General features: G+C 38.8%; 2 protein-coding genes across 4 annotated transcripts; both read left to right on the forward strand.

Moving 5' to 3' along the window:
• Positions 1 to 20552: 20552 nt before the first annotated feature.
• On the forward strand, positions 20553 to 69810 carry HIF1A (hypoxia inducible factor 1 subunit alpha; the record flags this gene model as incomplete). Of its 3 annotated transcripts, none has more annotated exons than XM_080707302.1 (15): positions 20553 to 20587; positions 44233 to 44426; positions 45713 to 45858; positions 45944 to 46028; positions 48765 to 48877; positions 49760 to 49962; positions 56483 to 56589; positions 57621 to 57768; positions 61070 to 61290; positions 62458 to 62744; positions 64032 to 64154; positions 64280 to 64689; positions 68050 to 68158; positions 68714 to 68840; positions 69519 to 69810. In XM_080707302.1, the coding sequence occupies 15 exons, from the start codon at positions 20553 to 20555 to the stop codon at positions 69668 to 69670; spliced, it is 2460 nt and encodes an 819-aa protein (XP_080563428.1). In that variant the 3' UTR covers positions 69671 to 69810. The 3 variants fall into 3 exon arrangements, with proteins under 3 accessions (XP_080563428.1, XP_080563427.1, XP_080563429.1); XM_080707301.1 differs by having other exon boundaries at positions 44236 to 44426; positions 68050 to 68170; XM_080707303.1 differs by having other exon boundaries at positions 44236 to 44426.
• A 17780-nt stretch (positions 69811 to 87590) lies between these two features.
• Positions 87591 to 114761, forward strand: SNAPC1 (small nuclear RNA activating complex polypeptide 1; the record flags this gene model as incomplete). The annotated part of the gene is made up of 10 exons (XM_080708301.1): positions 87591 to 87718; positions 93146 to 93305; positions 93466 to 93606; positions 95136 to 95240; positions 97941 to 98099; positions 100100 to 100168; positions 101521 to 101583; positions 105136 to 105286; positions 113378 to 113476; positions 114727 to 114761. The coding sequence occupies 10 exons, from the start codon at positions 87591 to 87593 to the stop codon at positions 114759 to 114761; spliced, it is 1110 nt and encodes a 369-aa protein (XP_080564427.1).
• Positions 114762 to 144179: the final 29418 nt, after the last annotated feature.

Here is a 144179-nt window from a genome sequence, read left to right on the forward strand (position 1 = left end):
TAGGAGAAACCTCAGTGCAGCCAGGGAAGTGGGCTAGGGGAAAGACAGGAGGAAGATTTAGGTTTATTAATGGAAATACTACCATCAACTCTGTGTACATATATGAATATACTGTCAATCTCAGTACTCTATATTGGGAAAATGGAAATGGGAAGACAAGGAGAGGCCACCAAGTGCTGTGTGCATGTATTTCATTGTCAACATGATTTTCATTATGATGTGAGACCATAATACACAAATAAAACTGGGCGTGGTGGCTCACGCTTGTAGTCCCAGCATTTGGGAGGCTGAGACAGGAGGATCGTAGTTCACAGACAGCCTCAGCTACTTAGTGAGGCCCTCCACAACTTAGTGAGACTCTGTTTAAAAATAAAGAATAAAAAATAGGGTAGGGGGTGTAGTTCGGAGGTCGAACGCCCCTGGGTTCCATCCCCACACCCGCAAAAAAAAAAAAAAAAAAAAAAAATATACACATGCCGGGCGTGGTGGCGCACGCTTGTAATCCCCGCTCTTGGGAGGTGAAGACAGGAGGATCGTGCAGGTTCGAAGCCAGTCATACTGGCTTAAGAGACCCTATTTTCAAATAAAGTATAAAAATAGGTCTGGGAGTGTAGCCCGGAGGTAGAAGGGTTTCCAGGAACCCCAGTACCACCACCAAAATAAATAAATAAATAAATAAATAAATAAATAAATAAATAAAACAAAACAGAAATAAAAGCACATTATAAAAAGTAAAAATAAATAATTTTTTTTAAAAAGAAGAGTGGGATGAAGCCCAGCACTGCTGCCACAATTGGTTTTAGGGTCATGGTTTGTTATTCATTATTTTTTCATTGCCCACCCTCATTTAGCACCTCTATTGGTCAGGGCAACTGGCCAGACCTTCATATCTGAGGGATCTGAGCCTCTATTTACCATCGCCCCCATCACTGAAGGAGAGGTGGCAATTATTGGTGTAAATTTACCTGAAACAAGAGGGCTTAGGGAAACCAAGAGCAGCTCCATTTAATCAGGTGAGTGCCAGATGCATTCTTCTGTGCCCCCACTATGAATCAGGAGTCCTACTTCCTCCTGATGATGATGGGCAATTGCTTTTGCAGGATAGCCATTCTTTTTCTTCCTTACTTAGCAAATGGCGCCCAAAGTGACTAGGTGGTAGCTGAAGCTTACAATTCAGTGGGATGTTTTTTGTGCTCTTAAGTGATAGGGCTGGCCTCCAGACTCACAAAATTCAAAACAGGAATGGAAAAAATAGAGTTCTCAAGTGGGTTACTGGGGAGTGGTGTTATAAAGGGACATTTCCATGCCTTGGTTCCCAAACCCTTATATTCTCTTAAGAGAACATACTATTTTTCTAAGAGAGGACATCCACCTCACAGGGTTTCATCTCCAAGACTGAGTCTCAGTTGCATCTCTAAGAGGCTATTTCACCACCCTATCAGGCCCATGGATAAGGTGGTATGTGTTAGAACTAGCGGATCCCATGGCTGGGTACCATGGCTGCACACCTTCACTGCAAAGTCGGTCCCCAAGTGAGTGTAACAGAACCCTCTCATGATGGGCAGTCCTAGCTATGAGATTACTGATGTCTCAGGGTCAGATGCTCTCTCTCTACTATGGCCCAAATCTGGCAGAGCTGCTTTTTGGGTGGCTTATATGTCTTTGCAGCAGAAGGCATGGTCTCGTGCCAGAACCCCCAGAAGTCCATGTTGTCGTTTTCCTTTTGGGACTTAACATGAATGTGGAACAATATTTTTCCTCCACTACAAACCTCTAGTACATGTTTTTTGATTGATGGTCATGTTGCCCACAAAAGAACAAAAATAGATTATTGTGTGGGGGAAAAAACCCTCTGAAATATTGTAGTGGTTTTTGGTTTTCTGAACTGCCATTGGCTACCTTGTGAGTGTTTGTGTGTAACTTGGGCTGTGAGAATTAGGTAAAAATAGTTTTATATTATTTTTTCAGGAGAAGGAACTGGAAATGGAATCTAGGGGTGCTCTGCCACTGAGCTACATCCCTGGCCATTTAAAATTTTGAGACAGAGTCGTACCAAGTTGCCTAGACTAGACTTGAACTTTTGATCCTCCTGCCTCAGCCTCCTTGATAGTGTATTATTCTTAATTCTAAAAAAGTCAATTATGAGCTGGGCATGGTGGCGCACACTTGTAATCCCAGCATCCGGGAGGCTGAGACGAGAGGATCGTGGTTCACAGACAGCCTCAGCTACTTAGTGAGGCCCTCTGCAACTCAGTGAGACCTGGTTTTAAAATAAAGAATAAAAAATAGGGCAGGGGGTGTAGCTCAGAGGTTGAATGCCCCTGGGTTCCACCCCCAGACCTGCAAAAAAAAAAAAAAAAGTCAATTATGATAAGTGTTAAAAAGAACTACTGAAATATCCTAGTAAATATCAGCTTATGGTTGTATTAAAAGCCTATTCAACTCAAGGAAATCTATACGTTTTATATGGTAAAAGTGCATTTTCAACTGAGGCCATTATAGCAGTAAGACTTTTAAATTTAAAACATATTTCAGAAATTTCAAACTGAATTTTAAGCAATGTAACACTGCTACTTACTTAGTTGTGAAGAAGACACAAATAATGTTGAAATAACTAGGTTTTTTTTAAATTTCTGAAATCATAGCAAAACATGGTCGTGCTCCTGTAATTGCTGAGTCTGTAATATCAGTGGAGAGCCTGTAATTTCAATAATGATGAAACAAAATCCAGCATTTTAAAAGAACTGCTATTGAGCAATGATTGGACTCAAATATATGTCTATGAGTTTTGTCAGATAACATTGAAAAGCAGTTAATTGGCTCATTAAAAAAATGAAAAAAGTCTATTCAGATTGCTTAAACAGTAACCAACAACAGAACTCTTCTAGCGGCAACTGTTTATTATCTCAGTTATAATTTTAAATGTCAAGAAAAGACATTTTAAAGTTTTTAAAAATTATACTCTAGCATCTATTGTTGCTGCTATAAAGCTTTGGTTAGATGAAGCAAAAATACTACTAGACAATTAGATGTCTTGTGCTTCTAATGGAGCAAATTCCATGGTTAGAACATATAAAAGTTTGTAGTTCACCTTAAGAAACTGTCCTAAAGTTTTTTTGCAATAAATTGCATTGTGCATCAACACTGATGAGTTGCAAAATAAATGTAAGCCCGCTTCTTTCCCAGTTTTGTACTATGCTAATTAACTCTGTAAACAAAGTTGCATAGCAAATATGACTGCCTTTTCAGAAAATTTAATGTTGATAAGAAACACTATATGATGCTTCTCCATACTAATGGAGAATTTACTTTCTAAAGAAAATTGTTATCAAGTTTTGTAATCTTTTTTGAGGTGATACTTTATTTTTTCAGAAAGTAGAGACATAGATTTAACAAAGAAGATTAACAAACATAGAACACAGCCAGGTGTTGTGGTGCACACTTGTAATCCCAGTACTTGAGAGGCTGAGACAGGATGATTGCAGGTTTGAGGACAGCCTCAGCAAGTAATAAAACTCTCAGCAACCTAGTGGGACCCTATTTCTAAATAAAAATAAAATGGGGCTGGGTTGTAGCTTGGAGGTAGAATGATCCTGAGTTCAATCCCCAGTGCAACACACACACACACACACACACACACACACACCATAGAACACAGTTTATGCTTATGATTTTTCATTTTTTCCTAAACTTAATGAAGTGCCATTTCAACTTGAAGCAAAATTAATTTTTATTAAAATGCATATTGAGTTGGGTGCGGTGGCTCATGTAATTCTAGTACTTGGGAGGCTTAGACAGGAGGATTTTAGATTCATAGCCAGCCTTAGCAACTTAGCAAGGCTCTTTATAACTTAGTGATAACCTATCTCAAATGCCCCTGGGTTCATTCTCTAGGAAGAGAGAGAGAGAGAGAGAGAGAGAGAGAGAGAGAGAGAAGAGAAGAGAAGAGAAGAGAAGAGAAGAGAAGAGAAGAGAAGGGAAGAGAAGAGAAAGGAAGAGGGGAGAGGGGGAGAGGGGAGAGGGGAGAGAGGACTTACCTAACACACATGAATTTCCCCTCATCCCAGGTTTTGAGACAGTAGGATTGCAAATTTGAGACCAGTCTCAGCAACTTATCAAGAATCTCAACAACCTAACAGGAGCCTGTTTCAAATTAAAAAATAAAATAGGGCTGAAGGCGTATCTCAGAGGTAGAACACCCCTGGGTGAAATCTCCAGTACACACACACACACACACACACACACACACACACACACACACACCACATTAGCAGCCTTCCCTGGAAACTGGAAATACTTTCAAACAGTTTGATGAAAAATTATTTTATAGTATATAGGAGTAAGCTGATATCAAGGGATTGCTCGCTGAGAGTGAGCTTAAGAATTATTCAGATAGTTTAAAAAGTCAAACTTCTCAGAAAACATGCTAAAGGAGCATAGCTGATGAGCCCAAATCCAGAAAACAGTACTTATTCATGGTATTAGAACCCTAACAGCATGACACTTTGCTATTAAAAATCCCCACCTGTTTAAGCAGAAACTCCAACTCCCCAAAGTATTTCTGTGAATCCCAGAGGAATGTCTCACATGCATGAATTAATTAGCCTAGGTCATTCATTTTCCTGTGTCTGGCCTCTGCTCTGCTGAAGCTCTGCTGCTATTAAATGCCAGCTGGGACCTATTTATTTTATTTACATTTTATTTATTTATTTATTTATTTATTTATTTATTTATTTATTTATTTATTTGCGGCACTGGGGATGGAACCGAGCTACACCTCCAGCCCTATATTTTAATTGTGTACTTTGAAACAAGGTCTCACTGAGTTGCAAAGGGCCTCACTAAGTAGCTGATGCTGCCTGTGAACCATGATCCTCCTGTCATCCTCCCAAATGCTGGGATTACAAGTATGTGTCACCACACTTGACTTGCCCTCCACATTTTGAGGAGTGAGAATTCCTTCCACTATTTTATCCCACCACATTCTCTTCTTCTTTGCTGGCTGACAACCAGCTATCGCTGTATACTTCTGGTTGGAATAGTGGGACGGTATGTAAAGCTAAGAGGGGAGCTGAGATCCTGGAGTCAGTGGGCTATAGACAGAACCAATATGAATAACTAAAGGCTATGATATGGGAAAATCTGGGTGGCCAACCAACTGATAGATGAAATGGAGCCCAGTGGAGATCCTAAAAGTGAAAGGAACAGAAATGAGGAAAGTGATACTGGAAATGAGTGGTGAGGCTCTTCTGGTGTCATTTCTAAATCAACCTAATGGAGGTACCATTTAGACACAATAAAGCGATCGTTGCTTTGTGTGATGTGTTTTGAGTTATGCGTGTATGATTATACCACTATAATAGTGTTTTAGTATGTTCTATTTTCCCACTACTTCCTCTTCTCATCTATTTCTTCCTAAAGGTCCTAGAACAGCCGGCTTCTGGGATTTGTCTTTGCTCCAATAGAAAGTATCATCGAAGCACCAGTATCAATAAGACCTTGAGACAAACTCTTGTCTCTGAACCTAGTCCCCACAGATCTTGCAAATAGGATCTGAAATGGGGCTTGGAGAAGCCAGGATCAGAGATGTTCTGCTTCCTGTCCACATGAGGGATGTGGGCAGAATAGTTAATTCAAGAGTCCAGACATTTATATCTCAAATACAAGAACTGTAAGCAGCTCACCGGACGGTCTTCTTTTTGTCCCTTATAATCCTAGGAGAGTGGGCAAAAGGTGAGAGGTGGAGGTATCATCAGAACTTAGAAGGCATTGGTTAAGGTAACGATAGAGAATGTTTATAATTCCCAAGATCCACCCAAAAGCTTGGCGCATAGTACATGTTTAATGTTATGATCCCCGATAATAAGATACTCCTGTGAAGCTCTGACTTACTTGGTATTGTCATGTAATTTACACTTGCACAGGAGAGGAGCTAACCTGTCTTTGCAAGTCCAGGTATAAAATTAATCAACTTCTTGTGACTGACTCTGGTTCTTCACAGGCAAGTTCTGACACACTTAACCAAAGGAGACTTCGTAAGTTTTCCAGTGTAAGAGCCAAACAGCTAATGTTTCTGCATTACCCACAAGTAACGTAAAATCAAAGGGAATACATTATCCACCCCAAATTTGGAAAATATGAATCGCCAGTAGCTTAAGGCACATGGAAAGAAAACCAAGCTAAGATAAATATTAAGCAATGTATGGCCCTCCCTTTGTGTCTTCTTTAATTGTTATTTGACAGTGTTTCATTTAAAATGGTTATTTTTTAAATCACCATGCAAAAAAAGTGGTTTTTTTTTTTACTTGTAAAAGGTAGGTTTCCTCTACCTTTTATATGTTGTGTTCCCTGGTGTTTTTAATGTTTTGGTACTGTTTTTCTTCCTGATAGAAATCATAGTTGGGTTGAAAAGAATGAATGGTTGTGCCACACAATTAGCTTAGGAAAGTAAGCTAATGGATCCTAAGATCCATTTTTAGGTTCTTTCATCTACCCTCCCTCATCCAACTGCTTATATTATCATATGGAAAAAAGAAAAGAAAACTTTTTCCCTGGTAGCATCGAAACAAAAATGGATGAAGATGCACAGAAATTCTCAAAGATTCACCACCTAATAAGAGTTTCTTGATTAGCAATCGTTGGGCAGAAGAAGTTCAGCAGACTGTATTTAGAACTTGAAGACATTTCTCTGCTAGAGACGTGAAAAAATTTGATTTTGGCACCAAGTAAAGAAGAATTATATAGTATTAATTCAACCACAACCAAAGCATGTTCAGATTGTAGCAGACACATTTTTAAAACTCATACTACATTATATAGAATCCTTTGATTGATAGTGAACTTTTCACCTTTCATAAAAATCAAATGAATCTAAGTTGATTTGAACTTGATTTTGAAATTGTTAGTTGTTTACAGTGAAAAGATTTAGTGTGCTTGAAGCTTAAAAACAATTTTTGAGCCGGGCATGGTGGCACATGCTTGTAATCCCCGCACTTGGGAGGTGAAGTCAGGATCTCGCAGGTTCGAAGCCAGCCGCGCTGGCTTAAGAGACCCTGTTTCCAAATAAAAATATAAAAAATAGGTCTAGGAGTGTAGCCCGGAGGTAGAAGGGCTTCCAGAAACCCCAAGTACCACAAAAAAAATTAAATTAAAAAAAATAAATACTGTGTAAAAAACAATTTTTGATAAGTAAAACCAGAGTTGTTACTTTATAGATAGAACAGATTAAAGGAAATAACCCTAATTTTTAAACTGGTAGAGAACACTTTTCTCTACTTCTAATTCATTTAATGTTAACATCTTTCACAAACATATAAGGAAATTGGTATGTGGTTTGCCCAAAGCAAACTATAATATCAAAATTTGCCTTTTTGTAAAAGTTTGCCTTTTCTTTTCTTTTTTCCTTTTTCTTTTTGTGGTGCTGGGGATTGAACCCAGAGCCACTCTATTTTATTTTATTTTATTTTTTGTTTGGAAACAGGGTCTTGCTAAGTTGCTGAAGCTGGCTTTGAACCTGCATTCCTTCTGTCTTAGTCTTCCAAGTACTAGGATTACAGGCATGCACCACCACACCCAACTAAAGTTTATCTTTTTTGTCTGTTAAATGTCTCTTATCTAATCAGTACAGAGAATCTTAATTTTATTTACAATTAAATTTAAACAATTCTTATAAATATTAAAGTAATAAATTAATTTAAAAATTCTTGTGAGTCTACATTCTACATCATATGTGTTTATTTTATCATATGATATTTAATATATTAGACATAGATTAACTAAAATAGATAATCTCCAACAATACTGTTACACATAATCTCAGCAGGTAGACAAAGTGTTCTATCATTCCTACATAAAAATAAGGAGAGGAAACACAGATCTTTGGGTATATTAAGTTGAATGCTTCTAGACTGATGCAGAAACACAGCTGACACTTGAACAACATCAGTTTGAACTGTGTAGGTCCACTTATAAGCAGATTTTAGTTTTTTGAGATTTGTGACAATTTTAAAAAGACTCAACCTATGAAGCCTAGAAATATAAAAATAAATAATATAGGTAATGAATACACAAAATATATTTATCTTAGTATAAAGTATAAAATAAAGATCTATTGCTGGGCGTGGTGGCGCACGCTTGTAATCCCCGCGCTTGGGAGGCAGAGACAGGAGGATCGCGCAGGTTCGAAGCCAGCCGCGCGCGCTGGCTTAGGAGACCCTGTTTCCAAATAAAAATGTAAAAATAGGTCTGGGAGTGTAGCCCGGAGGTAGAAGGGCTTCCAGGAACCCCAGTACCACCAAAAAATAAATAAATAAATAAATAAAGATCTATTTTATCATTTACACAAACCTATTATAAAAGTACACATTTATGTGCATAATTGCAGAACATGCATGCTCAGTTCACCATGAAGAGAAATATAATGGCATATAAAGACTTAGTAAGTATTACATTATAACTGCCTAAAATGAACTATTGCAATACTCTACTACTGTAATAATTTTGTACCACTTCCCATTGCTCTTCCTGCGAGCTCAGGTGTTGAGGGTACCACTTAAAGCGTGGAGTGATGCTAATCATTTGAGTTTGAGCTCTTCATTTCTCCAGTAAATCACATGCTGCAGTAAAAAGTGCTCTCCCATAATTTTTGAAGCACTTTTACCATATATAATATATGTAACATACATACTATATGATAGTCAATTGTTTATATTATCAGTAAGGCTTTCAGTCAACGGGATATTCATAGCTAATTGGGGAGGGAGTAAAATTTTATATGTGAATTTTCAGGTTGAGGGTGTGCATGAGTATAGATATCCCTAACTTCTGCATTGCAGAGTCAACTGAAATTGGTAGTAACGTACTCTAAAGAGAGGGAAGAGGCAAAGGAGGTCAGGAGAACTTTTCTGCACTTGCTAGTTTGCTGTATTTGAAATCTTTTAAACCAAACGCAGAACATCCCAACAAATACACACACACATAGTCACGTTACTCAATTTTCTTTTGTTCTAAAATTGACACTCCAAGAAGATGGACTGTTTTTTCTCTCTCCCTCTGCCCCCACATTCTAGAGCTATGAGCATTCCCTACAGACAGTAATCACAGTTTGAGAAGCAAAAGGAGTAACCTGGTCTATAGTGCAGTTTTTACTGCTTACTAGCTTTCTAATTGGTACTTTAACTCCTTTAACTATTAACTTGCTGGTGTATAATATGATTGCCACAGTTCCTACCCCATAGGGCTGTCATCCTAATTAAATGAACAAATATATCTAAAATGCATGCATAGCACAGTGCTCAGAATACAGCAGGTGCCCAATAAATTATTGCTTTTGTGTGCTGGGCACCGATCCTAGATTATGGACCTGCCAAGATGAAAGTGTTTCTGCCCATAAGGAGCTCACACTGTGTACAATAGCACACAGATATGCAGAAAGAATAAATAAAAATTGTACGTCAGACCAATAAGTAAATGAGTATTCAATTTATGTTGAATTAGTGAATGATACATTCTGAATAAACTAACATATGGATGTGGTCTTAGATAGGGGGTAGAAAGTGGGTAAGGCAGATTTTTATACATCTTCTTTTTCTTAATGTAGTAACTTATAAGGGAGCTAAGCTATTTACTTTTTAGCTACTGGAATTGTTGTAGTTAACAATTTAAAATTAATTCTATGGGAGAAGAAAAATGTTGAAATCTTTTAACTGTCTGGGTCACGAGAGAGTATTACCAGTAATTTTAAAAGATGAGACGCAGCCGGGCGTGGTGGCGCACGCTTGTAATCCCAGCATTCGGGAGGCTGAGACTGGAGGATCGCAGTTCACGGACAGCCTCAGCTACTTAGTGAGGCCCTCTGCAACTCAGTGAGACCCGGTTTCAAAATAAAGAATAAAAAATAGGGCAGGGGGGTGTAGCTCGGAGGTCGAATGCCTCTGGGTTCCATCTCCAGACTCGCAAAAAAAAAAAAAAAAAAAAAAAAAAAAGATGAGACGCTATTCCCTTTTCTCTTATATCTTTCCTTTCTTGAAATGGGAAATCTGTGGCTTTTAGGATTCTTCCAAATGACTTTTTTGTTTGTTTGTTTTTGGGGGTTTTGTTTTGTTTTTGTTTTGGGGGTGGAACCCAGAGGCTTTCTACCTCCAGGCTATTCTCCCAGACTTATTTTTATATTATTATTTGGAAACAGGGTCTCACTAGATTGCTGAAAGCCTCACTAAGTAGCTGAGGCTGGCGTCGAACCTGTGTGATCCTCCTGTCTCAGCCTCCCAAGCGCAGAGATTACAAACGTGTGCCACCACACCCAGCTTCCAAATAACTTTGATGATGGAAAAATATACAAATATCACTTTCCTTTCCAAAAATATGTATCTTTAGGGTTAATTCCTTTAAATATAAGCCTATTTTGTTATTTAGAAAGATTTGAAAACTTTCCTTTGGCAGGGCATTCCTTTTTTCTCCCCTCTTTTAATTAATAGACTACTTCTTAGAGCAGTTTTAGTTTTGTTAAAAAAAATTGAACAGAAAGTTTCTATATGTTCTATCTTTCCTCCCCCAAACCTAAAACTCACTATTATTGACATTTTGCAATGGTTTGGTACATTTATTATAATTGATAAACTAATATTGGTAGATCACTATTATTAACTAAAGTTCAGCATTTACCTCGTGTTTCACTCCTTGTGTTGAATATTCTGTGGGTTCTGCCTAATGCATAGTCATTCATTAACCATTAGAGTACTGAAAGGACCAGTTTCACTGCCCTGTATATCCTTTGATCCATTTATGTATCCCTCTCTTTCATCCTCAGTTCCTGGCAACCACTGATCTTTTTAAGAAGATTTATATTTTTGCCTTTCCCAAATGTAATGGTTTAGATTTGGAATGTCTCTTTAACCCTCATGGAAACAAGGTAGCAGTGTTGAAAAGCAAAGTTTGGTTACTAAACAGGGGTCTCTGGGGATGTGGCCTTTGGGATAATATAAGGTATCTCTTCTCCCTGCTCTCTCTCTGTCTCTCTCTCTCTGCTCCTGGCCTCCACGTGCACTTTTCCTCTCTTTGCTTCCTGCTGCTATGCCCTGAGCTCTGCAAGCTCAGCCTGAAATGGACTGAACCGTCTAAATTTCCCCAAACTGCAAACATAAATAGTCCCTCCTCTACATTGTGTGACCATTTGTTTTGGATTGCAGCGGTGAGGAAGGTAACTGAAACAGTAATTGGTACCAAGAGTTGGGTCACGACTGTATCTAATAGATGTGGATTTTTTGAGTCTTTGGAACTGGTTTTTGAGAGGAAGTTGGAAAGGCCACAATGTGGCTAGAAAGGAAGATGATAGAGACTGTGCTCAGGGGATTTCAGAGGAAAAAGAGTGTTTCATAGGAAAATGGAGTAGAAGCCAGACATGTTAAATTCTGGCCAAGAATTTTGTCTGTGTCCTGAAATTTTGTGGGAGGCCAAATTTAAAGATGAAGGGCATACTAAGCTGGTAGAAGAAATATCAAAACAGCAAAGTATTTAAACTGCATTTTGGATATTGATGTCTGCATTCGGTGAATTGTTCCCCTCATTTTGGGAGCGGAAAGTTAAGCAGAGAGGCTTTCTAGATTTGCAGTTTGGCCAGAAAGGCATGTGTAAAATTTGGGCCCAGAGAGATGATGTTATGGAAGAAAGTAAGATAGATGAAAGGAAGAGGGAAGTGGCAGCCATAATGCAGGCAGGCCCAGCAGCTATGATTGAAAAGGGCCCAGCAGCAGTGGTTAAAGAGGGCGTGACTACCTTTACTGCTGGTGGCTGATTTCAGCACTCATGTAATGATGGTCTTGCTGTTAAAAAAAAAAAAAAAAGATTCATAGAGTCTTGGATTTATTTATTTTATTTATTTATTTATTTATTTATTTATTTATTTATTTAGTGGTACTGGGGTTCCTGGAAGCCCTTCTACCTCTGGGCTACACTCCCAGACCTATTTTTATTTTTGGAAACAGGGTCTCTTACGCCAGCACGGCTGGCTTCGAACCTGCGCGGTCCTCATGTCTCTGCCTCCCAAGCGCGGGGATTACAAGCGTGCGCCACCACGCCCGGCTTAGAGTCTTGGATTTAAAGGAGGGCTTGGAAAGCCAGGCAATATGTGGCTGGGTTGGAATCCCTACAAGCAGGCCAAAATGGGGCAATTTGTGAATCTGAGAGGATGAAGCCAAGGTTACAAGGAAAAAAAACCACTGAGATTTTTAGAAATGTCAGAAAGGTGAAACAACCACCAGGAAAGGCTGCAAGCTGTAAGCCATGGGGCTAGAATAGAAGAGTGAGTATGTTACCAATTGTAATCACCCAGGCCACAGGGCAGGGCTGCCAAGGCCCCTTGGAGATCAGACATCATCACCATGTGACCCAAGGCCAGAAGTGGAGCAACAGGATCAAATGCTCCTGCTGCTGGATTTTGATTCTGTTTTGGTCCTATTCATTCGTTCTGTGGCCCTGTTTCTCCACTTTGCAATGCAGCTGTTTACCTTGTGCCTTTGTACATTGAATGCATGTAACTTAATTTTTATTTTCTTTTATAGCAGCTGACAGCCAAGAGTCTACCTTGTGTCTTAGAAGAGACTTTGGACTTTTGAATGATGATAAATTGTTGAGATTAAGAAACTCTTGGACAGAGACTAAATGCCTTTTACATTGTGAGGTGGCCATGGAGTCTAGGGGACCAGGGAAGGAGTGTAATGGTTTGGATATAGAATGTTTCTTTAACCTTCATGGAAAAGAGATAGCAATGTTGAAAGTGGGGATGGGTTGCTAAGGAGAAGTCCCTAGAGGTGTGGCCTTGAGATTATATATATAAGTCTCTCCTTTCCCTTGCACTTTCTGCTTCCAGCCTCCCTGATGTGAGAGTAGAAGCTTGTGCTCTTCCTCTCTCTGCTTCCTGCTGCCACTCTGAGCTCTACAGACCTGGCCTAAAGTGGACTGAATCTCCACTTTGAACAAATAAACCTTCCTTCCTCTAAGTGGTGTGGTTAGTCATTTTGGATGATGTCAGTAAGAATGGTAGCTGAAATACCAGAATGTCATATAGTTGGAATCATACCACACGTGGTATTTCCTGATTGGCTTCTTTCACTTAGGAACATGCATTTAAAATTTCTTCATGTCTTCTGATGGCTCCATAGCTTAATTATTTTCATTGCTGAATAATATTCATTTGTACAAATGGATTCTGTTTGTTCATCCATTCACCTTCTTGGTTGCTTTCAATTTTTGGCAATTATGAAGAAAGCTGCTTATAACCATTTGTGTGGAGGTTTTGTGTGGATATCAATTTTCAACACATTCAGCTAAATAACCAGAAGTACAATTGCTGGAAAGTATGGTAAAACTATGTTTAGCATTGTAATAAACTGGCAAAGGGCCTTTCATTTTTCATTTCTACCAGCAATAAATGAGAGTTCTTGTTGTTCCACATCTTCACCAACATATGGTATTACCTGTGTTTCAGACTTTAGTCATTTCTAAGAGTTAAGTGGTATTTCATTTTTGTTTAAATTTGCAGTTCGCCGGGCGTGGTGGCGCACTCTTTTAATTCCTGCGCTTGGGAGGTGAAGACAGGAGGATTGCGCGGGTTAAGAGACCCTGTTTCCAAATTTAAAAAATATATAAAAATAGGTCTGGGAGAGTAGCACGGAGGTAAAAAGGCTTCCCAGAACCCCACCTAAATAAATAAATAAATAAATAAATAAATAAATAAACAAATAAACATATAAATAAATCTGCAGTTCCCTAGTGACATATCTTTTATGTTTGTTTGCATCTACACATCTTCTTTAATAAAGTTTTTTAAATCTTACGCATACTTTTTAATTAGGTTATTTCCTTATTGTTGAGTTTTAAGAATTCTTTGGCCTGGTATGGCAGTGCATGTCTGTAATCTCAGTACATGGGAGACTGAGATGAAAGTATCACAGGTCCTAACCCAGCCTCAGCAATTTAGTGAGACTCTTAACAACCTGGTGAGACAGACCCTGTTTCAAACTAAAAAATAAAAAACAAAAAACAAAAAAAAAGTCTGGGGGTGTAGCTTAGAAGTAGAATACTCCTGGGTTCAGTCCCCAGTACAACACACACACACACACACACACACACACACACACACACACACACAGTTCTTTGTAATATCATGGATATTGACCAGAATTTTCTCCTAGGATTTGACTGTGTTTTGTGTGTGTGTGTGTGTGTGTGTGTGTGTGTGTGTGTGTGTAGTATCAGAGATTGAGTCCAGAAGTATTCTACCACTGGGTTATATCACCAATCCTTTTTAAAATTAGGTTCTCAATAAGTTACTATATGATGACCTCAAACCTGCAATCCTCCTATCTCAGCTTCTTAAGTATTGGGATTACAGGTTTGTACTACCACATGTCAGTGATAAAAACCTTATAAATGTGATGAAGTCCAACTTAGTAACTCTACTGTTTCTGCCCCCTACTCCCTTGTGTCGAGCTTCTTACAGGATTTTTTCTTTGATTTTCCTCAGTTTGAATACACTATGCCTAGATGTAGGTGTTTTGTATTTATCCTGTTTGGTTTCTCTGAGATTCCTGGATTTGTGTTTTGGAATTCCAGAATTAATTAATTCTGAAAATTTCTCAGACATTGTTACTTCAAATATTTCTTCTTTATCTTATCTGATATTCCCATTATAATTAGGTTATATCTTTCGTCATTGTGCAGCACTCAGCTTTTGGGTATTCTATTTCATCTTTTCAATATATATATATATATATTTATTTTAGTATTTCAATTTTAGAAGTTTGTGTTGACAAATCTTCAAGCTCATCCATTCTTTCCTGGGCTGTGTCTTGTCTACTGATGAGTCCGTTAAAGGCATTTTTATTTTACTTTAGTTGTATTGGTTTTTATTTCTAGCATTTTCTTTTCATTCTTTCTTAGAAGCATCTATATCTGTATTAGCATTACCCATATGATCTCATATACTGCCTACTTTTTCTATGAGAGTCCCTGGAATACTATTGTTTTAAATTCCTACTCCTACAATACCCAAATCTCTGCCCTATCTGAGTCTGGTTCTATTTTTCAGTTTGTATCTTAAGACTGTGCTTTATGCCTTATACCTTTTAGCATAGCATGTCTTGTTGAAAGCAAGGCATGTCATATCAGGTCAGAGGAATGTAGTAGATGGGGCTTTATTGTGAAGTTTCATTTTTATCTCACTAGGAGTTAGGTGATTACCATTTGCTATAGCAAACAGGGGGTACTATTTCCTCCAGTGTCAGTTTTTGTTTCCCATGTTGTCTTTGGGTGCCCTTAAAAAGGGTCTGAGGCTTGGGTTCTTTTAACTGTAATGCCCTTCTGGAGTGGTGGTAAGGTGTGTAGGGTGGGCAGGGCAGCAGTCTCTAGTCTTATGATTAGTTCTCGGTCTTCTAGGGAGCTTGAGTTGAGTATTTCCTTTCTTCCACTTGGAAAGCTAGAGCTGACCAGAGTTGGAGAATTCCCTTTCCTTAGATTGGTTAGAATTTGGTAGACTCCAAGTGGTTAGGCTGATAAAATAGTTGCCCTTGAAGGCAGGCTTTGTTGAAAAGAAGGATGTTCTGAAATACTTATAAAGGGCTATTTTTCCCTTCTCCTTATCAAGAGTAAGAGGAAATTGTTCTCATATCTCTCTCTCTCTCTGTCTCTCTCTCTCTGTCTCTCTCTCTCTGTCTCTCTCTGTCTCTCTCTCTCTCTCTCTCTCTCTCTCTCTCTCTCTCTCTCTGGAGCATTCTACCTTTATTTATTTTTCTTGCAGTGCTGGGGTGGAACCAGGGGCATTTGACCTCCAATCCATACTTCCAGCTATATTTTTTATTCTTTAATTTGAAACAGAGTCTCACTGAGTCTGAGATGGACCTCAAACCTGCAATTCTATTGTCTCAGCCTCCCAAATACTGGGATTATAGGTGTGCATCACTACACCTGGCTATTTTCAAATCTTCATAGTGAGAATCTGGTATGATTCCTAGAGGTAAACTCAGGGGAAAAAAAAAAAATATATATATATATATATATATATATATATATATATATATATTATACAGAGAGAGACAGGAAGGGAGGGAGAGAGAGAGAAGAGGGAGAGAGGGAGAGGGAGAGAGGGAGAGAGGGAGAGGGAGAGGGAGAGGGAGAGGGAGAAGAAGGGGGGGGAGTGTTGAGGGCTTTCAGGCTGGCTGTATTTGGGGTTTTTAATTCTCTAGTTTGTCTATAGGGAGTCTCCAGCAGTTCTTCAGTTACAGTTTAAAGTGTTTCTTTACATCACTATTGGCTCCAGCTGTGATGAAGACATCTGTTCCTGATGAACCATGACCCTCTGGTGAGCTGTGTTTCTCTATAGCTACATGTCTGTCTCTTCAATGTCAGGGCAACGGTTTCCCCATGACTTCAGTTCTCTGATGGGCCTAAGAAGAGTTGTAGATTTTCAGTTTGTTTACTTCTTTTCTTTCTTGTTGTGAGGATGGGAATGACAATTTCCAAGCTTTATACACGTGGAACAGGAAACTGAAAATCTCTTGGCATTCTTTTGCAAATCATGCTAAAAATGTTTTTCATAACTGAAAAGTGCTAGTGACCAGTTTTCAGTCTATTCATCTTCTCAATGTACTCAGACAAATATACATGTTTATTTTCTTTTGATTCTTGGAAAAAAAAGATTTGAATACCTACTTTTTTGGTAAGCACTTTACTGTCAAATGGTATACTTTTTAGTTGTTGTTCATGTTAGGAAAGGTAAAAGAAAAGAAAAAATAATTAAAGGTAAAAACAAGGCAAGAATCACTGAGTAAACACTAGGTCTTCTCATGTAGTTTGATATAATTTAAATTGTGTGCATCTGATGTGGTTTGCTAATATAAGACTCAATGCTTCATACTTTTCAGTAGTACTTCAAAGCTGAAGTTTTACCTTACCTCCTTCTGAATCATTGTCCATCTTCTTACCAAACATGGGTTTGGAGTCAGTGGAGTCATTTGCAAAAAAATCTTTTATGTAGAAAGTTCTACAAAGTGAGTTGGAATGAACCTTGGACGCTAACAAAGATTAAAGTTGATCGACTCAGACTGTTCAAGATATCTAGTAGTAACCTACATGCTCTGTTAATTGGTAGTTGTGAAGCGAGTGATTTAAAATTTCATCCAATAGGAGATTTTGCTTGGTAGGATTCTGTTATTTAAAAGATGGCTTGAATTAGGGACTACAATTGGCTCCTTTGTAATTATGTAAAAATGAGTTGCTGAATATCACTGCTTTCCAGGTCAATGTCTGTGTGTATATCAGGCATACATAAACATAAAACAACACATTTATACACATTTAAATACTTTGGAAAGGAAATTGAATGTTGAAAACATTCAATGAATATTTTATTGTTTTTGTTTTTGTTTTTGCAGTACTGGGATGAAACCCAGGGGCATTCTACCTCCGAGCTATACTCCCAGCCCTATTTTTTATTCTTTTATTTTGAAACAGGGTCTCATTAAGTTGTCGAGGGCTTCACTAAGTAGCTGAGGCTGTCTGAGAACTGCAATCCTCCTGTCTCAGCCTCCCAAATGCTGGGATTACAAGCATGCACCACTAAACCTGGCTCAATTAATATTTAAAAATTATCCTTTTGTGAGCCAGCTGTGGTGGTGCATGCTTGTAATCCCAGCATTTGGGATACTGAGACAGAAGGATTGCTATTCACGACAGCCTCAGCTACTTAGTGAGGTCCTTTGCAACTCAGTAAGACCCTGTTTAAAAAAAAAGAATAAAAAAATAGGGCTGGGGGTACAGCTCCGAGGTAGAATGCCCCTGGATTCCATTCCCAGTACTGCAAAAAAAAAAAAAAAAAAGTAAATATATTTTCTTTATTGAAGCATTCTATATCAACTCTTTGAAATAACCAAAACATTTTCAAATGATTTTTTACTATTATAATACACTCATCTTTTGATGTCAAACATTATATGTCATAACTATAATCACTGGCCAGAGAGAATTGCTTGTAAGTATTATGAGAAGGGAAATGATTGAAGATCTCTGCAAATATCCTCATATATAAGGGTGGGAGCACTCTGGTCAGTTCCAGTGTGAAAAATATCAAGAATATATGTGCATTTAAATAGAAAATATCAAGGCTATATGTACATTTATACTAACAGAATTGACATTCTTGAGTAGTTAAAACACTAAATTAGCCAGACGGGGTGGCCCATGTCTGTAATCCCAGTACTTGGGATACGGAAACAGGGGTATCCCAGGGTGAAGACCAGCTCAGCAACTTAGAGAGGCTTTGAGCAACCTAGCAAGATCCTGTTTCAAAAACAAAATAAATGGCTGACTAAACTGTAGTAAAAGCCCAAGTAATTATTGCTAGCAGAGGCACAAATTTAGAGATAATGATAAGAATAACAGAAAAAAGACCACCCACCAACATCTACTGATTGCTTCCTATGTGCTGCCACACATGGTTCCTAGTGCTTTGCATGTATCATCACATTTAATCATTCCAAATTCTGTGGCATAAGTGCTATTTCCCATCTTACAAATGAGTAAACGGAGGCACAGTAAGATTAAATGATGTGCTAGCATCACAGCTTGTATTCAAGCTTGCTCTTAAATCTGGAGGCCACTGTTCTGAACACTGAATTTTCAGAATTGTACACTAAGTGGTTCACAATTCATGAACTGTTTCCACGGTTAAGAAAATATAAGCAATTGCTTTTGGTCCTTTCCTCTTTTCAGATACTTCCCATGGTTCTTTTGGAGAACACCTAAAATCTAGTGTCATCGTTCTGAAACACAAAAATACCATTAAAGTTAATCTGCAATTGTATCTTTACCAGTATAGTAACCAGTTATTTTAACCGCAATATGTACACCAATAGTGGTGGTATCAGAGTTTAATGCTATGCTATATAGATTATTGTTTTTACATGCAAATGTAATTTAAACCTATCACAGGTGGCCCTTTTCATTAATATACAACTCAAGGTTAGATTGTAACAATTTACTAGCAAACTAAAAATGCAAAATAAAATAATCTAGGGTCATGTGGAGTTATATACGGAGTGCTCCTTTGTTGAACTCAAAATATTTTAACAGGCCTAAAATTTATGCTGCTAAAGATAAAAGGTGATTAAGTGTTATTCAGCTTGTGAAGTCATGTTAGCAAACAACAAGACTTCCCACCGCCCTATCAAAGTTAACTCTGGTTGGGCAGTCTCCCCACTGGGTCCTTCCTCTTCCAATCTATATAGTGAATTTAGAGCAGCGAATCTCAAACTAACTGATAGTCTTTCTTCTTTCTGAATCCATTTAAGATTACCTTTGGTTCTTTTAAAAGCGGCAAGAAAGCAAATATTTCCCTACTCTTTCATGTTAAAAAAATATTTTCCCTACTCTTTCATGTAAAATCAGATTTATGCTCTCAGTTCTTAAAACCATGCATTCCTATTTGTAAGTGCTTAAGATAGTTTCAGGTTTTAAGATTTCTCTGCAACTTTACTTCCCTTAAGAGGTTTACAGCAAGAGGAATTTGTTTCATTTTTTTTATTTGCATTTGCTCAGGAATCGAACTTCGGCACAGTAAAACTGGATGGTTATGGAAAGTCCCCGGTGTTACATGGCGGTGACCCTGGGTCGCGTTTGGGTAAGCTTAGAAAGGAACGACTCCGCTGTAACACCAAGGGGCTTGCTGCCACCGCGCAAAGTCTGCTGCCCCCACCCCCACAATGGGGAACTCAGAGCTGTGCAGCCAATCCCCTCCAGCACCGCCGCCGAAGAGAAAGAGAGCGGAAGGCTAATATTACAGACTCGAAAGCAGGAAAATGTGATGCAGACTTGGGACTTGGCAACTGAATCCCTTCTCAGTAGCGCCTCCCCAAGCCAGGCAGCGCTTTCCTTGGGAGAAAGCGCAGAGTCCCCAAACCCGCGCTCAGCCGCACCCCTAACCCTTTTTCTCTCCTCCCCAGCCGCACACAGACCAGCACGTGAGCGCGGCAGCGCGTCCCAGCTGTGCCTCAGCTGACCGCCTCCTGATTGGCTGAGGGCAACGTGGGCTGGGGTGGGGCCTGGCCGCCCGCGACGCTCGCCATTGGGCCTCGGAAAACCCGCCTCCGCCTCAGGTGAGGCGGGCCGGCGGGCGGGCGGGCGCGCGCGCGGGGCGGAGCGGCGGGCGCGCGCCCCGCGCCCTCCTCCCTCCGCGCGCGCCCGAGCGCGCCTCCGCCCTCGCCCGCCCCCTGCCGCTGCCCGGGCTCCTCAGAGCGCAGAGCCGCCGCGTCGGAGGGGACGCGAGCACCGTCCTCGCCGCGGTCCCGGGCAGAGCGGCCGCAGGGCCTGAGCAGCCGAGCGGCGGCGGAGCGGCCGAGCAGCGGACCCGACCCGACCCGACCCGCGGCTCTCGCGAGGGGCTCCGCCGCGCACCCGCCTCCGGACCCGCTCCGCTTTCTCTCGGCGTCGGAGGGAGGGAGCCGGCGCTTAGGCCGCGCGAGCCCGGGGCGCCGGCCGGGAGGCTTCGCGGGGACCGAGCCGCCATGGAGGGCGCGGGAGGCGCGAACGACAAGAAAAAGTAAGCCCCTCGGCGGCGGCGCCCTGCCCGCCCGCCCGCGCGGCCCGAGGGCCTTTTTGTCTCCGCCGCGGCTCCCCTCCCCTCCCCAGCCTGGCGGGCCGGCTCCCCCGCTGTCCACGTCGCCATCTTGTCGTGGGGGGCGGGAGATGCCTGCGAAGTGCTCCCGGGCCGGGGGCTGCGCCGCTCGGCCTTCCCGGCCCGCCTCCCCCCGGCCTCGCCCGGCCCGCTCCGGGGCCCTGCCCAGCCCCGGGCCCGGAGGGGGCGAGGCGCGCTCGGCCGGCGCCGCCGCTGCACCGGAGCCTCCGCCCCTTCCCGCGCGTCCTCGGGGCCCGAGCCCGCGGACCCGCCGCTCCTCGCCTTTGTGCCCCGGGGACCCGCCGCCCGGGCCCGGGATGCTCAACTTTTTAGTTTGCACGTGCAGGTTTTGTTTCGTTTTGGTTTTGATCGCCTCGAAGAACTTGGCCAGGCTCGGAGTCACGGGCAGGGGTTTTGGGGGAAAATGGCAACATTTTAAACCACTTCACCATTGGATACTTGTATCACCTGTCAGGAGAGCCCCGACGTAATACCTGAATGCGTGTGCCTCATTCATTCGTGAAAATGTCTGAGCGAAAATGTAACGGCTGGTTAAACTTAGGCGAACAGTTTTAATGAGATGAGGAGGGAAGGATGTGATTACTGCAAATGAAGTACAGTAGTTCCTGAAATTGAAGTGTATACCTTCAAGATAATATGCCCGGAGTAAAGAATCGTTTTGTTAGAACTGCATTAAGTTTGAGTCTAAAGAGCAATTTATAGAAGGATTAAGAATTGTGAATCAGCTTAGTAGTATTAGTAGCGACCCCCCATTTCTCACTCACAATTTTGTCTATTTCGGTATTTTAACCTTGAGGAAATCATCTTAAGGAATTGAAGATTTATAGTGAGAGTTGTGGTTAGCAGACTGGCTTTACTGTTAAGTCCTTCCACTCTTCTGGGAGAGATTAATTTCCCTTATCAGTCAGCAGAAGATAAACATGTTTATATTCTTGCTGTTTTGTAGGTCCTTATTCAGTAGAAGGTTGTGCAGTTTGTTAGAAATTTAAAAAGTGAACAAACAGGTCTAGACTTACTTAATTCCAGGAATTACCAGAATTGCAATTAATTTTGCAGAAGTGATTACAATGCTTTTTGATGAAATTGTGAGGCTGCTATTGTAAACCCAAAGCAGATTACCTCTGTGTAGTGCCAGTTTTCTGTCTTTATATCCTGAATTATACTTAATACAACACATTAGTTTATACATTTCCTTATTACATGCAGTATTATATTCATTTTTTCTTTGTCATCAGTTAAGAATATTAAAAGCAGATTTAAAACGAATGAATTAGCTAATGTGATTTAGCCCTAATTATGAATAAGTTTTTCAGATTTTCCTCAGTTCCATCTGTTATTTAAAAATTTCTCACTTGAAAACTTAGCAATGTTGGATGAGATTACATTTTGTAAAGGTTTTTAATGTAACTTCAAAAAAGTGTTGGTTACTCAGCAACCTTTGGGTGCTATTTATCAAAGATGTGTTTGTTTTTTGTTTTTTAAGATAATTGAGATTAAGGGGAGGGGACTTTCTTCTTAGAATTTTTTTTTTTTTTTATCATTTTAAACAAGCTCCCAAAGTTGGTATGGGGGAAACAAGTTTGTCTTAAAAAAAAAAAAAAAAGCCTATGAGAAACTCCTCAAACTTGAAGTATTGGAATAAATCAGAATGGAAAATACATAATAGACTTAACATAGGGCATTTCATGTTGGTTCCTTAGTCGTTGGGACTGCACATATTTAATAGCATGTGCTTATAGATTTTTTTTATTTCAAAGGAATGTCAAGAGGTTCATTGTTCCGTTTCAGGCTTCAAGCCAACTCCCTCAGAGTTTTCCAAAGCAAATAGTTATTGGATCATTAAAGTAAAATCTCCAGTAATAGACATTTCTTAATTTCCTTCTTTAACTTTGTCCATTAAAAGTCAAGACGCATTTTCATTTCTTAATGAACTTTTCTCATGTCAGAGTTTTGCTTTGATTTTTCCACTTGTTTGAACAGTAGTGTCTCTTGTGTCTTAAAGGATAGGATATGGAGACAGACACCTTCAAATTGAGCATCCCAGCCTGTTCACTTCTAAGCTTGGACATGTTACTTTTTTCTTCCGGAACATATTCTCTCCTTTTGAAATGATGATTATAGTAACCATCTTTGCAGTTAAACGAGATAATTCCTTTAAGGCACTTAATAAGTCAATGTCTAGATTAGAGATCTTGATAGCACTTTGTGCACTTGAAATAGATGCTATCAAAGTTCTGTTTCAGATTTTGTGACACTCCTCTTTGCAAATCCTTTTAAATATCTTAGTTTCTCTTCTCTCTGTCTTCATCAGCCTTTCCTGTGGCTCTTACAAATGAAAGACTATCTTTGGGTCAGAGCTTGAAAAGGGGACACTTTTCTGATAAAGCAGTATATCTCTGGACCATGTTGGCATCTAGCATCACTTATTTTCCTTGAGCATCGGATCTACTCTAGGCCCCCTTTTCACAATTTCTCACCTCAGTGTTTCTTCCTCAGGTGAGTTGCTTTGAATTTACTCTGGACTCTAGGGTCAAACACACATACTAGTCATGTTGTTCATTTCAGTAAGGTATGTGTGAGGCATTGCAGTGTTAGAACTGGCAGTGAACTTAAAACATTTTATTGTCCTGATGCCAAAGTTTAGACAATTTTTACAAGTATTAACAATGACATGGTGATAAAATATTGTCAGTGAAGCACTTGTGTGGTAGAAAAACTTTGCTTATAAATTTTTCCAGAGTTAAGGCCAATGACTTCCATCTCAAAAACAAGACCTCAAGCTTGTGTATTTGGTTTGATTTTTGTGGCTCAATTTGTATGCTATCTGTATTGGTATTTCAGGCTATTTTAAAGTGTAATTAACTTCTGAGGTCTACTTCAAAACTTTATGAAGTTTAGAGAAGGTCAGATCTTTTCTACCTGTTAATTTCCATTTTCTTTTTAGCTTTAATGGCGTCTGGACTCAAGTTTAGATTTTGTGATTATATTGCATTGTTTTTTTTTTTTTTATTGGTGCACTGTATTCATACATCATAGTAGGATACATACTTTTGTAGACACACATGCACACATTGCCCAGTCAGCCCCCACCCAATCCCCACCCCATTCTCTCCCTATCCCTCCCTCCCATGCTTGGCTTAGTAGTTGACATCTAGTATTATGGCAATTTATCTAAAATTAAAAATGATAATCTCACATAACAGTTTCATTTGTCTGATACCAAGCTTTTGATGACTTAAAGATAACATTTCAATATTTCTTTTTGCTTTCTTTCTTACCAGAGAATATTTTTTTTCTATTTTTAGGTGAAACTATCATATATTTATATATTTATTTTTCAGAAAAAAATCTATCCTAATATGGAATATGGACTCTAGGTACCCAAAACGATCTTGAAAAAGAACAAAGCTAGAAGATATATATTTTCTGATTTCAAACCATATAAAGCTACAATAATTGAAACAGTGTAGTACTATTCTAAAGGCAGATATATAAACCATTGGAGTTAAATAAAAGCCTAGAGCTAAATTCTTCCCTATATTGTCAAGTTATTTTTGACAAGGTTTCCACGAACATTTGGTGGTGGAAATATTAATCTTTTAACTAAATATTGTTAAAAAATAATAATTACATGGAAAAGAATAAAATTGGACCCTTACCTAATCCCATATACAGATATTAACTCAAAATAGATAATAGACCTAAATATAAATCTTAAGACTATAAACTTTTAGGAGAAAATCTGGGTCATAAAACCTCACAACATTGAAATTGGCAGTGATAAGAATGGTGTGTAGGAGGCTAAAGATGTAGTCTCTTCTTTTTTTTACTCATAAATCTTTATATGCACAAAGTAAGAAACTATTTCCATGTGTGGATGTTAAAGATTAAAGTACTTTGCTTGTTCATGGATGCCTGTGTGTGTGTGTGTGTGTGTGTGTGTGTGTGTATTTTGTGTGTAATAATGGGGATTGAATGGTTGAACCCAGGAGTCCAATTGTTTTTGTTTGTTAGTTTTGTTTTGAAAAAGGGTCTTGCTAAGTTGCTGAGGCTGGCCTGGAATCTGTGACCCTCCTGTCTCTGCTTCCCAAGTACTGGAGTTAACAAGGCATGCACCACCATGTCTGGCATAATTTTTAATATACTGTGTTTGTTTATAAATATTAATAAATTGGATACTTGAAATACTTTTTCTTAAATAAGATTGTTAACATATCTTTTTCTCAACCAGGAGAAGATAGATGATGAAATGATAGATTAGTTGAATTAGATTCCTTTTTTGCGGGGGGTGTTACTGGGAATTGGAAACTAAGGCCATTCTACCTCTGTGCTTGCCCCACCCTCCAGCCTTATTTTATTCTTTATTTTGAAACAGGATCTCAGTAAGTTGCAGAGGGCCTCAAAGTTGCTGAGGCTGTGTGGGAACCTGCAATTCTCCTGTCTCAGACGCCCAACTACTGGGATTACAAACCTGTGCCATCATGTCTGGTTTTGGATTAGATTCTTATCAAAAAATTGATTGTGATTTATGAGTCCAATGCTCTTTTTTTTTCACTTTGGGACTAGGTATTCATTTGCAGTGGGTGGGTGGGTGGGCGTGCAGGTGTGCATGCGCGCATGTGTGCTTATCCCAGCCTTCTGCTGCTGGTTGTATTTTCTACTTGATTCTGGAGAGTTAGAAAAAGTATATGAAATTAAGACAGTCCCATTTTCTTGTTATTCAGTATTTTTGGTAAAAGTTTAGGGAGAATGTTTAACTAGGTTTTAGAATTTTAAAGAATTTCTCTTTTGAAGCCTCAATAAGTTTATATACATTTTTATATTAAGGTTTGTTTTTCAAGCCAGGCATAGTGGCACACGCTTGTAATCCCTGCACTTGGGAGGCTGAGACAGGAGGATCGCACAGGTTTGAAGTCAGCCTCAGCTATTTAGTGAGGCTTTCAGCAACTTAGTGAGGCCCTGTTTCCAAATAAAATATAAAAAAAAGGCCTGGGAGTATAGCCCGGAGGTAGAAAGCCTCTGGGTTCCACCCCCAGGACCACCAAAAAAAAAAAAAAGGTTTGTTTTTTGCAATAAAAATAAGCTAGGGTCTGTTTGCTAGACAATCCTTTTGGAAAAAAGCTGTGTATAAAATTCAAAATTTATAAAAGCAAAAATTAAATAATTACTCATTGACTTTCCCCTCACCTATAGCTTTTAAGCTAGTGTGTCTGTATTTAAATTGTGGTTAAAAAAAAAAACATCAGTGTAAAATTTTCCATCTTAACCAGTTTTAGGCATATAGTTGGTGCTAAATATATTTAGGTTGTGTGTCACCAGTTTCTAGCACTTTTTCATCTTGTAAAACTGAAACTTTACCCATTGAATAATTCCTATTTTTCTCTTTCTAGTTCCTGGCAGCCACCATTCTACTTTGTTTCTGCAAATTTGACTATTCTAGATACCTCATATTAGTAAGGTTATATATATATATATATATATATATATATATATAGAGAGAGAGAGAGAGAGAGAGAGAGAGAGAGAGAGTGTGTGTGTGTGTGTGTGTGTGAGTGTGTGACTGGCTTGCTTCACTAGGATGGTGTGTGTGTGTGTGTGTGTGTGTGTGTGTGTGTGTGTGAGTGTGTGACTGGCTTGCTTCACTAGGATGGTGTCCTCAAGGTTAATCTCTTGTTGTGGTATGGGTGAGAATTTTTTTCTCTTTTTAAGACTGAATTATACTCCATTGTATGCATAAAACTTTTTTTTTTTTTTTTTTTGCGGGTCTGGGGATGGAACCCATGGGCATTCGACCTCCGAGCTACAGCCCCTGCCTTATTTTTATTCTTTATTTTGAAACCGAGTCTCACTGAATTGCAAAGGGCCTCACTAAGTAGCTGAGGCTGTTCGTGAACCGTGATCCTCCTGTCTCAGCCTCCCAAATGCTGGGATTACATGCGTGTGCCACCACACCCGGCTTTGCATAAAACATTTTATCATCAGTGAATACTTGAGTTTCTTTTGCCTCTTGACTGTTGTGCTGCTGTGAGCATGGGTATAGAATACTTCAGGGTCCTGTTTTCAGGGTTTTTTTTTATATGTTGATGTTGTTGGAAGTGAGATTGCTTGATTATGCATCCACTCAATTTTTGATTTTGTGAAGTAGTTATACCATTCTACATTCCCACCAATAGGACACATGAGTCTCTATTCTTCATCTCCTCTCCAATATGAATTTTTTGGATATGTAGGGATTTTTTTTTGTATGTTTGTTTTATTTTGATTTATTTTTGGTAGAAGCCATCCTAATGGATGTGTTGAGGTGATCGTGTTTTTAAGGATTCATTTATGGATAATTAATCTTCTTAAGAATGACGTGATTTTGTTCTTTCTTTATTGCTGGGTAGAATTCCATTGTGTGTATTTCCCATAATTTTGTAATCCATTCATGTGGTGATGGATGCCTAGGTTGGTTCTATATTTTAGCTATTGTGAATTGTGTTGCTATGAACATGGGTATGCATATGTTACTGTAGCTCTCTGATTTCGACCACTTTGGAAAGATACCCAGTAGTGGTATAGCCTGATTGAATGGCGGATCCATTCCCAGTTTCCTTAGAAATTTCCACAGTGATCTCCATAGTGGCTGAACTAGTTTGCACTCCCACCAATAGTGTAGAAGAGTTCCTCTTTCCCTACATCCTCGCCAGCATTTGTTGTTATTTGACTTCTTTATGCTTGCCACTCTGGAATTAGATGAGATCTCAGTGTAGTTTTGATTTGCATCTCCCTGATTGCTAATGATGTTGAACATTTTTTTCATGTATCTATTGGTCATTTGTATCTCTTTTGTGAAGTGAGCTCTTAGTATTTGAACGAACAAATGAAACAAATGAATAATTGAATGAGCAAATAGAATGTAGATAAAAATTTTAAAGGTTTTAAACTTTTTGATTTAAAAAGGTCTTTTTTTGTCCTATGTCTTAGGTCTACCTTTCTTTGGAATTTTTCTACTATTTGGGAACCCTTCTGCTTTATGAGACCTGCCTTAAGTCATCAATTTTAATTATTTGTCACCTTTTGATATTTTCACTATTAGCACCAGGCTAGAGAATATATTTTATTAATAAATATAGTTGCGTAACATATACTCAGCCTTGAAAGTAACTTAGTACGTTCTCTATGGTATGTTAAAGAGACTTTTAATTCTATATATTCAAAACACTGAATTTAAAAAGTGTGTGACGCCGGGCGTGGTGGCGCACGCTTGTAATCCCCGCGCTTGGGAGGCAGAGACAGGAGGATCGCGCAGGTTCGAAGCCAGCTGCGTGCTGGCTTAGGAAACCCTGTTTCCAAATAAAAATGTAAAAATAGGTGTGGGAGTGTAGCACGGAGGTAGAAGGGCTTCCAGGAACCCCAGTACCACCAAAAAATAAAAAATAAAAAAGTGTGTGACAAGAGATAGCTGTGAATGACTGTGGAAAACCTGCTAGGTACATGTGTGGAAAGCATTACTTGGTTAATCTGTAGCAAACATTTAATATGTGTGATAGAAGTGTCTGTATCATAGTTGTTCAGAGCACTCCCTCTGGAGTCTGCCTCCCTGAGATTCCACTGTGTTCCACTGAGTAAAATACTTCCCTGTGCTGTCAGTTCCTATACCATGAGGACTGAATATATGTATGTCCTTAAAACAATTTGTGACACATAATAAATCCAATGTAAATGATAGTTATTTGCAAGTACTTGGTGCTGGTGATATAACAGTGGCTAAGATAGGAATATTCTTTGTGTGTGTGTTGGGGATTAAACCCAGGGACATTCTACCTCCAAGCTACACCCCTAGCCCTATTTTTTTTTTTTTTTTTAATTTTGAAACAGGGCTTCATTACATAGCTGAGGCCAGCTGTGAATCTGTGATCCTCCTGTCTCAGCCTCCCAAAAATACTAGTATTACAAGGGTGTGCTTAAATTCAAGCCAGGCAGGGTGGTGCACGCTTGTAATCCCAGCGCTCGGGAGGCTGAGACAGGAGGATCGCACAGGTTCGAAGCCAGTCTCAGCTACTTGGTGAGGCTCTCAGCAACTTAGTGAGACCTGTTTCCAAATAAAATATAAAATAGGTCTTGGAGTATACTCTGGAGGTAGAAAGCCTCTGGGTTTCACCCCAGTACCACCAACACCCCCCCCCCAAAATAAACTAATTCATAATTTCCTGGAAGTCAGCCATGGGACAGAAAGGTTTAAGTACAACATTAGTGTTAGAAGTTATGAGTTAACAAATCACCTGTCCTTTTACAGCCTCAAGGAAGGTATTTGGTCCACCACTATTGTTCCAAAATAAGATTTTAGAGTCTCTTAGATAATTTAGATATACTTCAGATCTAGCCTTTATGTTTTCTATGACCTAACTGCAGTCCATTCCTTCTCAGAAAATAGGATTTACACAAGTCTCTTTTTTTATTTATACCTGGTCCCTTATTTGTAGTGTTATAAAAATAGGTTTGAATTTAACATTGGCCTACTAATAGTTATTTTGTTTAAAAATGTTGTACAAATAATATATCTGTCTATTCTCATTGTGAATATTAAACTAAAAATAAATATAGAGTAAAAACTGAAAATCTCCTTTACTACTAATACCGTAATCACCACTACCAGCTTGATCAAGTAGTTATTTTTAATAGTTTATCATGCTTCTCATAGATTCTATTCATTTACATGATTTATTATACATAATTTAGAACATAGTTGTTCTGTGAGTGTTTTACATATATTACCTCATTTAATATTTTTCCTTTAGCATTATGTCTTGGCTATCTTCATTGCTAGTATTAAGTACTATTGCATTTTGTCTACTATATAGTATTATGTCTTGGCTATCTTCATTGCTAGTATTAAGTACTATTGCATTTTGTCTACTATATAGTATCTCTTGGCATGGGTATGCCATAATTTAGTAATTCCCAGTTAATGGACATTTAGAATGTTTTTAATATATTACTATTATTTGCAACATACAATTAATGTTTCTAAGTATATAAGATAAATGTTTGAATAAACATTCAAAATTATTAACATTAGGAAAATATAAAAAGACATATTGATATATATGTTTATAATTTTAACACTGAGAGATAACCATTGTTAAAATTTTCATGTATTTTTTTCCATTTTTTATGTTCACATACATGTGCTTTCATTAGAGAAAATTAAGTTTGGCATACTTTAGTTTTCATTTCTATAAGCACTTCCTGTATTCAAATGGTTTAAGGTGGCATTTTAACCACATGCATTTCTATTATGTAGTTTAGAGGTACTCTAGAAGCAGCATTTCCACACTATTTTAGGCACTGAATTTAGTTGAGTGCCTGATCTGTTACTAGCTGGTGTGACCCAATTTCTCTGTGTTACAAACTTTTCTGTGCCTTGGTTTTCTTGTCTATCACTGACTCATAGTTAGCTTGTAAAGTATTTAAAACAATGCCTAGCCAATGTTTGTATAGTAGTGTTTGCTATTGTTATCCTTAATATTATTAACAGTTAAGCTGCTTTGTGTTAAGACAACAATGTTTCTAAAATACAAACTATTATAAAGATCTTAGTTTATAATTAGGAATGTAAAGACTAAGGTTGTTAGTGAGCTTGATGGCACATACCTGTAATCCCCCAGTACTTGGAAGGCTGAAATAGGAGGGTAACAGGTTCAATGCCAGGCTTAGCAACTTAGTGAGACCCTCAACAACTTAGACCCTGTTTCAGAAATAATACAAATAAGCTCTTGGTGGTTTGTGCTTGTAATCCTAGTACTGAGACAGGAGGATCTGGGTTGGAGGACAGCCTCAGCCTCTCATTGAGACCCTGTGCAACTTAGTGAGACCTTGTCTCAAAATAAAGAATAATAATAATAAAAAAAAATCAGGCTGGGGGTGTAGCTCGGAGGTAGAATGCCCCTTGGTTCAATCCCCAGCACCACACATAATTAAAAAAAAAAAAAAAAAAAGGATTGGGGATGTAGATTGAAAGCAGAATTAAAAACGAATTTGATTTTAGATGTCTTTCTAATTATCTTTCATTTAATTGTCATAGGATACCAAAACTGGCTTAAGAATATGAGAAATTTGAAATTTAAATTCTCATAGGAACTATTTAATAGAGGCTAACATTACCAGCATTATTCTGTAGTTTATATAGTCTTTAAGAATTTTGGCGGGGAGGGCAGCTACTTAGGGATGTAGTTCAGTGGAAGAGTGCTTATCTAATGTGTATAAATAAGGCTCTGTGTTAAGCCTCCAGCAGTGGGGAAAAAAAAATAATTTCTTTTTGTGGTACTGGGGTTGGAATTCAGGGGCATTCTACCTCCAAGCTATACTCCCAGCCCTATTTTTTATTCTTTATTTTGAAACAGGCTCTCATTGAGTTGCAAAGGACCTTACTAATTAGCTGAAGCTGGCCATGAACCGTGATCTTCCTCTCTCAGCTTCCAAATGCTGGGGTTAAAAGTGTGCACCACCACGCCTGGCTGGAAAAATGATAATGTATTTAGGAACAGTTATTACTCTTCAATAGTTTGACCCACTGAATTTCCCCTCTTCTTCTTAAATAAATTCTGTGCAATTTTGAGAATATATTTTTGAAAAAACACATAAGTGCTTTTTAAGTAATATAAACAAAGGTCATTTGTTGTCTAATATGTAATATAGTTCCTAGTAATCTTGAGTTCCCAAGACCTACAGTTTACTTAATGTTTAAGTTATAATTTGAAATATGGTAATTTTTAGCTAGAGATCAAATTACTGACAGTGATTGTAAATTACAGTTGGCAAACATTATCTGAGATGGTGATCAGTTAAAAAAAATATCCCTGGAGTTTATTTAAAATCCATTGAGCCAGGTGTGATGATGCAGGCTTGTAATCCTAATACTTGGGAGGCTGAAACAGGAGGATTACAGGTTCTTGGCCAGCCTCAGCTACTTAGTGAGGCCCCCTGCAACTTAGTGAAACCCTGTTTCAAAGTAAAGAATTAAAAATAGGGCTGGGGGTTGAGCTTGAGGTACAGTGCCCCTGGGTTCCATCCCCAGTTCTGCAATAAATAATAAAATATATTTACTGTATACCATAACATAAATCTTGTTTTGAATGCCCTAAGGATGCTATATTACTGCTTGAAAACATGAGGTTTTTTTCAGACATACGATACAGATAGGTATCTAATAAGGTGCCCTCAACAACTATTGAAGTCATTTGTTTCTTCTGTTTTGATTGATCATTTTATCTCCATGCAAACTGTCTCCAGGGTTCTTGGAGCATGCTGTAGGTAGGACGTTTATATCAGACTCTGTGTTTCTCATAGCCTTTAAGATATCTCACCCAGCCTGACTTACCTGTTGTTTCAACCATCTCACCCCTATAGCTGAGCTTCTTTTGTTGTTGTTGTTGTTCACCTTAGTTTTTTTGGTCTATGTTTCACTTAATCTATATCTTCCTTCTCCTGGTAGAAGAAAATTATTGAATAACTCTTCTTTGACTTTTCTTGATATAGATATTTAAATTCTGTTACTTTCTAATTTCTTTACAAAATTTAATTAAATCTTAACAGGGTGATAAATAAGAACAAACAAGTATGACACCACTGCCTTTTCCCACACTCATAGCAGATACTTTTTCCTATTATCATGGTTGGCTTTAGGATTTTGATCAGTAAACTATTGTAGGTAATTAAATCAGTCATGGAGTTTGCCATACTATGCCATCATAGCCATACTGTGATACTAACACTAGTAATTTTAAAAGAAAACTTTGACATTAGGTATAAGTGTGTTTCTGCTATTATAAAACTTACTATAAAGGCAGGGCTTGATTATTCCCATTGCTCTATAGTGGCATTTAAGTAAAAGTTTCCTGAGTATATTAAAAATCATTTGATTCAGCCAAACTGTTTTTTACTATTTAATGAAATTTAAGGGCATAGTGGATAGAAAAATTGTAAGAGCCACACAAATGCGCAAATGTAATCACCTACTATTTCACTACCTGGGAACATGATTCACATTTTGATGTGATGATTTCTGTCTTATTTCTATATATACGTATGTGCATGCTTTGATAAACAGGATTAAGCTGTGCATACTGTGTTTTAAACCTTCTTTTAAAAAAAATTGCATGTTTTTTTCCCCCAATCTAAAGTGGAGGAGATTCTTAGAATTCTGTAGAGTTGTGGTATTAAATTAGATAATAGTGTTGGGTGCTTAGTGTAGTATATGGCTCTTAACATACTATTAAAATAACTCAAATTTTTAGTTTTTCTAAATTTAGAAAGTCAAGGGTCATTTTATTTCTGTATCTGGAAGCTAGAGCAAAAATAGAAAACAAAAAGAGCCTCATGTCTGGCTTCTTTCTTAGTAAATTCTAAGTAGAATCTCTGGGTCCAAAAGTGTGTAAAGGCCAGGTGTGGTGGTGAATCCCAGTACTTGGAGCCTGAGAAGGGTAGATTGAGGGTTCAAGGCCAGTCTCAGCAACTTAATGAAGTCCCTTGGCAACTCAAGCAAGACCTAATTTCAAAATAAAAAATTGGGCTGTGGGGGTGTAGGTGGAGGTAGAATACCTCTGGGTTAAATCTCTAGTACCAAAATAAAATGAAATAAGATAAAAAGTGTGTAAAAATTTAAGCCCTTAGTACTATTATTTGCTTATCTTCCAGAAAGTTTAAACTAGTTTATACTTTCTAGCAGTATTTGAAAGTATCATGTCTTGAACTCTGTCATCAGTAATGTTTGTTTGGAATCTGAAAGACTGCCAATTTGGTAAGTATGTCAGAATTCTTTTTATTGTTAAGTGATGAAACATAGCTCAAAAGCTAGGTCAGGGGGGTAGGGAGGTTGGTAGTTACTGGCTTTGGTTTAAGGAATAGTTAAATCTAGAATTTTGAGTGTTGTCCTCAGAGTGAAATCTGTCTTTGGAATATTACTTGGCTCCATATACCTTTGTTCTCTTTGCATGCTAACATCATTGTACTGCTAACAGGCTATCTGTATGGTATGAAAGATGACATGTAGCTTTTTCACACCTGCATCCATATGGCATGTGATAAAAAAAAATGAAAAGAAACTCCCTTTCTCTTTTAATGTTTATATATCAGTTTTCTGGAAGAATGCCAGTTTTCCCTGCTTGACTGTTCATTATTAACTGTGTGAATGGGGTCTCCTGATTAAATGAGTCAATTTTTAAAATAGATCATTTGTTTTCTTGTTGTAGATTACTTATCACCTCTCACACAGGACTCTTGATCAATGCAAGTACTGTAATAAGTGTGGGTCAACAAACTAGAAATTAAACTAGAAATTTTGTAATTACTAGAAGAAAACATAGGACCAACTCTCCTATATATAAGCACTGGTAGAGACTAATTCAGTAAAACCTCTAAAGCTTAGGAAATAAAATAGAAAATGAATAAATAGTATGCCATTAAATTTAAAAGCTTCTGTGCATCAAAGGAAACAGTGTAGAATCTGAAAAGAGCCTTTAGAATGGGAAAAAAAAAATCTTTGCCAGCTACTTTTCTGATAGAGCGATAATGTCTAGAAAATATAAGGAACTAAAAAAATTTAACTCCAAAAATTAACAATCCTATTTAAAAATGGGCAGTTGAATAGACACTTCTCAAAAGAAATACAATGGCCAACAATATATGGAAAAATGTTCAATATCATTAACAATCAAGGAAATATATTTAAGTCCATTTAAATGGTAGTCATGAATACAAACAATAATGAGTGCTAGCAAGGATGTTGGGGAAATAGAAAACTTTATACACTGTTGGTGGGATATAAGTACGATCATTATGGAGATCAGTAGACAAGTTCTTCAACAGACTAGGAATGGAACCACTGTGTGACCCACCCAGCTCTACCACTCCTCTTCATCTTTCCAAAGGGAAGTCAAAATACTATGGTGATACCTGCATACCCATGTTTATAGCAGCTCAATCCACAATACCGAAATTATGAAAACAACCTAGGTGTCACAGATGAGTGGATAAAGAAAATGTGGCATATACACACAATGGAATTTTAGCCATTAAGAACAAAATTATGTTATTTGCAAGAAAATGGATAGAACTAGAGAATTTTATGCTAAGTGAAATCAGTCAGTCTCAGAAAGTCAAGCGTAGATCTTGTTTCAAAATAAAAGAATAAAAAATGGATCTGAGAGTGTAATTGAGAGGTAGAATGTCCCTGGGTTCAATCCCCAGTACCACAAAAAAAATAAATTGAGGGTCATATGTTTTCTTTCATATGTGGAAGCTAGAGCAAAAACAGGAAACAAAAAGAAGTCAGTGAAATGAGAGAAGTCAGTAGAAGAGTGGACAGGGTTTGGGGGAATGTTTAAGAGGGAGAAAGTTCAAGGAGAACAATTCAAATAACATTATGGCCATATTTGAAGGTGTCTTTGTCGATCTTACTAACATGAATGGGGAGCAGATGGGATATAGAGGGAAATGCACCAAGTGGTGTATATTCATTCACCTATTAATGAATTGCTTTGTTTCTTACTACAATGTTTGATTATAATGCATCACTAAAAGTATAACTTTTTGAGGTTCTTGTAAATTATTCTTGGATTTTAGTTTTGTTACTTAAGTATCAACTCTTAAAGGAGCATTATCTATAGTATGTTTACCAATTTGTTTTTGGCATTTTCCAAGGCACAAAGAAAGCATTCTCACAAGACAGTCTATTCATTTTGGGCAGCTATACATGTTAAGAAAATTTTTATTCTAGGATTTCTCAACCCTAACTAATGTGTAAATGTCTTTTGGAGCAAAATAATCCTTATAAACCTTTGGTACATGCCCAGTGACCTTAATCTAAGTATACTGCATTAAATAATGTAACCTTGAGCTAGGCGTGGTGGCGCACACTTGTAATCCCAGCATTTGGGAGTCTGAGACCAGAGGATTGTGGTTCGTGGACAGCCTCAGCTACTTAGTGAGGCCCTCTGCAACTTAGTGAGACCCTGTTTCAAAATAAAGAATAAAAAAAAATAAGGCAGGGGGTGTAGCTTGGTGGTTGAATGCCCCTGGGTTCCATCCCCAAACCTGCATCATCATCATCATCATCATAATATGATGATGATGATGATGATGATGTAGTAACCTTGTTCCTTTTGTGATCATTTGTTCTCAGTTTGGTAAGCAGCCTCAGACACCTAAGGCTTGTAGCTAGAAAAGAATATAGAGATCATTTAGATGATCCAGAAAATGCTTTTTATTTTACATTGCTACCAAAATGAAAACAGCTTTTAAATTTTTATGGGATACCTTCAACATTGTTTTCACATTATTGAACAAACCCTACCATGTTGTAATTCACACTTTTATTCCAGCCCATGGATTTTTTTCTATTATGTAGGTATTTAATAACTTATTCATCCTTTATAATTATTCAAGTAAATAATTATACACTGTTCAGTTATCACTGACCTTACTAAACTCCAGTACCAGCTCTACTACTATCTGAGAGAATATATTAATGGAAACAAAAAGATTTACAAGTTGAGGAAATTTGTTTGGCCCTCTCTATCCTTGGATTCCATATTCACAAAATCAACCTACCATGAATTGAAAATATGCAGGGAAATTTGTATTTGTACTGAATATTTAGGCTTTTTCTTGTCATTATTGTCATTATTCTCCAAACAATACAGTACTAATATCAGCTGTTAAACAGCATTTACATTGGATTAGGTATTATAAGTATCTAAAGATTATTTAAATTTACAGGAGAATATGCATAGGTTATATAGATATACTGTGACATTTTATGTAAGAGTCTTGAGCATCCATTGATTTTGGTATGGGAGTTGAGGTGTTCTAGAACAGTCACCTGAGAACACTGGGTGACTACTCTAATACAAAGGCAGGGTATTTATGTGCAGATTATATGGTTGAGGAAAGCCAATAACACAGCTGCTACCCAAGAACAGTGATTCCTAATTCTGATATATTAGTGTCATGAATTGAAAATATGTGGGGAAAATTGTGTTTGTACTGAATATTTAGGCTTTTTCTTGTCATTATTCTCCAAACAATACAGTACTAATATCAACTGTTAAACAGCATTTACATTGAATGTATTAAAGGGTGATTAAAAAATTGTTTCAGGGTATCACAATTCCAAAAGTTCCACAATTATCACAGTCTCCATTTGGTCATCTCTGAACTGTACTATTGATACACTAATAATTTTAAGGCCAAGTTATGTGTTATTAAGTACACACTCATTTTTACTGTTTTTGTCATTGAGTGAACTCTAGCTTTTAACCTCGGAAATTGCTCCTCATTCTACCTAGTATTGTCCAACTCACTGAATTTAGTGTTCTGTTTCACATAGTATGTTATAGTATGTATATAGTTAGAAATAAAATTATAGTTAAGAATAAATGTTAACAAAATTTTTCATAATTTTCTGCCTTTCCTTTGTTAAAATTCTGCTATGAGACCTGCTGGTAGTTCTCAAATTTCTGTGGTAGAAGAATTATCTGTTTAGTTTAATGGACATTAAAGATGTTAAAAAAAATGTTTTTGTTTCTGTATTACTAACTTTTGATATAAATAAAATATCCAAATAAAATCTCTCTTGATCCAAAATTGGTATTGAGCCTTTCAATAATTCTGATTCCTCCTCAACTAAATAATATTATGGTAGATAAATAAAATGTGTGCATGAAGTTTTTACTCTAAGATGGAGGATATCAAACTTTAGTTTGCACCTTTTTTGGGGGGGGCGGGTAATGGTACTGGAGATTGAACCCAGGGACTCTACCATTGAGTTATATCCCCATCCATCCCTTTTAGTTTTTTATTTTGAGATAAGATTCTTGCTAAATTGCCCAGACTGTCTTGAACTTGAAATCTTCCTACCTCAGCCTCCTTAGTAGCTGGGTTTACAAGCACGCTCAGCCCCTGAAGGAATTCTTAAAACACAGAATGCTGGATTATTCTTGTTGCTATTATAGGAAAAGACTAAAAAATAAGCAAAAAAATAGGGAAATGAAAGAATATAAGGTTTTTGTTGTTGTTGTTTTGTTTTTTTGGTGGTACTGGGGATGGAACCCCTCTACCTCCGGGCTACACTCCCAGACATATATATATATATATTTTTTTTTTTTTTTCCCCCCCGAAACAGGGTCTCTTAAGCCAGCAAGACTGGCTTCGAACCTGCGCGATCCTCCTGTCTCCGCCTCCCAAGCGCGGGGATTATAAGCGTGTGCCACCATGCCCAGCGAATATAAGGTTTTTACTCTAACTTGTAACAGATATGCTTTCTTAAATTATTTGAAAGTGCATTTCCAGATATAGTAGTAAGTCCAAATAGTATGCCTTATTTAGTACCAACATTGATATCCTGGTTATTTATGATTATGCTGTATAGGATCACAGGAGCACTGATAAAGCACAAATCAGTGATTTCCAAAAAGAATAAAGAGGAAGGGAAGTTTTCTTTGCATGAAATCAAACTCAGATAGCAGACTTGGGCCAAATACTAAAGTTAAAGTAAAACTTGCACACATCTCAGGTGAGAACACAAAGATGAATGAGGCAGTTTCCTGTCCCCAAGAAGCTTTAGGACTTAATGAGGAAGATAAATGTAGCTGTAAAACTAGAGTAATCAGTTCTATGGAAGAGAGGCAATTTTGGAATACAGAAGAAAATGCTTGAGTTGGATATTTGAAATTTCTTGCACTAATTTACCAAGACACATATTAGGAAGAGGATCCCAGGCGGAGCGGGTAGAGAGAGCCAGAAAGGAATGCGATATGGTGCTTTTGAATAACTGCAGTATGGATGACGAGATGGGCAAATAACTGGGTAAGGGAAGGCTTTCTTTAAAATGGGCTTGACACTGACCACACTGGTAAGATTTTAAAAAGGAAATAATACCAGGTTTTTTTGTTTGTTTTTTTTAACCATCTCTGTGATGGTAATTGGAGAGAGATAAGAAAGCAAAACAATGTTTAGTAACAAGGATCAGTCAGTTGTTCCCAAACCTTACTTTGTATTACATGCATCCAGGGTATTTTTAAAAACCCAAATTCAGAAACTCTGCCTCAGATAGGCTGGTTTTACAGAGGTGGGGCTCAGATATTTGAACTGTGTAATTTCCCCAGTAATTCCCATGTATCTAGACCAGTGTTTGGAAATACGGCATTTTAAAACTGTTTCAGTAGACTGTGTATATGATGGGGGGGGTACTTATTTACCTAAAGGTGATTATACAAAATATCCCTAGTACCTAGACATAGTACAGGGTTCTTGATATATGCTCCATAGTTGCTTCTTTTCCCTTTCTTTCTTTCTTTCTTTCTTTCTTTCTTTCTTTCTTTCTTTCTTTCTTTCTTTCTTTCTTTCTTTCTTTCTTTCTTTCTTTCGGTGGTACTGGGGTTCTTGGAAAGCCCTCTACCTCTGGGTTACACTCCCAGACCTATTTTATTTGGAAACGATCTCTTAAGCCAGCAAGGCTGGCTTTGAATCAGCACAATCCTCCTGTCTCCGCCTCCCAATCATGGGGATTACAAGGGTGCGTCACCAGGCCTGGCCTCATAGTTATTTCTTGACTGAAAGAGTGGTTCATGTTTTTCTGAGTTCCAAGGAGGCCATTCCTCTAGGTGTGTGGTTTTTTTTTTTTTTTTTTTTTGGTCTTCTAAATGAGTGAATATGTGGGAAACATTTAATAAATATTGTTCCATGATATTAAGTGCTTAAAGACATAGGCAAAATTCTAATTTTTTCATTTATGCTAATTTTTGCTTTAGTTATCTTGATAATTAGCTTATGCCTGGATAAATCTCCTGAAGTGTGTGGGTGTGCATATTGCTTTTACTTTTGGGATCCTTACCGTATGAAGAATACCAGTACAAGAGTAGAAATTAGTGATGAGTTGCAGCACTTATTTAATAACATTTCCAGTTCAAATTGTTACAAATATGTGAAAAATGAGTTGAACCAAATTATCTAGTAAATATCCAAAATAAGTGAGAATTTAACATAGTAAAGTCAGAAATAAAAGTGTAATGAGAAAAAGGATTTGATTTTAAAGGGTTTGAATAACCATATATTTAGAGAACAGATAAACTCCTGTAAGATAGGTAAATAACGGATTCTGGGAAAATACTAACTTCTAATATGACAAGTGGCTTATAGCTAAATAATAGACTTATAAAACAGAATAAAAGCTCATCAAAGTAAACTAACTGAACAGATAGTAAAATGTAAAGTTGAACTCTGTGTAAGAAAGATAATATCAAACTGGCACCAAATTAACTATTTACTGAAACATGCAAAACAATCTAGCTTCTCGAATATGTAAGAAGACTTGGGTTAGTAAGTAGTCCTGTGCAAATAGTAACACTGTACTCATGCAAGGGGAAAGAACAGTTAACTGGATTCTATGTGGAAATGTGAGATGTCCTTAGTAAGGAGTAGTGGTTGTATGGTTTTAGAGGTATTTTTGTTTTTTAAATTCCCTCAACTGTGCTGAGAAATGTAAACCAAACACTTGGTAAGTCTATCTTTTGTTTTCTTTTGAAAATGATGGAATTAAAAACCTTGGCATTAGACCTTGAGGTAACCTTTCAGTATTTATGCTACCATCATACCGAATTCAGGAGGACAAGCCCTATTTTACTTAAAAATCATTCTCAGGACTGGGAGCATAGTTGAGTGATAGAACACTGCCTAGCATGTACAAGGCCCTGCATTAAACTTCCAGTAGCACAAAACAAAAGTCTCAGAAAGTACCTTTCCTGAGGAGAATGCATATTATATGCACTGGCTTAAGGTATAGGACTAAATTGTTTTTAATATTAAAAAGAGAAAACTTCAGCCTTTATTCCTTAATATGGCCTAATATAAGTTAGAACTTTGTAAAAATGGGTGGAAACAAAATAAGGAAGTTGCTGTGACTGACAGACTGATGGACAACAAATAAAACACAAACAGTAGCCGGGCATGGTGGTGCACGCTTGTAATCCCCGCGCTTGGGAGGCAGAGACAGGAGGATCGCGCATGTTCGAAGCTAGCCACGCTGGCTTAAGAGACCCTGTTTCGAATATTAAAAATAGGTCTGGGAGTGTAGCCCGGAGGTAGAAGGGCTTCCAGGAACCCCAGTACCACAAAAATAAATAAATAAATAAATAAATAAATAAATAAATAAATAATAAACTAAAAAATAGGGCTGGGGGTGTGGCTTGGAGGTACAGTGCCCCTGGGTTTCATCCCCCCCACTACCGCAAAAAAAAAAAAATATATATATATATATATATATAGCTTATTTAGACTTGGCACACAAGCTTTTTGCAGTGGTACAAGTGATTTTTAAAGTATATTTTCTATACAAAATAATTTCAAGATATAATTGTTGATATGTAATAAAATGTTAAGTATAGTGATAAATAATAAACTAGAAAAACTAATACCACAAAGATGGAGCTATTTGGGTAATTATTCAAACCTTAGTTCTAGAACAGTCATGTAAATGGGTAAGCAAAGTATTCAAACTGTATTTTTATTTTGTTATTATGTTACTGTAATTATTTTGCAGTGCTAGGGATTGAACCCAGGGCTTCATGCATGCTAGGAAAGCATTCTATTGCTGAGTGACAGCCCAGCCCTATACTCCTAACTAAAGCAGCTACTGTGTCAGGCTTGTTAGTAGTAGAAATTCACTTGATCTGTACTTTAAAACAACGTAGATACAACTGATAATTCAGAGAAATACAGTGATTTTATGTACACACTTTTCATTGTGTGGTCTACGGAGACAGTACAGATCCTCTCTGTGAAACCTAGATCGTTTAGTCTGACGAACTATTCTTGATCAATTCTATAATTCTGTGACAGGTGACTGGTAAAGAACCTTTTTATGAGCAGATGTGGCAGTTCAGATGCTAAAACTCCTAAGAACTTTGAAACTTTCAGCTTTAAGTTTGAAAATGTTTTAAGAGCTCCCATAGTCACATAGGAAGAACATAACACATAATTGTCCTTTAAATATTATATTACAGCATTGAGGGTGTAACTCAGTGGTAGAGTGCATGCTTAGCACTTCCCTGGGTTCAATCCTTGCACCCCCATGGGAACCAAAACCTGTATTTGAAACATCTTCATTGTTTTCTGTCTAGATTGATTATATAATACCTATTATTTTCATTACCTTCTTCAACTCTCGTATTATATTCCTCATTTTCTTAAAGCTCGGTTTTCTTCCAAAATTGAGTCACATGCTCAAATTCTTCTCACAGTTTGCCCTAGCTTAAATATACAGTATTGTCCTTTATATGTTTTATCGAACCCCAAATTCATAAAGGATTTGCTTTGAAGCTTATTGCCACACCTTGGACAGCATAATATATATAGATATTATATCACCATGGTTAACTTGAGCATATACCTTCAAAACACACATAACAAGTTTAAGGATTAATATTTTTACTCAAGCGTTTCATTTGGGAAGTTATTTTAAAGTAACTTAATTGGTTCAGAAAAAGGAAGACAGTATGGCTGAGTCAGGGGCTTATTAAATGCTGAACACCTTGACTCATTGTGGCATTTGAACTAACATTTAGGTTTATCATGAGGTGGTCATCACTTTTTAATTTTACTTGAACCAAATAGTAATATTTCCCATAGCCATCAATGCCTCTCATCCTCCCATAGCTATCAATGCCTCTCATCCACCGATTTAAGAGGGGGAAAACTAAAGAAAACAGCATTTGTTAGGGCCCACAGGGGCCCTGCCTCTAGAGATTTTTAAAACGTTTTACTTCACATTTTATTTTTAATCAAATTGAAAGCATTTATCAATCAGAAAACACAATTGCAGACTGTTGACAGTGTTGCATTTTCATGTTGTTTCAATTCTTTTTTTTTAATTGTATAGAACTGAGAAAGCCCTGACTCATAACAAAAAAGGAGTTATAAGTCATAATAGTCATAATAGTTTTTTAATAGATCACCTTAAACCTCAAGATTCTCAAGTTCTAGATGCGTGATTCTCAAGTTCTAGATGCGTGAAGTGAAATTTTTATTATCAAAGGTCTGTTACTATATTATGTTACTATTATTATATATTATTATAAGAATGTTTACATTCTTATAATAGTCATAAGCACACAAACAAGTGCTAAAATGATTGTATTACTGTTGTCAAAATACAACTGTTAGATATTCTCACATTACACAACATAAGAGCATATGCTAAGAAAAACTGCCTTGTTATTTGAGAAGGTTGCTTCTATGATGCAGATTATTTAAACAGAGGAGAGACTTGATGTAGAGACAATTATGTACTTCATAAACTATACGAAGGATTAAGTAACACAGTCCCTGTTGTACTGCTGAATGCTCAATAAATTTTAAGGGCTGTTTTCAACATTTAGTGACTTTAATTGACATAGGATTGAGGTGAAGAGGTGAAGGAGATCAGTTGAGTATTTAAAGTAGAGACAGCAATCCCTATTAAGAGATAAACTGTGGAAGGGAAAAGACTTAAAACACCTGCTTTCCAATAGTGTTGGCTACATTATTGTTTTTTAGCCTGTGGAATCCCAGAGTACAAGCTTGTAAAATAGAGCTACTCTTTAATTTATTTGTAGAACTAGGAGAACTAGGCACCTAGTATTGGGTAGTGTTTGATACATAGTAGGCTTTAATAAATAAAAGCTCTTAAAGAAGCAGCTAAGGACAGAACCAGATTTAGCCTTACCTTGAATTGGGTCAAAGGAATAGATGTTGCTAGGCAGTTAAGCACAGGAGGACAGCTTTGCTTGATATGACTTGTGAAAATCTTATTGCCTTTATTCTTGGAAGGGTTCCTCAAAGATGTACCCTTAGGATACATCTTTATTATCTTTGCTAACTTGTCACTTTAAATTCTTGTACTGTATCTTTTTTCCCCTCTATGCCCTTGCATTTATTTAGTGCCCATTATACTAGTAATAGATAAGGGGCTGTTATAGAAGTAGGCAATTTAAAAACAATAGTTTATTATAGCTGCCAACATGAATTCCTACAGTTTATGGTCAATGTCCTCCGTGGTAGGATAGAGGGTGGAACACAAATCAAGAGAAACTTGCGTCAGAAATAGGTGTGTAGTTATTGTTTTACCTGCTTAATAACTCTTGTTTTCACATTATAATGTACAATTATAGGTAATTTCTCCAAATTTAATTGCAGTTTTTCTCTGTTGACATACTATCGAAAGATTATGAGACGTAGCTATCCATATACAGGCCACTTTAAATTTGCAAGTAAAAAATAACTTACAGTTTAACATACCAAGGAGGAGGAAACATCTACTCTGGACAGGCTGAAAGCTTGATCTTAACTCATTGTGAGAGTTCCTTATGTTTGCAGTAATCCAAAATTTATATGTTATATAAAAATATATTAATCCATTATACAAATGTCATAATTACATGGCATCTTCTTTAGCAAGCAGGAAAATGCAAATTTTATTCAAGCTAAGACAAACTAAGTTATACTTTCTTCTTCCTTTTTCTTTTTTTGTTAAGTAGGATAAGTTCTGAACGTCGAAAAGAAAAGTCTAGAGATGCAGCCAGATCTCGGCGAAGCAAGGAGTCTGAAGTCTTTTATGAGCTTGCTCATCAGCTGCCGCTTCCCCATAACGTGAGCTCACATCTTGATAAGGCTTCTGTTATGAGGCTTACCATCAGCTATTTGCGTGTGAGGAAACTTCTGGATGCTGGTGAGTTGTTTTACAAGGGCATAATAGGCCTGAAAATTAGAAGTGATAAGCAGTGTTTAGCAGGTGGTCATAATGCTTTCATTTTTAAATACCCCATTATGTTGTGCTATGTATAAAATTCTTCAATAGCCTTACTAATTTTACCAAGCTTTCTTTTTTCCCTAGATTACTCTTTGAAATAATCCTATTTTCAAGTTAATTTGCTTTATTCTCTCTAGTATAGTCTCAGTTCTTTAATGTGACATCAGTTTCATTCAGAAAATTTTAAGCTATTGGCCTTTCCCATTTTCTCTCTTTCTTCCTTCCTTCTTTCTTTCTTTCTTTCTTTCTTTCTTTCTTTCTTTCTTTCTTTCTTTCTTTCTACTAGGGTTTGAACCCAGGGGCATTTATTTTATTTCTGAGTCACACCCCTAGTTCTATTTTATATATTATTTTAAAGCAGGGTCTGACTAAGTTGCTGAAGTCTGTGATTCTCCTGTTTAGCCTCTCAAGTACTGAGATTACAGACATGTGCTACCATTCACAGTCCCTTTTCTCTTCCTCCACCTACCTGTATTTTTATATACAGGTATTTTTTTTTGGGGGGGGGTGGTACTGGGGATTTAACCCAGGGGCATTCTACCTCCTAGCTATACTCCAGCCCTAATTTTCATTATTTATTTATTTATTTATTTATTTATTTTGGTGGTACTGGGGGTGGAACCCAGGGCCTTCTACCTCCGGGCTACACTTCCAGACCTACTTTATACTTTTTATTTGGAAACAGGGTCTCTTAAGCCAGCTGAGGCTGGCTTCGAACCTGTGCGATCCTCCTGTCTCGGCTTCCCAAGCGTGGGGATTACAAGTGTGCGCCACCACGCCCGGCTCATTCTTTATTTTGAAACAGGGTCTAACGAAGTTGTGGAGGGCCTCAAAAGTTGCTGAGGCTGGCCACAGACTTTGAGATCCTTCTGTCTCAGCCTCCCAAGTACTGGGATTATAGTGTACACCACCACACCTGACCACCACACCCGGCTCCTACCTTTGTTTTAAAACGTGATCTTTGTTTTTTCAAAAGATTACCTGGATGCATTATTTCAAATAGTTATGATAGGTAGCTGGCAGTATCTAATTTTAGTCTTCTCAGCTATTAGCTTTGACTATTCAGTATGAGAGAGACCAGGGAAAAATAAAATATACAGAAAAAGATGTTAAAGTATCTGGGAGAAAACTTTATAAAAACATCTAAATGAATTACATCATTTAGGTATAAATTTTTACTTAGTTTCCTCTTGTGTCCTTTTTAGGTGATCTGGATATTGAAGATGACATGAAGGCACAGATGAACTGTTTTTACTTGAAAGCCCTGGATGGCTTTGTTATGGTGCTCACCGATGATGGTGACATGATTTATATTTCAGATAATGTGAACAAATACATGGGGTTAACTCAGGTAAAATGTCTTTACATTAAGAGCCCTTCTGGATGTTTTTAATGACTTTTTAATGTAGATCTAATTTTTAAAAATATGTTTACAGTTTGAACTAACTGGACACAGTGTGTTTGATTTTACTCATCCGTGTGACCATGAGGAAATGAGAGAAATGCTCACACACAGAAATGGTGAGAAGAAAAAGTCTATTGTTTGATTTAATGTGATAGGTGGTTTTATTTAATCAGATACTGTTACTAACTTTTTAATTTTGTTACTGTACTAATCTAAGGCAAAATCTTACTTCACATTTAATAAAATGTTAAAAACTATTATTTGTTAAAACCATTCTACTTTTTTAGGAATTTCATAAAAATACCTTAAAATTTAAAAGCCCACCAAATTTCCTAAATAATTACACACAGGCACATGCATGCACGCACACATAAAGTGAGATGGAAAAACTAAAACCTAGACCAAGCCAGTTATAAATTAAAATACAACATTATGGTAAGAAGAAGTGATAATAGGATTGTAGAGATCCTGTTTCCAAAAATAAAAAAGTATAAAATAGGTCTGGGAGTGTAGTCCGGAGGTAGAAGGGTTTCCAGGAACCCCAGTACCACCAAAGAAAAAAAAAAAAAAGAAAACATTGTCTTATTCTCTAAATGTCATAGAATATTCAATAGTATACTGAATAATTTCACACAATAATTTCAATAGAGATTAGCAATAATTATCAGATGAAAATGGAAACCTTAAAAATTATTCAAAAAGTTCTATAAACTTTATCATAGAAGTAAACAAACTTAAAACACTTAAATTTGAGAACATAAAATGAACCACAGAATATAATAAATTTTCACTGTGGTTAACTTTCAGTCAGGAAACAAAGGTTTGATTGTGATCACTATACTGTTTAAGAAGGTACAATGTGAAAAAACACTTTTTTAGTTATTAGATTTTTATAACTCGAGATTATTTTGAAAAATCTTAAATATTTTGTTATTTGTAACAAGTAATTCCCAAGAGTATTAGTCATCACTCTTACTATCTTGTTAGTGCATGAGCATCCATAATGTAATAGTTTGTAATCCAACTACATAGTTTGAAAATATTTAAAAAGTCTGAGAAATCAAAGCAGTTATACTCGTAAAATTCTAGTTAACTTTTTCTCTTTTATTTCCCCTTGGGCCTTGAGTAAGCCTGGATCCAAACTGATACCTCAGCTTTAGTAACTGTCTACAAATTTAGAATGAACTCTTCATTTGGGCAATCAAGGTCTTACATAGTAGTAACTCTTAATTGGTCTTCCTAATTTTGTCTTATTATTCTTTAACATCCACTTTATACTACAGATAAACTGCTTTTTTTCTGAGTATGTGCTATTTTTCCTACTTCTGTACTTTTACTCTCTTCCTTCTGTTGAAATACCCCTCTAACTCATCTCTCCTTACTGAAAGGTTTATTGTCTCTTTTTCTGAGAATGCTTTCTTGATTCTCCCTGACTGGAAGTTATCTTCTAATCTCTTGTTTTCTTTAAAGCATTCTTGTAAATCTTGAGTACTTGCTTTGTATTGTATTGTTATTGTACAATACAGTATTTACTATATTTACTACATGTTTAACTTCTTCAGGGAAGGCAGTGTGTCTCATTATTCATCTTTGTATCACTTGCAATTTAGAGTTTAGGTGCTGATAAAGTACTATTTTCTATTCATGTTGAATTAGACTAACCAATGGAGAAAGAAGCCAAGATGCTACTTGCTTAGTCACCTAAGTGTATTTTTTTTAAGTTATGAGGTCTGGATGGGAGTAAGCAGACTTGGATTAAGTATTTATTTATTTATTTATTTATTTACTTATTTATTTTATTGTTTAGTTGGTACTGGGGATGGAACCCTTCTACCTCCGGGCTACACTCCCAGACCTATTTTATTTGGAAACAGGGTCTCTTAAGCCAGCGAGGCTGGCTTCGAACCTGCGCGATCCTCCTGTCTCAGCCTCCCAAGTGCGGGGATTGCAAGGGTGCGCCACCATGCCTGGCTTGAATTTATTTTTATATGTATTCTTTCAGTGCTGGGGATTGAACCCAGGGTCTCATGCATGGTATGCAAGCACTCTACCACTGAGCTCTATCTTTAGCTCCTACTTCTATAACCTAACCATTTAATCTGCAGGTCTCCCTCCCCATGATAATAAAGTAAAATTTTCCAGCTTCCTTTATAAGATGATTAAAAGAAAATCTGATGTATAAAAATGATTTTTGCTATTAGAAAGGATCTTACTATTTTAAAAGTTCTTTAAGAATCGAGTGTGGTGGCACATTCGTATAATCCCACTACCTGGGAGGCTGAGACAGGTGGAATGTAGGTTTGAGACCAGAATAGCAAAGTAGCAAGATTGTCAGCAACAGGGAGACTATTTCGAAATAAAATAGGGCAGGAGTGTAGCTCAGAGATAGCATGTTCCTGGGTTGATCTTCCAGTAGCAAAAAAGGTTTTATAAATGCATTGCTACTTATGAGCTATCACATTTGATAAAGGACAAGAAGATTTTACTGAAGTTCTTTTTTTTTTTTTTTTTTTGAGCATGCTTATAAATTTGATAGCACAGTTATAAAGCAAACTCTTACCATTTTCATGTTTCCTTCTAGTATGGCCAAGTTTAATGGCTTGAAGATTAGTTATAATTCCAGTATTCATTCTCCTGCTAACTTGAGGGAAATCACTCTTACCTTGTGATTACAATTGCTGAGTGGAGCATCCTCTTAGATTGTTGGAGGGGGTAAAGGGAGTCTGAATCCCTGTGTCTGTGTTTAGACTTTTAATAGAATAACATGTAGGTGCTGGGCACTTTGCTACTCTTGTTGTAACAAATGAATATATTGAGTTGCATTTTAAAACTTTATTTCATGCTTTTATTAGGCCCGGTGAAAAAGGGAAAAGAGCAAAACACACAGAGAAGCTTTTTTCTCAGAATGAAGTGTACCCTAACCAGCCGGGGGAGAACTATGAACATTAAGTCTGCAACTTGGAAGGTAAGTAAAAAGGGCTTAAAAGTGGTAATATCCTTAATTTATAGATAAATTTGTACATCTAGGTATTGCTAGTATTAAGATAGTTTTAGAAATGAGAAGGAAATTTACAGCTGTTTTAACATTTTTACTTTGAACTGATATGTGTGTAATCTCCAAAATTCAAAAAATGGGTTTGCCAGTTTGAGGCACTGATCTAAATTATGTTAAGATTGGTATATTAAACTAACCTAATCAGCTGGCTTTGCCAGCCATCAAGTGTTGGAATCTTGATAGAGTGTAATTTTTCAGTTCATCATATCATTTTTTTTGCTCTGTGTTGAAACACAGCCATCAGAAAAAGGCAAATCATCAAACCGCAGTGATCAGATGCATGAGAAAACAGCCCAGACTTACACAAGGAGTCTTTTTTTATTTTTTAAGAATAATCTATGGTGCCTAGAGAGTAGGTCACGAAGAAAACAATGATTTAAAAAAAAAAAATACTTAAGATGGGTATGGTGGTACAAGCTTGTAATCCCAGTACTTGGGAGGTTGAGATGGGAGAATCACAGGTTCACAGCCAGCCTCAGCTACTTAGGCCCTTCATAATTTAGTGAGACCTTGTTTCAAAATAAAGAATAAGAAATAGGGCTGGGGGTTGTAGCTAGGAGGTAGAATGCCCTTAGGTTCAATCCCAGTACCATAAAAAAGTATATTTATGTATGTGGTGTGTGTGTGTGTGTGTGTGTGTGTGTGTGTGTGTGATACCCACACTTAATTCACTAATAACAATAAATTTTATCAAAGCCTATTTACCATGTCAGACTCAACTACTTTTCTCTGCATTTCCCCCCCTAGCATTGTAACTTTAAAAAAAGTAACTGTTATCTTCTTCATATACAGGTCCTTCACTGCACAGGCCATATTCATGTATATGATACCAACAGTAACCAATCTCAGTGTGGATATAAGAAACCACCCATGACATGCCTGGTGCTGATTTGTGAACCCATTCCTCATCCATCAAATATTGAGATTCCTTTAGATAGCAAGACTTTTCTCAGTCGACACAGCCTGGATATGAAGTTTTCTTATTGTGATGAAAGGTAATTAGTTATAAAATATTATTTGAAAGTTTTAATTACTCTATAGCCTTTTTTAAAAGTTGGTGGCAGATTAGTTTTTAAGCCAGTATGTGGCACACACCATAATCCCAGTACTTGAGAGGCTGAGTCAGGTAAATCACAAGTTTGAGGACAGCTCAGCAAGTAGTGAAACTCATCAACTTAGAGACTCTGTTTCAAAATAAAATAGGGCTGGGTGTGTAGCCTGAATATAAAATGCCTTTGGGCTCTATCTCCAATACAAAAACAAAAACAAAAAACTATCATTTTCACTTACTTTAATAGTGATATATTGGTATAATGATACATTAATATCATTTTGATGTGATACATAAGTTTATAAATTCAGCTGCATTTGTTGAACTCATGTATTGTGAACACTTAGGTGCAATACAAAAATAGTTCTATGAGGTTTTCCTTTAGGGACTCTTATATTTATCAAAGCATTGAGTTTTAAGGAAGGACAGATTACTTCTGTTTATACACCAGACAGCAGTTTTTGATCATCTTATCTTGCGTATTTTTTCTGAGCACCTTTAATTCTTCCCGTGGTTTCTACTGCATTCCCCAGATTTATATCTGTAACTACTTCTGTACATTTGCCAACTTGATATTTATGTCTCTATATTTTTCTGTATTGTAAAATAAGTATTTGTTACTTAACTGCACTACCACTGCTTTTAGACAACATAAAAACTGCTTTTTTTCATATAATGCTTGTCGCTGTTTATATACTACTGTACACACATAATTCTAGCAAAATTTTGGAAATAATCCTTTTCATTTTACCTTCATGTTTATTCAGTTGGTCTCTAAATCTTACAGATTTATTATCTGCACATCTCTTTCTTTTTTTCAGTACTTGGTATTGAACCCAGGGCCTCGCACATGCTAGGCAAGCACTCTACCACTAGATCCCGAGCCCTGTCGTTATCTTTTATAATCCATTTCTGTCCAGCTCATTACTACCTGTGGCCTGAACTGTTGCCATAGTGTGTGTGTGTGTGTGTGTGTGTGTGTGTGTGTGTGTGTGTGTCTGTCTGTCTGTCTGTCTGTCTGTCTGTCTCTTTCTGACACTGGGTACTTGAACCCAGGGGCATACTACCTCTGAGATACACACCCAGCCCTTTTATTTTTATTTTTTGAAAGAGTCTTGCTAGGTTGCTAAAGCCGGTCTTAAACCTGTGATCATCTTGTCTCAGCCTCCCAAGTACTGGTACTACAGGCATACACCACCACACCTGGATGCCATGGTCTCTTAAGCTATATTTCTGTGTATAGATTTGTATCTTTTTAATCTTTCATACAAGTGGACTTCCTAATCAAGATTATGCCATTTTCCTGTTGGAGATGCCTCAGTTTTTTTCCCTTCATTTACACACATGTACACCACAAACAACAAAAAATCCCAAACTTTGTTTATAAAAATATTAGAGGTGGAGCTGGGTATGGCGGCACATACTTGTATCCCAGTATTTGGGAGGCTGAGAAAAGGGGATTGTATGTTTGTGGCCAGTATCAGCAAATTAACAAGGCCCTCTACAACTTAGTGAGACTATGTTTTAAAATAAAACAATAGGGCTGGGGGTATAGTTCAAAGTTAAAATGCTGCTTCATTCAATCCCCAGTACACTACACATACATAGACAAAAATTAGATGTGAAAGGAAACTTTTATTTACCAAAAGAAGATATGTATTTCAAAGGGCTGAATGAAAAATAGATCTCCACAGGAAATCTAAATTTTTTAGCATGGCAAAGATAGTTATGATCTGGCCCCTGCCCAGTTTTCCAGATTAATGAGGAAGGGGACCACCCATTCTGATGTGCCCCAGCATTCTACACCAGAGAGTTCTACGTGCTGTTTACAGTTTAGTGAGTGCCTTTGCACATACTCACCTAATTGAACTGAAGCTATTTTTTTTTCTTTTTACCTCCTAACATGTACTCACCTTCTAAGAGCACTGATTCTTTTTTGCATCTAAGTCTGCTTCCTAAATCCAAATGATCTTGGACATGTTACTTCTCTTTTAATATCAGTTTCTTAATCTTTAATGACATCCATATGGACTTAACATAGATTTTATGATAAAATCAATTTTAAGCACTTAGCCATAATATAAAGTACACATGAATTTCCCATCCTTTGGACAAAGAAATATTTGACAGAGCATTGTCTGAACTCATATAATCTTATTTAGTCCTGTCTTACACCTTTCATACTTGGCTGTTGTAAAACTCATATTCCTTACCTATAAAATATACATCATACCTTAAAACACTGTTGTGACAATTAAAGGAGTTAGTGGAGTATCTAGTACTTATAGTGAATACTTCATTACTGGTGTCAGCTTTAAGAAAATGAAGATAAAAGAACTAAAATCTGTTTTATGGTGATAATTGTCATCAATCATGTGGACATATAATGGGGCACAGAACATCCTGCTTTGATGAATTGGTGGTGGTATTTTAACTTGAAGGAAGTATCAAAGTATAGGCACTGCCTGAGGGGAAGGAAAGTGCTGGAGCAAAAAGGAAAAAGGAAGTGGCATTCTCCTGGTTATATCAGAAAATACCACAATGATCATAACAGGGTTTAAGAGTAAAGACAGCAAATGTATTTATTTGTTTGTATGTATGTATGTATGTATGTATGTATGTATGTATTGGTGGTACTGGGGTAGAAACCCTTCTACCTCCAGGCTACACTCCCAGATACCCATTTTTTATATTTTTATTTGGAAACAGGGTCTCTTAAGCCAGCAAGGCTGGCTTTGAACCTGCGTGATCCTCCTGTCTCCACCTCACAAGCGTGGGGATTACAAGCCTGCACTACCGCTTGCAGCAAAGACAGTAAATTTATTTTATTTTATTTTATTTTATTTTATTTTATTTTATTTTATTTTATTTTATTTTATTTTATTTTATTTGGTGGTACTGGGGTTCCTGGAATGCCTTCTACCTCCGGGCTACACTCCCAGACCTATCTTTACATTTTTATTTGGAAACAGGGTCTCCTAAGCCAGCGCGCGGCTGGTTTCGAACCTGCGCGATCCTCCTGTGTCTGCCTCCCAAGCGCGGGGATTACAAGCGTGCGCCACCATGCCCAGCGTAAGACAGTAAATTTAAAGATCAACTAGTAGAGGGAGATTACTGGCTTCTGGTTTTATTTCCAGAAACAGTCACTCCTAAGAACCAAGGCATGGAGACAATTTTGTCCAATTTTAAGAAAGTCTTACATGTTAAATTTTTAACTTCTAAAACACGCCATATGCAGCTATTTATCATAATGAATAATATCTATTTATAATTATTCAACAATTTATTTGAGCATCTAGTATGTTTATGGTATGAGGGTAGAAATGAAGATCAACGGTTCTTCCCCTTTATGATGCTTACAGTGAATGAATGATATGCTGCATAGCTGCTTTGGGCCACAAGCTTCCTAACTAGTGCAATTAAAATACATTTGATCAGCTGGGCGTGGTGGCGCACGCTTGTAATCCAAGCATTGTGGGAGGCTGAGACCAGAGGATCACAGTTCATGGCCAGCCTCAGCTACTTAGTGAAGCCCACCGCAACTTAGACCCTGTTTAAAAATAAAAAATAGGGCAGGGGGTAAAGTTTAGCTCAGAGGACGAATGCCCTGAGTTCCATTCCCAGACCCGCAAAAAAAAAATAACAAAATAAAAATAAATACATTTTGATCAAATTTTATGGCTCCTTCGTTCCCTTTTTGCTACAGAATATAAACTATAATTCTTAAGTTAAATTGACTCTTTACTATGTTTCTCCACTATGAATAAAATTGACCTTCTAGGAAAACTTTTTACTTTGTAATTTTGATTTCTTGGCATTCCTCAGTGGTAGATATATACCAGATTGAGAAGCACTGACATCTGAATAAATCAAAGCTTCCTGAGACAATATACATGACCTTCATCTTATTTCCTACCTACTTTTCTACTATGATCTCAATTTGCTCCCACTAACCACACCAGAATGTTTGCTACCTACATCACAATAAGCCACTTTTTTCTCTCCTTGCTTGTGTTTTACCTTCTTCCTGAAATGGTTTACCTACTCTTTGATTCTTTAATACTGAACTTGTAGGTCTATAAGAAGCTGTCCCTCATCCTACCATTCCTTCTCATGGATGGGATGGTTCTTGATTCCTGGGATAGATTCACATCACAGCATTTGGCACCTTATTTTCTAAGTAGTGGGATATCAGAAGATGAGCTGCACTGAGCTGTGCTGAGTATTGTCTTTGCATTTTCACACTTAGAACAATGCCAGGAACACAAGTATATAAGGAATAATGAAAATGTGTTTAATTCCATGGGAATTTCATTTAAGTGTATAAAATATATGTAAGAGCAATTACAATTTTTTTAGGGCTGGGGATGAAGCTCAGCAGTAGAGTGCTTGCTTAACATTCTAGCACTACCATAAGAAAATAATAATAAGCATAATTTTAAGAAATAAAGCTGTATTTTCTTTGAAGTGGTGCCACCTAGTGTTTGTAAATATATGAGGGTTTTGGGTTGTATTGGGTTTTTTGTTGTTGTTCTTCTTTTTGTGGTGCTGTGGATTGAACCTAGGGGGCATTGTACCTCTGAGCTACACCTCCAGCCCAATTTTTTTATTCTTTATTTTGAAACAGGGTCTCACTAAGTCCAGGAGGGCCTCACTAAGTAAATGAGGCTGGCCAAGAACCCAGATCCTTTCTCAACCTTCCAAGTACTGGGATTACAAGCATGTGCCACCAAGCCTGGCTAAAATCAGCTCTTTAATTATTAATTTTGTGCACACACACAACACCCACACACACGTGTATGTGTGGGTGTGTGTGGATGTGGGTGTGATTTCTGTAGGATCGAACCTAGGGGCATTCTACCTCCAAGCTACATTTAGCCCTATTTCATTTTATATTTAGAAATAGGTTCTTGCTAAGTTGCTCAGAGCCTCACTAAGCTGCTGAGGCTGGCTTCAAACCTGAGATCATCCTGTCTCAGCCTCCCAAGTATTGGTATTATAGGCCTTTGCCACCATGCCTGGCTAGCTCTTTGGTTTATGGATAAACTACTATGTCAGTTCTTGGCTTATAATGTGACAACACAGATAGTATTGCTTTTATACCTTTATTAATAATATATATTGCCTACATCTATTCATTCATTCATTCATTCATTTTATGGTACTGGGGGTGGAACCCGGGGGCTTTTCTACCTCCAGGCTATTCTCCCAGACCTATTTTATACTTTATTTGGAAACAGGGTCTCACTAAGTTGCTGAGAGCCTCACTAAGTAGCTGAGGCTGGCTTCAAACCTGTGCGATCCTCCTGTCTCAGCCTCCGAAGCACTGGGATTATAAGCGTGCGCCACCACGCCCGGCTTGCCTATGTCCTTTTTGTAATTAAATTTTTATTTTGGGACACAGCACAATATGTAACTTTTCATGTGTGTCAGTAAGAAAGTTCTTGGAAATCTAAAACCACAACTCACGTTATTTGTTCCAATAAAAGCTTTAGAAGACTAGTTCTGTTCAGCCTGGTGATTTCTCTTTCTAATGAAGTAGGTTCTTATGAATGTTTCAGACTGTAGAAGAGTAAGATCTAGTCTCTGTCCTAAAGAAACTACTAGGGAACCATATAGGGTAACTGGGTTAGTTTTCTGCCCATTTCCACTTTGATATCATTGTTTCATCTGAAATTAATTCCCTTGGTTTCATATAATTAATTTCAGAAAATAAGTAAAAGCATACCTTCTAAAACTCATAATAGCTGCTCCTCAATTTTTGTGGATGCTCTTTGGTTGATTACAAGTGGGATTCTGTAGTAGATGATGATTCTCCAAAGTGAGCCCTTGTCTAGGTATCTAAAAAATTGTCAAAGAATTTAGTGTTACCGAAAAACAGTTTTATAGATTTAATCTGTATTCTAAAATAAATGTCAGTGACTGTTTAACTTTTATCATTTGAATTAGCAATACTTGATATTTATTTCTTAATAACTGCCTTGTTACCAACACTTGTACAATGAAACATGATAAAAATAGGTAATAAGCCGAGTGTGGTGGTACATGCTTGTAATCCCAGTGCTTAGGAGGCTGAGACATCCCAAAGCCAGCCTCAGCTACTTAAGTGAGGCTCTCAGCAACTTAGTGAGAACCTATTTCCAAATAAAGTATAAAATAGGTCTGAGAGTATAGCCAGGAGATAGAAAAGCCCCTGAGTTCCACCCTCAGTACCTAAAAAAAAAAAAAGGTAACAAGTTTGAGTGAAGGGGACAAAAGTCAAATGAGAAGGATAAACCCACAGGACTTTTAGAAATGCGTGGTGTCATACTTAATAACTACAGAGTTACTAAAATTGAAATTTAAACTTAAGCAAAGAAAGTTTTTTTGAAAATTTACTTGTCTGTAGGTTTATGCATCCATTATTACTCTGGGTAAAACTTTTATCAGTCTTTTTTTTTTTAACTAATATTTTTTACTAACAGAATTACTGAATTGATGGGATATGAGCCAGAAGAACTTTTGGGTCGCTCAATTTATGAATATTATCATGCTTTGGACTCTGATCATCTGACCAAAACTCATCATGATAGTAAGTACAATAGAGAAGGAACTCATAGATACTCTTAACTTTCAGTATTTATTGTCTGTCTGTGTATATCTAACTTTCTGGTTAAGTTTAGCCAGTCTTCCTAGACTAAATAAATTATTTAGTCTATAGATTTCTTCATAAAGGATCTTGATCATTAAATCTTTGATTTGCATTTGTTACAACAGATAACACTAAAGAATTATTTAATAACATATAAAAATTCTCTAGCATTTTAAATGGGAAGACTTTGATAAGCCAATGTGATAAGAATACTTAGCAGCATTTTCAGAATCCACACCTAAATAATTAGTTCAATGATTGGTACATTCAGAAAATATTTGTTAAACAAATATGAAAGTGATCAACATAATGCACATGTGGTAACAAGTACCCTGGATATAAGATATGATTCTGAATTTTATGTCACTTAAGATCCAAAAGTCAAATAAAACTTTGAATTTCTCACTTGTTTATAATCTCAACCTAAATGCAATTTTCTGATGTTATTGGGGAGACCTGAATGGTCACCCATTAGTGTCATTATCCTTAAACTATAGAACATGTCTGGCTGAAGTCAAGGCCTGAATACTTATTTTTGCATTTATTCATTTCCCAAATCATTAATTAACTTAGACTGATTAAATTGCAAAAAGATTACAATATGGTATTAGTTTATATTCAGATATGCTAAACACAACTTTTTGAAGTGTCTTTGGCTTTCTGGAAATTATAGCAAGAATTTGAGGAAATGACAGTACCATTTTCTTGAATGTTCCCTGTTGAATCAAGCACACAGATCATTCTCTAGTCTGACACCTTTGCCATAAGTCATTAAAGGAGTTTTATTTGGAGCAGGGAGTGTTTTCAGCTTTGCTAGGGCTTTCTCATTTTCAGTTTAAACAGTTATAACTGATATCATTAAAACAAACGTTTCTCTCCTTTTCTAAAATAGTGGTCTACATCTATTCATTTGACTAAAAAATAAGTTATTTTTTCAGTATGATTTTTTTTCTTTTTCTTCTTATTCCTAGTGTTTACTAAAGGACAAGTCACCACAGGACAGTATAGGATGCTTGCCAAAAGAGGTGGATATGTCTGGGTAGAAACTCAAGCAACTGTTATATATAATACCAAGAACTCCCAACCACAATGCATTGTATGTGTAAATTATGTTGTAAGGTAAGCTTGGGAAGTAAACATTTTGGGGGAAGCAAGCAGTATCATTTGGGGTACTATTCTTTTCTAGGAAGGTTATAAATATTAATTAAATTTTATTTTACTTTTTAAGAGAATTACAATTTTCAATACTGTGATCTAGGTTTCAATACTGTGATCTAGGTTTCCAAGCCAGCTATTCCACAATGATTCCATTAGTATTTATCAGTAGTTACCTATCCATACACTTTCACTTTCACTCCTGTTTTTAAAAAACTGACCTATGAATCAGTATGATGTATTCATCTAGACACTCTCTTTTTGGGGGGGGGAGTGCTGGGCATGGAACCCAGGGGTTTTCTACCTCTGGACTACACTCCCAGACCTACTTTATATTTTATTTGGAAACAAGTTCTCACTAAGTTGCTGAGAGCCTCACTAAGTAGCTGGGGCTGGTTTCGATCCTCCTGACTCAGCCTCCCAAGTACTGGGATTACAAGCATCCACTACCACGCCCAGCTCTAGACACTATCTATACACATATCTTAAGGAAGCCATGTTATTTTTGTAGGGAGAATAAATACTGGCTTTGGAATAGTTTTGTTTCATAGCTCTGCCACTCATTAGCTCTGAGACTGGGGAAGTTTCCTCATTTATTCTAATCCTACCCATGTAAGTAGGATGATACTTGAAAAGGTTATGGTGAAGATTAATTGAAAATCTTTGTGATATTACTATAAAAGGCTGTATGGTATGACACATAGCTTTTGTTATAGTTATGAACTGTTAGTTTACTAGCTTGTGAATCTATGGACAGCTTGATCTTTCATTTGTTCTATTTTGGTTGTCTCTTCCCCGTTTAATCTATCTTCCATATTACTACGGCATTCTTGTTCTTATATCAGGCTGAACTTTCCAGTGTGGACATCTTATCTTCTCATTTTCCTTAGGACAATTTTGTTTTTAAGATCTTTCTCATTCCCAACATAAACCCTTGCCTATTTGCATACTATCAGTTCTTGTCACCACATTCCCTTGCTTCCACAGCCTTTCCCCCCAAATCTGTGGCCACTCCTCTTAGGAAGACTTTGGTTATATGTTTTTATTCCTAGCACTTTGGGCACCATTTTTTAATGCTTTAATTTTAGTGTCCAGTTCTCCTACACCACTCTGCCTAAGAAATGATACTTTAATTGAGTCCAAGTTTTAGCTTGTTAAGCTTTCCTCGAAGCAAGACCCCTCTCCATTTTAGCAGTAATCACAGTGTGTTTTAATTGTTTGGATTTCATAACAGGTTTAAAACTTCTTGAGGACAAGGATTGGGGTTTTGTTTGTTGTTTTGTAATGCTAGGATTGGACCTAGAGGCATTGTACCTCTGAGCTACGCCTCCAGGCCTCCCTCCTTTATTTTGAAACATGGTCATGCTAGGTTGCTGAGAGGCTTGCTAAATTGCTGAGGTCCGTCTCAAACCCATGATCCTCCTGTTTTATCCTCCCAGGTACTGGGATTATAAGTGTATACTACCATGCCCAGTAGATTTTTTACTCTACAGTTCATTTCACATGGTGAATATTTTATATATTAACTAAAGGTATAACTTAACATTGAAACTAGACATAAAGTTAAAATTGTTATTTATCATCTCTTTTTCCCTATTCCTTAAGTGGTATCACCATATCATTTTTCTACAATCAAAGAAAATATGGCAGCCCTCTTAGAAAGACTGTGGTCATTTATCTATATATACTTTTGACATTTAGGCCATGCCTCATATATTAGCACCAAAGAATTCTTTTGAGCAAGTTTTATTTTTTTTTTTATTTTTTTGGTGGTACTGGGGTTCCTGGAAACTCTTCCGGGCTACACTCCCAGACCTATCTTTTATACTTTTTTGATTTGGAAACAGGGTCTCTTAAGCCAGCGCGGCTGGCTTTGAACTTGCGTGATCCTCCTGTCTCCACTTCCCAAGCACAGGGATTACAAGCATGTGCCACCACACCCGGCTTGTGCAAGTTTTATTGTGTTGATCAGCACAAAAGGCCTAAAGATCTGTTTGTGGCCTTGACATACTTGACTACAGATTTCTTTGTTGTCACCATTATTCCCCAAAGAATATACGAAGTTTTAAACTAAATTAGTCTAATGTGAATTTTGTTAGGTATTTATTTAATATTAGTATTTTAAAACACAGTATGTGACAAAGTAGATCATGAGAGATCATGCATCTCAAGGAATATTAAAATTTTTTCTTTTTTTTGTGTGTATGGCACTGGAGATGGAACCCAGGGACCTTCCACCTCTGGAGTTCATTCCCAGACCTATTTTTTATATTTTATTTGGAAACAGAGTCTCACTAAGTAGCGAAGGCTGGCTTCAAATCTGCATGACCCTCCAGTCTTAGCCTCCCAAGTACTGGGATTACAAATGTGCACCACCATGACCATCTAAAATGTTCATTTTAATGAGGCAGCTTTTTTTTTTTGGGGGGGGGGATTGAACTCAAGGGCACTCTTAGCTCTGAGCTACACTTCTAGCCTTTTTTTATTTTTTATTTTTTTGTGGCACTGAAGATTGAACCCAGGGGCATTCTGTACAACCCCACCCTTATTTTTATTTTACTTTATTTTTTGTGGTACTGGGGGTATAACCCAGGGGCATTCTACCTCCGAGCTACACCTCCTGCCCTGTTTTTTATTCTTTATTTTGAAACAGGATCTCACTAAATTGCAGAGGGCCTCACTAAGTAGATGAGGCTGTCTGCGAACCGCGATCATCTGGTCTCGGCCTCCCAAATGCTGGGATTACAAGCGTGTTTCACCACGCCCAGGTTTTATTTTTATTTTGAAACAGGGTCTCACCAGGTTGATGAGTGTCTTACTACTTGTTGAAGCTGTCCTCGAACCTGTTATCCTCCTATCTCAGCCTCACAAGTACTAGGATTACAAGTGTATGCTACCATATCCAGCCCCTTTTCATTTTTTATTTTAAAACAGAATCTTGCTTAGTTGATGAGGCTGGCCTTGAACCTGCAATCCTCCCATTTCAGTCTCCCCTCCAAGTGCTAGGACTATAAGTGTCTACCACTGCATCAGCTTCATAAAGCAGAATTTAAGAGACAGGGTCATTTCTTAGTCCCTTTGTCCTCATTGTATCAAGTGCTCCTTTAAGCATTACTTCTGTTTCAAAACAAAGATAAATAAGTAAATAAAGCCGAGGGTATAGCTTGGAAGTAGAATTTCCCTGGGTTCAATCCCCACTACCACAAAAAAAAAAAGAAAAGAAAAGAGAATTACTAATCTTTATTTCTTTCTTTCTTTTTGATAGTGGTATTATTCAGCACGACTTGATTTTCTCCCTTCAACAAACTGAATGTGTCCTCAAACCAGTTGAATCTTCAGATATGAAAATGACTCAGCTCTTCACCAAAGTTGAATCAGAGGATACAAGTAGCCTCTTTGATAAACTGAAGAAGGAACCTGATGCTTTAACTTTGCTGGCCCCAGCTGCTGGAGACACAATCATATCTTTAGACTTTAGTAGCAATGGTGTGTATATAGCTATTTTGTTAATCTCCTAATCTATTACTGCAAGCTTCATTTCAACTCTATATTTTTCTGACATTTTTTGTTGGTAATCCTTTGACCATGGCTTGTACATTTTTTTCATAGTCTTCTTGAAGGTATTCAACTAAATAAATTTTGTCACTGTAATTTCTTAGCACTTTTGATTTTTTCTACATTTTTGGAAACTGCTTCAGAGTGTCCTTAAAGTACTTCTTCTCCCTACTCCCCTTAATTTTCCCTAGCTATTCTGCTATTTCTAGATCCTACTTTCAGATTTTCTGTGTCACTTAGTAGAGTCATATTGAAATAAGTATAAGTGCATTAAAGGATAAATAAGTAATGCTGGGTCTTGTAGTCCACTCTTGTAATCCTAGTGCTGGGGAGGCTGAAACAAGAATTGCGGGTTCAAGGATAACCTCAGCAAGTACTGAGACTCTTTGCAACCTAGCAAGAATCTTATTTCAGACTAAAAAATATGAAGGGATGGGGCATAGTTAGGAGGTAGAATGCCCCTGGATTCAATCCACGGTAAAACACACATAAACAAAAAAGAAAAAAATATATAATCATCCTATAGATGCAAACATGGAAAATGAAAACAAGTTTCGAATTAGGTTACATTATAATGTACAAAAAGACTGGAAACACAAGTTTGTGCTATATGGATGAGTAGGAGTTGTCAGTAGCAAACTGAAAAGATAACTCATGAGCCAGGTGTGGTGGCGCACGCTTGTATTCCCAGCATTCAGGAGGCTGAGACTGGAGGATCGCAGTTTGCAGACAGCCTCAGCTACTTAGTGAGGCCTTTTGCAACTCATTGAGACCCTGCTTCAAAATAAAGACTAAAAAACAGGGCTGAGGTTATAGCTTGGAGGTAGAATGCCCCTGGGTTCCATCCTCAGTACCTTGGAAAAAAGAAAGATAAAAAATAAGGCATGGGTGTAGTTTGGAGGTCAAATGCCCCTCTGGGTTCCATCCCCATACCGCCAAAAAACTCATTAACTCATAACTCATACTTAATGGTTATTCTATAATAGCTATAAACTTTCCAATTAAGGAAAATTTGAAAACATTTTGTTGTTTGAATGAATTACACAAATCTCATAAAAAATAATAGATTTCCTTAGACTGACTAATTTTCTCTTGTAGACACAGAAGCTGAAGACCAGCAACTTGAAGAAGTTCCATTGTATAATGATGTAATGTTCCCTTCATCTAATGAAAAGCTACAGAATATAAATTTGGCAATGTCTCCATTACCTGCCTCTGAAACTCCAAAGCCACTTCGAAGTAGTGCTGACCCTGCACTCAATCAAGAAGTTGCATTAAAATTAGAGCCAAATCCAGAATCACTGGAACTTTCTTTTACCATGCCCCAGATTCAAGATCAGCCAGCCAGTCCCTCTGATGGAAGCACTAGACAAAGTTCACCTGAGGTAGGTACCATGATATAAGGACAACTTTCAGATTTTAACATTCAGGGGTATATTTGTAAATTTGATTCACACGTCAGTTTGGACCATGTGTTATTTTGTGTGTTAGTTTTAATACTTTAAGCCTATTGTAAAAGCTATGTGCGAAACAGAACTCAGTACATGTTTTAGGCTCAAAGACAGGAACATGGGAAAGAACTGACTTAATATAAATGTAAAAATAAAACTCAGGTTATTTACATAGTTATATGTCAGTAGGACAAAAGAAAAATCTTGAATTCAGACATCCATAGAGCTATAAAGGCTTAGCAAAGTCTAGGCTTAGCCAATGGAAAAGAATCTTGTAAATTCTTTGTCCAATTTAGTTCAATTTCCATCACCCATCTTGTAATTCCAAATAAGTATAAAATGAAATTACCAAGTCTTAGAATGTTTGATAACTGGTCGGTTTTTTTCCTGTTTATTTTCTAGTTATGTCTGAATATTAATAGTCCTGCAAATACAATAAAAATAGTCTTTTTAAAGGCCACATTGGCCATTAGTTAGAGGTATCACATATGGCTCTATTTCTAAGTTTACACTGATTCCATTTCAGAGCTTCCTACTACTAAATTATGCTAGGGCATTAGAGCAACTTAGATCTGAGTGTTAAAGTGGTAAATAATACCACATTAAATATTTATATTGATTATAACTGGCAAGCTAAGAGTAGGAAATTTGATATAGACTTCTAGAGATTATATTCTTTGCTCTGGTTGCTTAGTTTGCTAGCACAAAAGTACCTGGTTTATTTAGTTTTTAATCTAACAAAAGAAATTAATTTTTAAAAATGCTAGAATGGAAATTAAAATTAATACTTAGAATATACAGCTATGTTTTTTTGGTTAGAATTCTTGCCCAGAATTCCTTAAATATTAGTGTGTCCAGTAAGGTATACATAGGTGCCAAAATCTGTTTCTTTCCCTATCCCTTGTATAGTAGAAATAGTGAGTATATGGGCCATTTAGTTAATGGGCCAGTTAGGTGCCATTGTGGAACTTAAATTTTATTCTTTAGAGTGCATCTTTTAATATTAATTTTTATAAATGATGTTAAATAGTGAGAAATATGTATGCTGGTAAAATTAGTTAAAAGTACAAGCTCAAGCATATAACTTTTTAGTTAAGTAAAATTTGATAAATGAGATGGAATTCATTGAGTTTTCTGAGATCTGGTTTGAAATTCTAAAGCCTAGCATAACGAATAAAGGCTTCTTCATGGAAAAGTAAACACATGTAAACTTTTTTGCAGCCTAACAGTCCCAGTGAATACTGTTTTGATGTGGACAGTGATATGGTCAATGTATTCAAGTTGGAATTGGTAGAGAAACTTTTTGCCGAAGACACAGAAGCAAAAAATCCATTTTCTACTCAGGTATATCCATCTGTTTAGTTTGTATTAAGTATTTTAATTTTTAGTCTGAAGTAACTATATTTAAATTTGGTTTTCTTTTAAAACATAGCCATTGTAAAAGCTCATTTTTTGTTGTTGTTTTAAAGGACACTGATTTAGACTTGGAGATGTTGGCCCCCTATATCCCAATGGATGATGATTTCCAGTTACGTTCTTTTGATCAGCTGTCACCATTAGAAAGCAGTTCTGCAAGCCCTCCAAGTGTAAGCACAATTTCAGTATTCCAGCAGAATCAAATGCAAGAACCTGCCATTAACACAACCACTGCCACTGCAACCACTGATGAATTAAAGACCGTGACAAAAGACAATATGGAAGACATTAAAATACTGATTGCATCTCCATCTCCTACCCACATACCTAAAGAAACTACTAGTGCCACAAACACTCCAAGTCGGACAGCTTCACCAAACAGAGCAGGAAAAGGAGTCATAGAACAGACAGAAAAATCTCATCCAAGAAGCCCTAACGTGGTCTCTGTCACTTTGAGTCAAAGGTATTTATTTATATATACAGTTATAGTCTTCTATGGTGTCTTTATAAATGCATGATGTTATATGACTTCTAAACAGCAATCTTATATATATGCCTTAAGAAACATAAAATTAATTTACAGGATCTAAATTTGAAACAAGCACTCAAAAATCTTTTTCTAAATTGTCTTGTGTATTTATTTTCTCTAAGACAATTATATCACCTATCTATACATAAGAAGTAGGATGGGATCCACTAACACCTTTAAAAATAAGATTCAGTGGGATGTGCTGGCACAGGCCTATAATCCCAGTACTTGCATGGCTGAGACAGGGCAGATCATAGGTTCAAGGCCAGCCTCAGCAACTTGAGTGAGGCCTTCAGCAGTTTAGTGAGATCCCATTTCAAAATGAAAAATAATGTGGTTCGCCCACATGTAATCCCAGCATTTGGGAAGCTGAAACAGGAGGATCATCGTTCATAGACAGCCTCAGCTACTTAGGCCCTTTGCAACTCAGTGAGACCCTGTTTCAAAATAAAGAATACAAAATAGGGCTGGGGATGTAGCTTGGATGTAGAATGCCCCTGGGTTCTATCCCCAGTACCACAAAAAATAAATAAATAAAAATTAAAATAAAATAGGGCTGGGCATTTATCATAGAGGTAGAATGCCCCTGAGTTCAAATCCCTAGTACTACACACACATACTAAGATAAAATCCAACCAATATGTTTATAAATGTGTAGGTATTGGTTCACACATACTTGCAGGGTTTGTTTTGTTTTGTTTATGGTACTAAGATTGAACTCAGGGGCATTTTACCTCTAGGCTATACCACCAATCCTATTTTTTATTCTTTAATTGTGAGGGCATCACTAAGTAGCTGAGGCTGGCTGCAACCCTGTGATCCTCCTGTCACAGTCTTCCAAGTACTGGCATTACAAGCGTGTACCACCACACCCAGCTATACTTGAAATTGCTTAATTTAGACTAACTGTCCTCGCTACTTAGATGCCCCCATCTCCAATAGCTCTTTTTAAGCTTACCTGCAAAAAAGCCTTTCAACTTAAGGGTTTCTTACAATTCTCCATTCCAGACTGAGTCTGATAGTCTTTAATCCTCAGTATTAAATATGGATATTTCCAGTACTTCTTAAATTTTCTTTTGAATAGCTACTCATCCTAAAATTAATCCTGTTTGCTGTCTATGGTAGTATACACCTGTTAATCTCAACTACTCTGGAGGTTGGAGTACACCAGCCAACATATTGAGACCCTTTCATAAAATAAAATAAAAAGGGCAAAGGATGTAGCTCAGTGGTGTAATGCTTACCTAGTTGACCTGAGGCCCTGGATTCAATCCCCAGTACTGGGAAAAAAGAAAAAAGTTTATTTCTCATTACATATTTGTATAACATTATAAAGCAAAGAAGTTTTAGCAAATTAGTGTAGAGAAGAAAAATGATTTCTTTATTGTGTCTAGGATGAACCAGGTTATCAACAGCAGTAGGAAAAAAGCACTACCATTAATCTTACCTGTCCTGTATCACTACCTTGATCTAGAGTGCTGGAAAGAGGCCTTTTTCTTTCTTGAGCTAGGAAAAAAAAAATCTTGGGGATTTAGATGAATTCAGAAGTGATTTACAACTCTGAACAATTTACAGCTGACTTCAGACCCTGAACTCCACTAGGACAATGAGAGTGTCTTGGGGATTTGAGTGATACCAATATGTAGCTTACTACCTGGCATGTAATACTTTCTCAATAAATGAATATTGGAGTGGTAGGTGAATGAATATAAATGAAAATGGCCTGTAATTTACAGTTCATTTACAGAGAAAGGGGTATTCTGAACAACTATTGCCCTTGGGTTTTACTTCCCAGCATGTTGGCACACACCTGTAATCCCACTACTTGGGAGTCTGAGATAGGAAGAGGATCACAGGTTCAGCAATATAGAGAGATTCTCGGTAAACTAGCGAGACCCTGTTTCCAAACCAAAAATAGAAAGGTCTGGGAGCATAGCTCAGAAATAGAATGCTGCTGGGTTCAGTCTATAATATCGCAAAGAAAACAAAAACTCCCAAGTCTAGTATCAAGTCACATTAGCAACTTTGGAACATTAGCTCCCATATTGCATGCACTAAATACTTTTTTCTTTTTTCTTTTTTTTTTTTTTTTTTTTTTGCACAGTACTGGGAATGGAACGCAGGGGCATTCTACCTCTAAGCTACACCCCCAGCCCTATTTTTTATTCTTTATTTTGAAACCAGGTCTCACTGAGTTGCAAAGGGCCTCACTAAGTAGCTGAGGCTGTCTGTGAACCGCGATCCTTCGGGTCTCAACCTTCCAAATGCTGGGATTACAGGTGTATGCAACCATGTCCAGCTTGCTAAATACTTTTAAGAGATAAGAGATGAATACTTTAAAGACCTGCCTGCCTATATACTAAAGTTTTTTTTTGTTTTGTTTTGTTTTTGGTACTGGGACTTGAACCCAGGGACATTCTAGCTATATTCCAAGCTTGGAGCTTCCAGCCTTTTTATTTATTTATTTATTTATTTATTTATTTATTTATTTGAAACAGGGTTTAGCTAAATTGCTATGGCTGGACTTGGATCTGTGATCCTCTTCCTTCAGCCTTCCAAAAGTACTTGGTTTATAGACATTTGCTAACATGACCAGCTTTAAAACACAAGTTTAAAAATATAAAACAAAAACGTATATAGGAGGGGATCTAGAGTAACAGATCTCCCCATTTGTCATTCTCAACTGTCTGGAACAGAACAAGCAGTTGTCATGATTATGTATTGCAAGAGGAAGGAACTCCTGAAAAGCCAAAATAAATATAACCAAATTGATAGATGTGACTTTTTCTAACAGTTCTTCACTATTTAATATTAATTTTAGATACAGATAGCTCAAGTTTGATAACCAGAAAATGATGGGGGTATAATTAGCACAGTGAGAAGGTCAGGAGAGGGGAGGTAGGTATCTGGAGAAATTGAGTGAACTTCTCTGTCGGGAAACTAAGGTACATATTTGGTTTAAAAGGATTCATTAGATATAGTTTTTTAAATAATAATAAAGCAGTAGGGCATAGTGGTGCATGTGTATTATCCCAGTATTTGGGAAGCTAAGACAGGAGGATCACTGGTTTGAGGCCAGTCTAGCAGTTTAGCAAGGCCAGTAGCAATTTAGTCAGGCTCTGTTTCAAAATAAACTTTTTTAAAAGGACTGGGGATGTAGCTTGGTGGTAAATGCCCCTGGGCTCAATCCTCAGTACAATGACAGGTAAAAATAAATAAATAAATAATAATAATAATAGTAGTAGTAGCAGCAGTAGAGCCATATTTTGATTGAGAGTTATTTTTCTTTTTCAGAAATACTATTCCTGAGGAAGAACTAAATCCAAAGATGCTAGCTTTGCAGAATGCTCAGAGAAAGAGAAAAATGGAACATGATGGTTCCCTCTTTCAAGCAGTAGGAATTGTAAGTATGAGAGTAATAAATTGATTTTCTATCCTAGTTAATATGCTATTTCCAAGTAACATGTAGGTAATTCTTTGTCTAAACACTAAAGTTATATTTTCAGAAGTTATATGTTGAAGTTTTTTTTTTTACTTCATATTGTATACCATTTAAAAAATATAGTTAGTGAATACATTCAAGGAGTAAAAGTTCCAAAGAATAGGATATATTTTGAGTAAGAAGTAAAATCCCTCATTATTCCACTCAAACTATTAGCTAGCACCCATCTTATTCTTCCACAGTATCCCTTATTAATGGTACTCCTGCGACTAATGGTTAAGTCAGTGCCATTACCCATAGTGGTATTTCCAGACCAGATTAACTGGAAAGTATTTGTAAAGCGATTAGGAATAATGGATGGCAATGAATTTATCATAATATTACTAAAAGAATTAAAAACAATTTAGGGCATTATTTAAAAAACCTGCCAACATGTTGTTACTAACACACATTTTAAAGTTTATAACTGTAAAATAATTCGACATACTAAACTTGCAATAACTTTACTCTTTTTAGGGTACATTATTACAGCAAACAGATGATCATGGAACTAGTACATCACTTTCTTGGAAACGAGTAAAGGGGTGCAAATCTAGTGAACAGAATGGAGTGGAGCAGAAGACAATTATTTTAATACCCTCTGGTTAGTTTATTCTTGTTGCCCTTGAATGTCACAAAATATATTAAAATATATGAAGCTCTTTTACTTAGGAGCTTTACCCCAAGTGAGAGTGGTTTTGGTTCTTTAGCATGATTTAAAAAGTATTTTATTTCATCTATTGGCTATATAATATAGGGATGAATTTTTTTTTTTTTTTTTTTTTTTTTTTTGGTGGTGGTACTGGGGTTCCCGGAAGCCCTTCTACCTTCGGGCTACACTCCCAGACCTATTTTTACATTTTTTTTATTTGGAAACAGGGTCTCCTAAGCCAGCGCGCGCGGCTGGCTTCGAACCTGCGCGATCCTCCTGTCTCTGCCTCCCAAGCGCGGGGATTACAAGCGTGCACCACCACGCCCGGCTAGGGATGAATTTTTTTAGATGTAACTTCCAAGACAACTTTTCGTGGTGATTGCCTGTAACCCCAGGATTTGGGAAGCTTACACAAGAGGATCACAGGTTTGAGACCAGCCTTAGTAATTTATCAAGACTTTCAGCAACCTAGTAAGATCAAAACAAAAACTAAGAAGGTCTGGGGGTATAGCTCAGAGGTAGAAAGCCCCTGGGTTCAGTCCTCAGTACTCCCACACAAATAAATTAAGTAAGTAAGTAAATAAAATAATGAATATTTAGATATCTCTCTTTTTTTTTTCCCCCCCCCAGATTTAGCCTGTAGACTGCTGGGGCAATCAATGGATGAGAGCGGTTTACCACAGCTGACGAGTTATGATTGTGAAGTTAATGCTCCTATACAAGGCAGCAGAAACCTACTACAGGGTGAAGAATTACTCAGAGCTTTGGATCAAGTTAACTGAGCTTTTTCATAATCTCATTCCTTTTTTTTTTCTCTTTTCTTTTCTTTTTTTTTTTTTTTTTTGACACTGGTGGCTCATTACCTAAAGCAGTCTATTTATATTTTCTATATCTAATTTTAGAAGCCTGGCTACAATACTGCACAAACTTGGATAATTCAATTTTGATCCCCTTTCTACTTAATTTACAATAATGCTCTTTTTTAATATGTTCTTTAATGGCAGATCACAGCACATTTTCACAGTTCTTTGGTATTTAAACTATTGCATTGCAGTAGCACCATTTAAAAATGCACCTTTTTATTTATTTATTTTTGGCTAGGGAGTTTGTCCCTTATTGAATTATTTTTAATAAGATGCCAATATAATTTTTTAAGAAGGCAGTAACCTTTCATCATGATTATAGGCAGTTGAAAATTTTTACTCAGTTTTTTTCACAATTTACATAAATAATAATGCTTTGCCAGCAGTATATGGTAGCCACAATTGCACAATATATTTTCTTAAAGAATACCAGCAGTTAACTCACGCAATATATTCTGCATTTATAAAACTAGTTTTTAAAAAGAAAAAATTTTTTTTGGCCTATGAAATTGTTAAAACCTGGAACATAACATTGTTAATCTTATAATGATTCTTAAATGCTGTATGGTTTATTATTTAAATGGTTAAAGCCATTTACATGATATAGAAAGATATGCATATATCTGGAAGGTATGTTTATTTGGATAAAATTCTCAATTCAGAGAAATCATCTGATGTTTCTGTAGTTACTTTGCCAGCTCACAAGAAAACAGTACCCTAGGTAGTTGTGCTAATATTGTGTAATTGATATTAAACCTAAATGTTCTGCCCACTCTGTTGGTATAAAGATATTTTGAGCAGACTGTAAACAAGAAAAAAAAATCATGCATTGTTAGTAAAATTGCCTAGTATATTAATTTGCTCAAAATATGATGTTTGGTTTTATGCACTTTGTCGCTATTAACATCCTTCTTTTTCCTCATATAGATTTCAATAATTGAGTAATTTTAGAAGCATTATTTTAGGAATATATAGTTGTCATAGTACATTTTGTTTTTTCTATGTATATTGTACAAATATTTTCATTCCTTTGCTTTTTGTGGTTGGGTCTAACACTAACTGTATTGTTTTGTTATATCAAATAAACATCTTCTGTGGACCAGGCCCCCTTTGATCAGCTTTTATGTTTAGATAATATTTGTTTCAACATCTCCAGCTCATAAAATTGTTTCCCAACAATTTAAATACTTTATGAAAATTACATTGTATATTTCTACATTTGTCTTATTGCCATCACCTTAATGAATGCTGTGTTCTTAAATGTCATAATATTGTAAAGAGTATGTTTTTAGAAAAGAAACCTGTCATTTATAAATTTATGAACCTATTAAAGTGTAAAACTAAAAATTTTAGTATTTTTAGTATGAATGGAATGAAAAGCAAGTCATGAACATTATAATTGCTTAATGTTGTTAAGGCTTTGGGTTTCTCCAAAGATTTCTAATCTATTCCCAGTAACCTATGAATAAATTTAGCCCTCAAATTATGAATGGTTTGCCCAAGCCCTAAAAGTAATAAATGGCACACCAAAGATTTAACTTGGTTTTTCTGGCTCTATTGTTAAATTTAGAAAAAACCTTGGTTGTTTTTGTTTTTCTGATACTGTAGGATTTTTGTTTTGTTTATTTTTTGTGTGGATCTGGGGATAGAACCCAGGGGCATTCGACCTCTGAGCTCCACCCCCTGCCCTATTTTGTATTTTTTATTTTGAAACAGGGTCTCACTAAGTTTCAGAGGGCCTCACTAAGTACCTGAGGCTGTCTATAAACCACGATCCTCCGGTCTCAGCCTCCCGAATGCTGGGATTACAAGTGTGCACCACCATGCCTGGCTCCTGATACTGTATTTTTTTGAAAAAAAACTTTGAATGTTTTTCTCCTATGCTTTTCTGTTATGACAGTTGTCTTTTACATTCTCATTTTTTAAAAAAATCAGATAGAAAAATAAGAAAGAGAAAAATTACTTGTGAATCCCTGTACCCCAAAGTAACAGAAACTGTTTTTGTACATACTAGGGGAGGGCACTGAGAATTGAACTCGGGGCCTCACTAATAGTAAGCAAGTATCATTGAACTACATCCCCAGCCCCAGAAACTTTTTTTCATTGACAAATTACATATGTCAGTGCCAGAGCCTTGGGTTCTATAGACTGAAGTTTATAGCCTGAACAATATGAACTAAGCTATAGGTTGTACTGATGTCTTAAATAATTTCTTATCTAGGAATGAACATGTGATTATAATTACATGAAATTTTTGGGATAAGAGTTCACAATACTAACATTCAGTCCACAGTTCTGGGAGCACAGGTGTACTTCACCCCAAGTACTATAACCCAAAGTGCTTCTACAATTCATTTACAGAGAGTACTGGAGGTGATATCTTAGAGTAAAGTACTTATTTACTATTCCCAGGTTACAAAATAAAAACATGCTTATATATTTAGAAGGAAAGCTTCTGCTGAGAACTAGAACTTTATATACAGTTTTCAAATATTAAGACAATGAACAGATTATATAATGGGCCAGTAGTCTGGGAAAATAACTTGTGAGAGCAGTGATTTAGAATGTAAAGTAGCCGGGTGTGGTGACAGGCTTGTAATCCCAGGATTCCGGAGGCTGAGATGGAGGATCGCGGTTCGCATACAGCCTCAGCTACTTAGTGAGGCCCTCCACAACTCAGTGAGACGCTGTTTTGAAAATAGAGAATAAAACAAAATAGGGCAGAGTGTGTAGCTTGGAGGTCGAATGCCCCTGGGTTCCATCTCCATAAAAAAAAATAATAAAAAAATAGAATGTAAAGCTATGTAAAAGGACAGTAGAGCTGGAAGAAAAACAACTACTAAGTGCTCAGTCACTGGGAAAACTCATCATCTGGAGTGCTTAAGGCTACTCCAAATTGAATCAGCACTTCCTTCCAACATTGTGCACCATCGCGGATCTCTGTAATGCCTCTGTCCAAGGTCCGTAGCCTGTATAACCTAACCCTGCAGTTCCTTTCCTCTCCCTATGTATGCCTGCACTTCTTCTCTGGTGCTGCTATGAATGAACGACTCTCATATTAATTTTACCCTGAAGAAAGAATGGCTAAGGGAGTTAGCATATTATGTTCATTTGTCACTGTTAAGCTTAGAACTGAAAATAGTTACCCAGAGAGCTTAATTCTGCTAGGTACAATGCTCATAGATTAAAATGAAATCTAACATCTGTTGAATAATCTAGGTTAGACTTTGTGCTAAGCGCTTGTTTTGCATGTTTTCACAGTCTTCAGAACCCTCCATAATTAGTGCCTGTATCTCATTTTAAACATATGAGTCTTGAGGCAGCCTGCAGTTGAGATCTGAACTGGCCTTCAGTGACTCCAAAGGCCGTAGTGCTGACTGTCCTATGGTAAGTACTAGCTACTCCAATAAATGAATTCTTCCCTACTGTCAAGTGCTTGCCCCCCCAAACCTCATACTGGGATCGAACCTGGAATTCTACCTCCAAGCTACACTCCCAACCCTATTTATTCCTTACTTTTGAAACAGGTTCTCACTAAGCTGTGGAGGGCCTTACTAAGTAGCTGAGGCTGTGATCCTCCTGTCTCAGCCTCCCAAGTGCTGGGATTACAAGCTTGAGCCACCATGCCCGGCTTGTCAGTTGTTCAAATAGCACATGGGAGAAAGCAGTGGAGGAGTAGACTTGGAAGTAAAGAGATGATACAGGACAGGGATGTCCTAAGAGGAGAGGCAGAACAGAAATGATTTAAAGCGTTTTCTTAGATATTTAGTGGGTTTTGAGTTTGAATGAAAGATTCACGTTGCTAGTCAGAAAAATTAACTCACACAGTAGAGTATGGGAAAGCACTTCAACTATAAGACTATACGGTATGCTCTCAGAGCTGTCTGACTGAATGGCATAACAGACGCTTCTTTTGTATAACCTCAGAATTACCTTTCCAAGTCTTGATTTTCTCCTACAAACCTCGGAGAGACTTGAAAGATTAAGCTTTACCAGCTAAAGGTTCAAAAGTGTAATGAAGCAATATCAAAAAGTTGCAAATAAAATCTTTTTTAACTTTAAAATTTGGCTAAATGAAGCCATTGTAAACAAGATGCAGTGGAACAAACGAAAATGCAAAGAAAAAAATCCTTATTGGATGTTTTAAGTTTGCCACTAGCCACCTTGCACCTATTTCTTCCCTTTAAAAACAGCGCTGAACCCGTTGTCCCCTATCATTTCACTGAGAATTAGCGCGACCTGTAGAATTTGATCCGACGTAGCCTCCCTGTCGGATAATAACTACATTTCACCGCAGACCTTCCCACGAATGCCTGCGGGAGCTCTGTGTGTTCACACCTTTCAGAGGTTGGACATAATTTGTATTCTTACCTGTAACGGATGGTTTTCACCCAGAACGCGGCCCAGACACCCGATCTCCGTGTGCTATTTAATTTCCTTTCCTCCCTCGCCTTGGCTCCTATCCGGGACGCCTAGGAAGCAGGTGCCTGCGCGCCGGGGTCAGACCCTCGGCGGGGAAAACCCGAGCAGACGGAAGGACGGCAGCCGCGCTCCCGCTCCGCTCCCGCCGCTGTGCAGGGCTGAGCTGGGCGCGGGCCAGCCCGGGGGCCGCCCCCCAGCCCTGCGGCCCCGCCCCGGGACGTGCTGGGGCGCAGCACCCGCCCGGCTCGCAGCGCAGCCGCGTGCAGGGCGCCCCAGCCTACGTGTGCCGGCGCATGCGGCCGCCCCAGGACCGCGGGAGCCGCTGGGTCGCGGTCCTTGGGGCGGGAGGACTGCCGAGGTCTCAGAAGGATCCGAGCGCCGTGGACCTAGTATACCAGCTGTTTTAAGTTAGCCAACCTGGCGAGGCAAAACTAGAGGAGCTGCTTATTTAAATCCATCCCCTTAAGACACGCAAAGATTTTATTTAAAATAAAGCACTTTAACTTAGACTAAATTAAGCCCATGAGAACTTTGCTGCCTCAGGTGATGGATTTTTTTTTTCTCTTTTTTTTTTTTGGGGGGGGGTCTTGTTTTATTTGTTGTGTGCCAGCTATTGAGAATCCTTTGAGAGAAGATAATTGTTTTGGGACGGAAGGGAGGTGAGTTTATGGAATACGGAAAAGGGTTGGGGCCTTAAATTTAATCTTCTGGAATCTTAAAATTTCAGCCACACGTGATGTCAATACACCTGTAATCCCACTACGTGGGAGACTGAGACAGGATCACAGGTTTTGCCACGGCAACTGAGTGAGACCCTATTTCCAAATAAAATTGAAATAGGGCTGAGAGATGTATCCCAAAGGTATAATGCCTTTGAATTCAACCCCCAGTAAAAATAAATACATAAATAAAATGAAAAATCCACCCTTTACTGAAAAGTCCAAAAGCTAGCAGCCGGTGCAGTACTGCAGATGTGAGGCCAGTTTAGAAAGACCCTCAGCAATTTAATAAAACCATGTTTTCAAAATGAAAAGTAAAAAAGGCTGGAGGTGTTACTCAGAGTAGAATGCCCCCGAGTTCAGGAAAATTCATTGTTTATGATTTTTTAAACAATTCATTTTTTTTTTCTCTTTTTGTGGGCACTGGGGATTGAACCCTAGGGCATTCTACCTTCCAGCTTCAGGCCCAGCCCTTTTTTTTTTCTTTTGAAACAGGGTCTTGCATTTGTTGAAGCTGGTCTGGAACTTTTAATACTCCTGTCTCAGCCTTCCAAGTATTGGGATTACAAGCATGCGCCACCACACCTGGCTCATTCAGTGGTTAGAGTTGAGTGAGTGCAAGATATAACAAATATTCTAGCTGGCCATGGTGGAACACACCTATAATCCCAGCTACTCAGGAGGTGGAGAATCACAGTTTGAGTCCAGCCTGGGTAACTTAGCAAAACCTTTTTAAATCAGATGGGCTTAGTATGTTAAGGGTTACAGCATCCTGCCTTCAATCCCCAGTACCATAAAAATAAATAAATACATAAATATTCTAGAATATGGTGTTTACCATCAAAAGTGGTTAATTCCGCGGGGCGTGGTGGTGCATGCTTGTAGTCTTAGCATTTGGGAGGCTATTTAGTGAAGCCCTCCAAAACTTAGTGAGACCCTGTTTCAAAATAAGGAATAAAAAATAGGGCAGGGGGTGTAGCTCAGAGGTCGAATGTCCCTGGGTTCCATCCCCAGACCCGCAAACAAAACAAAACAACCCCCCCCCCAAAAAAAGTGGTTAATTCCCATTCTGTGAGGTACTTGTTCATTCAACTCTAATTGTGTAACCAAAGTTAAAATCTAAATAAAATTTATATTGGTCATTTAAGGTGTAATCCTGGCTGGGGAGTAGATCAATGGTAGAGCACTTGCCTAGCATATGCAACGTCCTGAATTCAGTCACTGGTTCTGAAAAAAAGAAGTTTAAACCGGGCATGGTGGCACAGGTTTGTAATCCCTGCACTTGGGAGGCAGAGATGGGAGGATCACGCAGGTTCAAAGCCAGCCTTGCTGGCTTAAGAGACCCTGTTTCCAAATAAAAAATATAAAATAGGTCTGGGAGTGTAGCCCGAAGGTAGAAGGGTTAAATCCCCAGTACCACCAAAAAGAAAAAGTTTAAGTCATTACCTTTTCACGAGTTGTCTGTAATGTGATAATCTATATCATCAACCCAAACTGCTCCCCATAGGCACCACACATTTAGCCTGTCAAAAACTAACTCCTGCAGGGCGTGATGGCACATGCCTATAACCCCAGTACTCTGGAAACTGATGCGGGAGGATCACAGTTTTGAGGCCAGCTTCAGCAATTTAGCATGACCCTGCTTCAAAATGAAAAGGGCTGCTGATTTGGCTCAGAGTGCCTCTGGGCTCAATACCAGTACAAAAGAAAAACAGCCCTAACGCCTGGTGCCCTCCCCCTCCTTCTCCCCTTCTTTCTCTCCTCCTCCTTCTTCTTTGGCGGTACTGGAAATGGAACCCAGGGGCATTCTACTTCCAAGCGATACCCCTAGCCCTTATTTTTTATTCTTTATTTTGAAACAGGGTCCCACTGAATTGCAAAGAGCCTCATTAAGTAGCTGAGGCTGTCCGTGGACCTGTGATCCTCCTGTCTCCACTTCCCATATGCTGGGATTACAAGCATACACCACCATGCCCGGCTTCAGAACATATTCTAAACTTGAAATGGTACAAAGAACACTAGGGTGACCTTTGCATGAGGCTGATGTGCAAATTCATGAACCATTTCATTTTTTATAAAAACACTCTTTCTATATCTTGCAAATAGCTTCTCCTCCTGAATATCCCCTGCTCAATGAATGGTACTACCCAGTCCTCGAAACTAGAACCCTAGAGGCCATTTGTCACCATCCCTTTACCTACCACATTCAGTCTGGCACAATCCCTTTCCTTCCTTAAGTTTGCATTATTGAAACGTGAACATGCATGAAAGTAAAGTTGCCAAAGTGTCTTTACAGTTTAGGGTTCCTTCAGAAGTAGACTGAGATGGAGATTGCAGGTGATTTAATAAGGTGTGCCTGTCCATTCAACACCTGACAGAGAATAAAGCAGAAATGGGCAGAGGGAGAAGCAGGGCTGAGATTGCAGCCCCAGCAGCTGCCGTCAGCAACCATTGAAGAGCCCTGGAGAATTGTCCCAAGCTATGGGGAGGGCAGACCTTTATACCAGACATCTACCAGTCATCAGATGTGGGCTGTCCCAGCAGGAGATGAGATCTTTCCTCATCTGAGACAATCCCCAGAGGACTGATGGCTGGGGCCTGTCTTCTGCTGTCAGGAGAATAAGGCTATCATTCTTGAACAGAGGGGTGCCTCTTCAGTGTCACCCACAGTACCAGCTTCCATAGTTACCAATTGATAGGTGATCATTTTATCACCTGAACTTCCATCTCTCTCATGATGTTGAAACAAATCCAATAAATCATGTCATTTCCTTTGTAGATGATCCAATAAGTATCTAAAAATTTAGGATTTGTAATTAATTAATTATTTATTTATTTTTGAGGTACTAGAGATGGAACCCAGGGGCATTCTCCCTCCAAGTTACACTCTCAGCCCTTTTTTTATTCTTTATTTTGAAATAGAGTCTCACTGAATTGCAAAGGGCCTCACTAAGTAGCTGAGAGGATTTTTTTACATAATCATAATATTATTGTAACATCTAAAATTTTAACAATAATTTCCTTAATGTAAGCAAAATATCTGGTCAATGACACAAAGTCATTCTGGTCTTGTTTCTAGATAGTCTTTAATCTAGCCCTCTTCTGCATGCCCGTAGTATTGTCTCATTAGTTCTTGCCTGGGTTTCCTCCACGCTCCCTCTGATGCCCCATCCCTGCCACACTACACTGTTGCCAGAATAATCTTTCCAAAACAAAACTCTGACCATATTATATCTATATTTGGCACTCCCTAAGGGGACTAGTCTAATGAAAATAAAACAGTAGTTGTCCTTGGGGGTGAAGTGCCAGGGGACTTCACTTCCTACATAATGCATTCCCATTTCTTTGTGATGCTTTGTATGACTACTTTTGTTAACAGGAAAAATTATTTTTAAAATTTAGTAGCTATCTTCAGATGAGGGTTCAAGTGCTTTGTGTGTGTGTGTACCCACAGATTCAACCCAGGAGCATTCTCTCTCTGAGCTACACCCATAGCCTGCTTATTTTATTTATTTATTTATTTATTTATTTATTTATTTATTTATTTGTACTGGGGATTGAATCCAGGGCATTGTACCTCTGATCTATACCTCTGGCCCTTTTTATTTTTTATTTTGAAACAGGACCTCACTAAGTTGCTGAAGCTGGCCTTGAACTTATGATTCTACTGACTCAGCCTCCCAAGTACTAGGATTACAGGCATGTGCCTCCACACCAGGCTTATTTATTTTTGCAGAGGAGGGGGACAAGGTCTTGCTAAGTTGCTGAGGCTGACCTCAAAACTGCAATCTGATCTTCCTTCTTTATAACTTCTTTATAACTACTGGGATTACAGACATGCACCATCAAATGCTTATACACTTGATGTTAAGGCCAAAACTGCAAGCAGTTTGCAATTCATATGTGCATTTATGATTGACAGAAGCAGTAGTGAACAGACCATGTATTATACATAGACTCTGTTTCAAAGTAAAGAATAAAAAAGGGCTGGGAGTGTAACTTGGAGGGAGAATGCCCCTGGGTTCCATCTCCAGTACCTCAAAAATAAATAAACAAATAATTAATTAATTAAAAACATAGTAGTGCCTGTTCCTCTTGGGCTTCATGATAAGGATCAGATATTCACCTGCATGTGCAGCAGAAGACTGTATGTATAGAAGAAGAAAGAACCCCACTGATATGAGGCTTGGAGCTTATATGTTGCAGCACATCCTCACCTACAGAGCATTGCTATGGAATGTAAACAGATTTTCTTTGGGGAAAGAAAGGAAAGAGAGGGCCTCCTCCTCCTCCTCCTCCTCCTCCTCCTCCTCCTCCTCCTCCTCTTCTTCTTCTTCTTCCCACCCTAGAGTGTAAGCATATGGCTCCAAGGAAGATACATCTCTAAAACTCCCCATCATTCTCTTTTTTTTAGGATTGATATTCAGTCATCTTTTACTGAGAAGGCTCAAAGTGAGCAGGAGCACTGAGAAATCCAAGGAGGAAATACTGCAACATATGTGTGAGGTGTGAAAAGGACAAGGGGGGGGGCATCCAGGGCCAAGCCTTGGGACCTCCTACCTGTGGTCCCAATTCTACCACCCTCTTCCCCTTGCATCCCCTGCCCCAGTGATAGAGCTTCCTAACCTGTGCTTACTTCTTTATGGCTTTGTTCTTGCTTTTTCTGTGCCTGTAGCACCCTTCCCATCTCATCTCATCTCCATCTCCTTAATAATTTGCCTCATTTTTTAGAACCCAGTTCTACTCTCTAAAACTTATTTTCTTAGGGACTGAGTTAGGAGATTCTCCTTGATGTTCCTATGTTGCTTTGTGTGTAACCCGTTCGTTGATACGAATGGTTATATAACGAATGGGGAGCAACTCCAGGACAGGGTTCTGCCTTTAAATGCATCCCCAGAAAATTGGAAGCATAAAGAACTCTGTCATGAGCAATGGGCCACAAAGTTCTAAGACCAAGAAGTCACATCACACATGATTTGTGTCTTCTGAAATGTCATGAGAACACACAGGAAATTATTAAAGAAATTATCTAAGTTAAGCTGGTTTTGGATGATGGATGGCTGCTTTGCCAAAACCAATTAGCTATAAATAAACATCAAGCAATACAGTTCACACTAACTAGACTAACACGTCTACAGTTATGTCAGATGAGTATACTACATAACGTACAAATCCTATTATTTGAGCACTGCACATACTTGGCAAATAACAAACTACAAATCGGCAGGGGAAAAGAAATAAGGAACCAAGTCCAGAAATGGAAGAGGAGATTCTGAAGTTGATCCCAGCACCAAGAAAGGCTAAAGAGTCAGGCTGACCCTTTCTCAGCAAAAAGAGCAGTACTGGAGTAAAGTAGATCGGAGCCATACGTGTGGAAGGCTCATGGCATAAGCAATAGCTCAGTGTATGCCGCATGTCAAAAAGGCTGCTCTTTGAGCCAGGCGTGGCGGCCACGCTTGTAATCCCCGTGCTTGGGAGGTGGAGACAGGAGGATTGCGCAGGTTCGAAGCCAGCTGCACTGGCTTAAGAGACCCTGTTTCAAAAAATATATATAAAATAGGTCTGGGAGCATAGCCCAGAGGTAGAAGGGTTACCAGGAACCCCAGTACCCCCCACACACACACACGGCTGCTCTTTTATGGAGTTTTTCTGTAGGTGCTGTCAGGTGTCTTTTTAAGGCTTATTCAACTTTATCAGATACTTGTCAGTAGCCACAAATGTATCGATGTCTCTCAGATGCAAGAAGTGTTATTCAAGGGTCCATTGTCAACTGTAGCTCAGGTGTGCTGGTCTGAGCCATATGCTGGCATGTCCAAACAAGTTGCTTATGAGTTCCTGACGCTGTTTTATGTCCCATGCTCTATACAGAACTCCAAGAACCCACTCTCCAATGAAGCAACTCTAACTAGTGAAAAACAATTTAAAGTTTCTTGAAATTGTGTGAAGGGAATACAGCAAGTAAAGAAACATTTAAAAGAATCTGCTAAATCTTGTTTAAAAACAGCAATGCTGAATATGTTGGTACATGCCTGTAATCTCAAGAGTTGGGAAGCTGAGATAGGAGTATTGCAGGATCAAGACCAGCCTCAGCAACTTAGCAAAACACTCAGCAACTGAACGATACCCTATTTCAAAAAAAAAAAAAAACACTACACCTGGGGGTGTAGTTCAGAAATAGAATGTCCCTGGGTTCAATCCTCAAAACAAAATAAACTCAGCAATGGTCAGTGGTACTTCAGCTTTGACCTGTTGTCCACCGTCCACCCACAGCATAAAGAAATTCCACTCAGGTGGGTGTGAACAGGAAGGAGGAGTTCCCTTTAACCCCAGATCCTGGGAGAGGACTAAGGTATTTCTCAGGAGGGCAGGTTGCCAGGATTTCTCCTCCTCTCTAGTGGAAGCCACCGCCCCCTCCCAAAGCACTGTGCAGAAGTCACTCCATAGACCCACTGTCTCCATCCCCTGCTAGAGCAGTGGCTCAGGGATTTCGCACAGGGTAGAGGCATTTATGAGAGGAACTGACTTAGTTTGGAATGCAGTATGGAAAAATTCAAGACTAAATGTGCTTTTGAAAACAATTTGGGTGGTAAACAAGTAAGATGACGGTATGAGTACAAATCTGTTCTGCAGGCTAGCTAGATTACCAGAGACCGCCAAGCAGAGCAGCCAACGACTGAACTCAAGAACTGTTTCTGCAAAGTTCCTAAATTTGATTGGATTAGACTGGGGGACATTGTCCAAAAACAGTAGAGCAAATCAGGAAAGCTAATAGCTGTGCATGATACCCAAGGGGGCCGGCAGCTTAAGGGAGAGACCTGGAAAAGAGTTATAAAAGCGCATTCTAAAACCACTGTCACCCCAGGGGGACTGTGTACAGGGATAAAGCTGCAGAGGGCTCCCACTGAGGAAAACAAACTTCACTAAAATTGCCCTACCAGGTCACTAGTGAGTAACAAGAAGCTCTAGGGCAAAGGTGGGGCAGGAAATGAATATCCAGAACTGCTACAGTCGATTTTAGCAAAATCATTATGAGACATGAAAAGAAACAGGAAAAGCTGATTCACACACAGGAAAAAAGGATGGAGAGAAATCTGGAAAGCCCAGATAGCCAAGGACTTAAAACCATCATTAAAAACATTCAAGCCCCCAAAACAGCTCGTGCGTGCGTGTACACACACACACACACACACACACACACACACACACACACACACATTCAAGCTATGCATGGTGGTGCATGCCTATAATCCCAGTACTTAGGCTGATGAGACAGGAGGATGGCGGGTTTGAGGACAGCCTTAACAATATAGCAAGACTCTCAGCAAAATTTAGTGAGAACCTGTCTAAAAAAAAGAAAAGAAAAGGGTTAGGGGTGCAGTTCAGAGGTAGAATGTCTCTGGGTTCAATACCTAGTATCATATTTTTTAAAAAAGTATACAAAGAATACCATACTTGGAGATGTAAAGGAATGTCTGATGATAATAGCTCATCAAATACAAAATATAGATTGAAATTATTTTTAAAAAGCCATATAGACTCTAGAGTTGAAAAGTAAATTGACTAAAATGATACAGTCACTAGCTCTTCATTGAGCACCTACTGTGAACCAAGCACTTTTAGGTGTTTGTGGTAGAGTAGCAAACAGACACCCCCAAGCTCTCATGTTTATATTTAACACAATATAGAATGTCTAAGCCAGGGAAATGGAATAAGAGGAGATAAGAAATAGGAGGAATAAGTAGCCAAATATGGTGGTACAGGCTTGTACTCCCAGTACTTGGGAGGGAGGCTGAGACAGGAGGATCACAGGTTCAAGGCCAACCTCAGCAATTTAGGAGGCCCTCTGCAATTTAGGGAGACCTTGTTTCAAAATAAAAAATAAAGTAGGGCTGAGGGTATAGCAACCTGGTTCAATCCCCAGTATTATAAAAAAGAGGTGGGGGGGGGAATAAGGATTAGAAAAGAAAAATAGATATCTTTGTATACTAAACAATTGCAGATCCAGCAGGGATGGACTACCCTTTGCAGGCATACCACTTTCTAGCCTGGCCCATAAAAATATCTCATGCAGTCTTCCACATTCTAGTTCTCTAGGTCACATGTCCGTGCTCAGGGTAATCCTGAGAGCCAGTGGGTGAAGATGGTGGTGGCTTCATCAGTCTGGGTCCCCAGATGATTGCTTAGAGAAGGATCCTGCCACCACATCCTGTTGTGAATTGAAGAATTGGAAAGAAAGAGAAACGTCATTAATGTTAAGCCAGTGAGTATTCAAGGTTTACTAGTTATACTGACACTAGCTTAACTAATAATGAACTATAAGTATTTTGACTATAAAGTATAAAAGTTCTTATCAGAAAAGATTATAAAATTGTTAGTGTCCCAAATAGAATTCTTATTTATTTATTTATTTATTTATTTATTTATTTATTTATTTATTTTTTGGTGGTACTGGGGTTCCTGGAAGCCCTTCTACCTCCGGGCTACACTCCCAGACCTATTTTATATTTTTGAAACAGGGTCTCTTACGCCAGTGCGGCTGGCTTCGAACCTGCGCGATCCTCCTGTCTCCGCCTCCCAAGCACGGGGATTACAAGCGTGCGCCACCACGCCCGGCCCAAATAGAATTCTTATAGGTAAAAAAAAAAAAAAAATCACTGTCATTAAAGCATTTGCGTAGTATGTACCAGGTCCTGGGTTCAATCCCCAACACCACCAGAACAATAAAATAACCACGATAGTAGTAGAAACGAGTCTCAAATTGCGAAAAGATATTTGTAATACATTTAACAAATGTCAGTTTCGTATCTAGCAAATGCACATGCTCCTATAAATTAATATGAAAGTCAAATGACTCAGTTGAAAAAGTGGCTAAAATATATGAACAGGCATTTCATAGTAAAGGTACATGAATAAAAAATTAGAACTTGCAAAGATATGGAACACATTAATCAGAGAAATGTAGAGTAAGACCACATTTAGGCACTAAGTATCTGAGAAGGGAAGGCTCAAGCGGGAACTCTCCTACACTGTAGAGAAGTGTACTTCAGTTCACCTACTCTAGACAACCATTTGAAAATACCTCATAAAGGTAAACATTTGCAACTTCGATCCTCCAGCAGTTCCACTCCTAAGTATACGGTGTTTACTCTAGACTGCTGCAACATGTAAGTACGATTGCCTTATTTAGCAAACAGACCTACACTATGCTGCTGTGGTTTGTATCTGAGATGGCCCCCGAAGCTCGGCTATTAAAGGGTTGGTCCGCAGCCCATGATACTGTGAGGAGGTTGGTGGAACCTTTACGAGGTAGGGCCTTGAACAAGGAAGTTAAGTCACAAAAGTGTGCACTTGAAGGGAACATTGGGACCCCCACCCCATTTCTTCTGCTTCCCAGCCTCTGTGAGGTGGATGGCTCCCTCTGTCATGACTCTGCCAGGGTAATACTGCCTTGCCCCAGGCCCAGAAGCAGTGGGGCCAAATGACCATGGACTGAAAAGGCCAAAAACTATGAGACAAAATGAACTTTTTCCCATTTTAAATAGCTTATCTCAGGCATTTTGTCACAGTGAACTAAAGCTGACTAACATTTTGTCACAGTGACCCAAAGCTAACATGCTCAAATTGAATTTAAGATAAACAATGAATACCTTTTTTAGTTGATCAGAAGTTCCAATTTAATTGGGTCACCTATGTTTTATTTACAAATAAGAGATGTACAAAAATCTCTAATAGCAAAATATAAAATCCACCTAAATTTCTAGAAGAAACAGTAGATAAACTATATTAACATAATGGAATATTAGGCAGCAGTGAAAATAAATGAACAACAGTTATGAGCAGCAACTTGAATGAATCTTAGAGAAGCATTATTAAATTTAAAAAGCATTCAAAGAATATAATATAAATTGTTACACTATTTTTTTGTGTGTGTGTGGGACTGGCGATGGAACCTAGGGGCATTCTACCTCCGAGCTACACCCCCTGCCCTATTTTGTATTATTTATTTATTTATTTATTTATTTATTTATTTATTCATTTATTTTGAGGGTCTGGGGATGGAACCCCAGGGCATTTGACCTCTGAGTTACAACCCCTGCCTTATTTTTTATTCTTATTTTGAAACAAGGTCTCACTAAGTTGCGGAGGACCTAAGTAGCCGAGGCTGTCCATGAACCACAATCCTTTGGTCTCAGCTGAATGCTGCGATTACAAGTGTGTGCCACCATGCCCGACTTGTATTCTTTATTTTTTTATTTCTTATTTTATTGGTGGTACTGGAGTTCCTGGAAACCCTTCTACCTCCGGGCTGTACTCCCAGACCTATTTTATGTTTTATTTGGAAATGGGGTCTCTTAAGCCAGCGAGGCTGATTTAGAACCTGCGTGATCCTCCTGTCTCTGCCTCCCAAGTGCGGGGATTACAAGCGTGCACCACCACGCCCGGCAGTATTTTTTATTTTGAAACGGAGTCTCACTAAGTTGCAGAGGGCTTCACTAAGTAGCTGAGGCTGTCTGGGAACCACGATCCTTCCGTCTCAGCCTCTCAAATGCTGGGATTGCAAGCATGTGCCACCACACCCGGCTTGTAACACTATTTTTTATATAACTTAAAAATCAATCACAGTTAAGTACATTGGGCGTGGTGGTGCACGCTTGTAATCCCAGCATTGGGGAGGCAGAGAACGGAGGATCGTGGTTCACAGTTCCCAGACAGCCTCAGCTGTTTAGCAAGGCCCTTCACAACTCAGTGAGACCTTGTTTCAAAAAAAAATAAAGACTAAAAAATAGAGCTGGGGGTATAGCTCGGTGGTACAATACCCCTGGGTTCTATTCCCAGTACCATGCACATAAAAAAATAGAAATATATTGCTTAGATACACACACACACACACACACACACACACACACACACACGATACAATATGCAAGAGAATAAGAAACAAAAATCAAGGTAGATGTTACTAAGGTAGGGCTGAGTCGAGAATGAGTTACAGGAACTAAAAATGATATGTTGGTGTTGGTAATACTTTGGTTTTTAAACAGGAAGAAGTTACACTGGTGTTATTTTTCTGCTATCCTTATATCACACATCACATACATTTTCCTTACACAAAATATTTTAAAAGAACAATGATTAAGAATATTAAGTGAATTGGGAATTCATCTGCAGATAAAATGTTTCTCTATTACAGTAATATCCCTCTAAAGAATAAGAGTATGCATTGTAATTAGAGAAATGGTCTAAAGCACAAACTATTCATCAGACCTAGCTCCTGAGAGAAGCTAAGAGGTGTAGTGTGCATATGAGAACCAAATTCAGCCAAATAAGAATTCATCAAGTACATAACTCTAAGTTCTATCCTAGAATGTAGTAAGAGTATGTGTGTTAGGGTTGGAGAGCTATTTAGAAAAAAGTTCAATACTCCTCTTCTCCAGAGGGGTTCAGAAGACTACTAGGGTCGATGAGAGCCACACACTTTAGGCACCACGCTCAGTGGTAAGTGGTGATAGACTACAAAGGGTCTCAGCAAGCAGGGATGCGAGGTGGATGAATTGAGCCCACTCCTTAGAGATGCTCTTCTTTAGGTCCTCTTTCCAGGACTAGTGGGTTTGGGGTTGCTAATTTGTCAGTCCAAAGTCACATATTTTTCCTCTTAAGTACTAAGGGTCAAATCTAGGGGTGCGCCACCACTGACCCACACCCCAGCCCTATTTACTTATTGGTACTGATGACTGAACCCAGGGGCATTCTATCTCTGCGCTACATTCCCAGGCCTTTTTATTTTGAAGTAGGGTCTTGCTAAGTTCTTGAGGCCCACCTCAAACCTGTAATCCTCCTGTATCAGCTCCAACCGCGCCAAGCTTCCAGGGTCACTTTAAAGAAAAGTGTTAGTACTAACCTATGTGTGTGTGCTGGGGGTAGGGGTGGGGTAACTGGGGATTGAACCCAGGGGCATACTAGCCCTGAGCTGCACTCCTAGCCCTTCTCGTTTGAAAATTTGAAACAGGGTCTCACTGAGTTGCAGAGGACGTCCCTAATTTTCTGAGACTGGCCTTGAGCTTGAAATCTTCCTGCCTCCGTCTCCAAAATACTGGGATTACAGGTGTGCCCCACCATGTCTGGTTTACCAGTAGTTAAAAAACAAAAATGAAAAAAATGAAGAGTCCGGGTAAGGAATAAGATAGCGGAAAATGAATACACCTAAAATACTTTTTGTGCTCACAGTACTCTTGAGATGTAAACCTCTTCAATAAAATTAAAGAGATGAAACAGGAGGATCCCAGGTTTGAGACCAGCATCAGCAATTTACTGAATAGTGAGATCCTGCTTCAAAATGAAAATACGTGCTGGGGATGCAGCTCGGAGGTAGAACGTACAATGAAAATAAGTGGGGGGGACAGCTCAGACGTAGAACTTACTTGAATTCAATCCCTAGTACCAATAAAAATATATAGTTTAATTTAAAAGGTCTGATCGCATTTTAAGGAAGATGTTAGCGAAGAAGCAAGCGCTATGCCTCCACGCATGCGCAATAAGCGCCGCGCTGCTTGGCGCAGGCCCGGATGAAGGCGGAGCTAGTGATGTCAGATTGTGCGTCAACGTGCGTGGGCACGTCGCGGGGGGCGTGGCGCGCCGGACTCCGTTTCCTGGGTTACCCCGGCGGGCTGGCGGAGCCGCGGCGTGCGGCCTTCTAGGGCATGGCGGTTCCTGCGGGCCTGCAGGCCGACTGCAAGGCGCTGCTCAGTCGCTTCCAGGAGATGGACAGCGTGCGCTTCGAGGATTTCACGGAACTCTGGAGGAAAATGAAGTTCGGGACCATCTTCTGGTGGGTGCTTCTCGTCCACTGCCTCTCTTCCTGCCCGCGGGCGGCGCGGAAAGTTGCCCCGTTCCAGTCCGTAGTGAAGCTGTGGGAAGGGCTGAGCGGCGGTCCCCGAAAGCCACCCCGACGCTCGAGGTGACGAGTCACCCTGGATGGTTTCGTCGGGCCTCGATCGCATCTCTGCCTGGCCTCCCTTCTAAACTCCATTACTATTGTCTCCCGCCCCCTCGACCCAGACCAGTCTTTTGACCTCCTCTCGTCTGGTTCTCCTAGGACCCCATGTCTAAAAAGCAGGAGTCAACGAGCGAAGACAGTATCCCGCACGCTTGAATTCATTCACCGTGCAAAAACAGCCTTGCCTTTCTGCAGTGCAGATTTGATCAGATCACGCCCCACCCACCTTTCAATATTTCCCGTTTTTGGGATAAGGCTGCACGCAAGTCTCTAACGTGCCTGGCAACCCCGGGTGCCCGGCCTCTGCCCGTCTCTCCAGCCTTCTTTCCCAGGCTCACCCTGCATTCACTTTCTAGCTCCAGCAGTTGCCTTTGGCCCTCCAGAGGTGTTTCCTGAGCTTAGAGCTTTTCTTCCGACTCCCTTTGTGTTTCCATTTTATTCCTCATTGATATTTATGCCCAAGGAGACAATTTCTCGGCAAAGTCTTTTGCCCTTTTAGATTAAGATGTTCACGTTCTTTTTTTTTTGTTTTTGTTTGTTTTGGTGGTATTGGGGGTGGAACCCAGAGGCTTTCTATCTCCAGACTATACTCTCAGACCTAGTTTTTTCTATTTTATGTGGAAACAGGGTCTCACTAAGTTACTGAGTTATTGAGAGCCTCACTAAGTAGCTGAGGCTGGCTTCGAACCTGTGCGATCCTCCTGTCTCAGGCTCCCAAGCACGGGGATTACAAGCGTGCGCCACCACGCCCCGCGTTCACGTTCTATTTTAATCCACATAGCACTCTGATTCTTTTTATCCCGCTACCACATTTTATTGTGATTGTGTAGTTGAGGCAGTATAGGTTGATGGTTAAAAGCACAGATATCTGATGGAGCCCAGGTGTGATTATTTTTTTGAGTGAATGCAGGATCCCCTAACTCGGATTTGGGACAAATTATTTGCCTGAGCAAGTAAAATAGAGATGATGTCAGCACCTCATATAGTTGTTGTGAAGATGAAATGAGCTTAGATGTGTTATTAAATTAAATGTCTCAGATGTGTTCAATTAAATGTCTCAGGTGCTCAATAAATGTTCATCATTATTATTACTTTTAAATTTCCTCCTCTACTAAATTGAATCCCCAAAAAGAGTGACTGGATGACTCTGGTGTTTCCATTAATATAGCACATATATTGAAAAGAGCAAAGTGATTGAGACCTTATGATTAAAACTATGTTTTGAACCTGGCGTGGTGGCGCACCCTTGTAATCCTCGTACTTAGTGAGGCTCTCAGCAACTTAGTGAGACCCTGTTTCCAATTAAAATATAAAATAGGTCTGGGAGTATAGCCCGGAGATAGAAGGCCTCTGGGTACCAGCCCCAGAACCACAAAAACAAACAATGTTTTGCTGAGTAAAAATAATGAAAGTTCTCTTTTTTCTCTCTGTTGATGTAAACTAATTACCTGTGTAGAATATTAATTATAAGGGATGGAGGATGTAGAGCTATTTGTTGTACAGCTAATGAAAGGAGAGCTAATTTTTTTTTAAATAGCTACTAAAGGTAATTCACTTCTAGCTTGACTTATTTAATCCATAGAACTCTGAAAGGTATAATTATCCCTGTTTTATAGGTGAGGAAATTGAGACTTAAGGAGGTTAATTTCCTCCAAATTACAGCTAGAAGGTGGTAGAACAGTTGTAGAACCTATATTGGAGACAGAATCTTACCAAATTATTGTCCAAGCTGACTTCAAAACTTGAGATCCTTCTGCTTAGGCCTTCTAAGTAGCTGGGATTATAGTCATGTACTGTGTCTACTTGTTTCTAAAATATATGGTTTTTCACTGTACTGCTTCTTGGGGAAAAAAGAACATGTCAGGAAAATTTGTTTATAGTTACCCTAATTTTTAATAAATAGGAAAATAACAGTTTACCTCTGTTTTATACCTGTCTACTGGATAATATCTGTTGTTTTATACAGCTGTTATTAAATGAAAATGTCAACATATTTATATTTGTATAGCATATCATTATATTTCTCTATTGCGTTTCTATATTAAGTGATACACTTTGAAATTTATTTTAGTTAAGGTTGGCTTTTTATTCTTTTTGCTACTGGGGATTTAACCCAGGGGCTTTCTACCTTCGAATTACACCCCCACCCCAGCCCTATTTTACTTTTTATTTTGAAACAGGCTCTCACCAAGTTGCTGAGGGCCTCAATAAGATGCTGAGGCTGGTCTCACACCTGTGATCCTCCTGTTTCAGCCTCCCAAGTTACTAGGATTATAGCCATGCACCATTATGCCTGGCTTAATGTTGTATTAAAACGACATTTTATTATCTACTGGTTTTAGGTCTTATATAGAAAACTGCCCATAATATGCTCAAGTTGTTTTTTTATGTGTTCTTTAATTATTTTACCCAAAGCTGTAAGAAGGATGCCATATTGACATTTTTATGATCTTGTTATTTTTTTAAATTTGGGTAAACTTGACACAGTTTCAGGTACTTGAATAATTTTGCTATCTATCTTCACAGAAAACATTTCCTATGTTATTACATTGATTTCTGAGAGAGCTTTACTCTGTTGGATGTTTGGAAAAAGCTTTTGGAAATTGATGGAATTTTCTTTTTTACCCTGCTCTTCATTTCCTATTAGAAGCTTGGCAGTGCTCTGGAGAATGGGAGGGTGGGTTATACTGTATTATTTTCTTAACTTTTTTACCTAAGCTTCTCAAGGAAGGAAGTGGTTTAATATAAATTCCTAAGAAAATTGGGGGACCCATCCAATATTAGATGCACACTTTTTGATTCTGTAACATATATATGGAATATGGTTATTTTATTTTTTCAGTACCAGAGATGGAACCCAGGGGCATTCTACCTCCAAGTGACATCCCCAGCCCTATTTTTTATTCTTTATTTTGAAACAGGTTCTCACTGAGTTGCAAAGGACCTCACTAAGTAGCTGAGGCTGTCTTAGAACCTCGATCCTCCTGTTGCAGCCTCCCAAATGCTGGGATTATAAGCGTATGCCACCACCCCCGGTTTAAATATGGCTATTTTAATCTTAGATATTTTCAGAGATACATGCCTTTAATCCCAGTTTTTTGGGAGGCTGAAGCATTAGGATTTAAAGTTTAAGGCCAGTGTTGGAAATTTAGCAAGACCTTGTTTCAAAGTTAAAAAATAAAAGTCTGAGGTACAGCTCAGTAATAGAGTGTCCTAGGGTTCAATCCTCAATACCTCCAAAATGAAAAATGAAAAGAAAAAAAAGCTTTTTTGTTGCTGACTAATCTCAGTCCGGTCGTTATTGTCTGCTCCCAGTCAAATCCTCAGAAAGATGGGGCAAAAGGCAGGTGAAGTTCTGCAGCCTCCTGTCTGCAGCGATTCTTTCCCTTTAGGGACTGAATTTTCTTTAGGTCCCTAAATGACGACGCTTTGGAAAGAACCTGAGGTGGACAAAGGCTTCTTGAGCCAATGACACTTTATTACAAAAGACCCAGAAATTTATACCCTTCACCAGTAAAGTTAATGATAAAGAGAAGAGGGGGTGAATGCAATCACTGTGAAATAATAATGAATGACATGTAAACAAAGGTAATAAAACTAGTCCTTTAGCTGGCTGTTGATCTTCGAGAGATTAACTCCCAATCCTCTCCAAGGTCTTGCAGATAAGCAGTTTCAGGGGCCGATCTCCCAGGAAAAACAGGCATGCCCAAGGCTTGGGGGCTTCTCGGGGGATCTTCTTTAACTTTCTTGGAACTTTCCATCTTTTGGGCTCAGTTCATATAGCAAGTGTGGGGAGATGTGGTGATTCAGATGGATGCGATAGAGTTTCTTCAGGTGTTGGCATCTTATCTTCTAAATCTGAAAGCTTAAGCATACTCACAACACAGTTTGGCAGACAAAATACCACAAACAACACCACAAAGTTCTTGGTTTTAATTGTCAGATGTATTTCCTTAACTGCTGAACACTCTTCTTTAGACAACAAGCCTATTAAAAGCCTACTCATCTTTAATAATCCATTTCCCTGTCACAAACCCTCTGCAACCTGCTTCTAACTTTCTAATTCCTTTCTTTCCCAGTTGGGACTTTCTTATGATAAGCTCTTCTTCATGCAAAAATGCTTTTCTTACTCTTACACGGTATTTCCTTTTCTTCATACATATATATTTAGAACGTCTGTCCTTTATTTTGTCATATTCATTTCTAACCATGCGGTCAGTCTCTCTGTCTCCAGGAATGCTCATACTGAGGTAAAAGTCAACAATCTTTTTCCTTGGGTCTATTGTATTTGAGCAACTAAGTTGTATATCAACTAAATTGCTTTAAGGTCACACACAAGGTTTTTTCTTCTCTGTCTCTAGGCAGGATCTCCAGGGTAAACAGTTACCTTGAACTGAGCTACCTTACCGGAGTTAATGGCTTAACCTAAGTTAGTGATTGGAGTGAGGGTCGGAGACCCTTTGTAATTGCTGCAGCTGGAATGCTTATCACAGTACCTGAATTCTGGCCAGTTTCTCATTATTGTTGAGCAGAGCCAAGGACGTTTAGACAAATTATTAGAGAGTTTATTTCCACGGACTCAGTTTCTTTTTATAGTCCTGATTTCACATCACTGGAGCAATTCGTGTAGAAAGTTAAAAGGAATAATAGTGAAGGGTATCTAAAAGTGGGGGGTACTTTGGCCAGAGACGATACCTCCTTCTCGGGGCTTTTTTGCTGATTAACTATGTGGAGTGGGGTCTCAACACATAGATGCTGAGGCAGCAGGATGTCTTGGCACTTTTTAAAATATTCAGCCATTAATAATTTGAAGTTCTTCTTTGCTTTCCAATTTGACAAGTAAAGTTGATGATTTTTGTAAGCTGTATCATATTTACCTAGAGCTTGGTTGCTTGTGCCTTGGTGTCAAAAGCACAGCAGAAAATTAGCTCTTTGTGCTGGAATCATATTTATTTTTATATTTTGTGGCACTGGGGGGTGAACCCGGGGCATTCTACCTCTGTTCTTTATTTTTATTTTTTTCATTTTGAAACAGGTTCTTCCTAGGAGTCTCACTAAGTTGCTGAGGCTATCCTTGAACCTGTGGTCATCCTGTCTCAGCTTCCCAAGTTGGGATTGTAAACATGTGCTTGAATCATGAAAGGATCAGGTGTGGACTCTTCATTCAGTTATGAACAGTTGCTTTTTAAATAAATATACATGTCTTCTGGCTTTTGTTTATTTATTTGCTTAATAAGTCATATTATTTTTTTTTTCCAGTGGGAAAATGAGAAATTTAGAAAAAAACACATTTACAAAGGAAGCTTTAGCTTTGGCTTGGCGATACTTTTTACCTCCATACACCTTCCAGATCAGAGTTGGTGCTTTGTATATGCTGTATGGATTATATAATACCCAGCTGTGTCAACCAAAACAAAAGGTAATACTTGGTGAGTTGCTTTCTCCCAGCAGAAATGTGAAACAGGTATTATATTTATATAATAAACTGACTTACATAGAAATGACAGTGTTTTAAAATTTTAATACATTCATGGTACTTACCTTCTTTTTTTTCTTTTTTTAACTCTTTCTGGTTGCAGATCAGAGTTGCCCTGAGGGATTGGGAAGAAGTTTTAAAGTTTCAGCAAGATTTGATAAATGCACAACATTTTGATGCAGCTTACATTTTTAGGAAGCTTCGACTAGACAGAGCATTTCACTTTACTGCAATGCCTAAATTGGTATGTTGCCTAGAGTGATTGGTCTTTTCAAGATGAGCAGCTATACTTCATTGTCCCTAGAGCACCTCAGTCTCCATCAAAATGGAATGACTATTAATATTATTCATGACTTGTGGCTTTTTTTTTTTTTTTTTTTTGTGGTGCTAGGGATTGAACCCAGGGATATTCATTCTAACTTCAAGCCATACTCCCAGCCCTATTTTTATTTTTTATTTTGAAATGGGGTTTTGCTAAGTTGCTAGCACTGTCACCAAGTTGATGAGGCTGGCTTTAAACCTACAATCCTCCTGTCTCTGTCTTGCAAATACTGGGATTACAGCTATGGCATAGAGTTTTCTTAAAATAAGAGAAAATGTTTTCTCATGACTTTTTTCCCCTGAAAACAAAAATTCAGCCTCTAATTTTTGAGCTTAAAAGTAAGATTTCACACCGGGTGTGGTGGTGCACACTTGTAATCCCCACGCTTGGGAGACAGAAACAGGAGGATCTCGCAGGTTCGAAGCCAGCCTCGCTGGCTTAAGAGACGCTGTTTCCAAATAAAAAAAAATATAAAATAGGTCTGGGAGTGTAACCCGGAAAAGGGTTTCCAGGAACCCCAGTACCCCCCCACACACACACACAATAAGATAAGGCTGGGGGGGGGTTGTGGCTCGAAGGTAGAATGGCCCTGGGTATATTCCCCAGTACCAAAAAGAAAAAAAAAAAGTATATTATTGCCCGGCGTGGTGGCGCACGCTTGTAATCCCCGCGTTGCTTGGGAGGCGGAGACAGGAGGATCACGCAGCTTTGAAGCCAGCTGTGCTGGCTTAGGAGACCCTGTTCCCAAATAAAAAAGTATAAAAAATAGGTCTGGGAGTGTAGCCCGGAGGTAGGAGGTAGAAGGGTTTCCAGAAACCCCAGTACCACCAAAAAAAAAAAAATAAAGATTTCTTTTATTGGTGCATTATAGTTACACATTCAGTGAGATTACTTGTTGCATACTTGTACATGCGCATAACATAATTTATTCAGTTTTGTTCCCCATTACCTCTATTTTCCTTCTTTTCCTTCCCCTTCCTGTACTCTACTGGTCTCTTCCATTTTCATGAGTTTTCCCCTCTTCTTTCCTTTTTTCTTTCTAACTTCTACATATGAGAGGAAATATAATTAAAAATCTAGTCGTTTTTGCAAAATAGATATGTATCAACTATACATGTAGAGCTACTTTGTTTTGTTCATGTTAATGATAGACAATTTTACTACTAGTTCATATTTCAGTATTTTGTGTGTGTGTGTGTGTGTGGTACTAGGGATGAAGTCCAGAGTTGTTCACCTCCAAAGTTACTCCCCTTTTATTTTGAAATGGTCAAAAGTTGTGGAGGGCCTCATTAAGTTTTTGAGCCTGGCCTCCAACCTGTGATCCTCCTGGCTCAGCCTCCCACGTACTGTGATTACAAGGGTGCACCACCAATGCCCAACATATTTCAGTACTTTTAAAAGAAATTCCTTTAAAAGGCATCCATTTAAAAAAAACATTTATTATCTTATAGCTTTCATATAGAATGAAGAAGAAAATTCAGCGAGCTGAAGTTACAGAAGAATTTAAGGACCCAAATGATCGTGTAATGAAACTCATCACTTCTGATGTGTTAGAGGTAAATTTGATTTTATGACCTTGAAATTTTAAAAATATTTTATTGCATTTTTTATGTATTAAGTTTATAATGTAATCTACTGGATATTGAGTTTTTCCAGTGATTTTTAACCCATCATAGAATACTCTTACTTTCTCTAAAGTATCAGAAATAAGACAACTTCAACATATCAGGGTTTATAAAACTTGAAGCATAATGAAAAACAGGAAGCTGTGGGAGACTGGGTTAGACTCAAGATTAGTAGATTCACGTGATAAAACTACTGTTTGTTTGACTTTAGATAGTTTGGAAAACAAGAGTTTAAAAGGACTTTAATTTTTTTTAACACTAGACATTTGTTTCCTAAGTTTCTTTTACAACCCTATTTAAAAACTTAGCATTGAAGCCTGGCATGGTGGCGCATGCCTGTAATTCAATTATTTGAGAGGCTGAAAAAGGAGGATCATAGGTTGGTCGCCAGCCTCAGCAAATTAACAAGTCCCTTTGCAACTTAGACCTTGTTTCAAAATAAAAAAATTCAATAGGGGAGGGAGTAGAGCTCAGAGGTAGGAATGCCTTCAGCTTCCACCCCCAGTACCATGAAAAAAAAAAAAAAAAACATTGAAAACAAGACTATTTTGACAAAACAGACATTTGAAATCCAGAATTATGAATAAGATTTGTGGTTTTAAAACAGTTTTATCATTTGATACTTTGATATTTCATTTGAGTTGTAGAGTAATAAGAAAAAAATTTTATAAGTAGTAATACAGATTTTTACATAAGTAGAAAAGCACTGCCCTGAGGTAAAACAAACTCCCACTATAAGGTCATCACTTTCTAATTAATGGCATTTCAAAGAATCGCTACAGAGGGGGAAAGGGAGGAGCATTTCTTAAATCTCTCAGCCTTCATTTTCCCCTCTTAAGTGTTGGGATTACAGTCTCTATTTTTGGGGACGCGGTCTCTCTCTATTGCCCGGGCTGGCTCGAAAGGATCCTCTTGCCTCAGCCTATTCCACCCAACTAGGATGACAGTCTTTATTCCATCCAGATGTGAGAACTGAGATGAAATGGAGCTTGCAGAGTGCTGATTGAGGCATGGGGCATGCCGTAGACCCTGGTACATGTTGCTTCCATCTTCCCTAGCCCTATTCACTCTCCCTATATTAATAGTGAAAGATGGATCAAATCTTTGATTTGATTTGCTCAAATGTTTGGGCATCACCCTGTCAGGTTGAGTTGTAATTATGATGTTTATAATTCAGGTAGCAAATTGGTTTTTGAAAGCAGGGTGACCCATTCTTTAAAGTGATTTTTTTCAGCAAAGATTTTTTTCCTTGCGGTATTGGGAATGGAACCCAGGAGGATTTACCTCTGAGCTATACCCCCAGCTTTTTTTTTTTTGAAACAGGTCTCACTAGGTTGCTGAGAGTCTCATTTTGTTTCTAAGGTTGTCCTTGAACCTGCAACACTCCTATCTCAGCCTTCCAAGTACTGGGATAACAGGTGTGCGCCACCATGCCCAGCTAAGCAAAGACTCTTAATCTTGGTTTCATGGATGGTCTTCAGATAGTTCATGTACTTCCTCCTCTACTAAATTGTGTGGGAAAATGGTGTGATGCATATGCAAACTTTGTTAGAGTGAGGTACCCTAACTCTCCTTAGAGTCTCATAAGTCTTTATGCCTCTAAAAAGGTTAAGAATTGCCGGGCGTGGTGGCACATGCCTGTAATCCCTGCACTTGGGAGGCTGAGACAGGAGGATCGCACGGGTTCGAAGCCAGCCTCAGCTACTCAGTGAAGCTCTCAGCAACGTAGTGAGACCCTGTTTCCAAATAAACTATGAAATAGGTCTGGGAGTATAGCCTGGAGGTAGAAAGTCCCTGGGTTCTACCCTCAGTACAACAACAACAACAAAAAAAAAAAAAAAAAAAAAAAGAAAGAGAATTACTTCACCAGAAGGAATTAAATATTTACTAAATATACTAAATAGTATAATGCAGAAACTTTGTAAGATGTTTTGTGTAGATTTTCTCCTACCATATAACAATATAGATTTTTTAACAATTTTAATAATTTTTTATAGTAGAAATTCTTACCCCTCATTTAAAGTGGGTTTAAAGCCGGGCGTGGTGGCACATGCTCATAATCCCAGCGCTTGGGAGGTGGAGACAGGAGGATCGCGCTGGTTCGAAGCCAGCCTTGCTGGCTTAAGAGACCCTGTTCCCAAATAAAAATATAAACTAGGTCTGGGAATGTAGCCCGGAGGTAGAAGGGTTTCCAGGAACCCCAGTACCACCAAAAAATAAAAAATAAATAAAGTGGATTTAAATACAGTAGAGTTAGATTTTATTTCTTATTTGGAAACAGGGTCTCACTAAGTTGCAGAGGGCCTTACTAAGTTGTTGAGGCTGGCTATGAACCTGTAATCCTCCTGTTTAAGCCAAGTACTGGGATTACAAGTGTGCACCACCATGCCCGGCTCAACGGTGTGTTTTAACTAGTGTTAAGTTGAATTCAGTAAGTTAATAGCTCTAGGAAGCAATCTCTTTGTTAATGAAGCTGTATTGTGTTTCTTGCATAATTATATTATTTCATAGTATTGTAGCATGTTATTTCTGTTAACTCACTGTCACTTTGGAAGGTGATTGTGTTGCATTGGTTTGGGCTTCAGTATTGTCTTAAAAAGTTGAAATAAAGACTCATCTTTTCATTTGTAGGAAATGCTGAATGTTCATGAACACTATCAGAACATGAAAAATACAATTTCAGCTGATAAATCTAAGCCAGACAATGCCCTCAGCTTGATAAAGGATGATTTTTTTTACAATATTAAGAACATAGTTTTGGAGCATCAGCAGTGGCACAGAGACAGGCAGGTGAGTGCTGGTGCGTTTGGTGCTTTGCCCTTGAGTTACACTTGAATATCCAGGCGCGGTGGGTTATAGCACTGCCAGGTAGCCTGGTTTGGAGGCTGCACTCTCCTGATAGTTTTAGGTGGCTTTACCTTTCTAGATATGGCTCTCTCACTCATTAGCTGTATGACATTCTTTGACTTGCCAAATGGAATATTTATGAGAGTAATTAATCTTGTAATGCCACAGGTTTATTATAATCTTTATAATTGTAATTTGAATTGCTTTAAATTTTAATTATATAAATTATAAAATATAAATTAAATTATATTATAATTGGGCATTTTCCACAGTTGCAAATTGGGCCAGATCAAATATTGATGTTTAGTTTGGCACAGTATAGATCCTAACATTATTGTAATATTTTGAATTAGTTACTAATATGTGAATATTTATAACTTTAAAATTAAAAAAAAAACACAATTTCTCTTAAAACCAGAAGATCTGCATGCTTGTATCATTTTGAATTTCACTATATGTACACGTATAATGCATTGATAAAACAAGTCAGAAGGTCTCCTAATGCTTGTTTGACCTGCTGCGTGGTGTCCTCCGTGGTGGCTTTCCTGCTGGGCCAGGCATGCTCTGCTTCTCTGTTGACCACGCCTTCTCCCTGGGCAGCTTATCTGCTGTGAGTCTCATCAATGCAAATTGTCAGTTTTCAGATCTAAAAAGACTATTGCTAGAGCTGCCTATATTCCACATTGCCTTTTCAGCTGGAGAAACTTTTTTATTCTGGAAACCTAAGTGCCAGTTTTGCTAAATTTACCTTTGAAACTACAATTTCATTTTATTTTAGCAAATATTCTAAAAAAAAAAACAATTCTGGCTGCTTACTGTGCCTGATCATGTGCTAGTATTTCCACAAATTATAAGTAAGCATTATCTGTTGTTCCTCAGAAAGATTTGTTGCTGCTTTTCTGTTTTATATCATTATTGTTATTTTGAGGTGGTGGGCATTGGACCCAGGGCCTCATGCATGCTAGCTAAGCAATCTACCACTGAGCTACAACCCAGTCTTTTTTTTTTTTTAAGATTATCATTCTATTTGAGATTGCCCAGGCTAGTCTAGAACTTGGGGTCCTCCTGCCTCTGCTTCTCAAGTAGTTGGGAATATGAACATTCATTGCTGGCACTTTCCAGTATATAAAGGAAGCTAGCTTACAACTTTTTTTTTTTTTTCAGGACTAGGAATCAAACCTAAGCTCTTGTGCATGCTAGGCAAGCCCTCTACCCCTGAGCTACTGAGCTACATCTCCATTCTACTAGCTTAAAACTGAATTTTAGAAAACATTAACAAGGGAAATGATAAAGAGTTGACAATCTTGGGAAGAATAAATTCGTAATTTTTTACTTGCAATTTTTTTGTTTGTGTGGTGCTGGGGATTGAACCTAGGGGCATTCTACTGAGCTACAACCCCAACCCTATTTTATTTTTTCTTTTGAAACAGGGTTTAAATAGCTAAAGGCCTTGCTAAGTTGGTGAGGTTGACCTCAAACCTATAATCCTTCTGTCTCAGCCTTCCAAGTATTGAGATTACAGGTGTTATACCACTATGCCACGCCTGGCATGTTTTGTTTTTTTGAATAGTGAAGTTTGAACCCAGAGGCACTCAACTTCTGAAGTGCCATTCAACCTCTGAGCTGCACTTCAGCCCTGTTGTATTTTAAAATGAAATTTCTTTTAAATTGCTTAAGCTTTCCTCGAACATGCGATTCTCCTGTCTCAGCCTTCCAAGCATTGGATTACAGGTGTTTGACACCGTGCCCAGCTTGTTTTTCAGTAATTAAAAGTAATTGAGTATGTTATTTGCATGTACAAATATTCCACGGTGAAACCCATTCTGTATAAATTAAATGGATTAATAAGTAATTGATCCTCACTTATGAAACTGATAGGCTGTTAATTACATTATATATGTATATATGTAGTATGTTTAAATAACTTTTTAAATTTCTTTTAGAATCCATCCTTAAACTCAAAAAACAAAGATGAAGAAGAAAAGGGAGAAGGAAATTCACAAGAACCAGAGGTTAGAACACTGCTCTGTGATTGCTTATGGGGTTGCAGTTTGGCTAGCATCCTTTCATTTTATGTGTGGCTGTAATTCCATATACTAAGCAAGCATTATGACCCTTGGTCAGTATTATAATAAAAATAGAAAATTCTGCATCATGGGCTCTGGGAAAAGCTAGTCTATTCTTTATTGGAAACCTTGTGAAGACACATCAGGTGTAGATGGGAAGTGAGTGGAACAGATTTTAGTAAGTAAAGGAGAGGATGCTGGTCAAAGGTGCCCTCAGTTCTTAGGCAAGTTAAAAGCTTTAATGTCTTTTTTTTTTTTTTGTCTGTACTGGGGATGGAGCCCATCTACCTCTGAGATACACCCCCAGCCCAATTTTTTATTTTGAAATAGGGTCTCACTGAGTTGCAAGGGGCCTCACTAAGTAGCTGAGGCTGTCTGTGAACCTCCTGTCTCAGCCTCTCAAATGCTGGGATTACGAGCATGCCGCCATGCCTGGCTTTAATTTCTTTCCTTCTTTCTTTCTTTCTTTCTTTCTTTCTTTCTTTCTTTCTTTCTTTCTTTCTTTCTTTTTTTTGGTGGTGCTGGGGATGGAACCCTCTGGGCTACACTCCCAGACCTATTTTATATTTTATTTGGAAACAGGGTCTCTTGTGCCAGCAAGGCTGGCTTCAAACCTGCATGATCCTCTTGTCTCGGCCTCCCAAGCGCGGGGATTACAATAACTTCTTTTAATAACTTCTTTTATTACTTTAATAACTTCTTTTATTACTTCTTCAGTCTTCCAACCAGCGTGGAGCCCAAGCTCCTTTTTTTTTTGTTTTTGAGGCAGAATGCCCCGGGTTCCATCCAGGGGCGTTCTACCTCCAGGCTATACCCCCAGCCTGATTTTTTATTCTTATTTGGAAACAGGGTCTCACTAAGTTACTGGGCTGTGAACCTTCGATCCTCCTGTCTCAGCCTCCCAAGTACTGGGATTATAAGCGTGCGCCACCACGCCCAGCATCCAAGCTCCTGTTTGCTTCCTTCTGACTTGAGAGTTTTCATCCACCTTGCATATAGTGAGGTGAGGAAGGAATGACAGGAAAGGGCTCTGCCTGGTCACCGAGGCTTTTGTTCATATTATCATTCTCAGTCTTGAATGAAATGAGCAGTAGCTATGGGAATGATGTTTTGACACTTGATATGTCTGCTGAAGAGTATTGTGTGTATTTGTGTGTCTATATTTAACATATGCCTAGTAAGGGCTAGTTTCTTTTATTCTACCATGTCTCAAATCTTGAGAGGTACTTGGGTATTCATAAATTTCAGCTATTTGTGTGTTTAACTTTGTTTTTCCTTTTTGTATATTTTTCTTCTAGAGATGTGAAAGAGCAGAAACATTAGCAAGAATAAAATCAAAAGCCTTTTCGTTTATTCCTCAGGTATGTTAAAAGTCAAATAATAATCTTTAACAGTCAGATGTGTAGCTCAACAATCCATCTTTAGTTATTCTTGTTTTAAAGTTATTTCTTCTGATATTTACCTGGAATTTTGATGGTGTGATTTCCTTTATTGTCTTCTAGCTTCTAGTATTCCAGAACCTGGAAGGTTTAGGGGTTTTTCTTTTATCCCTGAAATGGGGAAATTCCATGATGATGTAAGTTGGTGTGGATCTTTTTCATTCATTGTCCTTGCACTCTGATAACCTTCAATTCTGAGGAAGTTTTTGTATTATTTCTTTTTATTGTTGTTGATACTGGGAGTTGAACCCCAGTATAGCTACTTCTGGGCTATATCCCCAGCCCCATTTTATTTTATTTTATTTTATTTTATTTTATTTTATTTTATTTTATTTTATTTTATTTTATTTTTGCGGTACTGGGGTTCCTGAAAGCCCTTCTACCTCCGGGCTACACTCCCAGACCTAGTTTATATTTTTATTTGGAAACAGGGTCTCTTAAGCCAGCGCGGCTGACTTCGAACCTGCGTGATCCTCCTGTCTCTGCCTCCCAAGTGCGGGGATTACAAGCGTGCGCCACCATGCCCAGCCCCATTTTATTTTTTAATTTGAAATGGTTTGAGTTGCAGAAGGCTTCTCTTAGTTGCTGAGGCTGACCTTGAACCTCAAATCCTCCCATCTTAGCCTCCCAAACACTAGGATTACAAGGATGTAGTACCATGCCTGCTTATATTATTTCTTTACCACATTTTTTTATTTTCTTGAAGTTTAATTTTGTCTTCTATTTTCAGTCTTTTTTTCTATTATCAGTGATACTTTTTATGCATTCTCTTCTGAATTAGTATTTAAATTTTCTACTGATTTTTTTCATTTCTTAGAATTTTTCTTATTCTCTAAATGTTTCTTTATAAAATATGTTTCTTTTTTCTCAGAATACAGTATCTTTTTCTCTTTAAGGATTTTAATTAGCAGAAGGTTTTGTTTTGTTTTGTTTTGTGATGTTTCCTCTCCTCCTGTCTGTGTGTGTGAGAGTGGGGTGGGAATGGTAAGTTGTACCGGAGATTGAACACAGAGGCATTTTACCTCCAAGCAGCACGCCCAGCCCAATTTTAATTCTTATTTGGAAACAGGGTCTCACTAGTTTGATGAAAGTCTCACTACTTGCTGAGACTGTTCTCTAACCTGCAATCTTGCTGTCTCAGCCTCCCAAGTACAGAAATTAGAGATATGCACCACAATATCTGGTTTTCAGGTTAGGTTACTGGGGCTGATTTTGAACCTGTGATCCTCCTGTATATGCCTCTCAAGTACTGTAATATTAGGTGTGTGTCACCATGCATGGCTTTCCTATCTCCTTTGAATTTCATTTTTCTGTTTATTTTGATTCCTGTCTTTTGTTTTTCTTCACTTTCCTCCAAAAGCTTGAAGATCCTCAGATGTCTGTTTATATTACTGTTACACAGTGGTTAATAGGAGACACGGTTTTTTAAATTCCTACATTTCTTTCTTTGGATCTAGACACTTTTACCCAAGAGCAGTCTTCTGTGTCCTTGTCTGGGTAGGAGGGTGGGAAATGAGCCCGTCTCCATTGTTTTAGGGGCCTGCTCAGCATCAGCCAAGAGGTTCCTCATCCTTTATATGCATTGCCTTTGCCCGCCCTGTTTTCATAAGAGGCCACATTCCCATAGCTACCTAGCTACACCAGTTTTCTTAGGCCACAGCCTCTCTGCTCTCATCTTTCCAGAGAGCAGACCTCTTGTTTTCCACAGGGGGAGGTCATTTGCCTCTGTTTGAGGTTGGGAAATGGGACACTAACATGTAGATTTCAATCTACATATTAGCTCATTTCTCTAGTCCTGTTTCTGATGACCGTAGTTCCTGATTTGCTTGGGTTGGTTTGCTTTATATCAACCTCCCTCAGTGGAGACTAAGAGGTTTTAGCTTCTTTGATTTGTTAAGTCAGCTATGACTCATTTTTCCAATTTACATTTACCAAAATCTTGTTTTGTTGCAGTTGTATTATTTCCTGCACCTCTGTTTTTGTGGGTTTATGCATTTTTATTCTTTCATCTAGTGGGTTTCAGGAGGGAGTACTGGCAAATTTATGTGCATAATTCTTTGTTGTTTTTTTTCCCCCTGAATTTTTCTCATGAATCTAAGAAAATATTTATGGGAAGTACCATCATTTTCTAATGATAGAGATAAAAATGAATAAAAAATTAAAAGTGACTCTGGATTATTTGTTTCATATTTGCTACACCATAATAAATTGAGTATAAAACATTGAATGAAATCAGCAAGGATAATAAATTAATTGTCCCTAATTCTTTTTAACCAGAACTCTTTTCCTCTGTGTAATTTATTGCTGATTGATATTTAATGTATACCTTAAGACATTATCAAATAATTATTTCATTATTATACAATTAAATGATATTCTTAACAAATTTTTAAGTCTTGCATAGTTATGGTTCTTTTCCTTTTTTGAGGTATAATTTGTTGCTTTTTAAGAATTCCTAATATCAGTCAGGCATAGTGCCGCATGCCTGTAATCTCATTATTTGGGAGGCTGAGACTGGAGGATCATGCTTTGCAGACAGCCTCAGCTACTTAAGCCCTTTTCAACTCAATGAGACCCTGTTTCAAAATAAAAGAATCAAAAAAATAGGGCTGGGGTGTAGGTTGAAGGTAGAGTGCCCCTGGGATCCATCCCAAGTACCGTGAAAAAAAATAACTCCTATTATCTGTTGCATATTTAGCTGAAAACTTTTCCATTGAGTACCGTGAAAAAAAAATAATTCCTATTATCTGTTGCATATTTAGCTGAAAACTTTTCCGTTGAGTAAATAAGGATTGCCTGACATAATTCACATGTCCTTGGCTGGCCAGCCTCAGACACAAATGATTTTAGGACCGACCTTCATTTCTGACTTTCATGTTGCGTTCACTCTCTCACTGTTCATGATGCTGTTGCATTGCATGTTCTCAGCTTTAGGTTCAAAGGAGAGAGTAGGTTTTATTTCTAAAGGTTAGACAGTTGTAAAATAGAATTCCATGCAGATCACTGGCCCATCTGGAGCAAATCACAGTGGCCATGAAGAAGGGAAAATCCTTTTGGCCATATCTGGGGCACATGGTGCAGGCACAGGTAGATCCCTTGAAAAAGAAAACACATGGTGGTACCTTAGAAAAACAAAGCTGCTATTTGAATAAAGGGAAAATACATTATTAGGGAATAGGATTAAACATTATCTGTCTCTGTACCTCTATTTCCTAACAAGCTCAGATATCAAAACAATTGCATTTTAACTCAGGGTAAGTAAATGATGGTGACAGCTGCAGGAAACTTTGTTACAAAGTTTAAAGTTTATGTGCACAGCACAGGTAAATATATTAGGCAAGCCAGTGTAATAGTAAAGTACTTGCATGACAGGTATTTCTGTACATCTTAGGTTTTGTGTTTTCTCTTCTCTGAAGTATCTGTCCGCCGGATTGGTTTTATAGTTCATGATTAATTGGGTTTCTGGCTTTTAAGGCATCCAAGTCAAGAAGGCATCGACAAGTCAGACTTGACTCTTCTGACTCTAATTCTGCATCTGGTAAAGGACAGACCAAAGCAGCCAAGAAAAAGAGAACCAAGGGAACACTGGAGTCAGCGGGAAGGAAGATGTCGCCCAGAAACAAAGGTAACTTTTACAGTCTATGACTCAACAAGGGAGAATGAGTCTTTTTTACTACTTCCCCACATCTATATTTATTAATAATATTTATTTATTAGATATTTTTGTGATTGAGAATATTATGGGATTTAACATTAAAAGTAAATTAATAGTTCGGTGTGGTGATGCATGCCTGTAGTCTCAGTACTTGGAGACTGAGACAAGAGGATTACAGGATCATGGTCAGCAACTTAGCAGGACCCTGTATCAAAATAAAAAATCAAATAGGGCTTGGGTGTAGCTTAAAGGTAAAATGCTCCTGGGCTCCATTCCCAGTATCCCCTACACACACACACACACACACACACACACACACACACACACGCAAAAGACTTTTTGTGTGTGTGTGTGTGGTGAGGGTGGAACCCAGGGGCTTTCTACCTCTGGGCTATACTCCCAGACCTATTTTATACTTTATTTGGAAACAGGGTCTCACTAAGTTGCTGAGAGCCTCACTAAGTAGCTGAGGCTGGTTTCGAACCTGTGCGATCCTCCTGTCTTAATCTCCCGAGCACTGGGGGATTCACACAAAAGACTTTTCTTAGATTCTTGGGGTCTTGTTGCTAGGAATTTTATCAAGTTTATCATTTCACTGATGATGAATTTAGGTTTGTACAGATCAAGAAACCTGTCCAAAGTAACAGATGGCTTTAGAATGAGTGCAGAATTACCTAGTGCACCTTTTATTAGTAATTTGTGTGTGAGTCAAATGTGTGCAGAATAGATAGTGGTGAGTAATGCATTCCATAAACCATGTTTTACTTTAGTTATATTAAATTTTCCTTGCTTTTTGTATGAAGTAGCTTGTCTATAAAATACCTTCGAATGACTATATATTTTAATAGTTTGACTTTTTTAAAACTGCACAAATAAGATATACTTATCATACATAAAGTTGGGATTAACAGCAAGTTTAAGGGTGGTGGGGGAGAACATTGGAAATAAATATTAGTAAATAATACTTAATATCAAACACTCCCAGCTGCCTCAAGAGTACATGAAGATGATATACAGCCTTTTAATGCATTTTACTTCCCTATATTAAGGCAATGGAAGGAGAATTAAAGTTTTAAATGCTTTTAGTATATTTCAGATATGATTAAGTATTTATAATAGTTGCTGGAGCCTACTGAAAATTCAAAGGAGAATATATCGTATTTGTTAAAGGGTGGCCAAGAAATACTTAAAAAGGAAAATTTTCTACTTTTTACAAAGCTAACAGATACTGTGAGGAGAATTGTTAGACCAAGCACAAGTATTATAAAAAAAAAACCCCTAAATTACATGTATATTTAATGTATCAAAAAGAATCTGAGATACAAAAATACCTTGCCTAAGCTTGGTGCAATGAGTGAGATGAGATACAGTCTCAGAGAGGCTAGCACTTTGTCACAATTTGTGAATGACTGATTTTGTACATAAAAAATTTCTAAAGAGAACTTGCTGAACCACCACTATAAACCTTATAGAGATGGAAAGGTTATTAAGGAAAAGGAATGGATAGTCTTATTCCAGTAAGTTAGATAGCTAAATAAAGTAGATGAGGTTTTTTTTTTTTTATAATATTCATACAACCTAGCAAGAGTTTGTTTCAAAAACCAAAAAATAAAAAGGACTGGAGGCATAGTTTGAAGGTAGAGTGCCCTTGGGTTTGATCCACAGGACCACACACATACAAAAAAAATCTACTATTTATATGGCAGGTTGAGAAAGGCAAATCTCTAAGGACAGAGACAAATCACTGGTTACTAGGGATTAGGGCAGATGTTGATTGCTCAGGATGGAAGGGAAGTTTGGGGAGTGATGTAAATGTTCTGTATTTTGATTACTGTTGTGATTTCTCAACTGCATATTAATCAAAATTCCTAGATCATTGAAAATTAAAAATCATGAATTTTGTTATATGATTACTTCAGTAAACCTGACTGACAACAAAAACAAAGCCAGAGGCTCGAAAGAGATTATTTTTAACATTTTTTATTTAAAATACAAACTTTGCTGGGTGTTGTGGCACATGCTAGTAATCCCAGCGCTTGGGAGGCTGAGACAGGAGGATCGCACAGGTTCGAAGCCAGCCTCAGCTACTGAGTGAGGCTCTCAGCAACTTGGTGAGACCCTGTTTCCAAATAGAAATATAAAATAGGTCTAGGAGTATAGCCTGAAGGTAGAAAGCCTCTGGGTTCCACCCCCAGTACCACCAATAAATAAATAAATAAATATAATAAAATAAAATACAAACTTCTGGTGGATTAACATTTTTCCTAAAATCAAAGATACCTGCACAAGTACTTTTTATTATTAATCAACCTTAGTAAAAGCTCAACTGGGAGGTGAGCTGGTGAACTTGCCTTTTTAAACACTTGAGAAACATTTTTTTGTGGTGGAGAAGTGCAAGGTAGGAAAGAAATTAAATAAAAGTTCCTTACATCTTTAATGTTTGGCAGGTATAATTTATGAAATACCACTTCATTCATCAGCCATATTTTATTAATGTAGTTACTATAAACATTGTTTGGTAAACTCTGAAGTTAACTTAAGTACAGGCTGTATGTCACCTGAGATTGTTATTGGATTTATCAAAGGTGCCAGGGAGAATTTAACCTCTGAGAAAGAATAAAGCATAATTAAACATGATATGAATTCAGATTTTGATCATAGTTTAAGTTTCTAGCTAACTAGCTTTACAGTTCATAAGGTATAGAACATACTCTGAAGGAGAGGAGAGGTAACTACCTGAATAAGAATTACCTAAATAAAGATCCAAACGCTTCATAGTTTCTCTTTGATCAGAAGTTTATTTCCAGGCCAGGTGTGGTGGCGCAGGCTTGTGACCCACACTTGGGAGGTTGAGACAGGAGGATCGCACAGATTCGAAGTCAGCCTCAGCTACTTAGTGAGGCTCTCAGCAACTTAGTGAGACCTGTTTCTAAATAAAGTAGAAAATAATTAGGTCTGGGAGTATAGCCCGGAGGTAGAAAAGCCCCTGGGTTCTACCCACAGAACCATCAAAAAAAAAAAAAAGATTATTTTCTTAAAATGGATTTTCCCCCTCAGTATTAGGGATTGAATCCAGGTCCTCACGCATGCCAGGCAGATGCTCTACCATGGAGCTACACCCTGGGCCCTTTTACTTTTATTTTGAAACAGAGACTTGCTAAATTACCCAGGTTGGCCCTGAATTTGCGATCCTGCTGCCTTGGCCTCCCTACTAGCTGGGATTACAGGTATGTACCACCTTACCTGGTGGAAATTGTATTTTTAATTTCATAGTTTTTTCTCAAAAAGAGAAGCCTTATATTCCTTAAAAGGCAAAAGATCTTGCAAAAGCATGTGCAGGATGTACGGTAATGTAAACACTTCTAATTTTAGAAGAGCTCTTAAAAATTAATTAGACCAAGGAGTAAGGTGGGCTTAGGACACAAACAGGTTATTCAAAAACAGAGAAGTCAATGCATATATGAATAGATAGTTTATTAATCATTAAAGAAGTACAAACTAAGTCATGATTTTAACATAATTCATTAGAGCAGTACAGATTAAAATGAATACCCATTGATAAGTAAGAGAACATAAAATCTCTGAATTTTAGTGGGAGACTCAATTGGCACTTCCTTTTTCAGAGAGCAATTTGGAATCATCTGTCAAAATTTTCAATGTTCATGACATTTAACTTAGCAGTTTAATTTCTAGGAATTTATTCTGCACAAATGACAGATGCACAAAGACATTCATCACAGGATTATTTGAAATGGCAAAGACTAAAAATAAATGTGTAACATTAAAAAATTGGGTAAATTGTCATTCCCTTCAAAGAAATACTTTGCATTTGTTAAAAAAAAAAACAGAGAAAGCTCATACATTAAGACAAAGGGTCCAACATGAAAAAAGACAAAGTAATGGGGAAGTCGAGTGAGGGTCTGTCTTGCTCAGAGTATAAAGGATGTGATGAGTGTTAATAACGCCAGAACAGTATGTTGAAGATTGTGTTGTGGCCAGGCCAGAATGTGCAGTGGAGTTTAGACTTAGTGACAGGACTGGAGTTTCTTTGAAGGTCATTCTGGGAATAGGCTGTTGTAGTAGTTGAGGTTTAAGAGTAAGGAATATTTGCCCAGGTGGTTTAGAAATCAAGGGAATGGGCCAACAGTTATGAGAGCCAGATTATGGAGGATGGTTGGGGGCAATGAATCTGGAATGCAGAATGCCTAAGCAATTGGGAGAATGTTGGTGATTTTAATGTTGGGAAAATATGGATGACACCATGAGGATTTCATTTATAGGGAAATTTGCCCTGGTCTGCATATGAGTAGGTTTTAGTATGTTGATTGAATTTACCTGTTAAATTTCAGTTATATTTGCCCCTCATTCCTAGAATGTAACATGTATATTGTCTGAAGGATGGTAATAGTAAATATGATGGCGAGAATGATGACAGCTACTATTTACCTAACACTTACTATCTGCCATACTTTTTTGCATATATCCAGGGTCAACTAGCTAATAAATAGCAAAACTGAGACTTGTATGCGTTTGTCTGAATTCAGGCTGATGGTTAAACTTTTACTCAGGTAATTGAAATGTGGTTCTGCGGCCGGGCGTGGTGGCGCACACTTGTAATCCCCGCACTTGGGAGGCAGAGACAGGAGGATCACGCAGGTTCGAAGCCAGCTGCGCACGCTGGCTTAGGAGACCCTGTTTCCAAATAAAAATGTAAAAATAGGTCTGGGAGTGTAGCCAGGAGGTAGAAGGGCTTCCAGGAACCCCAGTACCACAAAAAAAAAAAAAAAAAAAGAAAGAAAGAAAAGAAAAGAAAAAAAGAAATGTGGTTCTGCAACTTAAATTAGACATGTACTTAAGAAGTTTATTCTTAGTGGTATTCTGGCTGCATGCCTAGTAATCCATTATTCTGTAACAGTTATATTCCACACAGTTAGATTTGAGCATGGTACAACTATAAACTTGACACCTGGAGAATTAGTTTTGGATACTTGAATTTAATAACTTAAATGTCAAAATTACTTTAAAATTTTAATTATTTTGGTTGATACCTTTGCAGAATATATTGCTTTTTATGTTTCTCTTTACAGTGCATTTATCTTTTATTTATTTATTTTTATTTTATTTCTTTGCGGGTCTGGGGATGGAACTCAGGGGCATTCGACCTCCGAGCTACAACCCCTGCCCTATTTTTATTCTTTGTTGTGAAACAGGGTCTCACTATGTTGCGGAGGGCCTCACTAAGTAGCTGAGGTTGTCCGCGAACCATGATCTTCCTGTCTCAGCCTCCTGAATGCTAGGATTACAAGTGTGCATCACCACGCATGGCTTATCATTTTTATATGTAGAAAAATATTAATAAAATGTGTTTTATGCTCTCATTTTCTAGAACACTGTATCCTGAACATAATTTAATTTTCCCCTGATGATGCATGGTTATCATCATGAACACATTTTTCTGGGCTTTATAATATTATGATCCTATCAGGAAGTGTCTTAATTATGAGGGACAGTTTATTTAACCTAATAGCTTTATGCTGCAGTACTTCATTATTTCTTATGCTTTACTTTTTTAAAAAAATCAGTCTTTTTGTTTTTAGTGTATAGAAATAGAGCAAAACTTTTATGCTTTTGCTCTGTCTACACTGTAATGGCCTAAGAAGCTGGTTGGCCATTCATTTCAGTTTTATGTACAGTAAATGTAATTCATTTCTGGAGAAAGTTCTGAGGAACACACCTGTGAGTAAAGTTCGCACATTTTAACACGTGGACTTTGAGAAGAAACTTCCTGAAATTCAGCGTATTCACATCTTCGTTCTTGGCTACATGCTGAATGAGTGAAACACTGCGCTTGTTTTTAAGAGCTTTTATAGAACATTGATGCACTTAATGTAGAAATAGGTCTCTAAAACTATAGTTAATCCTCCAGTAACTCGATGAAATTTTCTCAGTTGTGTTTTAACTCAGGCATCCTCCCTTGACATTGTTAGATTCTGTAAGGAAAATGAGGATTTTTAAAAGTCACTCAACTCTGTCTTGAAGCGCTCTTCATTCTGTAAGATCTACACCCCATTAAAACCTCAGCCTGTACATGCGTCAGGGCAGAAAACTCATTTTTGTTTAATTGCTTGCCTCCTGTGTTGATAGGTACTTGTTAACTATCTGCATTATGAAATACAGTGTGGAATTCATATTTACTCATTCAGTAAATTCTTATTGAGGCCCTAATATATGCCAGACACATTTATATGTCATGATGCTGGAGATGCATCATGTAAACACGCCAAAATCTATCCTTGTGCCGTTTATTCTAGTGGAAGATCAGACTGTAAAGAAAAACATTAATATATATTCATAAACATTTGTATGAAGTTATACAAGTGTTACAGAGATCAACATACAGAATAAAGTATGTATAGGATTTGCTTTGGGGACATGGAGGTTTTGTGCTAAATGGCACCTGATAGCCGGGCGTGGTGGTGCACACTTGTAATTCCAGTACCTGGGAGGCTGAGACAGAATGATCGCGCAGGTTCAAAGCCACCCTCAGCTACTTAGTGAGGCTCTCAGCAACTTAGTGAGACCCTGTTTCCAAATAAAATATAAAATAGATCTGGGAGTATAGCCCGGAAGTAGAAAGCCTCTGGGTTCCATCTCCAGCACCATAAAAAAAAAAAAAAAGGCACCTGATGTGATAGTGATATTTGATGAATTAGGATATTTCTTCAGGCAATAGGAAGTTTATGTAGAAACCCTCTAGTATTTTGGAAATGGAAAATCAATGGCAGATTATTACTAGAGAATATATGTTGTGGAGCAAATGTGTTGGAAAAAGAAAATGTATTTGCCTTTAAAAATAAGTCTTGCTGGGGTGTAACTGAGTGGTAGAGTACGTGCTCACTGTGCACAAAGCCCTGATTTCAGTCCCGTGTATCACCCCCCAAAGCCAACATTAAAAACAGTGCTGTTTAACTCACAGATTACGTTGGTGAGTAATTTGATAAAGTTGAGGTAACGTGATTATTCCCTGATATCTGCAGATATACTCCCAAAGTCAGGAAGGGAAATCACTGTAATCCAATGCCTGTACATGCTGAGGTTTTAATGGGGTGTAGATCTTATGACAAGTGCTCCAGGGTGGAGGTGAGTGACCTTTGTAATAAGGCTTCCATTTTGTTGTGTGTGATATAGATTGAATATGATATTTGTGTTTGGCTAATTTGATTCTTTTTCTCCATTTTCTTTAGTTGAAGAATTAGATACTTTTGTTGTTATTGGAAATTGAATTCAGAGGCATTCTACCTGTGAGCTATACCCCTAACCCTTTTTTAGTTTTATTTTGAAACAGGGTCTTGCTAGGTTGATGAGAGCTCACTACTTGTTGAAGCTGCCCTGGAGCCTGTGATCCTCCTGTCTCAGCCACCAAAGTACTGGGATTACAAGCATGTGCCCCCATGCCTGGCTAGAGACTGTTTTCAAAGTGTGGATATAGATGTATTTCTACACCATTATAATTTTTTTAGATTGGACATCTAATTTTTCTGTTGTTAGGATAACATTATTTGTATAAAGGTTTTTTAAAGAATATTTATTATTTCTTCCTTGGTACTAGGAGTTGAACCCAAGGGCATTTTACCTCTGAGCTATATCCCCAGCCCTATTTTATTTTTATTTGTTTATTTATTTTTGTGGAACTAGGGGTGGAACCCAGGGGCTTTTCTACCTCTGGACTACATTCCCAGACCTATTTATTTTATGCTTTATTTGGAAACAGGGTCTCACTAAGTTGCTGAGGCTGGCTTCAAACCTGTACAATCCTTCTGTCTCAGCCTCCCAAGGATTATAAGCGTGTGCCACCATGCCCAGAAATTTTTATTTTATTTTAAAACAGGATCTCACTAGGTTGATGGGGTCTCATTACATTGCTGAAGCTGTACTTGAACCTGTGATACTCCTGTCTCAGCCTTCCAGGTACTGAGATTATAGGCATGTTCCATCGTGTCCAGCTTCTTCAATAATAATATTCCTTGTCTTCATATAAAATAATTTTCCAAATATTTCCAGGTAATGTGCAGAATGTACATGAGGAAGAAAAATCTTTAAGTCTGAGTATGCCTATAATTACAGAAGAAGAAGAAGAGAATGAAAGTTTCAATGAAACAGGTACAAATGAGATTTTATCTAACTAGTACAGGACCTTATGTGCATAGATGCTAATGTTAGAACTCTTGGAGAGCATGGGTTGTGTGTGTTCTTGTAATCCTTTTATCTTGGGCTCACTGGAGGGTTTCAGTATTAATCATACTGTAACCATGACACTGAAAAGTGAAGGGCACTACAGTGAATGAATGGATATAGATGCCTGCTAGGCATTCTGTCCGTGCCATTTTTTTTTTGTTGTTGTTTGGTTGTTTGTTTTTATGGTACTGGGGATTGAACTCAGGGCCACTCTACCTCTGAGCTATACCCCTAGCCCTATTTTATTTTTATTTTTGAAACAGGGTCTCACTAGATTGATGAGAGTCTCTTTACTTGCTGAGGCTGTCCTTGAACCTGTGATCCTCTATCTCAGCCTCCAAGTACTACGATTATAGCCCTGCACCACCATAGTGGGCTCCGGTACCTTTTTATTTAGTTTCTTTTCTTTTTTTTTTTTTAAGAAAAATCTTTTCTAGCCCTCTGACCTGCTGTGATCTGGACAGTGTTGTCTTGGCTTCCCTCCCCTCCACCCCATATTCTGCATCCTCCTTGTCATTTTCTTCTAGGAGTCTGTTTCATTTTCTTCCTGGTTTTTTCCTTTCCCCAACTTTCTCCATCTTTTCTGTTTTGTTTGATGGGAAATATTTCTTTTCATCACATCTTTCCTTCTATTAAAGATGGATACTTATGTGAATGTTGACTATAACATCTGCCGTGGTAGCCAGAAATATAAACATGTGTATATATGCATATATAATATATACACACATATTACATACATACACATACATATGGCACTAGTGGTTTTTACTACATTTTCACAGTTAGTTGAAATGAAATTGAAATCTTCTGTCACTTCAGCTCTCCTAGCACTGACCCAGATAGCTTCTAGATCTTGCGTCCTGAGTCCCTGCTATTTTAGTAGGGAGGACATTCCCCTATGAAACAACTTACAGTAACTTTCTAATTATTAAATAGGGTGTAGGGTGACTCAGTAGATTCCTATCTCAGTAGGCTGAGATCTTACTGTCTCAATGAATGGCATAAGTTTTAAACTGTAATATCTCTTTGAAGAAGAAGGTTGTTGGGAGGGTATACTTACTGTAATTTGCCAGTTAAATGTCTATCTAGTTCACTGTATATTATTACGCATAATCATTTAAGTGTCAGTTTTTTTTTCTTAGAATTGACAAACTTTTTATCTTTCTTTTTAGAGTTCACTGTACCAAAGAGGAAAAGAAAACACTGAGCAAAGGAGCCTAATGTTTCTTAAACTTGAACTTTCTGGCAGAACATTTATACTTTGTGTACCAAACAAGAAGACTGTCAGTGTTAAAAATAATTCTGGGAGGCTGAGACAGGAGGATCACAGTTTGTGGCCAGCCTCCATCTACTTAGACCTATTGAGGCCTCTGCAACTCAGACCCTGTTTCAAAAATAAAGAATAAAAAATAGGGCTGGGGTATAGCTCAGAGGTAGAATGCCCCCGGATTCCATCCCCAATACTGCAAAAAAAAAAAAAAAAAATGGGGGGGGGGACTGAATCTTTTTTTTTTGAAATGAGAATACATTATCATAGTTTAAGAGAGTAAGAATTTACTCTGAAATTTAATTTTTAACATTCTGTCATAAATTCTGTATAATTGAAGATGAAATTTGTATTTAGAACAATAGAAATAATAATGTTATTTGCAGATTATAACTATTTCCCATAAAATGTATGATCTTAGTACAGTTCTGATAATATTAATGACTATTTTATTTAAATTTGTTTCTTTTTTTGTCTTTCTCCTTTTTGGGGATTGAACCTAGGGGTATCCCACTTCTGAGCTATACTTCCCATGCTTTTTAATTTTTATTATTATTTTTTAAAATTTGAAACAGGGTCTCACTAAGTTGCTGAGGCTGGCTTCAAACCTGCAATCCTCCTGTCTCAGCCTCCCAAGTACTGGGATTACAGGTGTGTACCACCTCACCCAGGTTAAATTTTGTTTTCTTTAATAGAAATGTTTGTTACATGTTAGTGACTTTTGTCTTCATGACCTGGCAGTGGATTTGTGTATGATGTGTGTTTACTATTTTGTATATGATATGGTTAAGTATAAAAGATTTTTGCCTTATTTTTTGCTTTATTTTTAATATATTACATGGTCAGTAGTTTCTGTAACTGCTAACTTAATTTTCTACTTCTGTAATTATACATTCTTTAGTACTTGTTTTAAAGCTCTCTGGACTAATATATATGTATGTATACATGTATATGGATGTATGTATGTTTGTGTTCATATACATAAACGATTAGTCAATAAATTGTTGAAGTACAATACTTGAGTACTGACCTTTTTTTTTTGGTGGTACTGGGAATGGAACTGAGGAGCATTCTGCCTCCAAGCTACACTACTAGCCCTATTGTTTTTGTCTTTTTAATTTTGAAACAGGGTCTCACTGAGTTGCAAAAGGCCTCGCTAAGTAGCTAAGGCTGTCTGTGAACTGCGATTTCTGGTCTCAGCCACCAGAATTCTGGGATTACAAGCATGCACCACCACACCCAGCTGAGTACTCACTGTTTTAAATAAAACCCTTTAGAATGTACCTTTGATACAGAGTAGGTGATCATCACATACTTATTTCTATAGCTTCAAGTATGTTCCACCCTTAGTTCCTTCTTCCAGTCATGCTGTTGATTGTAGTCAATAGCAGATCTCTATCATGTAGTTGGTTCAATCTGTCTTACAGTTGTTTATACTGTTTTCATTATATGATTTAGAAATGTAAAGTCTTGGTGAATAAATCCATATCTGGGATATAAATAAGTCTCTTGTGAATGAAAATGTACGATATGTATATAATTTTTAGATCATAATACTAATGCTGATACAAATAAAACTGATTTATTAAAATTCATGCTGTCACATTAGCTACAAAAGGAATCGTTTCCCTTCCTGACTTCAGATGTATCTGATAATAGAGGAGGCAGTTTTCATAATAGGGACATTGGGCAGAACTTCTAGGATTTACACGGAGGGGATTGAGGATCCACTTGTATATCAGGGAATTCACAAGAACTTGTCCAATCACTAATGTTTACACAGATAACACAATGAATTGCAGTCTGTTTTCCACAAAATTACTTAGAAAATACAGGGTGTCATTTTACTTGTACATCAAGAAAAGTACCTCAGGATGGCTAAGTGCTCTGCTCAAATTCATGAAGTTGGTGATGTGTCGGATATAAACTCAGGCTCATGCCTGTAATTACAGTGTCTTTTTATGTAAGCCAACAGAAATAAAAATCCAGAGCCTGGCGTGGTGGTGCACGCTTGTAATCCCAGTACTTGGGAGGCTGAGACAGGAGGATCGAGGTTCACGAACAGCCTCAGCTACTTAGTGAGGCCCTCCGCAACTTAGTGAGACCCTGTTTCAAAATAAAGAATAAAAAATAGGGCTGGGGGTGTAGCTCTGAAGTCAAATGCCCCTGGTTTCTATCCCCACCCCCACCCCCACAAATCCAGAGGGGTGCCTTTAACCAGGAAAATTTTACTTCAAGATACCCCAAGTGCCAAGGAAAGCTTTTGTTTTTGTTTTGCTTTTTTTCTTTTTTTTGAGGGAGAAGAGTTTTATTAAATGACTTAATTACATTGAGAATCTCACCAACATAAATTTTCACCAAAGTGCTTCTAATTACCTTGAACTCTCTTCACCATTTCTTGTAGATTCCTCAAAAGGCTATTTCTTGTCATCTTCCAGAGAATGGTAGAGCTTATCATCAAGGGAGTTCATGGGACCTTGAGGTTCTGGTTCTTGAACACTAAAATGTAGCCAAATTAAAAGATGACTCATCAGTGGGGTAACTGCTTGTTCCGTGTGTTTCAGTCATTGGAGCTCGACTTTGATCACAAGTGTCAGTGATTAGAACTTCATTTTCATTAGCCTTATGCTGTGGATAAGTTGAAGCCTTGGGTGCTTTTCTTACTTCATTTGTACATACAGAGTGCTCCAATTCATTCTGTTTTTTCTGTGTATTGGATATGAAGATTCTCCTTTCTTTGTAGGCAGTTACTTGTAGGCAGCAATAACATTTCTTCACAGTCAAGCTCAGTTGCTTTATACTGTTGATCATTCTCTATTTTCTGCAGCCGTTGTTCAGAAGGCTTTTCTTTTTCTTCCTGAAGAATATTCTTTTCATTCATAAGCTCTGTGATAAGCTTAAGATATTTTCAAGCCGGGCGTGGTGGTGCATGCTTGTTATCCCAGCATTTGGGAGGCTGAGACCGGAGGATCACAATTCACAGACAGCCTCAGCTATTTAACGAGGCCCTTCACAACTCAGTTGAGACCCTGTTTCAAAAAATAAAAAGATGAAAAAATAGGGCTGGGGGTGTAGCTCGGAGGTACAATGCCCCTGGGTTCCATCCCTAGTACCATACACACACAAAAAAAGAAAATTGTAAACTCTTGCTGCTTTTCCACATATGTTCCTCAGTTACCGCATAGTACTCATATTATCCTGCTCTTAAACCAATCTTCTAAAACTTTAGGTTTCATGAGGAACTTTTTGTTCTCTCAGCTGTTGATTTTTGGTGAGGAATTCTAGTCCTTGTGCATCAAATGCTCTTTTCTTTTTCAGTTTGGTGACTTCTACTTGTACCTTGTACTTCTTTATCATGATACTCTTTAGTTTCGTACAAAGTTCCTTAAAGTTATTACTTATATCTGCAGAATTAGGGCTTCCACCACCACATCCAGAGATGTTCATCTTGCTTAATCAGCTCCACACTTCTATTTGCTTAATTCTACCTCCAAGCGACACCCCCAGCCCTATTTCTTATTCACTATTTTGAAACAGGGTCTCACAGTTGCAAAGGGCCTCACTGAGTAGTAGCTGAGGCTGTCCGCAAACTGCGATCCTCCTGTCTCGGCCTCCCAAATGCTGGGATTACAAGTGTGCGCCACGCCTGGCTGCTTACATTTTCTAACCTTTTCTGTTACATGTTATAGGTCTGTGGACAGCTGAAACACAGCGTTTGGGAGGTGAGATGGTCCAGCCCCTGGGAGGGGAGCGGACACCCTTAGAGGCTGGAAGGGATGGGATGGCGGCTCGCTCCCCTCTTTTGCCCTGCTTCCTCATCAGATCACCATAGCCTTGGCCCCCCAGGAAGGTTCATTTTAAAGCCTGTTGAATCTGAATGTTGGTGGCTCTGGCTTATGCAGTACATCACCAAACGGCATCATATACCCAAGTTAAGTGTTTAGCAAAAGCTGTATATAGTGTAGGGAACTGCTTACCAGCCAAGTGTGAGGAATCAATGTATTGCTTTTATTCTTTTGTTGTCCTACTATAGGTTGTTATTAGCATACCTAAAATTTTATCTGAGTTTATAACCCCTTCCTCATGAAACTTCAAAGATTTCCTTACTGTGAATGGATCAGTTCAGTGAAAGGAAACTTCCAGTCTTAAAAGCCAATGAAAGGTCTTGTCCCCTGAGACAACAGTTGTACCATTCGCAAGCCAAAAAACATATAATGAAACAACTATTTAGGCAAAGACTTTGTCTTATACAGAGATTTTCCTGAATAGTATATAGGAGGGAAAAGCATTAAAAACTCTAAATGGTACAGAATTATTTTACTGACTTGTTTGACTATATTAAGAACTGCACAGTGCTTTGAAAGTGCAAAGGTATCTATGCCAAACTTTCAAATAATTACAGCTGGAAATGGCAAGCTTTTGAAAAGTACTTGGATCAGGAAAACCAAAGTGACTATTAGTACTTAACATGATTTTCAGGTGATTTTCTTGACTAATACTTGACAGTTTATGTATTTATTATTTAAACAGATCCTCAAGTTGATGAGAGACAAAGCTCTCATGGCTTGATTGGCAACTGAAGGAGATGTTGATTTCCATTTTAAAATCAAATTAGATACGATATATATATATCTTTCCAATAGCCCACACTGGTTATGAAAAAACTTACATGTATATGAAGAGATAAAATATCTGACCTCTTTGAAAATGAACTTTATGAGCAGAACATTACTTTCATTTTGACATCAAGAACCTAGGGGAAAAAAGGGTACTTATTAATGCCTTTCTCACCCTTGATTCTTGAATAAATTATAGTCTGAAGAATGCTTGCTTTTAAAATAGCATGGAGAGAACTCTGTGGGTGCTTAACTATTCACATTTTCATTTATCTTTTGAACCACTGTGTAGTAATTTTCATTGCATTTTTCTTATTCCCTTTATTAAAGTAAATGTCAAAGCCTAGCCTTCAGGTTGTATAATCCCTTTTTGTATGGTATTTTTTATGCCTGAATTATTTGCTTGAATATACTGTAGATTGCAGGCTTTTTTTTTTTTTTAGGTAAATTGAAGAGGCTCGTTTAGGTTGTAAGGAGCAAAGGCACACTCTCATCGCCTTAAATGCTGTAGGCTTATTGTGAGAATAGTCAAGTAAGGCAATGACCTCGTCAACGGCCCAGCTTCTTGGAAAGCTTGAAAGACAGCTCTTTGTCACCTAGTGAATGCCAGCAGCTCAGGTGGCGGTGCGGTGTCCTCGCTTTCAGAGTGGACATACGTTGCTGTGGTGTCACAAGCATGTGGCTGTCCAGCTTCTCTGCCCGCTCTCCCTCTGCTACTTCTGTTGGCCTCTACTGTCCCTAAAGGAGGATCTGATTCTGTTAGTTATATTTCAAAGTAGCACCCCTGGTTGGGCAAAGATTCATTCAACCAGGTCATTTTGCTACTTGTCTCCCTGAAGTCATTTTGCTACTTGTCTCCCTGAAGTCTAAATTATTGGTTGTTCTTAAGTACAGCATAGATCCTTGGTACAGTTAATGGTGGCCTATGTAGCAAAGGGCATAGCCAGTTATGTTGAAGGACCCATTTCTGGCAGCTTTCTTCAGAAGAGGCTGTGAACAGGGCAGGCCTTCAGAATCTTATGATTTCTCTCAGTTGAGTCATGGATTTGACAAAACTCATAATGATGCTATGCGTTTTTGTCAATATTACAACTTCATGTTGTAATCAAGTGGCAAAAGTGTTTGCTTGCAGCATGCATGGTGGGAAAGAACAATGGCTCTGGGGCCTTACGGCTCTGGGATTACAGCGTGCATCTGTGACTTCATAAAATTTGTAATCAGTTAGAGATGTGTACCCTTAACTCAGTATAGTTACTTTTACTCCTTCCCATTCTTTGTGATATTATTGTCATATATTTTACCACAGTGTTACAAACCCCATTTTACATTTTTATTCTTGCTTTAAACAAAGAAAAAATAGAACAATCTTAAATTTATCCACATATAAACCATACCCACTGCTCTTTATTCCTTCATGCAAATCTGTGCCTTCATGTGAAACAATTTTCTTACAGACTGAAGAAATATTTAAAATATTACCCTCTTAAAGCACACAGCTCTGTCGGAGAGCAATTCTATCAATGTCTGAAAATGTCTTTATTTTTCTGATACTGGGGATTGAACCCATAGGCAATTTACCTGTGAGCTACATTTGCAGCCCTGTTTTGAGAGGTGTTTTTGAAGTAGGGTCTCACTAAATTGTAGAGGACCTCACTAAATTGCTTAAGCTGGCCTTGAACCTGCAGTCCTGTCTCAGCCTTTTTTTTTTTTTTTTTTTTGTGTGTGTGTGTGTGTGTGTGTGGTACTGGGGATAGAACCCTGGAGCATTCCACCTCTGAGACACACCCTCAGCCCTGTTTTTTATTCTTTATTTTTGAAACAGGGTCTCACTAAGTTGCGGAAGGCCTCACTAAGTAGCTGAGGCTGTCCTCGCACCGTGATCCTCTGGTCTCAGCCTCCTTAATGCTGGGATTACATGCATGTGCCACCACGCCTGGCTCAACCTTTTAAATAGTAGGATCACATGGAATTACAGGTGTGTACCACCACACCCAGCTCTTTCAACTTCAAAGATTGTAGTGGTTTCTTACCACGTTATACCTTTTCCTCTGGGTATTAAACCCAGGGCCTTGCTAAGGATGCACGCTAAGCACGTGCCCCACCACTAAGCTCCACTCCATCCCCTCTCTGGTTTAAGTTTTTTCTTTATTTTGTGCTTATTCGTAGTTTGATATGATGTGCCTAGTTTGTCTAGTATATCGTGTATATGTATTTTTCATAGTGTTCTCACTTCTCTTTCTATGTCTCCAATTTTATGTCTTTTAACTGCTTAGCTCTGTCCCACAGGTGGTTGTGCCTCTCGCCACCCATACGTTTTCTCTGCTTTAGATTCATTCTCTTTTTCTCTTTCTGTTTTGTTGTTGTTACTTGTTTAGTTTTGGGTAATGGGAATTGAGCCCAGGGTATCCTGCCTCCAAGATACACCCCCAGCCTCCTCCAAGATACACCCCCAGCCTTCAGTCCTTTTTTTTTTTGAAACAGGGTTTTGTGAAGTTGCTGAGGGTCTTGGAGAGTTGCGGAGCTGGTCTGGAACTTGTGATCCTCCTGTCTCGGCCTCCCAATTACTGGTTTTACAGCTATGTGCCACCACACCCAGTGAGTTCTGTGGACTTATCTTCAAGTTCATAATCCTTTTTTCTCTTGTATTTTTTAACCCCATTTAATAACTTTTTATATGTGTCATTTCTTAGTCCTAAGATTTTCACTTGGTTCCTTTTCATGGTTTTCATATCGTCATTGCAATGACCCATTTCTTCCCCTGCCTATCCACTTTATATATTCTATAGATTTATACTGGAGATTATAGTATATATACTGTGGGTTTTGTTAGTTTCCTTGTCATCTTAACAGATACCTGAGGCAATCAATTTATAAAAAGAAAAGGTCTGTTTTGACTCAGAGTTTTAGCAGTTGGCCCTTTTGGTGGCCTCATCCTCATGGCAGGAGTGCGTTTGGAGCAGGCTGGGAAGCAAAAGAGAGGAGACTGGGATCCCACAATTCCCTTTGAGGAATGCTCTCTAGGACCCAAACCTCCACTTGACCCTACATCTCAAAGGCTCCACCCCCTCCCAAGTGCACCAATTAGGAATCAGGCCTTTGGTTGACATTCCAGATCCAAACTACAACAGATTTATACTATAGATACTATGAAGTTAACATGTTTAGCCACCTTGAAGTCTCTGCTAATTCCAACAGTTCTATGGACTGATTTTTTTGTTGACAGTGGGTTATATTTCTTGGTTCCTTCCCCAGCCCCCCCCACCTAGTAATTTTTATTGTATAACAATATGTGTTAGACTCTGGATTCTATTGCCTTCCTTTGGAGAGTGTTTTATTTTGTTCTAGGAGACCTTTAAACTATTGACAGAGCATCTTGTAGAGACAGAGTTAAGGTGTTGATAGGGTGGATATCTCTTGGCTTTGTCCTTAGATTTAGGACACATCCCTTAGTCTTGGTAAATGCTCCTTATTTCTTTTTTTATCCCTTTTTTCATTTTTTGGTGGTACTGGGGTTCCTGAAAGCCCTTCTACATCTGGGCTACACTCCCAGACCTATTTTTTATATTTTCATTTAGAAACAGGGTCTCTTAAGCCAGTGCGACTGGCTTCGAACCTGCGTGATCCTCCTGTCTCCGCCTCCCAAGTGTGGGGATTTACAAGCGTGAGCCACCACGCCCGGCTACTGCTCCTTATTTCTAAAGCTAGCACTCTTGAAGTTAATGGGATATGTGAAATGCTTGTCATATCATTAACCTCGCAGGACTTGAACTTTGAACAGCTAGGTAGCTCCTGAAGTATCTGCTCAGTTCTTTCAGATCTCCAACGTTTATTGGTCTTAGAATCACGGGAGTTCTTGCCCTGTTTGCAACCAAAGATCAGAGTGAATTTTATATTCAGATTTTGGGGTTTCCCATTTCTGAGTTTGTACCCTTTAGAGATTTTCCATCTAGGCTTTTTTTTTTTTTAAAGGGTTTTGTTTTGTTTTGTTTTGTTTTTCTTTTTGGAACTGGGGATCAAACCCAGAGCACTGCCCCTACAAAGCAGGCACTTTGCCTCTGAGCTACATCCCAGCCCTGGGATTTTCCATCTTGATTTCTAACCACTCTAACAACCCCAACTCCATTCTCTGACTTCTCAAGTAGGGAAAGCCAGGCTCATTACTGAGTCCTACCTCCCTAGGGCCATGACAGGGAGCACACATGGGTAAAGCTGTTTAGACTTGGGTCTCTCCTTTCTGGGGTTGGATCTCTTACTGTTTCTATGACAGACAGGAATAGGTGATAGTCTATATATCCAGAAGTTACTGCATCTTCTTCATTGGATTTGCGCTCAGAGTTTCCCAGGCCATCAGGGTTCCATCTGGTACTCTTTGGAGTATAGCATGGTAACTCTTTTACATTGCCCAAATGCGATTTGATTGTAATTTAGTATCATATTAAGCTAATAGCTTGAAAAAAGTTGTATTCTGAAAAGATGTTTAAGACCTCTGATTTCTTCAAGAAGACTAATCTTCCCCAAATGCTAAGCACTGCAGAATCAAATTATGTCATTAATTTGTTTCTGGTTGCAAGCTATAAAGCCTGATCATCAGGCTAATTACAGATTTTGCCATGAGAAAAAATATTTTCATATATACCCATCTTCTTTTCTTTCATGCACTCTAATATGAGGTTTTAAAGTGTCTTATTTTAAGATGAATAAAAAAGGAAAGAAGACCTTCATGTAATTAGTTTCCAAAGGCTGGTTTTAAATACCTTATCATCATAGTAATTAATTAAGTAGGCCATGTTGGCTTCAGATGACTACGTAAAGGAAAGGTAGTGCTCACGAGATTTGTTGAATGTTAACTTCTTACAGTGTACACAATTGGAAATGGAGTGGACTTTGCTAACATCTCACAAATTGTTAACTCTTCTGCCTTGGTTGAATGTTTTAAATGGTTGGCTTATCTCTTAGTTTCCTGTAACATAATTGGTATACTTCCTTTTATACTAAAAGGGTATATACCATTTTATTACATGTGGTTAAATGAACATATTCTCTCTATAAATCTTAACTGGTTGCCCATAAAATTTTCGCAGTTAAACTTTGGTGTTGCATTTAAAAACTAAATACACTATTTTTTATTTAGAGAAAGTATGAAAAGCCGTTTTGTTTGCAATCAAATATTAAGGAACCAATCAAGAGATATAATTTGTCTTCTTTGGTTACCACAAACACATAACAAAACATTGAATTGTCAACAAAATTACTCATATATGTACTGTACTAGTAAATAACTATTACCCTTTCTGAAAATCCCTTAGATTACAAATATAATGCATCCATAAAACTACACTCTACAGAATTGGGACTAAATGTCTTTTTAATGTTTATGGATCTCCATAATTGGGACTTAATTGCTTCAGAGAAGAAAATGAAAAATGTAGAATGACTCCTCAGGGCTGTAAGGTAAGAATCCCTTTGTTCTTTAGTGGATTTACATATTTATTCTGATATTAACTTTTAGCAGAACAAGGAGAGTATCTCTAGCAATTTGTACAGTCTGAGTGACCACAGGGGATGAAATAAGGCAGGCGTGGGCTTCTAGGAAGGCCTCTGTTGGCCCCAACTTACATGCCAAGAGGGACTGGGTCCAAGCCAGGTCAGGGCTCTATCTACTTAGTTTCTAATTTTTACTTTTTTTCTTTAATTTTGGAGGGGTGTGTGTGTGTGTGTGTGTGTGTGTGTGCGTGTGTTAGTTATACACTGGGAATTGAACCCAGGGGCATTCTATACCCTAACCCTGTTTTATTTTTATTTTGAAACATGGTCTTACTAAATTGCATAGGGCCTTGCTAAGCTTCTGAGGCTGGCCGTGAACCTGTGAACCTTCTGTCTCAGTGTCCCGAGAACTGAGATTACAGGCATGTGTCACCATGTGCAGCTCTTCCTAGCCTTTTTTTATATTCTCTTGCTCTTTGATCAATTTTCCATCTTTTATTTCATCACATTTCAAGCAGGATTAGTTTACATTTTGTATCAGATCATTTCAGTATCTGAAGTTCAACAAGTCAGTACATTATTTGTTGTTCTTAACCCTCATTTCTGGTGGCTTGCATCTTTGTGGAATTTGGTGGTGGTGGTGGTGGTGGTGGTGGTGGTGGTGGTGGTGGTGGTGGTGGTGTGTGTGTGTGTGTGTGTGTGTGTGTGTGTGTGTGTGTGTGTGTTGGGGGGTACCGGGAATACAACCCAGAGGCCCGGACCTATTTTATATTTTATTTGGAAACAGTGTCTCACTAAGTTGCTGGGAGCCTCACTAAGTAGCTGAGGCTGGCTTCGAACCTGCGCGATCCTCCTGTCTCAGCCTCCTAAGTACTGGGATTACAAGTGTGTACCACCATGCCCAGCTTTGAATTTGTTGATTTTTTTATCTATCGGGAGCCCAAGTTTTCTTGAACTGAATCCTGTGGGTGTAATTTGGGAATGCTTTTCTTTGAGAAGATGTATGTCTGCTTCTGCTGTGAGCCAGGAATAGAGTTGCCCTGGCATCTCCAGACGTTGGAGTCCTGGGAGTGAAGCTCCCAGTTGGCCTCTTGATTGCAAGATTAATCAGGTCAACTGCTTCGCGGGTCTCCACCCTGCTGGCTTGGGCCTCACTGCCTCTTGCTCTGGGTTCAGCTCACTGTTTTCTTTTTCTCTTGGAGATCCCCCTATTTTATAAGGAGCACAGGAATGTGTTACAAGTACTTTTGCCGTCATATTTTGTGGTGCTAGGCATTGAATCTAGGGCTTTGTGCGCACTAGGCAAGCACTCTGCCACCGCATAGTTTTCATTGCAATAAAGAACACAGAGAAAGTGAGTGATATAGTGAGAGGCTGAGCATGAGATCAGTAGGTCAAGATGTTCTAAACATTTAGAAAATAGTTGGGAGCTGGGCATGGTGATACATGCTTGTAATCCCAGCATTCTGGAGGTGAGACCAGAGGACCACGGTTCACGGACAGCCTCAGCAACTCACAACTTGCGACTCAGTGAGACCCTGTTTCAAAAATAAAAAGACTGAAGCCAGGTGTGGTGGCGCACGCTTGTAATCCCAGCATTCGGGAGGCTGAGACAGGAGGATCGTGGTTCTCAGACAGCCTCAGCTACTTAGTGAGGCCCTTTGCAACTCAGTAAGACTCTGTTTCAAAATAAAGAATAAAAAGTAGGGCAGGGGTTTTAGCTCAGAGGTTGAATGTCCCTGGGTTCCATACCCAGACCTGTAAATAAAATAAAACAAAATAAAATAAAATGACTAAAAAATAGGACTGGGAGTATAGCTCAGAGGTAGAATGTCGTTAGGTTCCATCCCAGTACTGCAAAAAGAAAAAAAAAGAAAAAGAAAAAAAAGAAAAGAAAAAAGAGTCGGGTGTGGTGGCGCACACTTGCATTCCCAGTACTTGGAACCCAGGAGCTTTCTACCTCCGGGCTATACTCCCAGACCTATTTTATACTTTATTTGGAAACAGGGTCTCACTAAGTTGCTGAGAGCCTCACTAAGTAGCCAATGCTGGCTTCAAACCCGTGTGATTCTCCTGTCTCAGCCTCCCAAGCGCGGGGATTACAAGCGTGCGCCACCACGCCCGGCTGGTGCATGCTTTTAATCCCAGCACTTGGGAGGCTGAGACCGGAGGATTGTGGTTCACGGACAGCCTCAGCTACTTAATGAGGCCCTTTGCAACTCAGTGAGACCCTGTTTCAAAATAAAGAATAAAGAAGAAACAGGGCTTGGGATGTATCTCAGAGGTAGAATGCCCCTGGCTTCCATTCCCTGAAAAAAAAAAAAAAAAAGAAAGAAAGAAAGAAAAGAAGAAAAGAAAAAAAAATGAAAGAAAAAAGAAACATTGATATTGCAAACTAGAATTTTTTAATTATTAATTTTTTTGTGGTACTGGAGATTGAACCCAGGGGCATTGCACCTCTGAGATACACCCCTAGCCCTATTTTTTTATTCTTTATTTTTAAAACAGGGTCTCACTATGTTGCAGAGGCCTCACTAAGTAGCTGAGGCTGTCCTTGAACCTGCAATCCTCCTGTCTCAGCCTCCCAAGTACTGGAATTATAAGCATGTACCATCATGCCAGGCTATTGCAAACTAGAATTTTAAACTTAACCTGAATTTCCCCGTATGCTTACCCAACTCTATTCTCTTGTGTCAAATGGAAAAAAAAATACTCAGAGGTAGAGTAGATGTTTTATTTTCTTATAGCCATAAAGCCATTTTAAATAGGAGTTATGCCTTGAATAAAACACAGCTTTGAAAAATTATACCTGCTGGGCAAGGTGGCACACACTTGTAATGCTAGTACTTAGGAGGCTGAGCTGGGAGGGTCACTGGTTCACAGCCAGCCTCAGCAACTTAGCAAGGCTCTCTACAACTTGGTGAGGCCTGTGTCAAAAATCAGACTGGGCTGGGGGTGTAAGTTAGTAAAATGCCTCTGAGTTCAACCCTTAGAACCACACCCATACACCTACACCCATATGTGTGTGTGTGTGTATGTGTGTGTGTATACATTTGTGTGTAGAGGATATATATATACATATATATATATATGTATATATATATATCTCATATACATATGTATGTATATATATGCATGTATCCTATTATTTTAACTAAAAAGTCAAGTACTTTGACAAAGAATTAAAGTTACTTTGCCTGGAGAAAAGAAAGCAGTGGTGTGGTTCTCTAATTCTTAAAACTTTTTACTGTGCCGTCCTCCCATAGATTGACGTGTCTCAACCTAACCCTTAAGATGACCAGTATTAAGAAGTGGCAGCCGGGCGTGGTGGCACACTCCTGTAATCCCAGCATTCGGGAAGCCGAGATGGGAGGGTCGCAGTTCGTGGACAGCTTCAGCTACTTGGTGAGGCCCTCTGTAATTTAGTGAGACCCTGTTTCAGAATAAAGACTAAAAAATAGGGCTGGGGGTGTAGCTTGGAGGTAGAATGCCCTTGAGTTCCATCCCCAGTACCACACACACACACACACACACACACACACACACACACACACACAGAAGTGGAGCCTTCATGAGATGATTAGGTCAAGAGGGAGCAAAGAGTCTTCATGAATGGTATTCATAAGAGGGTTAGTATCTTTATAAGAGGGGTGCCAGGGAGAACCTTCACCCCTTCCACCATAAGTTACAGGAAGGAACAGGCCCTTGATCTCGGACTTTCTGCTCTAGGACGCGTTTTGAGCAGCAGGGCTATCACTTCGACCTAGTTGTCTTCCTGGTCTCCTGACTCTTTCCCCCTTACCTCATCTAGATTCCTACTTATATCCCTTTAGGGAATGCCTTGTCTGTACATGGGCTAGTTTAGGGGCAACCTGCAGCAGATGACATAACCATGAACCTGTGGTTGAGGCCACTGAGTCTCTGCAGTGCCTGGGAACTTCAGCCACCGAGCCTCAGGGCCAGTTCCCAGCCCCTGCCTTCCCCTGCTAGACTAGAATTTCCCCTGATCAGCCCGGTGCTACTTCTGCCCATTTCCCATATGGCTTGCAAGGGTTAAACTAGAACATAGCACTATTTACTACCTAATAGCTATTTTTAAAGCCTGCATGTTTTTATTACCATAATCTACGTCATAGTTGAATGTGCAGAAATACTTGGATTCAGAAGCTTGGGACATATACGCAGATATCATTGTAAAGACACACAGACACTGACCAAAAAAAAAAAAAAATCAAAGGTATGTTCTACAACAATCAAAAACTCTTCTAGTGACAGATAAAACACTCAGTAGCATATGGGCATTATGCACAAATCATAGTTAAAATAACTTCTTTATGTTCATCTACTGTAACAAAGAAGCAATAGCTATTTCAACCAAAATAATCTCCACAGTGACGCAGACCCACTTGGCAGTGGCTGTCGCCCTTAACCTTCTTGCTCTCCTTTCTCCTTTATAGCCAGAGTGTTGACAGAGTCAACAGGATGTGGTCATAGGGCAAGGGTCAGAGAGCCTACATCGTAGCTTCCATGCAGTGCATATAAGAAATGTCTCCCCTGCCCAATTCTGGAAGTGAATTCAAGCAACCTGGGTGGTGACATCAGAATCACAATTATGGCAAATAAGTTACAAGAGCCCTGCAATAGGCAAATTACCTTAGCTGGGTTTGGTGGCACTTGCCTTGCCTGTAATCCCAGTACTTGAGAGGCTAAGATAGGAGGATTGCAGGTTTGAAACCAGCTTCAGCAGCCTAGCAAGAATCTGTCTTCATACAAAAAAATTAAAATAAAAAAAGGGCTGGGAGTATAGCTTGGAGGTAGAATGCTCCCCCCCCCCCTTCTCTCTTCTTATACACACACTCTTAGTAAAACCATTTTAATGTAATTGCTTGGTCCTGCCCTTCCTTCATCCTAGCCCCACTGTGTATCTAGAGCTCTTCCAGAGCTCCTACTCTTCATCCACAGGGTCTCCAGACCCTGAACCTTCAGTATTTCTCTTGCCCCTCCTCATTCCCACAGTGGCATCAGTTATCCCCTACCCCTTTACCCCCTAGGCCTGTGGCTGGCTATTTGTGGGCATAATGATCTAGAATTCAAGTTCTGTCTGTTTCCATTACCCAAATGGCAGCCTGGCCTCTCTGAGCTGGGTCTCAGCCCTTGTTGCTGGCATGAAGTTCTTTCCACCTACATATCCCTTTCATTCCCTCTCACCTTCCTGACCCAGGCAGCTTAAGCCCTGTTCACTCTCCTAAGGTCTCCTCGCTGCTGCCCCCTTCCTTCTTGGCAGGTAAGCATAGGTCCTACATGATGGAGCAGAGACTACCCAGCCCACCTGAGTGCTCAGCACCTTCCCCCAGCCAGGAAATGCTTCCATATCATCTTTCTCTTTACCTCAGTGGTTGTTTTGAGACTGAGAAGGGTCCCTTCTCTCCAAGGCGAAGCTCTTACCAAGGCCGGCCACACTAACCACTTCTTATCCAACACCTATTTCTACCTTTCTTGATATTTTGGATCTTGCTTTCTAATGGCTCTTTCTTTCTCCCTTTTTAAGTGTACTAGAATTCTAGCTTAATATTGACTTATATATTTTTCATTCATGTTACGCAATTCCATTTACCAGGTAGGTTTCCTGTCCCTAACTAGACTTTAACATGTATAGCCTTACATTACATAAAGAAAGAAGCCAAGAATGGTTGCATTTTTTATTTTTTATTTTTATTTTTGGAACTAAAGTATTGAACTCAGGGGCATTCTTCTTCTGAACTACACCTCCAGTCCTGTTTTATTTTTTATTTTGAAATGGTCTTGCTAAAATTCCTAAGGGTCTCACCAAAATGCTGAAGTGGTCTTGAATTGGAATCCTTCTGTTTCAGCTTCCCAAGTACTGGGGTTACAGGTATGCACCACCAGGACTGGATTTGGGCTTTTCAATGTTGAAAGTCTAGGTCTATATTACAAACCATGTAGATTTTTTTAAAAATGTGGGATGTTTTGAGAGTCTATTTTCCAGTCTCTTGTGGGATGAGCTTCCTCAGCTATAGAAGGAATTGTGCCTTAGTCATGAAAAGAAGCAATGAGCTGAGATTCTTTTAAGGATGTGAGGGCAATGGCAGACATCGATGTTGGGTCCAACAGCCATTCCTACGCACTCCTGTTCTGGAAGACTCCATAGAGGCTGAAAAGGACAAGAAATTTGCTTCCCATGGCAGCTAGAGTGACAGAGAAGGTCACTGAGGGCTTTCACGAAGATTTTCTTCTCTGATAAAAGGAGAACTATGAGGAGGGAAATTCTCATCTCCACCCCCACCCTACCCCAGCCTTTGGAACCTTGGCACATGAAGATAGGGGGCTTTGTGCTTTAGTCACCTCATTGGGAGGGGAGAGACTGCTGACAACAGGACGGTGCAGCAGGAAGATAGAGCCTGAGACCTCACCAACAGTGTTGAGATGCTTTACCAACCATGGAAATACTCACTTTGGATTCTTTTTCTATGAGATAATCAGATAATTGTTATGCAGTTCCTTGTAGCTAAAGGCATCCTATACCCCTTCTTAGAGAGAAATGCCATTTTCAGGAACAGAATTCCTAGATATGTTGGTGAAATTGAGATGTAAGGGGACTCTTTTCACTTTATACATCTTGTTTGTGTTCAAACACACAGAGGTCCCCTTCAACATCGGGTAAAGGAATAAGAAAAAATATGGTGTGGCCTGTGAGGCAGAAAATGCTGGAAACTCTTCTACATATTTCCTTGTTTTCTCAGAATGGGATGGAAAATAACCAGGCATTTCTCCTCATGGGCAAAGGGAAAGTCAGGAGGAAAAGACAGACATGGTGAGGCTCTGGTTGTGGATGACAGGACAGAGCAGTGAGTTCCACACACGTAGGCTGGTAACTTGAGACCATCCAGGCCTGAGGAGCTCCAGTTCCAGACAGAAGTATGTCCCAGTGAGGACAGATGTGGCCGAGTACCTGCAAACATCCTTCATGCTACCCAGTGTTTTCCTCCAAACTCAGATGCAACCCCAAGAAAATGTGCAGAGAAAAACCTGAACTGATGAAGTTTATCCTGTAGTGAGTGAGATTGATCTCCTAACAATGGGTGGAAGAGGGATTTAGGCCAGAAGGTTAATTTGACGATAGAAAAGTGAAAGCTTTTTTTTTTTTAAACACTTACATATGTAGACAGAAATATCCTTCTTGCTAAACAATGTTCTATCTTAAATCAAATGAACAAAATCTCCAAACCCACTTCACCTGGATCCTGCTCTCCCTTGAATCTTTTTCTCCTCTCTCATTCTTTCATTGCCAAACACATGTGTGTGGGTAGGGGGGTTACAGGGGATTGAACCCAGGGGTGTTCTACCTCTAAGATACACCCCCATTCCTATTTTATTTTTTATTTTGGGACAGGGTCTCGGTAAGCTGCCCAATATGGCCTCAAACTTGCAATCATCTTATCCCGGCCTCCCCAAAACTGGGGTAATAGGCACTGCCAAATTTTTGAGAGAATTATTTACACTTGGGGCCTCCATGTCTTTGAAATCTACTTGTTCCATGACACCTTCTCATCTCACATCTTGCTTCGCATTTGTACACCTGCTACCCAACAAGCCAATCATTCAGAAACCATTTACTAAACATAGACTCTAAACTGTTATTATTTTTCTAATTCACAAAAGTGAGGTTAATTATGAATAAAGAGCTTTGCAAATGTCCTCCTGACCCCCCCCCCACCTTTTTTACAGCACTGGAGATGAAACCCAGGGGACTTCTACCTCCGAGCTACACCCCCAGCCCTATTTTTTTATTCTTTATTTTGAAATAGGGTCTCACTAAGTTGTAAAGGGCCTCACTAACTAGCTGAGGCTGGGCGCAAACCACAATCATCCTGTCTCAGCCTCCCAATGCTGGGATTACAAGCGTGCGCCACCACGCCTGGCTCTACTGACCCTTTTGAATGAGCCCAAATGCAATTCTCCATCTTCCCCCTGAAACCAGCCTAACCTCTTGAATAGGTTCAAAATACCTGTGTGCTCTTCAATACTTTCCTTTCCCCCTATCCAATCCATTTCAGGTTTTGTGGCTTTGCGAAGCCTATCATGGAGGGTTAGGAGAGACAAATGAACCAGGTGCCTGTTTTTTTTAACTGAAAGTGAACTTCAGAATCACCTGTGGTAAAACAAAGATTGGTCATCAAGAATACATACAATAATAAAGGCTGGTGAGAGACTGAAAATTAATGCAGCTGCTATGGAGATCAGTGTGGAGATTCCTCAGAAAACTGGGACTAGATCCGCCATACAATCCAGCTCTACCACATGGACATCTTTCCAAAGGGAATGAAATCAGAACATTATAACGATACATGAATACACGATATATCTATGTTTATAGCAGCACAATTCACAATAGCTAAATCGTGGAACCAACCTAGGTGTCCAACAGATGAATGGAGTACAAAATTATGAAATTCTATTCAGCAATAAAGAACACAATTTACAGGAAAATGGATGGGCCTGGAGAACATTATGCTAAGTGATATTAGCCAGTCACAGAGAATGAAGAGCCCTATGTTTTGTTCCATATGCAGGAGCTAGGGAGTAATCAGGATACAACAGGACTTTAGATGGTGGAGGAGAGACCCCAGGGAAGTGATGGAGGAGGCCTCCCGGAGGGTAGGGATGGAGGGAGGGAGAAGAAAGAACAGATGCACCAAATCAAGACGTGGAGCCTAATCAGAGTGCCGTGCCCCTAATCTGAGCTCTGTGGATTGACTTGAATGTGCCTGTGTTCTCTGATAGTTTCCTGTCTCCTTAGAAAATAGCAATCTAGTTTTTTTTCTGTGTGTGTGTGTGTGTGTGTGTGTGTGTGTGTGTGTGTGTGTGTGTTACTAGGGATTGAACTCAGAGACATTCCACTTCCAAGCTATACCCCCAGCTCTTTCTACTTTTTGTTTTGAAACAGGGTCTCACTAGGTTGCTAAGAGTCTTGCTATGCTGATGAGGAGGTAGTCCTCAAACCCAAGATCCTCCTGTCTCAGCCTCCCAAGTACTAGGATTACAGGCATGCAACCCTGCATCCAATTTAGCAACTACTTCTGACTGCCCTACTCCCAAGTCTCCTCTGTGTCTAGCCCAGGGCTGAGATGATGCCCACCAGGATCCGTACTGATTGAGTTGAATGCACATCCCCCAAGCACATCAGATGAACCCTGCCTGCAAGAACTAAGCAGCCTACTATGTACTTTAGGACATGTGTTTGAGCCACTGGATGCTTTACATAAGAGACACGGTAGTTTCTCAAGTACTTCTCCTAATATACCGAACCCCACCTAAAAAATGGGTCTGTCCTTCAAGGAGACGCACAGCGTAGTTTTCACAGGTAGTTTCAGTTCGGAGCCCCCTTAAGTACGTTGGCCTGAGGCGCTACAGGGTCTGGCTTCCCGGCTGGTCCTCAGCTGGCAGGGCTGTGGTCAGGCCCATGGCTATCCATCAGCTTTCTACTGCTCCCCCAGTCGGCATCCATTACTTAGCTGAGCTCAGGCCAATAGCCAGTTATAAAGTCATCCATCTATCCACCTGTTAGATATCTACTGAGAGCCTACCATGGGCCGGGCTCTAATTTCACCTTGGACCCAAAACAGAGTAGGATGCGCCCCACAGCACCCTTGGACCCTGCCAGGATGGTGGCCGGCAGTTTCTCAGGTGTTCTCCTGAGAATCCTGGAGGATTACCGTCAGGCACCTGGGTGATCCCGGATCCCAGCGTCCCATTCCCAACTTGATTCCTGCTTTGCCTCTCCCAGCTGGGCTAAATCTTGCCTGGGTCCCAACCCTGCTGTTAAGAAGCTCCGGGCGGGGGTGAGGTGGAGAACCGGAGCCGGGTATGAGCAGGGGAATTCAGCGGGGAAGGCAGACTGGCGCGGGGCGTTTCCAAGTGGGTTCGTTGCGCGTCTTCGTGGGAGGAGAGGGATGCGGGAGGACGGATGCTGCAGCGGGGAGGGGAGGTCCGGCGCGCGGGGCGCGGGCGCGGCGGGGGCGCGCGGCGGGCGCGGCGGTGCGCGGCCCCCGATCGCGCGGGGCCTGCGGAGGAGCGCGCGCGGCCCGGCTCGGCGCGGGTACCCCAGCCCCGGCGGCCGCCCGCAGCCCCTCGCCCGACCATGGCGACTGACAGTAAGTGGCTGGGCCGCCGAGGCCCGGTTGGGGGGAGGCCGCGGCGCCGGGGTGGGACGCGCTCCTCCCGCGGATGCCAGCCTTTGTGTCGGGGGTGCGGGTCCAGCGGCGGGACACCCCTGCCCCCCGCGCCGGCCGGGCCCCGGCTCAGCACCCTTCGCTCCCTGGCAGGGGGTCCTGGCCGCCCGCCAGGGAGGGATGGGGCTGAAGGATAAGCGCCCAGGTGGCGGGGGCTGCCGATGCCCATAGACAGCGGGGTCTGCCATCGCAGCCCTTCGGGGATGCTGCCCCAGGCCCAGAGCCAGCCTTTGGGGAAGACGCCGCGAGTTTGGGGAGCTGTGAGTTCAAGGTTCGTCTCGAGTTCTGGGTCGGGCTTGCGTGCCCGCTGGCTGGGAATCAGGCTGGCTGGCACTGCCCTGGCGCCTCACCTGGGCTGTGATCCCCGCCGGCAGCCGGGGGCGGGCCAGAGACCACACCTGGCCACCATGGACAGTGCATGAGGAGCGCGGAGACTTCAGGTTAGAATCGCAGCATGAGGTGTTGGAAGGCTCTGGCTGGGTCGGCCTGGCGCTGGCATCTTGGCACCTCTGCCTTTTCGGCTTAAGCTTTTGGAAATTGGAATCACGTCTATGCAAACTGATTGAGATGTAGTGGGAGCTAAAGGTGTATAGTGGGGCCTCATAGGGAGTTCAAGAAAGAACGATCAAATCACACCTGCCCCATACTAGCACCTAAGCCCCTAGGTTAGGCCTGGCACACAGTAGGGACTTCACGGGCAGGCCAGCAGCGTGCTTCTTACTGAGAACCTTGGGAAGGCGTTTTGAGAGATGAGACGTGACTAAGATGGGAAGGTCAACATTTCTGCAATAGTTCACTGTTTTTCTTTTAAACTATTAGCCTTGAAACAGTGCAGAGGGCATGGGGTTTTGCAGTTGGAACCCTTGTATATCTCCCAAACTCCCAAGCGGTTGGGGTCTGGGCATGGCCCTCAGTTTCTCTGTATTTAAATGTCCACAGGCTGGCGTTTCTCAGGGTTGGGCTCGCAGTGGCCCTCAGTGCAGGTGGTTACAGCTCCCTCTCCCCACTTGCCACTGTTTTATATGTGTGGGGACCCAACATGCTTGCACCCCTTTTACATTAATATCAGGTGTTTATAATAAAATCAGCTGATGTGGGCCGAACTTTTCTTTTTCTCAGTTCTGCTCACTTATATAAAGTGTAATCTGATAGGTTATATATTGTGTGTGTGTGTGTGTGTGTGTGTGTAGGAAAACAACTTATGGAGGTAGGCTTTTATTAACAAAGTAAGACACAACCAAAAGAAGATAATTAAACTTGGCCTTATTCAGAGGGATGCAATACGCAACTCATGTATCACATAAATGCAGAGGGACAGTGTTCTAGTATCTTATGTTTGGGGTATAGATAATGAATTTCATATCCTGGAAAAAATTGGCCATGTTTCTTTCTCAGTTTATTTAGATAAATGTTACTGCTACTTCCTTATATGGTGTATTCAACCCTACTGAAGAGTCAAACTTTATCACATTAGTTTTGTTTTCTTATAGAAAAAAATTATGCTGATGTTTGACGAGCTTGGCTCTTGAGGTGATCGGGGGGCCACTCATCCATTGACTCTGAGCTGGGGTGGAGCCAGAAGTTGAAAAGATTTCCAGAATATAGTAGACAATAGTTTACTTATCTTTGTTCTTTTTCAAAAGTTGCAAGAGATTTACTATGAGTCCCTACTATGGCAGTGAAATACTTTCAGCAAGTGCTTTAACAAATTACCCCCAAATCTTGGCCATATCTTGAGCTTAAAGTTCCACAGCCCTCTCCTGCCGAGATTCTGAAACAGCTGAGTGAAGGGCCCTTCCAGACACAGATCCCTTTAGTTCCACCATAGGGATGTAGCTCAGCGGCAAAGTGCTTGCCTCGCATGTGTGGGGCCTCAGGTTGTTTCCTCAGCACAGGAAAAAAGAGAAAAAAAGAAGTTAGCTCAATTTTCCTACGTAATCATGTATCAAAAATCACCTGAAAGGGCTTGTTAAAAAGAGCCGGCTGGGGCCCACTCCCAGGGTTTCTGATATGGTAAATCTGGGTTGTGATTTACATTTCTAACAACTTCCAGTGAGATGAAACCCCTGTGCTCCCCGGTCGCTCTCTGCAGGTGAGGGAATGACAGGTGACAGGCAGCTAGACACACAGAATGTCAGTCCTGTCTTATCACCGTGCAGAAAGTACTTGGCCTTATTAAGATAAATCAAAACTGGCGGGGTATGGTGGCACACACCTATAATCAGAGTTCTTGGGAGGCTAAGACAGGGGGAGTACAGGTTTGAGACCAGCCTCAGTAATTTAGCAAGACCCTGTTTCAAAACAAACAAACAAACAAACAAGCAAACAAACCAAAAAAATTCAAGGGCTGGGGATGTAGCTCAGAGGTAGAATTCTCTGGGTTCAATTCCTAGTACCAAAAAATAAGCAAATAAATAAAATCTGGGCATAATATTACTTTAGGGCTAGAGCTAATTTTTAAACATTTTTTCTTTATTGCCCCAAATTTCCCCTTGAGAAAAAATTGGCTGAAAAGCCAGGCAAAATTTAAATGCTGTACTCCACTTACTTCTGGAAGGAATCCAGAGGGCATTCTTTATTAAAATAATATGTAAGTATATATTAGACAGATTTAACTTTTTTTTTTTTTTTTTGCCCAAGAGCCAGGCATAGTGGTGAATGCCTGTAATTCCAGTACTGTAGAGGCTGAAGCTGGAGGATCACAGGTTCAAAGATAGCCTCAGCAACTTAGAGGTGCTCTCTGTAACTTAGTGAGACCCTGTCTCAAGATAAAAATTGACTGGGGGTGTAGCTCTGTGGTAGAATGCCCCTGGGTTCAATCCCTATCCCTCTACCCCAAAACAAATGGACTGAGAACTTGGAATATTTCCCAAAAAGAATGTAGCCACAGAAAATGTCTTCATGTTCAGATAGCATGCTGTCTGAGGGCAGGTTCCAGAACTTGATAGCCTCAGCTTGGTTTCCAGTACGTGAGTATGCAAAGATAAGCAACTTTGGTATCCCAGTTGTTTTTATTATTGTTGTTTGGTACTGGGGATTGAACCTAGGGGCATTCTACCTCTGGTTTATACTGCCAGCCCTTTTTTTTTTTTTATGTTGAAACAGGGTCTTGCTAAGTTGTTCCCGAGAGTCTTAATAAGTTGCTGATTTCAACCCTGTGATTCTCTTGTCTCAGCCTCCTGAGATTATAGTTGTGGGCCACCAAGCCTGGCTCCTGGTTTGTTTTATAATGTATTATTTAGGTATTTGGACTGTGTTTCATGATTTCCTCAGAAACAAGCATTCCGGATAATTTTCCAGACAGTAGCGAAAATTTTTTCTCCTTTTCTTTCATTTATGGCATTTGCTGCATGTTTAGTACTTTTTATGTGTCTTCATTTTTGAAGTCGCTTCGGTCGCCTTATGAGAATAAATTCTCAGGACCATCCAGGCATGTTGGAAAATGTTGGAAATATCTAAATATATTATGCCCCAGAAATCTTGACAATTCTTGGATTGATGGGCTTTGGGCTGTTGATACGCATTTGACATCAGATGGGATTTGTCTGGTCACCTAGGGTTGATCCTGCCCTCCTGGTTGACCTTGTGCAGGTTTTGCCTTAATCTACCCACAAGTGGATTGTTGCTACCACAGGGGCAATCTCTACCAGTAGTCATTTTTTCCCTTATAATTTCTTATTGGCAACCTGCAGTTTCCTTTCCACCTTTTCTACACCATCGGAGATGTTCATTCTGTACTCGGTCCTGGGGGGAATGGAAGGTAGAGAGCCAGGGAGAGAAAAATTAGATGAAGGCTTTCAGCAGGTACAGGTAGGGGCCACTGCCAAGGAGTTGCTTGAGATGGTCAGGATGTAAATTCCTTGACTCTGAGTGAATATGGACTGAAATTCTTGAGTGATTCCCAATCATAGTAACTATTAAAAGTTTATAAATTATGCCAAATAAAAATATAGATAGTAGCTAGACATGGTGGTGCATGCCTGTAATCTCAGTACTTGGGAGGCTGAGACAGGAGGACTTCAGGTTCGAGGACAGGCTCAGCAACCTACTGAGGCCCTCCACAACTTAGTATGAGACCCTGTTTACAGATAGAAAATAAAATAGGGCTAAGGGTGTAGCTCAGAGGTTAAATCCTCAGCATCAAAAACAAACAAACAAAATTTAAAAACCATAAAAGGGCCAGGTATGGTAGCACACGCTTATAATCCCAGCATTTGGGAGACCGAGACAGGAGGATCACAGTTCACAGACAGCCTCAGCTACTTAGTGAGGCCCTTTACAACTCAGTGAGATCCTGTTTCAAAATAAAGAATAAAAATTAGGGCTGGGGGTATAACTCGAAGGTAGAATGCCCCTGAGTTCCATCCCTAGTACTGTAAAAAACAAAAATAAAACAATATAAAAGGGCTAGGGTGGTGTAGCTCAGGGGTAGAATGCCCCTGGGTTCAACCTCAGTACACACACACACACACACGGAGTTAGAAAATTATTTTTTGAGAACTTTATAATGTTCGTAAAAAAAAAGGATGTAGTCTATAGGAAATATCTGTTTTTGTAAATATCATAGAATAATTGATTCAAATAAGAGCCATCCATGTGTGCTGGACTAGTATGTGATTATTTGAAGGGGAACAGAATACTTTTCCCCATATAGAATTCTATTACAGATTGCTTGTTAATTGTAAATGGGGAAAATGGTAATTTTAAAGTGGAGAGACCTGAGATACCCTACCTTAGGTAAATTACTCTCACTAATCACGTGACAAACTGTTAGCTTTGCTTCCTGATGGGAAATGCTAAGGACACATGCCACTTATATAAAACAAGTATGACCTGGTTCTAACCATAAGGCTTATATAAACTATGTATGACCTGGTTCTAACCATGAGGAAACACTAGGCAAAGCCTGAGCCAGACAAATTCTGGGAGAATTAATGTCATGGGAGATGGCTAAGGCCCTGGTCCAGAATGAAGGTGATTAGAGACAGTTAAATGCAATGGATGATTGAAGATCAAGTCCTAGGTCAGGGGGAAAACATGCTACAAAGGACAATGTTGTGGTGATTGGTGAGATTTGAATATGGATTGTATGTATATTGGATGATAGCATAGTATCAATGTCAAATTTCAGAAATTTGACATTTTGATGCAATTTGGAAGGAAATGTCTTTCTTCTTGGGGAACCTGAAGTAGTTGGGGATAAGGACACAAATGTCCACAACTAAATATCAAATGATTTAGGAAAAAAGTATGTATGTAGATGTACATTTGTATGTATGTGTGTGTCATACAAAAAAGAAAGAAGGCAAATGTGGCCAGATGTTAACATTTGGTAAATTTAGTAGTTCCTTGTACTATTCTTGCAACTTCTCTGCAAGTTTTCTTTTGGGGGAAAAAAGCTTATAATAGACAGCATTGAGATGTCAATCTAAATCCTAGGCTATAAGGTTTAATACTATTGAATTTACTTTTTGAAAGAATATGGACTCCTAATTGTGAGTTGGGATGATAATGTTAACCAACCTTTTTGTAATAGAAAATGTCCTATGCACACAAAAGAAAATAGCATAATAAGTCTCCATGTACTTGAATCTACTAAGCTTTAACGGTATTAGCATTTTACCCATTTTGTTGCATCTATCTCCAGCCCCCTCCTAAGGAACATGTTTTGAAAGCAAAAGAAGACATGCTATATTAACAATGGATGCCTCAGTGTGCCTCTGTGTACCATCCTTCCCATAACCTCGAGGCTGTTATCACACTTAAGGAAAGTAGCAATTCTGTTATCACACTTAAGAAAATTCTGCAATCATAGTTGATCACATTTAGACATTATTAGTGTTACAGACTAGCAACCAGAGTTCTGAGAAATGCATTGGTTTGACATACATGGGTGGTGCACTTGCTTTAAGTTTGAAAAGCTGACTAAGTCTAGATAATTATAAACAGTGTAGAAGAAAAGGTCTGAGAAGCTGCGTGTTCCTGTTTTCTAAACTCCTCCTCCTGTTTTTAAAACCAATAATTAAATTTTAGAAGGAAACACAGTGGGTCTTGAGACAATATTCTGGTCTGATTTACTCAGTTGAACTAATGAAACATCCTGAAAGTAAGTCGGAAAGAATACTTTCATACTATTTGAGTAGAATTGTACTTGTTTTAGCTTCTGCTTGGCAGTTCTGAGTAAAATCAGTGAAACTTTTTCTTGACTGACTTCACTTTCTAAATGTATGTAAAACTTGTCTCCATGTTTTATTATCACACTGTGCCCGATCCCTTGGGAAGAGTAAACTACCTTGTAAGTATGGTAGATTTGGGTGACATTTGTTCTTTAAGGCCACTGGACTATCATTTAGTCATCAACCACTATGGCTTAGCATTACAGATTGATAAAGACATGCCTATTATGTTATTTAAACATGATTATCAGCACATTAAAATAACGATAAAACTCACGGCTTACTTTCTAGTGTATTAGGGAGGGATCTTAAAGCACACATTGTAAATAAAATTCTATGCACAACAGTTATCCTCCCATTAAGGGTTGTGTACATCTGATTTTAGGGAGCTTACATTTATGGATGTATACTCTCCCTTTAGAATTGATTTGCTTGTTGCCAGAATGTAATATTCTTCTGTATTCTAATTTTAGGAAGGCAGTAAGTCACATTTTATCGTTTGACTCAAAATGGAGTGAAGGTTAAGAGACATAAAATGATATCACCTACCCTACATGAAAATGTCCTTGCTTTAGTTCAAGAGAATCTCATAAACATGATCTATTACCAGCCATGCTTAGATTTCCAATTGTCTTAACTCAAAAGTTTCAGAACATTGGTTGATTGAACAGGGCAGTGGAAGGAAGCTCTGGCTTGGTTTCAGATTTGCCCGATTTGCAAACTCTAGTCTTGCCCTCAGTGGCTCAGGGATCTTGGGAAGATTAACCTCCCAAAGGCCTTGGCTTATTCCATGCTAGGGAGCTGCAAGAAGCAAATGAGACAGGATAAAGTTCCTGGCACATAGTAGGTATTGAATGAATGTTTCTTCACCTGTTGCTTCCCGTAGTTTATGGCTCCTATCACAAAAGCAACCTGACCTTCAGAAATAGGGTGCCCAGTTGCTGACATTTTTCTTTGTGAAGAATGTAAATTAAGAACAAATGTTCTGTTAAAAATATAAGACTCTAGAGAAGAAAATCTAGGACAAATCACCCAAAGGTGCAGAACTCAGATTTTAAATAGAAGTATTAATCATAATGTTTTCTTCCCCAATGCTAATCATTTTGGGCAAAGTATTTTTGTAATAAGTACTGTGAGCATGTGAGTTATTCATGCATGGTCACAAATATAGCTTTTGGTGACCTTCAGAGAGTTCAACAATGGGCTTTTAAAGGGACTATGACAGCTACCTCTCTTACTGAAGATCCAAGAGGATTCTGGAAAGTTCTTTCCTGATTTGCATCTGGTGATCTCTTTGGACTTCTTGCCTACTTTTTCTTGGGTGTGACTAATGGGTGGCTGTAGCTCCAAAGAGATGTTGCTTCCCCATGCCTCCCCAGACTTGGATACCCTCCTGGCTCAGAAGTCCTATAAAAGCCTCTCCTATGACATTGGAAAGCCTGAGGAATTGCTCGTTGCCCCGTTATTACATATTTTAAGGCTTAGTCTTCTAGTAATAACCATACATTCATAACCTTGTCTGCCTGGTGTCTCCACTGACCCTGACCTTGGCCACAGGGCTTTGTTTCTGGGAATCTCCTCTTGGTCCACTGCTTTAGAAGGACTCCACAGCCTGTCTGGACACCACTTGCCTTCCTTGCAGCTCACTCTCTCTCCCTCTTTCTATAACTGCCTATCCTCTTTCTCCGTTGGTTGCACTGTTCTTTGGAATTTTGGCTGAGACATGTGAACTGTGTCCATCATAGATTGTAGAGTCCTGAGCAGCTAGGCCATCTTCCTCTCCTGCCTATCCACAGGGAGGAGCATATAAGACAACTGTTCATCCCTTGTCCCCTTCCGTCCTTTTCCTCAGACATTTTAGAGGTGCATTGCAATGTCTTTCCTAACTGGTCATTAGCATAAAATCAATTCTTAGATTTTAGTGGTGATAATAGCAATTATAATGCAGTCATATTTTTCTATAGTGTTATTTTTCTTTGCACTCTGCTGTCTTTGTTATCTATTGCTACATGGTATATTACCACATACATAACAGCTTAACACACACATTTGTCATTGTGCAGATCTGTAGATCTAGAATCTGAGTTTTTGGGGACTGGGGTCTGCAAGTCTGTAAGCAAGGTGTCGGGGTGGGGTTCTCACCTAAAGGGTCGACTGGGGGAGATCTACTCTCACAAGAGCTCAGTGGGCTGATGGACTGAGGGCCTCAGTATCTTAGTGGCTGTCTTTGTCATCATCCTCACTGCTGTAATTTAAAAAACCTGACCACACAACTTAGAAGGAGGAATATATATTTACTCACAGATTTTGGAGGTTTGGGAGGCTCAGACTATGTCAAGCTGGGTCTGCAGGGCTCAGGGAATGGAGACAGGAAGCAGAAAGAGGAAGAGAACAAGGTTCTATTCTCATATTATGCAGGCTGGAAACAGAGCGAGAACAAGGGAAAGTGGGACCTTATATGCTACCCAGGACCACACTCCCAGGGTCCCCCTACTTAGCAACCAAGCCTCGCTTTCAACATTCCTATCTTGTTTCCATGAGAGCTAGTGGGGGCATTCTAAATCCAAACCATTACAGTGGCTGGAGGTCACCTTAGTTCCTTTCTATGTGAACCTCCCTGATTAGCTTAATCAAAGCCAGCAAGGAAGATTCTCCTGGGCAGATGGATGCTAAAATTTTATACCATAGAATCATGAAGGTGGCATCCTCTTGTTTTGCTGTGCTTATTGGCTAGAGATGAGTCATGGGTATGATTCCTGACTTCAAATGACACTGGATGGTAAATCCTGAAATAACTGCTTGGGTCAGAAAAGAAATTATTATTCTCTGGTA

The sequence above is a fragment of the Muscardinus avellanarius genome (genome assembly GCF_963383645.1).
Source record: "Muscardinus avellanarius genome assembly, chromosome: 12".
In the NCBI taxonomy this organism is placed as follows: domain Eukaryota; kingdom Metazoa; phylum Chordata; class Mammalia; order Rodentia; family Gliridae; genus Muscardinus; species Muscardinus avellanarius.